General features: G+C 43.9%; 1 protein-coding gene across 1 annotated transcript; it reads right to left on the bottom strand.

The window, feature by feature from the left end:
- Positions 1 to 53,097: 53,097 nt before the first annotated feature.
- Positions 53,098 to 115,590, bottom strand: PDX1 (pancreatic and duodenal homeobox 1). The gene is made up of 2 exons (XM_073583143.1): positions 115,001 to 115,590; positions 53,098 to 54,916 (listed from the first exon to the last, which is right to left on the bottom strand). Exons 1-2 carry the CDS (start codon positions 115,530 to 115,532, stop codon positions 54,513 to 54,515), a joined length of 936 nt encoding a protein of 311 aa, XP_073439244.1. The 5' UTR covers positions 115,533 to 115,590; the 3' UTR covers positions 53,098 to 54,512.
- Positions 115,591 to 144,179: the final 28,589 nt, after the last annotated feature.

Below are 144,179 nucleotides of genomic sequence, written 5' to 3'. Positions count from 1 at the left end.
CTCCCCTTTTACTGTTGGTCTGCCTGCTCTGTGGTGACATATATCTCTCCTGCCCATCAGGCCCGGATTGGCAATATAACCAACCTGGCATTTTCCCGCTGGGCCGCTGTCACGTGGGCCGCGGGCGGCAGCGTCCGATCATCTGGCCGCTTGCCAGCTGCTGCGGCCACTGTTGCTCCTGCCGCTGGCCCTCTGTGGGCATGGCGGTGATAGTTTCAAGTTCCTCCCGCACTGCAGGGAGATAAGCCGCCACGCCCCCCATCCTAGCCTTAGCATGAGACCCCCCCGCAGCCACTCACAGCGTCGCACTCGCTTGCCTGCTCGCTCTGTTCACAGGACCTGTGATGAGGTCACAGGAGGGGAGGAGTCAGGGGGTCACATGATCAGGAGCCTTTGTCCAGACCCCCGATCATGTCACCCCCTGACTCCGCCCCTCCTGTGACCTCATCACAGGTCCTGTGCGCTCAGCCTTGCCTCTGCCGTCTGCAAGACTCTGCTTTGCTGTTGTCATGGTGCTGGTTGAGGTAAGTATGTGTGGGGTCAGGATTTACAGTGTGGATGTAGCAGAGCTGTGTGTGTACGAGGTGTACGGAGCGGAGCCGTGTGTGTACGAGGTGTACGGAGCGGAGCCGTGTGTACGAGGTGTACGGAGCGGAGCCGTGGGTGTACGAGGTGTACGGAGCGGAGCCGTGTGTACGAGGTGTACGGAGCGGAGCCGTGGGTGTACGAGGTGTACGGAGTGGAGGAGTGTGTACGAGGTGTACGGAGCGGAGCCGAGCCATGTGTGTGTACGAGGTGGAGCCGCGCGTGTACGAGGTGTACGGAGAGGAGCCGAGCCGTGTGTGTGTACGAGGTGGAGCCGCGCGTGTACGAGGTGTACGGAGAGGAGCCGTGTGTGTATGAGGTGTACGGAGAGGAGCCGTGTGTGTATGAGGTGTACGGAGAGGAGTCGTGTGTGTATGAGGTGTACGGAGAGGAGCTGCACGTGTACGAGGTGTACGGAGAGGAGCCACGCGTGTACGAGGTGTATGGAGCGGAGCCGTGTGTGTATGGAGCGGAGCCATATGTGTACGGGATGTACGGAGCGGAGCCAAGTGTGTACAAAGTATACAAAGCGGGCTTTTCCCACGGACACAGGAGTACATGGCGGAGCCCCGAGGAGCATTTTAAAACACACACATGACGTTCCACCTGAAGTGATGTGCTGGAAGCTGACCGGAAATGAAATAATTTCTTGAGGAGATTGTGACGGAACCAGGAATGCCTCAGATCCATCACCGTGTCCTCCTCCGACAGCGCAGACAGCAGGATCGCCTTGGAATCGGGGATGCCGGCCATGTGAGCGGATCATGATAGGTCCTGCACCGGGAGGCTCAGGTGGGCACTACAATGGGAGCCGGGCTGCTATAGTATCTTTGTAGAATCTTTCTTTATTTTTTTCTCTCTTTTTCTTTCTTTCTCTGTTCTTTCATTCTCTGTTCTGTCTTTCCCTCATTTTCTTTCTCTCTCTGTTCTTTCTTTCTCTCTCTGTTCTTTCTTTCTCTCTCTAATCTTTCTTTTTTCTCTCTCTGTTCTTTCTTCCCCTCTTTCTTTCTTTCTCTTTCCTCTCTTTCTCTCTGTTCTTTTTTTCTTTTCTTTACTTCTTTCTTTCTCTCTCTGTTCTTTCTCTGTCTCTCTCTGTTCTTTCTTTCCCCTCTTTCTTTCTCTCTCTGTTCTTTCTCTGTCTCTCACTGTTCTTTCTTTGTCTCTCACTGTTCTTTCTTTCTTTCCCCTTTCTTTCTCGCTCTCTCTGTTTTCTTTTTTCTCTCTCTCTCTGTTTTCTCTCTTCCTTAGTGCCAGTCAGTGTGATCAGCAGTGCTAAATGGGTGCGATTAGGTGTGGACATGGGTGTGACTAGATGTGAAATGGGTGTGGCTGGGCGTGGCCAAAATTTGCAGCGGCGCGCTGCGCGCGCCACAGTCTTTGTCCATCTTTCCCTTCTTCAAAAGTTGGGAGGTATGATAGGGGCAGCTATGACCAGGGGGTCTGGTTGCCCAATAGAGAGCAGTTCTGCCAGGAATTCTGTAATCATGCATACAAAAGGGGACAGAGATTTGGGAGGAGTACTGTACATAAAAGCAATAAATAGGACTGAGCTGAAATACTGGGCACAGCTGTGACTACATGTTATATAGTCGTGTTAATCTCCTCTCACTTCTTGTAAACTACAAGTGTACAAATATATTATATAGTCACCATGTGACTAGTGGGCCTGTGTAACTTCAAATGCCAGGGCTGAATTTTAGTCCCAGTCCGGCCCTGCTGCACGTTATTACAATAGCTTCCTTCTGTAAAAGTTCCTCATATTCACTAGATTTAGTTCTAACTCTTCACTTCTGAGATCAACAGTCCTCTCAGATAAGCTTTAGACACTTCCCATATTATTTCCCTGGGGGCTGTACCCTCATTAATAGCAAAAAATTCTTTTAGCAAGTCAGGGATCCTAGCATCAGCTTGAAAAATAGGTAACCAGAATGCATTAAACGACCATGGTGCCCATTCCCCTCTCCTGCCATTTTCCCAATTAAATGTCGCCATAACAGGGGAGTGATCTGACAAGGCCCTAGGTTGATACTTGTTAGCATCATTTTTACTTGGCAAGTTGTATTTGAGAGGATTCTTTTTTTTATTGAACAACAACTATGTTCTCAATCAACCGAAAAGACTCATAAATATCAAAGCTTAATATTTTTGGAAGTTGGAGTGGGGTTTTTATAGATTTGGCTATCTTAGGAGGATATCTGTTTGTACAGGTAACTATTACTGTGCAGAATTATTAGGCGACTTAATAAAAACCAAATATATACCCATCTCACTTGTTTATTTTCACCAGGTAAACCAATATAACAACACAAAATGTAGAAATAAACATTTCTGACATTCAAAACAAAAAAAAAGGGACCAACATAGCCACCTTTCTTTACGATGACACTCAAAAGCCTTCCATCCATTCATTCTGTCAGTTGCTTGATCTGTTTACGATCAACATTGCATGCAGCAGCCACCACAGCCTCCCTGACACTGTTCCCAGAGGTGTAATGTTTTGACTCCCTGTAGATCTCACATTTTATGAGGGACCACAGGTTCTCTATGGGGTTCAGATCAGGTGAACAAGGGTGCTATGTCATTATTTTTTCTTCTTTTAGACCTTTACTGGGCAGCCACGCTGTGGAGTATTTGGATGCATGTGATGGAGCATTGGCCTGCATGAAAATCATGTTTTTCTTGAACGATACCGACTTCCTCCTGTACCACTGGTTGAAGAAGGTGTCTTCCAGAAACTGGCAGTAGGTCTGGGAGTTGAGCTTCACTCCATCCTCAACCCGAAAAGGTCCCAAAAGTTAACCTTTGATGATACCAGCCCATACCAGTACCCCACCTCCACCTTGCTGGCGTCTGAGTCAGAGTGGAGCTCTCTGGCCTTTACTGATCCAGCCTTGGGCCCATCAAGAGTCACTCTCATTTCATTAGTCTATAAAACCTTACAAAAAACTGTCTTAACATATTTCTTGGCTCAGTCTTGACGTTTTATCCTATGTTTCTTGTTCAAAGGTGGTAGTTTTCCAGCCTTCCTTACCTTGGCCATGTCCCTGAGTATGGCACACCTTGTGCTTTTTGATACTCCAGTAAAGTTGCAGCTCTGAAATATGGCAAAACTGGTGGCAAATGGCATCTTGGCAGCTTCACGCTTGATTTTCCTCCATTCGTGGACAGTTATTTTGAGCCTTTTTTTTATCAACATGCTTCTTGCTACCCTGTTGGCTATTTGCCATGAAACGCTTGATTGTTCAGTGATTACGCTTCAAAAGTTTGGCAATTTCAAGGCTGCTGCATCCCTCTGCAAGACATCTCACAATTTTTGACTTTGAGGAGTCCGTCAAATCTCTCTTCTGTCCCATTTTGCCAAAGGAAAGGAAGTTGCCTAATAATTAAGCACACCTTATATAGGGTGTTGATGTCATTAGACCACACCCCTCCTCATTACAGAGATGTAAATCACCTGATTTACATAATTGGCAGTTGGCTTTCAAGCCTATACAGCTTGGAGTAGGACAACATGTATAAAAAGGATGATGTGATCAAAATACTCATTTGCCTTATAACTCTGCATACAGTGTATAGGCCCATCAAACACTGAAGCATCATTCATGGGGCCCATCATATACTGGAGCATCATATGGGGCCCATCATATACTAGAGCATCATATGGGGCCCATTATATATGGAGCATAATATAGGCCCATCATACAATGGAGCATCATCCATGGGGCCCATCATATACTGGAGCATCATATGGGGTTCATTATCTATGGGGCATCATATAGGGTATGGAGCATTATATGGAGCACATATGGGGCCTATTCTGTATGGAGCATTATATGGAGCCCATTCTGTATGGAGCAATATATGGGGCCCATCTTATACTGTATGGAGCTTTATATGCGACTCATTATACTGTATTGAGCAATATGTGGGGCTCATTCTACTCTATGGGGACCGTCCTATACTGTATGGCACATTATATAGGGACCATCATATACTGTAGCATTATGTGGAGCTCATAATATACAGTATGGAGCATTATATGGGACCAATTATTCTGTATGGAGCAATATATGGAGCTCATTATTCTGTATGGCTCACTATGTGGTGGCCATAATACTGTATGGAGTAATATACTGTCCTTTTTTTGAGCTATTGTACAATTTAAAATAGATCAGTCATGTCATGTAAGCAGTGAAGTATTTGTCATTGTACTATACCTATATTTCTGTGCCGTATCGGAGCATCATGAATTGTGGTATGTTTTAAAGGGGTCCACTGACACTCTTTCGCCCGGGGCACACGAAAACCTTGAGCCAGCCCTACCCCCCCCCACACCTTTAGTCAAATAACCCCCAGTTTTCAATGCATAACTACTAACTGTTATTATAAAGTAAATTAAGGTTGACAAGCTTGTTATAAGAATTGATGTCGTTGGCATTGAAATGGGCACTGTAGGTGTGTTTACTGTCCTCCACTTCCTGACGACTTTGCTTCCCCATTGACTTGCATTGGGTTTCGTGTTTCAGTCGGACCTCCGACTTTTCCCGATAGTCGGCCGATTTCGTTCGACTCAACTTTTCAATAAGTCAGGTTTCATGAAACCTGACTTGACCCTAAAAAAGGCAAAGTCGCTCATCTCGTGTGGTGAGCACTTTGAACCCCCAAGTGCTTCACAGAAGTTTATAACGCCTGGGCGTGAAAATAAAAAAATCATATTTTTTCCACAAACATGATCTTTTAGTCCCCAATTTTTTAATTTTCCCAAGGGTAACAGGAGAATTTGGACCCCAAAAGATGTTGTGCAATTTGTCCTGAGTACGCTGATACCCCCATATGTGGGAGAAAACTACTGTATGGGCACATGTGCTCAGAAGGGAATTAGTGATGTTTTGGAATGCAGACTTTAATGGAATGGCCTGCGGGTGTCATGTCGCGTTTGGAGAGCCCCTGAGGTGCCTAAACTGTGGAATCCCCCACAAGTTACCCCATTTTGGAAACTAGACCCCCCAAGGAACTTATCTAGATGTGTGATGAGCACTTAGAACCACCAAGTGCTTCACAGAAGTTTATAACATAGAGCCATAAAAATAAAAAAATCATATTTTTTTCCACAAAAATGATATTTTTGCCCCCAATTTTTTATTTTCCAAAGGGTAACCGTCTGACTTTTTCAACGCAGAATTGGCTGGAATTGAGATCAGAAGCCATGTTGCATTTGGAGAGCCCCTGATGTGCCTAAACAGTGGAAACCCCCAATTCTAACTCCAGCCCTAACCCCAACACACCCCTCACTCTAATCTCAACCCTAACCCTAGCCCTAATCCTAGCCCTAACCCTAACCCTAACCCTAACTATAACCCTAATGGGAAAATGGAAATAAATACTTTTTTTTAAATTTTATTATTTTTCCCTAACTAAGGGGGTGATAAAGGGGTGTTTGATTACTATTTATGGCGGGTTTTTAAGTTTGGCAGCTGTCACACGCTAAGGCCTCTTTCACACATCAGGTTTTCGCCGTCAGGCGCGATCCGGCGCTTTTGACAGAAACCGGATCCGGCGAAATGCAATGCCGGATCCGGTTTCCCCCCCATTGACTTGCATTTGCGCCGGATCGCGCCGGATGGCCATGCGTTTCATCCGGTTTTCGCCGGATCCGGCAATGTGTCGCGATCCGGCTTCTGGAAAAAACGGCTACTGTAACGTTTTTTGTCTCCGGCGAAAAAGCCGGACACGCCGGATCCGGCGCGTCCGGCTTTTTCACACAATGAAAGCCTATGAGCGCCGCAATGCGCCGGATCCGGTTTTTTGGTCTGAGCATGCTCAGTAGCTCTGCCCACAGGAGATATATAAAAGCAAGACAATGGGACCCTCAGCCACACCCAACATGCCACCCAAGCCAAGAACCAGGAGCAGGAGAAGGCAGCAGACATCTGCAGCAGCAGCACCATCAGCACCACCCCAAATGGAGCAGCAAATGGAACATGCTGAGGAGGGGAGTCCAGCAGCAGATGAGAGACGGTAATTATCAAATCCCACATTCCTCCAAACTAGGGCCATGGAATATCAAGATATTCATTGGCCCTTTGTTTCTCTTTATTCAACAGCCGCCAAAGAGATGCAGCAGCAGCAGCAAAAATGGCATCACTGGCAGCAGCAACAGCAGCAGCAATACCCACAGCCATGGAGTCTGGCCATCAACAGGACAGCACATCTTCTTCTGGGAGCCCTCCCTCGGATCGTCAGCGTTTGACGGTAAGTTTTTATTTCCAAAATCCATCATCTCTGTAATATATGTCTATTCATTGCCTTTTATTTCAAAACAGGAATCACAAGATGAAGAGGAGCTCCCAGAAGAAGAAGGAAGGGGTGGACAGACACCTGGAGTGGGCTCACAATTGGTAAGTTTTTTGCATCAAACGCAGAAACACAACATCACACTACACACAACACATAGAAAACAATGTTCTGCAGACCACACACAGCAAACAAATGCCTACATCCAAAGACATAACATTTTTTGTTTTCTTCTCTAGTCTTCCCAATCTGGTGCTCGGCCAAGAGGTCCTCGCAGTGCCTCCCAGCGTCGTCGGCGACAGCAACGCGGCGGTCACCAGCGTGTAAGTATAAATATTTTTGCTTTGTTTTTTTGCACTTTTTATTTCATTTCTTTTGTGGAGGCTAATTATGTTATTTTTGTCTTTTTCTTTAACAGCCTTCACAGCGTGCTCCCGACTCTGACGGTGAGGATGGAGGGATTGATGTGGACTGCCTCATCGATCTCGTCAGAGAAAGGGAGCCGCTCTGGAATATGGCTGACCGCCGCCACGCTGACCTTATCGTTACCCGACGACTCTGGGAGGAAATCTGTTCGCTCCTTGTGGGCCGCTGGGAGGACCTCGATGTTCGGGCCCAGATTAAAGAGCGTAAGTATATACAGTACCGGTTGCTTGATGTAAACCAGTGTTTCCCGAACTCCAGTCCTCGTGGTCCCCACGGATCATGTGTTCAGGATTTCTATTTACTATGGAAATCCTGAAAACATGACCCCTGGGGACCATGAGGACTGGAGTTTGTGAAACACTGATGTTGTATACTAACCACTCCTTTCTCGTTTCAGGGAACAGAATTGTGAATCGGTGGCGGTCTGTGAGGGATCGTTTCAAGAAGGAGTTCAATAAAGAGATGCGGGCCCCGAGTGGATCTGGAGGACGCAGGAGCAAGTACAAGTACGCACAAGCCCTGTCGTTCCTCCGGGAAACAATGCTCACCAGAAGGTAAATATTACACACCACATGTGAAAAAAATGTTAGCTGTAACTTTTTTTTTTCAGCCAGGGCCATACCATGTCAGTATTTTAATTGTTTTTTTTTCTCTTTATTCCACAGCATGGTGGGCAGCACTCGGGAGCCTGCACGATTGGACCCTTCTGAGGCGATCCCTGAGGAAACTGGCACCGAGGGACACTTCGACCGCCCCGGTACATCTGCACCTTCCCAGCCTTCCCACACATTCGACCCATCTGTCCCATCCACCAGCACAGGAGCATCGTGGCCGCCTACATTACATGAAGCTGCTGGTGAGGAGATCGCTTTCCCTTTACCCCACCCTTCTGCCCCTGCCACCTCTAGTACACCTGCGGGTACTGGGCGGCAGCGGCAGAGGGGTCAGGAAAAGAGTTATGCGCAAGAGTTCTTGCATCTGAATGCATCTTTCCAGAACTGTCTAAAAGTCTTGTCAGAGCAAATCTCCGCAGGCTTTCAGCAGATCAACTCCAGCATTCTGGAGGTGAAGACACTTCTGCAAACCATGCATTCAGAAGCAAGATCTTCGCCAAACCACACCTTTTTCAGGTCTGTTGTGGAGCGCATGGCAACACTATCTCCTACCCAGCAGATGCATGTAATGCATTCGTGCCACGGTGCTCTACAGCAGGTTACCTCCCAACCTCCACCTCCCACCACTGTAGTTCCTCCACCTGCACCCCCTCCAGCCACTTTCCATCCTCCCCCTCCTATTACATCTGCACCCCCTCCAGCCACTTTCCATCCTCCCCCTCCTATTACATCTGCACCCCCTCCAGCCACTTTCCATCCTCCCCCTCCTATTACATACCAGCAACCTCACCAGTACCAGCAACCTCCCCAGTACCAGACATCTCCCCACTTCCAGCAACCTGCCCCGTACCAAACTCCTTCCCCGTACCAAACTCCTTCCCCGTACCAAACTCCTTCCCCATACAACTTTCCATCAACATCATCTGCTCCTACAGTCCCTGCCCAACCCTCCACTCCACTGCCCACCACCTCTTCTGCCTCCCACATGTCCACCCATTCTGTAGCTTTTTCCACACCTTCACCTCTAACTGTTCCTTCCCCACCACGATCCCAGTCCTCTCTCCACACACCCAGTGTCGAAGTGTCCCGCAGCCCCTCCAGCAGTATTTCCACCCCACAGTACACAGATTTGTAATGTGTGTTTTTTGTAATAAAAATGCCCATTGGGTTTAAAACCTTTATTAAAAAAGTTTTTTGCACTTTAAAAACATTTTACAAAAAAAAAAAAAATTTCAAATAAAAGTTAAATTATCGTTTCACAATGGTTGTCTGTCATTTCTTTCTGCGGCGAACTATGTTTAAAAAAAAGGTTAAATACAGGGTATTTCAAAGGTAAAAAGGTATTCAAAACCAGGTATATAACTGTGGGTAAATTTTAGCTTTTTGCCACAGTTGTGTTCCTGGTTGTGTTTGAAGCAAAGTATTTCACCTAAAAAGTTGTGTTTATTGTTGGTGATTTCCTACCAATGTACACAACTTTTGTTAAAAGGTGAAATACTTTGCATAAAACACAACCAGGTACACACCTGTGGCCTAAAGGTAAAAATAGTAAGACCATGACAAGATAGCCAACTTTGGTTGGCAAAGGTATATACTGTTGGTCCAGAAGGTACACAAGTTTGGTTAGGGCACAAATCTTTCACACTCTGTCATCCCAGTGTACTCTGCCTTGAGGTGACATAAAGTATAGTGGAAAATTGTCCCTGAAACCGTCACAGAACTTCTAGTGGTAATATTTCCAATGACAACATCCATCTTCGCCAGTAACTTGCTCTTCTCTCCAACCTGCACTTTCTTCTCTACAACCTGTCAAAGAAGGGCTGTAGGAACATGCTATATATAGTTTTCCAGTAGCCAATCCCGTTCGGAAGGCCACAAGGGTCAATTTTAAAAACCGGATCCGGCGTAATCCGTCGAAAAACGGATAGAAAAACGGATGAACCGGATGAGACGGATCCGGTTTTGTCTGTCAAGAACAAGACGGATCCGGCAGAAAACCGGATCCGGCACATCAGGTTTTACAAAACATTTGCCGGATCCGGCATTCCGGCACGACGCCGGATCGCGCCTGACGCCGAAAACCTGATATGTGAAAGTAGCCTAAAAGACTCTTTTTATTGTAAAAATAGTTTTTGCATCACCACATTTTTAGAGCTATAATTTTTCCATATTTTGACCCACAGAATCATGTGAGGTCTTATTTTTTGCGGGACGAGTTGACATTTTTATTGGTACCATTTTCGGTTACATTACATTTTTTGATCGCTTTTTATTCCGATTTTTAGGAAGCAGAATGAACAAAAACAAGCATTTCATGAATTTCTTTTTGGGGCGCATTTACACCGTTTCGCGTGTGGTAAAATTGATAAAGCTGTTTTATTCTTCGGGTGAGTTCATTTACAGCGATACCTCATTACTATTTTTTTTATGTTTTAGCGCTTTTATACAATAAAATCAATTTCTGCGGGCTATAACTTTTTTTATTTTTTCGCTGATGATGCTGTATGGTGGCTCATTTTTTGCATAGACGAGGGTTCTTCACGGTAAGAGCAGTGAGGCTCTGGAATTCTCTTCCTGAGGAAGTGGTGATGGCCAACTCACTGAATGAATTTAAGAAAGGAATGGATGGCTTTTCTTGTGAGTAACAGTATAGAAGGTTACGAATATCATAATATTATAGGTAGATGATTGACCCAGCTTAGGGGAAGGAATTTTTTTCCCTATAGAGAAAATTGGCTTCTACTCTGTGGGATTTTTGCCTTCCCCAGGATCAACAATGCAGAACAGCTGCACTAAAAATGGGCTGAACTAGATGGACACAAAGTCTTCCTTCAGCCCTCAAAACTATGTTACTGTGTTACTATGAGACAAGATGACGTTTTCAGCGGTACCATGGTTATTTATATCCGTCTTTTTGATCGTGTGTTATTGCACTTTTTGTTCGGCTGTATGATGATAAAGCATTGCTTTTTGCCTTGCTTTTTTTTTAAGGGGTTCACTAAAGGAGTCAACTAGTGGGTCAGTTTTGTAGGGCGGGTTGTTACGGAAGCGGCGATACTAAATATGTATCCTTTTTTTATTTACAAAAAATAATTTATTATTTTTACATCTGTATTTTTTACTTTATTATATTGTCCTGGGGGGGCATTACTGCATAGTGTCAGATCGCTGATCTGACACTTTGCAGTGCACTGTGTCAAATCAGCGATCTGACAGGCACTGCAGGAGGCTTTCTCAGCGCCTCCCTGCAGGACCCTGAAGGCCCCTGCGGCCATATTGGATCCAGGGACCTGCATGGAGGAGGCCCTCGGAGCAACGTGAACACATCGCGTTGCTCCGAGGGTCTCAGGGAAGCACGCAAGGAGACCTGTCAGAAAGCGGTTAAAAGAAAAAAAAAACAGTGTCTGCAAATTGAGATTTTTTTTAACTTTTATCCTAAGTAATGTGACATGGCTCATTAGAAAGTTGGTACTGATTTTTAGGAATGGTACTTCCTATAGGTGGCACTGAAGTTCTAGTCCTTTTCCTCTCTCTCTTAAGAGACAGTTTGCATTTTTCCCAGAGGAGCATTTTGGCTTAAAAGTCTCCTCACCACAGCATGTCAGGCTTGACATGTCGCTTTCCGCAAGGAGAAACTTTACTGCTTGGAGCTTATTGTGTGGACATGTCTATTGCCATGCCATACACGTGAATCACCAGGTGGCGCCACAATAATAAATGCTGTAACTATTCACCAAATTGTTTCTTTAACAATATGTACATGTGTCGGGGTAGCTATTTAGGTAGGGCTAAATTAACCCTTCACGGTTGAGCCAGTGATTTCCAAATTAATCCACAGAGTGTTGCTAGCAACTCAAATGACCACACGGAGACGGGGGTCTCTGTACAGGAGGATCGAGACAGATCACTAAGCCCCTTTATTTTAGTCACTTCTTTTATAACATTTTGCTTAATTATGCAAAGTTCTCAACTATCAATAACATCATTTCACTTTATAAGCCAAAAATATTGCAAGAAAACCGGAAACTACATATATGTCCGTATCCAAATAGAAAGTAGTATAATGGCATATTCTTCAGAATTTTACACCACTGCCTCCTTTATCTTGCACCTGATGGGAACAGTCTGGTTTCATGACAGTTTGAACTTTTACCTAATTACAAAATTTATCTTACAGCAACAAAAATGGAGAAACGAAACCTTCAGGAAAAATGGAGAAAACGAAACTTCAGCTTTGATTTTAGTTTTAACCCTTCACATTCCCCCCTAGATAAATTTTGTTAACACATATGCAGCATCAGAGGTGCTATCCCAAGCTAACAGCTTGAGGGGTACTGGTCTTCTCATGACTGATGCCATGTTACCAGTCATGGCTGTCACGGTGCACTCGTCCCCCCTGTATACTGCAGTTCATGAATAACAATTTTTGATGACGGTGGTGGAGATCTTTTGTAGGTAGCCATGTGCTTGGCTTCAACATCTTCATCAAGTAGCCTTTTGAGATCGGTGCAGAGAAGAGCAGGGGCAACGACGCCTTTGGTATCATCATTAGCTGGCTTAGTGTAGAATTTCCTAATACAGTTGTGGCCAAAAGTATTGACACCCCTGCAATTCTGTCAGATAATACTCAGTTTCTTCCTGAAAATGATTGCAAACACAAATTCTTTGGTATTATTATCTTCATTTAATTTGTCTTAAATGAAAAAACACAAAAAGAATTGTCCTAAAGCCAAATTGGATATAATTCCACACCAAACATAAAAAAGAGGGTGGACAAAAGTATTGGCACTGTTCGAAAAATCATGTGATGCTTCTCTAATTTGTGTAATTAACAGCACCTGTAACTTACCTGTGGAAACTAACAGGTGTTGGCAATAACTAAATCACACTTGCAGCCAGTTGACATGGATTAAAGTTGACTCAACCTCTGTCCTGCGTCCTTGCATGTACCACATTGAGCATGGAGAAATGAAAGAATACCAAAGAACTGTCTGAGGACTTGAGAAACCAAATTGTGAGGAAGAATGAGCAATCTCAAGGCTACAAATCCATCTCCAAAGACCTGAATGTTCCAGTGTCTACCGTGCGCAGTGTCATCAAGAAGTTTAAAGCCCATGGTACTGTGGCTAACCTCCCTAGATGTGGACGGAAAATAAAAATTGACAAGAGATTTCAACGCAATATTGTGCGGATGTTGGATGAAGAACCTCGACTAACATCCAAATAAGTTCAAGCTGCCCTGCAGTCCGAGGGTACAACAGTGTCAACCCGTACTATCCGTCGGCGTCTGAATGAAAAGGGACTGTATGGTAGGAGACCCAGGAAGACCCCACTTCTTACCCCGAGACATAAAAAAGCCTGGCTGGAGTTTGCCAAAACTTACCTGAAAAAGCCTAAAACGTTTTGGAACAATGTTCTCTGGTCAGATGAGACAAAAGTAGAGCTTTTTGGGCAAAGGGATCAACATAGAGTTTACAGGAGAAAAATAGAGGCATTAAAAGAAAAGAACACGATCCCTACAGTCAAACATGGCGGAGGTTCCCTGATGTTTTGGGGTTGCTTTGCTGCCTCTGGCACTGGACTGCTTGACCGTGTGCATGGCATTATGAAGTCTGAAGACTACAAACAAATTTTGCAGCATAATGTAGGGCCCAGTGTTGTGAGTTCATTTTTCCCTTCACCAGTGAGGTCTGATGAACTCCCTCTTCTGGCAAAGGAAGGTAGGGAGGCTGATTACCAAACAGCTGAGCAGGTAGATGATGACTGGGTCACAGGAACTGATGACTGCATATAAGGCAGCCGACACCCTGCTGCCTTGCTGGTGATTTTCCTGCTGGATACTTGGAGACCAGTCTGATTTCTGCTTCTCAAAGCTAAGTTTTGTACACTTCAGTTCTGGTTTTGTTTGCCTTGTTTTTTTGGAGTTCAGCCATCCCCGGCCGGGGGTGAGCTGAATTCCATTTTTGTCTCTGATCTGTTGATCTCTGGCTCTGTCTTCAGAATATACCTGAGTGCTGATATAGTCTTTTGAAGCCTAGCGACTTCAGGGCCTGTTTCTCCTATCAGTCTGTTGGTTCATTTTTGGATAGGGTTTTTGCGGATTGCAGACAGCAGCTTTTCTATCCTGTCCTATTTAGTTAGCTTGGGCCCCATCATTTGCTCAACCTATCTTTCTATCTGTGTTAGTGTTTTTCTTCTTGCTTCACAGTCATTATATGTTGGGGGCTGCCTATTGCTTTGGGGTCTGCTCTGGGGCAGTTTAGATTTTCCCTTTCTGTCTTTAGGCTAATTTAGTTCTCCGGCTGTGATCGAGGGGTCTAGGGCACCATAGGAACCCCCCACGGCTACTGCTAGTTGTTATGGATAGGTTCAGGGGTCTGCAATCCGATAGCTGCCAACTTCTCTGGTTTTCTGGACTTAGCTATTATTTTTGTTTTTTCCTCCTTCGGTGACTCATCCATAACAGAATCACCGGCCATACTGTAGATCCTAGTGTAATCAATAGCAAGAAAGAATTGTAGAAAAAAAAAAAGTGTCAGAATTTCTTTGTGTATATTTTTTCCTCTATATCTCTGAGGCCGTTGGGGGCATTTTTTTTTCTCTCAATGGAGATGAAGCAATTGTCTGATCGTGTGGAGCAGCTCGCTGCGGAATTGATGGGAATTTCCACCTATCTTACTCATTCACACGCTGCTGAACCAAAAATCCCCACTCCTGATGTGTTTTTTGGGGATCGGTCTAAATTTTTGAATTTCAAGAATAAGTGTAAATTATTTTTTGCCTTGAAGCCTAACTCGTCGGGTTAAAATTGTCATCTCTTTGCTGCGCTGCGATCCCCAGGATTGGGCGTTTTCTTTGAAACCTGATGATCCTATTCTAAATAATGTGGATGCATTTTTTCAAGCCTTGGAGTTGTTGTATGATGAACCTAATGCTATTGATCAGGCTGAAAAGGCCCTGTTGGCATTGAGCCAAGGTCGGGATTCTGCAGAGTTGTACTGTCAAAAATTCCGAAAGTGGGCGGTCCTTACTACCTGGAATGATGATGCCTTGGCAGCTCTCTTTCGGAAAGGTTTGTCACAAACCGTAAAAGACACTATGGTGGGATTTCCTGTTCCCTCTGGTCTTGACGATTCTATGTCATTAGTCATTCAGGTTCATCGGCGTTTGCGTGAACGCAAGACCGCACAAGAGGTGTTGCCACCTGTTGAACAAATGTCTGAACCTATTCAATGTGATAGAGTTTTGTCCAGGGCGCAATGTCAGGAGTTCAGAAGGCATAATAAGCTATTTTTTTTTGTGGAGATGCCTCGCATATTATTTCTGTCTGCCCTAAACGAGAGAAACGTTGTGCTCACATGTTTTCTGTGGGTGGTGTTCAACCTAAGTTTCTTCTGGCAATTACTCTGATCTGCTCCCTGTCCACATTTTCCACCAAGGCTTTTGTGGATTCGGGAGCAGCTCTGAACCTGATGGACTTGGATTTTGCTAAACGTTGTGGATTTCCTATGACGCCTTTGTGGACGCCTATCCCTTTGAGGGGTATTGATGCGACTCCTTTGGCGAAAAATAAATCTCAGTTTTGGACCCAGGTGGTAATGCGGGTCGCCCCAGACCATCAAGAAAATTGCAGATTTTTGGTGTTGCATAATTTGCATGATACCATTGTTCTGGGGTTTCCCTGGTTGCAAATCCATAATCCAGTTTTGGATTGGAAATCTGTGTCTGTGGTGAGTTGGGGTTGTCGGTGTGCCCTTAGTGATGCTCCTGTTTTTTCCACCTCTCCCCAGTCGCATGATGTTCCTGACTATTTGGCTGACTTTTATGATGTATTTAGTGAGAATGAGTCTGCGTCTTTGCCTCCTCATAGGAGTTATGACTGTGCAATTGAGCTGAGCCCGGGGTGTAAATTTCCCAAAGGTCGGCTTTTCAATTTATCTGTACCCGAGCACGAGGCTATGCGATCCTGTATTAAGGAGTCGCTGGAGAAGGGTCATATTAGACCATCCTCTTCACCCTTAGGTGCTGGGTTTTTTTTTGTGGCTAAAAAAGATGGTTCATTAAGGCCTTGTATTGACTATCGTGCCCTCAACAATATTACTGTTAAATATCAGTATCCTTTACCCCTGATTTCTGATCTATTCTCCAGAGTTAAAGGTGCTTGCTGGTTTACCAAGCTTGACCTCAGGGGGGGCGTATAATCTTATTCGCATTAAGCATGGGGATGAATGGAAGACGGCGTTTAATACTCCGGAGGGACATTTTGAGTACCTGGTGATGCCTTTTGGGCTCACTAATGCCCCTTCTGACTTCCAATCCTTCATGTACGATATTTTCCGAGACTTTGTGGATAAATTTTTGATTATCTATTTGGATGATATTTTGATCTTTTCCAAGGATTGGGACTCCCATGTGGAACTTGTTCGGACTGTGTTCCGGATTTTGAGGGAGAATTCCCTGTATGTCAAGGGATCAAAATGCCTTTTTGGGGTACAGAGGATTTCATTTTTGGGATTCATTTTGTCTCCGTCAACTATTGAAATGGACCCGGCCAAGGTACAGGCCATTTATGATTGGGTTCAGCCCACTTCTTTGAAGGCCCTCCAGAAGTTTTTGGGTTTTGCTAATTTTTATCAGAAATTTATAGCTAATTTTTCTAGTATTGCCATGCCATTGACTGATTTGACTAAGAAGGGTGCTGATGTGCTGAATTGGTCTCCGGAGGCTGTTTCTTCCTTTCAGGAGCTGAAGCAAAGATTCACTTCTGCTCCGGTTCTGCGGCAACCTGATGTCTCACTCCCGTTTCAGGTAGAGGTGGACGCCTCTGAGATTGGTGCAGGAGCTGTTTTGTCCCAAAAAGATCCTCTGACATCTAAAATGAATCCCTGTGCTTTCTTTTCCCGAAAGTTCTCCCCATCCGAACGTAACTATGATGTGGGGAATCGGGAACTGTTGGCCATGAAATGGGCATTTGAGGAGTGGAGACATTGGTTGGAGGGAGCTAAACACCAGGTCGTGGTCCTTACTGACCACAAGAATTTGATTCACCTGGAGTCGGCCAAACGTTTGAATCCTAGACAGGCTAGGTGGGCCTTGTTTTTCACACGTTTTGATTTTGTGGTCTCTTTTCTTCCTGACACTAAGAATGTCAAGGCAGACGCCCTCTCTAGGAGTTTCTTTGCTGATTCTCCTGTTGTGACCAAGTCTGCTACCATCTTAGGCGAGGGGGTAGTTCTTTCTGCCATCTCGCCCGATTTGAGACGTGCTCTGGAAGAGTTTCAGGAGGACAAACCTGAGCGTTGTCCCAGTGGAAAGTTGTATGTTCCTGACCAGTGGAGGAAGAGAGTGATGTCTGAAGTTCATTGCTCTGCATTGGCTGGTCATCCAGGTATTTTTGGTACTAGAGATCTGGTGAGTCAGTCTTTTTGGTGGCCCGCCTTGTCTCGTGATGTCAGGAATTTTGTGCAGTCCTGTGGGACTTGCTCCCGGTCTAAACCTTGTTCTCGCTCGAGTGGGTTGTTGATGCCTTTGCCGGTGCCCAAGAGGCCATGGACCCATATTTCAATGGATTTTATCTCTGATATGCCTGTCTCTCAGAAAATGACCATTATTTGGGTGATTTGTGATAGATTCTCTAAGATGGTCCATCTTGTACCACTCCCTAAGTTGCCATCTTCCTCTGAGTTGGTGCCCTTGTTTTTGCAACAGGTAGTTCACTTGCACGGGATTCCTGAGAACATTGTGTCTGACAGAGGAGTTCAGTTTGTGTCTAGATTTTGGAGGACTTTCTGTTCCAAGCTGGGAATTCAGTTGTCCTTCTCCTCTGCGTTTCACCCTCAGACCAACGGGCAGACGGAGAGAACAAATCAGTCTTTGGAGTCGTATTTGAGATGTTTTATTTCGGCTGATCAGGATGATTGGGTTTCATTTTTGCCCTTGGCCAAATTTGCTTTAAATAATAGAGCTAGTTCTGCAACTTTGATGTCATCTTTTTTTTGTAACTTTGGGTTTCATCCTCGATTTTCTTCAGGGCAGGTGGAGCCTTCTGCCTGCCCAGGTGTTGACACTGTGGTGGAGAGAATGCACCAGATCTGGGACCAAGTGGTGGATAAGTTGTCTCTCTCCCAGGAAAAGGCCCAGCGGTTTTCCAACCGGCATAAGACCATTGGTCCCCAGTTTAAGGTGGGTGATATGGTTTGGTTGTCATCAAAAAATATCGCTATGAAGGTGGCTTCTCCTAAGTTTAAGCCTAGATTTATTGGACCTTACAAGATTTTGGAGATTATTAATCCGGTCTCTTTTCGGTTGGCTCTTCCTGTCACGTTTAAGATTCATAATGTGTTCCATAAGTCCTTGTTGAAGAGGTTTGTTGAACCAGTAGTTCCTGGGGTGGCACCTCCTGACCCTGTATTGGTTGAAGGTAACATGGAGTATGAGGTAGAGAAGATACTGGATTCCCGTCTGGCTAGACGGAGACTCCAGTATTTGGTTAAGTGGAAGGGTTATGGTCAGGAGGATAATTCCTGGGTCTCTGTCTCTGATATTCATGCCGAAAGATTGGTGCGTGCCTTTCATCGGGCTCACCCTGATCGCCCTGGTGGCATGGATGAGGGTTCGGTGACCCCTCCTCAAGGGGGAGGTACTGTTGTGAGTTCATTTTTCCCTTCACCAGTGAGGTCTGATGAACTCCCTCTTCTGGCGAAGGAAGGTAGGGAGGCTGATTACCAAACAGCTGAGCAGGTAGATGATGACTGGGTCACAGGAACTGATGACTGGATATAAGGCAGCCGACGCCCTGCTGCCTTGCCAGTGATTTTCCTGCTGGATACCTGGAGACCAGTCTGATTTCTGCTTCTCAAAGCTAAGTTTTGCTCTGCCTTTTGTACACTTCAGTTCTGGTTTTGTTTGCCTTGTTTTTTTGGAGTTCAGCCATCCCCGGCCGGGGGTGAACTGAATTCCATTTTTGTCTCTGATCTGTTGATCTCTAGCTCTGTCTTCAGAATATACCTGAGTGCTGATATAGTCTTTTGAAGTCTAGCGACTTCAGGGCCTGTTTCTCCTATCAGTCTGTTGGTTCATTTTTGGATAGGGTTTTTGCGGATTGCAGACAGCAGCTTTTCTATCCTGTCCTATTTAGTTAGCTTAGGCCCCATCATTTGCTCAACCTATCTTTCTATCTGTGTTAGTGTTTTTCTTCTTGCTTCACAGTCATTATATGTTGGGGGCTGCCTATTGCTTTGGGGTCTGCTCTGGGGCAGTTTAGATTTTCCCTTTCTGTCTTTAGGCTAATTTAGTTCTCCAGCTGTGATCGAGGGGTCTAGGGCACCGTAGGAACCCCACACGGCTACTGCTAGTTGTTGTGGATAGGTTCAGGGGTCTGCAATCCGATAGCTGCCAACTTCTCTGGTTTTCTGGACTTAGCTATTATTTTTGTTTTTTCCTCCTTCAGTGACTCATCCATAACAGCCCAGTGTGAAAAAGCTGGGTCTCCTTCAGAGATCATGGGTCTTCCAGCAGGACAATGACCCAAAACACACTTCAAAAAGCACTAGAAAATGGTTTGAGAGAAAGCACTGGAGACTTCTAAGGTGGCCAGCAATGAGTCCAGACCTGAATCCCATAGAACAGCTGTGGAGAGATCTAAAAATGGCAGTTTGGAGAAGGCACCCTTCAAATATCAGGGACCTGGAGCAGTTTGCTGTCACGCGGGGCTTAGGTCAACTAAGGCAGAAATACCCGGGGCCCCTGTGATGTCCCTTTAACTAGGGGAAACCCTGTCTGACCCTCAACCCAGGGTTTTTGCTGATGGTGCAAATGCCTGAGCCTCCACCCTTTCCTTATCTCCTGCTCAGCCCTAAGCTTAACCCTCCACCCTCCACCCAGTGAGGAGACAAACCACCAAAGCCCCAAACAATAAAGACAGACAGGGAGAACTTAAACTGCACCGCGCCGCATACACACAGGACTATACAGTAATGTGAACAGGGCACAACAAAACACAAATATGGGAAGGCGAGAAGGTAACAATGGATCATACGACACCAGATATGAATCTCTCTCTCTCTCCAACACCTCCACTCCAGACCGGAACCACTTGGTATGACACACAAGCTATAATCGGCGACGCCCATAGGCCAGCACGACTATTTAAAGACCGTGGGCATGACCAAACATCCAACCTGATCTTCAGCTAGATTAACCCCCGATAGCCTGAGAAACTCAAGCCGGCGCCACTGAGGCTATAGTGGACGGAGGTGGAACTACCTCTGCCTGCCGGACGCTGTGGTGTGAATAGCGTCCGACATGACAGTACCCCGTCTTCTACGAGGGACCCCAGGGCCCTCAAGACTCATAGGACCCGGCTTGTCCGGATGACGACGGTGAAAAGAACTGACCAGCCGATCTGTATGTATGTCCGAGGCTGGTACTCAAGACCTCTCCTCCGGACCATACCCCCGCCAGTGTACCAAATACTGAAGAGTACGGCGCACTACTCGAGAGTCCACTACCTTGGAGACCTCAAACTCTAAATCGCCATCCACCATGACTGGAGGTGGCATCGGCGTCGTGTCCACAGAGCCTACCACCTTTTTCAATAAAGCCCTGTGAAACACGTTGTGTATCTTGTATACTGCAGGGAATTCCAACCGATAAGCAACTGGGTTAATGATGGAAGCAATCTTAAAAGGCCCAATAAACCTTGGACCCAATTTTAAAGATGGAATTTTGAGTTTTATATTTTTAGTCGCTAACCACACCCATTCACCCACACACAGGTCCGGACCTGGCACGCGTCTACTATCAGCCACCCGTTTGTACCTCGCACTCATGCTCAACAATCGCTGTCTCACCCTCCTCCAGACCGATGATAATTGAGCTCCTAGCTGGTCCTCCTCCGGGACGCCCCCCGAGTCACCCTGACGTAAGGTACAAAATTGAGGATGTTGACCGTAAACACAAAAGAACGGAGACTCTCCCGATGACTCTTGACGGTGATTATTTAACGCGAACTTGGCCAGAGGAAGGAAAGTAGACCACTCCTCTTGGTTGTCGGACACAAAGCATCGTAAATACTGCTCCAGAATTTGGTTCATGCGCTCAGTTTGACCATTTGACTGTGGATGAAACGCCGATGAATGTGACAACTTGATCCCCAAACGTGAGCAAAAAGCTTTCCAAAACCTCGCAACAAATTGAGTTCCCCTATCAGATACTATGTCCGACGGAACTCCGTGGAGTCTGACCACCTCCTGCACAAACACCTGAGCCAACGTCTTCGCATTGGGCAAGGAGGGCAATGAGACAAAATGCGCCATCTTTGAAAATCGGTCAACCACCACCAGGATGACCGTGTTCCCCGCCGAGACTGGCAAGTCAGTGATAAAATCCATGGACATTTCTGTCCATGGCCTATTAGGTACCCCCAGAGGCTGTAGCGTGCCAGCAGGACGGGCTCGGGGCGACTTGGCCCTGGCGCACGTGATGCAAGCTGCTACGTACGAGACCACGTCCTGCCGGATTTTGGGCCACCAGAAACGACGCGATACCAGCTCCAAGGTGCCCTTAACCCCTGGATGACCAGCCAGTACTGAGTCGTGATGTTCCCTCAACACCTTAAGACGAAGATGAAGGGGTACAAATGATTTGCTGGCGGGAGGTCCTGGCGGTACCTCCTCTTGGGCCTCGGCAATCTCCGCCTCTACCTCAGTCGTGAGAGCCGAAACCACTACACCTTCCTGGAGGATGGGTACCGGCTCTTCCCGAGGTTCTCCCCCCGGAAAACACCTGGACAAGGCATCCGCCTTGGTGTTTTTAGCCCCGGGACGGTAAGTCACCAGAAAATTGAAACATGTAAAAAACAATGCCCAGCGAGCCTGCCTAGGAGACAGACGCTTGGCCGACTCCAGATAGAGCAGGTTCTTATGGTCGGTGATAACTGTGACCTGGTGAGCCGCCCCCTCCAAGAAGTGTCGCCATTCCTCAAAAGCCAATTTGATGGCCAACAACTCCCTGTTGCCGATATCATAATTCCATTCGGCCGGCGACAGCTTCTTGGAGAAGTAGACGCATGGATGCATATCGCTCAAAGATGAGCCCTGTGACAGTACTGCCCCCACTCCCACCTCAGACGCATCAACCCCACCACAAAAGGTTTAGACACGTCCGGTTGCACCAGAATGGGGGCTGAAGCAAAACTGTTCTTCAGACGCTCAAATGCACGTATCGCCACCTCAGACCAGCTAGTTAGATCTGTACCTTTTTTTGTCATGTCCGTGAGCGGTTTGGCTATAGTAGAAAAGTGTTTTATAAATCTCCTATAATAATTAGCAAACCCAAGGAACCGCTGGAGCGCTTTCAGATTATCAGGCCTTTCCCATTGTAGCACCGCTTGCACCTTAGCGGTGTCCATTTTAAACCCTGCGGCGGACATAATATATCCCAAAAAAGGCAACTCCTGAACAAAAAATAAGCATTTTTCCAGCTTAGCATAGAGCTTATTCTCACGGAGCAACTGTAACACCTGCCTGACATGCTCTAAATGAATGTCCCGGTCGCTCGAATAAATGAGGATATCATCCAGGTATACAATCACAAATTTCCCCAGGACATGAGCAAACACGTCATTAATAAAATGTTGGAAAACAGCAGGCGCGGTTGTCAACCCAAATGGCATAACCAGGCTCTCAAAATGACCCTCAGGAGTGTTAAAGGCCGTCTTCCACTCATCCCCCTGACGGACCTTTATGAGGTTATACGCCCCCCTGAGGTCAAGCTTGGAAAACCACTTTGCCCCCGCCACCTGGTTGAACAAATCAGGGATCAAAGGCATCGGGTATGGATCACGGATCGTAATCTGGTTTAACTCCCGGAAATCCAGACACGGCCGTAACCCCCCATCTTTCTTCTTAATGAAGAAAAACCCCGCTGCTACAGGCGAGGACGAAGGCCGGATGTGTCCTTTGCTCAGACTCTCCGCGATGTAGTCTTTCAGAGCTTGTCTCTCTGGACCAGAAATGTTAAACATCCTGGCCTTAGGTAATTTGGCCCCGGGTTTTAACCTAATCGCACAGTCATAGGCTCTATGTGGAGGCAGTTCTGAGCAACCCTTCTCAGAGAAAACATCCGCGAAATCCTGCAAAGCCTCCGGAAGGCTGGGCGTCACGGCGGACACACATGTGGCCAAGCAATTGTCCTGGCAAAAACCACTCCATTGGACTATGTCCTGAGTTTTCCAATCAATCACCGGGTTGTGCCTGGACAACCATGGAAAACCCAAGACCATTTGTGCTGGGAGATTACGGAGGATCCTACATGTAACCCACTCCGAATGTAGGACCCCAATGTGGAGTTTCACCTCAGCCACAAACTCCGTAATCTCCCCCTGAGGGAGGGGAGCGGCATTAATGGTAACCACCTGAATAGGATGAGGGAGTTTTTCGATCTTAAACCCGGCAGTGCGTGCAAACTCCTCATCTATGAGATTGGTGGCGGAACCGCTATCCACAAACACTGATATTGGTAGCTCTCTGCCCGCGATAATAACCTTGGCAGGGAGCATACATTGAGATACCATCATGGAGGATATGCATACGCTCAGTTGGGTCTCCTCCATACCCACTGAGCTTAGTAGTTTTCCGCCGGTGTGACCTTCTTCGGTAGCACAGGACAAGCGTTAACATAATGATTTCTTTTTACCACTGTAAAAACATGCTCCGGGCTTTGTGAACCCAGGGACGCGACGCTTAACCTGTGACACCCCCGCAATTTGCATAGGCTCAGTGGGCTCACCTGCAACAACCACACTTGCACCCCTGCTTTCCCCCAGGGGTAGCATCTCCTGTGCCCCCTGATGCAAACGGCGATCAATGCGTATAACCAAACTCATGGCAGACTCCAACGATGCAGGAGTCTCATACATCAGGAGGGCCTGTTTAACTCTTCCTGAAACCCCCTGAATAAACTGACTCCGCAGCGCTGGGTCGTTCCACTGTGTGTCTACTGCCCAACGGCGAAATTCGGAGCAATAGTCTTCCGCCATACGTTCCCCCTGACGGAGGGCGCGGATTTTAGATTCTGCTAGAGCTGATCTGTCGGGATCATCATAAATGAGCCCGAGTGCAGAAAAAACATTATCGACAGAATGAAATGTAGCAGAGTCAGCTGGTAAGGAAAATGCCCATGCTTGGGGGTCCCCACTCAGTAATGATAACACCAGGCCCACCCGCTGAGCCTCATTACCTGAGGAGACCGGGCGCATGCGGAAGTATAACTTGCAGGCCTCCCGAAATATGACAAATTTGCTGCGTTCCCCTGAGAATCGTTCTGGCAGCGGGATCTTCGGCTCTGCACCGACACCTGCAGATGCCGTTTGCACCTTCGCTACTACCAGGCCCTGCTGCTGAACTGCCCCTTTCAACTCGGAGACCTGTAAGGACAGCGCCGCCAACTGGCGGGTTATGGAATCCATGGGATCCATGGACTCCTGAAAAATGTGGGCCGATTATAATGTCACGCGGGGCTTAGGTCAACTAAGGCAGAAATACCCGGGGCCCCTGTGATATCCCTTTAACTAGGGGAAACCCTGTCTGACCCTCAACCCAGGGTTTTTGCTGATGGTGCAAATGCCTGAGCCTCCACCCTTTCCTTATCTCCTGCTCAGCCCTAAGCTTAACCCTCCACCCTCCACCCAGTGAGGAGACAAACCACCAAAGCCCCAAACAATAAAGACAGACAGGGAGAACTTAAACTGCACCGCGCCGCATACACACAGGACTATACAGTAATGTGAACAGGGCACAACAAAACACAAATATGGGAAGGCGAGAAGGTAACAATGGATCATACGACACCAGATATGAATCTCTCTCTCTCCAACACCTCCACTCCAGACCGGAACCACTTGGTATGACACACAAGCTATAATCGGCGACGCCCATAGGCCAGCACGACTATTTAAAGACCGTGGGCGTGACCAAACATCCAACCTGATCTTCAGCTAGATTAACCCCCGATAGCCTGAGAAACTCAAGCCGGCGCCACTGAGGCTATAGTGGACGGAGGTGGAACTACCTCTGCCTGCCGGACGCTGTGGTGTGAATAGCGTCCGACATGACATTTGCCAAAGAAGAATGGTCTAAAATTCCAGCAGAGCATTGTAAGAATCTCATTGATGGTTACCGGAAGCGGTTGTCGCAGTTATTTTGGCTAAAGGTTATGCAACCAAGTTATAGGCTGAGGGTGCCAATACTTTTGTCTGGCCCATTTTTGGAGTTTTGTGTGAAATGATCAATGTTTTGCTTTTTGCTTCATTCTCTTTTGTGTTTTTTCATTTAAGACAAATTAAATGAAGATAATAATACCAAAGAATTTGTGCTTGCAATCATTTTCAGGAAGAAACTGAGTATTATCTGACAGAATTGCAGGGGTGTCAATACTTTTGGCCACAACTGTACATACAGAAATATACCAAAGAACAAGTTTTAGTGTCACATATACAACAAGGATACAGGCAGCAATGTGTAACAAGCTTTGCAAGATCCCAGCTACCCAGCCCCCAATTCCCTTAAACCAATTGGCTGGATTGAGAAAGGAGAAGGTGTCTGACCACCAACTGTCCTTATTACGATCATTATCTTTATCGTATTGATCTCTGAGTCTTTGAATATTTTCTAACTTTAACTTCTACCAATAATAATATGGAAAATGCGGAAAACCAAAACATTATGCCCCTTTATTTGATATTGGCTTGTTGGGTGATGAGAACTTGATAGGGACCGTCATACAAGGGTTCTAGTCCGTGCTTTCTGACATGCCTCTTCACGACTACCAAATCACCAGGCTTCAGGTTATGACAGGTGTTGGTTTCTGCTGATTCTGGAAAAGAAAAGGAAACTAGAGCATGGGTGTTAGTAAAAATCTTGCTAAGCTGAATAACACATTGAACAGCACGGTCAGTTTCTTCTGATGACTGCTGAGGCTGGAAATTTGCAACTGGGGGCCTAGCACCAAACTATATCTCATATGGGGACAGGCCATGCTTTGCAATAGGGGTAGTACGAATATGGTATAGTACAATGGGTAGGAGCTCTGGCCATGGAGCCGTAGTCTCCTGCATAATTTTGGTCAATTGTCCCCTCAGTGTGCCGTTCAACCTCTCAACTTTCCCACTGGATTGTGGGTGGTACGGAGTATGGAGGGATACAGTGGATCCAAGCATTGTTAGAACTTCTTGGTACACATGAGAAGAAAAGGCCAGATCTTGATCACTTTCAACAACTTCTGGAACCCCATATCTGCATATGAATTCCATCACCAGTTTCTTCGCTGTGGTCTTTGCAGTCATGTTGGTAACAGGGAATGCTTCCGGCAAACTGGAGTACCGGGGCCCAGTAGAATTTTTGCACCAGTGCAAGTGCCTGATTCTTTCCTTGATATACACTCACTGGCCACTTTATTAGGTACACCATGCTAGTAAGGGGTTGGACCCCCTTTTGCCTTCAGAACTGCCTCAATTCTTCGTGGCAGAGATTCAACAAGGTGCTGGAAGCATTCCTCAGAGATTTTGGACCATATTGACATGATGGCATCACACAGTTGGCGCAGATTTGTCGGCTGCACATCCCTGATGCGAATCTCCCGTTCCACCACATCCCAAAGATGCTCTATTGGATTGAGATCTGGTGACTGAGGAGGCCATTTGAGTACAGTAAACTCATTGTCATGTTCAAGAAACCAATCTGAGATGATTCGAGCTTTATGACATGGCGCATTATCCTGCTGAAAGTAGCCATCAGATGTTGGGTACATTGTGGTCATAAAGGGATGGACATGGTCAGCAACAATACTCAGGTAGGCTGTGGCGTTGCAACGATGCTCAATTGGTACCAAGGGGCCCAAAGAGTGCCCAGAAAAAATTCCCCACACCATGACACCACCACCACCACCCTGAACCGTTGATACAAGGCAGGATGGATCCATGCTTTCATGTTGTTTACGCCAAATTCTGACCCTACCATCCGAATGTCGCAGCAGAAATCGAGACTCATCAGACCAGGCAACGTTTTTCCAATCTTCTACTGTCCAATTTCGATGAGCTTGTGCAAATTGTAGCCTCAGTTTCCTGTTCTTAGCTGAGAGGAGTGGTACCCAGTGTGGTCTTCTGCTGCTGTAGCCCATCTGCCTCAAAGTTCGACGCACTGTGCGTTCAGAGATGCTCTTCTGCCTACCTTGGTTGTAACGGGTGGCAATTTGAGTCACTGTTGCCTTTCTATCAGCTCGAACCAGTCTGCCCATTCTCCTCTGACCTCTGGCATCAACATGGCATTTCCGGCCACAGAACTGCCGCTCACTGGATTTTTTTTCTTTTTCGGACCATTCTCTGTAAACCCTAGAGATGGTTGTGCGTGAAAATCCCAGTAGATCAGCAGTTTCTGAAATTCTCAGACCAGCCCTTCTGGCACCAACAATCATGCCACGTTCAAAGGCACTCAAATCACCTTTCTTCCCCATACTGATGCTCGGTTTGAACTGCAGGAGATTGTCTTGACCATGTCTACATGCCTAAATGCACTGAGTTGCCGCCATGTGATTGGCTGATTAGAAATTAAGTCTTAACACACAGTTGGACAGGTGTACCTAATAAAGTGGCCAGTGAGTGTATATGTCCATGTGCCCATGTGGCAATAGCAGGGTACATCCGCTTAGGGAGACACACGAGTTGGTCCTTTTTCCAGAGACCATTATCCATTCGTGCCCCGTCAGTCTTCCATTGCTTCACCTCCTCCTTTGGAGACATTCTCTGCATTGTCATTAAGCGGTCTCGCGGGGTCCGACAGAAAACTTCAGTCTGTTGTAGATCATCAGGTTCTCATAGGGTCAATGCTTCTTGTAACTGTTTACGCTGAGCGCGTGTGGTCACCATAGTTGGTATGGTTGGTTCAACAGGTAAGAGAGCGGCGGCTTTTGCTTGCATATCCGCAAATGTGTTGCCAACAGTCTATGGACTTGTCCTAGGACCGTGCGCCTTAACTTTGATAATGGCCACCTGAGTAAGTAATTTGATCGAGTCCATGAGGGTTTTAACAGCTTCAGCATTTTTCACTGGGGTTCCAGCAGTAGTAGTAAACCCTCGATTGGCCCATAGAGCCCCAAAATCGTGAGCAATACCAAATGCATACCGTGAGTCCATGTATATATTATCCCTTCTGTTCTTGGCCAAAGTACATGCAGTAGACAGAGCCTGGAGTTCTGCTTCTTGTGCTGACTGTGAGGGCGGGCATGCAGCTGCGTGCACTACAGTGTCCTCTGTGGTAACAGCATATCCCGTGTGGAATCTACCAAACTCGTCAGCATATCTTGAACCATCCGTGTATAACACCAGATCAGGATTTGGGAGTGGATTCTCACTGACATTTGGTGGAGTAGCTGTTTCTTCAGTCAGAAGTTGGGAACAATCATGTTGGAGATAATCCTCATCACTGCCATCTTTCCATATAGTTCATTATACCGTCTTTCAAGGCATTGTAAAGGGGTTGCATTATGCAGGATGCATCCAGTATCCACTGACAAAAATATGTGCATAGTCCAAGAAAACGCTGGAGTTCAGTTTCATCTTTTGGGAAAGGAAGGGAGCTGACAGCTATTTTTCTTTCTTCTGCAAGGTGTCTGGCACCCTGAAGGAGACAGTGACCCAAGAATATCACTTGACCAAGGCAGAACTGAAATCTCGAGGCCGAAATCCGACAGTTCAATGCTGCCAGATACTTAAGGAGGCTAACAATGGCAAAAGACACTCGCTCATTTTTTTTTTTTTTTTTGCAAACTGGTTGGGACTGTTTTGGGCCCCTTGTGGCATCTGTGGGAAAGGCATGCAAAATACAGATTTCTTCACTGTCTTCATCTACATAGGGATTATACACTCACTGGCCACTTTATTAGGTACACCATGCTAGTAACGGGTTGGACCCCCTTTTGCCTTCAGAACTGCCTCAATTCTTCGTGGCAGAGATTCAACAAGGTGCTGGAAGCATTCCTCAGAGATTTTGGACCATATTGACATGATGGCATCACACAGTTGGCGCAGATTTGTCGGCTGCACATCCCTGATGCGAATCTCCCGTTCCACCACATCCCAAAGATGCTCTATTGGATTGAGATCTGGTGACTGAGGAGGCCATTTGAGTACAGTAAACTCATTGTCATGTTCAAGAAACCAATCTGAGATGATTCGAGCTTTATGACATGGCGCATTATCCTGCTGAAAGTAGCCATCAGATGTTGGGTACATTGTGGTCATAAAGGGATGGACATGGTCAGCAACAATACTCAGGTAGGCTGTGGTGTTGCAACGATGCTCAATTGGTACCAAGGGGCCCAAAGAGTGCCCAGAAAAAATTCCCCACACCATGACACCACCACCACCAGCCTGAACCGTTGATACAAGGCAGGATGGATCCATGCTTTCATGTTGTTTACGCCAAATTCTGACCCTACCATCCGAATGTCGCAACAGAAATCGAGACTCATCAGACCAGGCAACGTTTTTCCAATCTTCTACTGTCCAATTTCGATGAGCTTGTGCAAATTGTAGCCTCAGTTTCCTGTTCTTAGCTGAGAGGAGTGGTACCCAGTGTGGTCTTCTGCTGCTGTAGCCCATCTGCCTCAAAGTTCGACGCACTGTGCGTTCAGAGATGCTCTTCTGCCTACCTTGGTTGTAACGGGTGGCAATTTGAGTCACTGTTGCCTTTCTATCAGCTCGAACCAGTCTGCCCATTCTCCTCTGACCTCTGGCATCAACATGGCATTTCCGGCCACAGAACTGCCGCTCACTGGATTTTTTTTCTTTTTCGGACCATTCTCTGTAAACCCTAGAGATGGTTGTGCGTGAAAATCCCAGTAGATCAGCAGTTTCTGAAATTCTCAGACCAGCCCTTCTGGCACCAACAATCATGCCACGTTCAAAGGCACTCAAATCACCTTTCTTCCCCATACTGATGCTCGGTTTGAACTGCAGGAGATTGTCTTGACCATGTCTACATGCCTAAATGCACTGAGTTGCCGCCATGTGATTGGCTGATTAGAAATTAAGTCTTAACACACAGTTGGACAGGTGTACCTAATAAAGTGGCCAGTGAGTGTATAACGTAAGAACCATCTGACCATCATCTTGGAATTGTATTCTGGAGCGGAACTGTGATAATAAATCTCTCCCTAGTAAATTTACAGGACATATGGGAGAGATTACAAACTGAATAGTAACCTCGGGGAAGGGTTTTATGGGGTTTATAAAAGTATATTAATTGGGTCTGCCATCTACTCCGATTAAAATAGCAGGGGAATGAAAATCTCTATAAAAGTGTCCGAATCGGGCACAGCGCCAGAATTGCTGACGAGAATTAGCAGGGTTCCCAGTCATAGGATTAGGAGCTGAAGTCTGATGGGGGGCCAGAGTCTGCTGTGTGCTCGCAGCCGCGCTGGGCGCGATGGTGGGGGCTGCTCTTAGAGCAGGGGCTGTCACAGCTGCCACTGTTGATTTATTTTTCTGTTTCCTTGCTGCTGCAGAACGGGTTAAATCCTTCTGAAAACTTTTTTTTATCACTTTCAATGCATTGTCCGGAGTGGAATTCTCAACGTCAGGTCTAACTGAAATTATTGCCTCTTGCAATTCGGGTCTGAGGCCGGGCATCAAAGCTGCCACAAAAAGATGTGTATGGGCTTCATTATACAGTGAGAATCCCAGATCTCTAAATACTACCATAAGACGCCCAGAGAACTTCTCGGCAGTCTCCCCTTTGGCCTGTGTGATATCTGTGAGAGAGATAGCTTGGTCCGCTAATCTATCTTGTGCCCAAACCTTTAAAGCATTGCAGAAATCAACACCACTCTCATAGGTTTCCCCATCCAGATTCACATCATACATTATGCCACCCTCAATAATTGGAAAATACCCCTCCCCAACTTTTACTCGAAGTATGTGTAATAGATCTCTTCAGGGAGTGGAATAAATCTCTCGATTTGCTGCCATTTGTCTGTAGAAAGTCATGGGGGAAGTCTCTGGATTGGGTAATTGATTGCAAAGGGTGTCTATTTGGGATGGGGTGAAGGGAGTATACTCATAACCACTAGCAATATTAGACATAACAGGGACTGAGGCTAGCGGCAGATGATAATAGGTACCGTCAGCGTCTCCCGGTCTCCTTGCACAATTATCATCTAGCAGGGAGACCTCTTCTTTCAAATCATCACTTTTAACTATTTGTCTGCCTGACACATTAGTCTTGATATCAGTATCTTCTTTAATCACATTCTCAATTCTTTCCTGTACCACAACACTTCCAGTCTTTTTCTCAGTGGTAGACAATTTTCCCTTTTCCACATAGCAATAAAAACAATCAGAATTCACTTGCTGTTCAATTTCCACATAACCTTCATTATGCAATTCATGTGCCAAGCCATGGAATTCCTCAGCACCTTTAAGTAATCCATCATCAGTCAACCTCCCTTTATTCTTTTTAACTCCTTCGTCCCATAGCGTAGGCTGTAGCCTCCTGCCCTTAGGAAATCCCAGAATCGAAAATATTTTTCCTGCATTCCTGACAGATTTCTTTCCTCATCTTTGAATCATAAGACTAACAGTATCTGATCCTTCACACAATTCCAAACTTTTCTTTTTCTTTCACATAAACATAATTCTCTCCTTTAGATCTAAATATCCTTACTTCAGTTGTGCACAGTACTGGTGGCTGTATCAGTCTGTTCCACAGGGTCAATAATCCCCCTCTGGGATTGCCCAAAATTCGCGGTACTCAGTGAAAGGAGGAGGGCGTCTCAGACTATCCCTCCAGACACCTCTGGTTATATATATATATATATATATCTATATATACCTGAGTTACGTATCCTACCCCGTCTTCGATCACATCACCACGCCTGATTACTAACAATGATCAGGACTTCAGGATATTTTGACTATAAAGAGAGTCACAATCACTGGTCAATCCGGGGTGTCCGTCCCTTATGAGGTACGGTTCGAGCACTGGACCCCCAATGGGACTGCACCTCTATATGATTCCACCCATGAATCACCCCACCATGGGGACAAACCTCAGATCCTCTTTGCAGCAACAAGCACAGGAAAACCACACCAACGGAAAGTCTCAACAGTATAACTGTCAACTTACCGTGGTTGTCGTGGGGGATGATCAGTCCCAATTTTCCAGCACCTGCGTCCGCTCCGAGGGTCCTTTCTTCGGGGGCCCCACGTTGGGCGGCCAGCTGTCGGGGTAGTTATTTAGGGAGGACTAAATTAACCCTTCACGGTTGAGCCAGTGATTTCCAAATTAATCCACAGAGTGTTGCTAGCAACTCAAATGACCACACGGAGATGGGGGTCTCTGTACGGGAGGATCGAGACAGATCACTAAGCCCCTTTATTTTAGTCACTTCTTTTATAACATTTTGTTTAATTATGCAAAGTTCTCAACTACCAATAACATCATTTCACTTTATAAGCCAATAATATTGCAAGAAAACCGGAAACTACATATATGTCCGTATCCAAATAGAAAGTAGTATAATGGCATATTCTTCAGAGTTTTACACCACCGCTTCCCTTATCTTGCACCTGATGGGAACAGTCTGGTTTCATGACAGTTTGAACTTTTACCTAATTACAAAATTTATCTTACAGCAACAAAAATGGAGAAACGAAACCTTCAGGAAAAATGGAGAAAACGAAACTTCAGCTTTGATTTTAGTTTTAACCCTTCACACATGGAAAACTATTATTTGTTCCAATTTATACTATAAATATGATGTGTAATTGCGGGACAGACTAATTGAGGCCACTGATCCTTTATGAAAAATCATTGCTCGTAATTTTTCATTAAAAAAGAGAGAATTAGTGCTGATAAAATTCCATAAATTTCCAAAATTTAAAACATGAATTCATGCAAGTGAAAGGCAATGTGTTTAGAATGCTTGCTCGCAAGCGCTCTTTGTCTTAGCTACATGAAAGTGTATACCAGAGGACCTATATTCAAAGAAAGGGTCATCCATAAGGATCACATACTTAAAATATACAAATTGGCTGAAGGAACCCAATAGCAGCATAAATATATGTAAACAGGAAAAGCATGAAAAAGGGAAAAGGAACACAAGAAAAAACATGCAATATATTTTAACAAAAACTGGAATTGCAAAAGAAATAGAGGTTGTCATGATCCAAGGTGGATCTGACAGTTTAAATGCACAAAGTGAACTTTTTTCCTTTGGCTAGGTGCCAAAGTGATGTGATTGCCCCCAGTGGCCATTAGAATTGTTACACGTGGTGTCGTTCATTTTAAGTTGCCCCGGTGGTGGTGAGTGGTAGTGCACTTTAGTTTCTTTGGTTTAGTGCACGTAATTATAAATCAGGTGTGAGGCTCTATAAAAGAGTTCAGGTGGGTTTGATGATGGTTGGTGATATTGTGTGTTAGTCATTCACAAGGAAGCCTGGGTGAAAGAAGGAGCTGAACATGAGTCCTGCGCAGCCCAGCTAGAGGGGACGAGTGGCAGCGATGTGATCTGCAGGAATGGCTGGCATGTAGTGTTGAGCATTCCGATACCGCAAGTATCGGGTATCGGCCGATACTTGCTCTATCGGAATTCTGATACCGACTTCCGATATTTTTTCAATATCGGAATTCGGCATCGGAATCGGAAGTTCAAAGTTGATTGACAGACTGACGTCATCATGATGCGCGGTGTGTGCGCATCATGATGCGCCGTCATTTCGGGCCTTCCGGGGGTCTCTGCCGGCCTGCCGGGGGGCTGTGCCGGCCTGCCGGGGGGCTGTGTGGACTGCCCGGGGTCTGTACCGGCCTGCCGGGGGGCTGTGCCGGCCTGCCGGTGGTCTGTGCACCCTGTGGGGGTCTGTACCGGCCTGCCGGGGGGCTGTGCCGGCCTGCCGGGGGGCTGTGTGGACTGCCCGGGGTCTGTACCGGCCTGCCGGGGGGCTGTGCCGGCCTGCCGGTGGTCTGTGCACCCTGTGGGGGTCTGTACCGGCCTGCCGGGGGGCTGTGCCGGCCTGCCGGTGGTCTGTGCACCCTGTGGGGGTCTGTACCGGCCTGCCGGGGGGCTGTGCCGGCCTGCCGGGGGGCTGTGCCGATGTCCGGGGGTCTGTGCAAGCATCGTCCGATGGGACTACAAGTCCCATCGGGCGATGCCTGCTACCATGACAGTGATTGACACATTAGCCAATGATGGGACAGTAGTAGTCCCATCATCCGGCTAATGTGTTAAATGTTAAAAAAAAAAAAAAAAAAAAAAATACTACATACATACTACATGCATGCTACATACATACTACATGCTACATACATACTACATATATACTACATACATACTACATACATGCTACATACATACTACATGCATGCTACATACATACTACATGCTACATACATACTACATATATACTACATACATACTACATATATACTACATACATACTACATACATGCTACATACATACTGCATGCTACATACATGCTACATACATACTACATACATACTACATGCATGCTACATACATACTACATGCATGCTACATACATACTACTTGCATGCTACATGCATGCTACATACATACTACATGCTACATACATACCACATACATACTACATACATACTACATATATACTACATGCATGCTACATACATACTACATGCTACATACATACCACATACATACTACATACATGCTACATGCTACATACATACTACATACATGCTACATACATACTACATGCATGCTACATACATACTACATGCCACATACATACCACATACATACCACATACATACTACATACATACTACATGCTACATACATACTACATATATACTACATGCTACATACATACCACATACATACTACATACATGCTACATACATACTACATATATACTACATGCATGCTACATACATACTACATGCTACATACATACCACATACATACTACATACATGCTACATACATACTACATATACTACATGCATGCTACATACATACTACATATATACTACATGCATGCTACATACATACTACATGCTACATGCATGCTACATACATACTACATATATACTACATATATACTACATGCATGCTACATACATACTACATGCTACATGCATGCTACATACATACTACATACATACTACATGCTACATACATACCACATATATACTACATACATACAATACATTCATACAATACATACATAGACATACAGTACATATAACATAGAGTAACATACTTACCAATACTTGTCACATTGTTCCCCGAAGCCATTGTCTTTTCCGGAATAAATATTAACATAACAAACCACAAAAATACTCACCCACGATCCGAAGCAGTCCACGAGTGTGTCCCACGACGATCTTGGGTAGAGAACGGCAGCATCAGATGATGCTGCCGTTCTCTACGGGCTGCAGGAATCCAATGACGGAAGGTAGGTATCCTTCCGCACTGTATTCCTCCGCCACTTAAAAAAAAAAAAGTCCCTAGTCTCACTTTATGCCATTGCTGCGTGGGAAATTCCCACACAGCAATGGCATAAAGTGAGACTAGGGACTTTTTTTTTTTTTTAAGTGGCGGAGGAATACAGTGCGGAAGGATACCTACCTTCCGTCATTGGATTCCTGCAGCCCGTAGAGAATGGCAGCAACAGCTGATGCTGCAGTTCTCTACCCAAGATCGTCGTGGGACACACTCGTGGACTGCTTCGGATCGTGGGTGAGTATTTTTGTGGTTTGTTATGTTAATATTTATTCCGGAAAAGACAATGGCTTCGGGGAACAATGTGACAAGTATTGGTAAGTATGTTACTCTATGTTATATGTACTGTATGTCTATGTATGTATTGTATGAATGTATTGTATGTATGTAGTATATATGTGGTATGTATGTAGCATGTAGTATGTATGTAGTATGTATGTAGCATGCATGTAGCATGCAGTATGTATGTAGTATGTATGTGGTATGTATGTAGCATGTAGTATGTATGTAGTATGTATGTAGCATGCATCTAGCATGTAGTATATATGTAGTATGTATGTGGTATGTATGTAGCATGTAGTATGTACGTAGCATGCATGTAGTATGTATGTAGCATGCATGTAGTATATATGTAGTATGTATGTAGCATGTAGTATGTAGCATGCATGTAGTATATATGTAGTATGTATGTAGCATGTAGTATGTATGTAGCATGCATGTAGTATATATGTGTTATGTATGTGGTATGTATGTAGCATGCATGTAGCATGCATGTAGTATGTATGTAGTATGTATGTAGTATATATGTAGTATGTATGTAGCATGTAGTATGTATGTAGCATGCATGTAGTATATATGTAGTATGTATGTAGCATGTAGTATGTATGTAGCATGCATGTAGTATATATGTAGTATGTAGCATGTAGTATGTATGTAGCATGCATGTAGTATATATGTAGTATGTAGCATGTAGTATGTATGTAGCATGCATGTAGTATATATGTGTTATGTATGTAGCATGTAGCATGCATGTAGCATGCATGTAGTATGTATGTAGTATATATGTGGTATGTATGTAGCATGTAGTATTTATGTAGTATGAATGTAGCATGTATGTAGTATGCATGTTGTATGTATGTAGCATGTAATTTTTTTTTTTTTTTTTTTACATTTAACACATTAGCCGGATGATGGGACTACTACTGTCCCATCATTGGCTAATGTGTCAATCACTGTCATGGTAGCAGGCATCGCCCGATGGGACTTGTAGTCCCATCGGACGATGCCTGCACAGACCCCCGGAGCCTGCACAGACCACCGGCAGGCCGGCACAGACCACCGGCAGGCCGGCACAGCCCCCCGGCAGGCCGGCACAGCCCCCCGGAGCCTGCACAGCCCCCCGGAGCCTGCACAGCCCCCCGGCAGGCTGGCACAGCCCCCTGGAGCCTGCACAGACCACCGGCAGGCCGGCACAGACCACCGGAGCCTGCACAGACCCCCTGGCAGGCCGGCACAGCCCCCCGAAAGACCCGTACAGACCCCAGAGAGGCTGTACAAGGGCAGGAAAGGGTTTTTTTTATTCCGATACCGGAAGTCCCATAGACTTGAATGGGACTTCCGGTATCGGAATCGGCGATACCGATACTTTTTTTAAAGATCGGCCGATACCATCCGATACGATACTTTGAAGTATCGGACGGTATCGCTCAACTCTACTGGCATGGCGTGGTGGAGTCGCAGTTTATGGTGTCAGCAGGAGGTGCTTGCATGGCTTAGTGGAGTGGCGACGATGGTGAGAGTTGCACTCAGCATGCTGGATTTGGTTGCTGAAAACTGGACTCAAGCATGCTGGACTTTTTGGCAGAAGCTGGACTCATCTTTGGGACTCTGTTAACTGGGCAGCTGCAACTGGTGGTGGACTCTGCTCCAAGGCTGCACTATGGTGAAGGATCCAGTTATGGTGATGGATCCGGGTGGAAGAGAAGATGCACACAGGTGGTGGGCTCTGTTGCTAGGAGCGTACGCAACAGATCAAAGCTAAGTGGTGTTTCCCCTGTATTGTCATTTTCCCTCATGTGTGTTTAGTGCAGTGGTGGGATTAGTTTCCGTAATGACCAATTCCCTAGTGAGGGTTTAGGGTCAGGGCGAGCTAGGGTTTTTAGGTTCCTGCGCGTCGCCCGATGCGGAACCGGCATAGGGAACGTTAGGAGAGCAGGGACACTGGCTCAGGGGGAGTACAGGAGGTCTCCACTTCCCTATTCCCTTTCGCAGGGCCCACCATTGTTAATGTTACCCAGGTTCCCCCTTATTATTTAAATTCGCCTTACTGGAGGTGGGGGTTTCCAGACTACTGTATATAAATACGTGTAATACCTAAATTCGCCAGTTGGAGGCGGTGTATCCAGCTGCACGTCTTATTATTTAAATTCGCCCAACTGGAGGCGGTGTATCCAGGGTCACGCGTGTCATGGGTTCGCCTTGCGGTAGTCGCTGCGTCCAGACACACGTGTGACCATGACATAGGTTATATTGAGTATTGGAACTCGATTTCATTAAATGTATTTTAGTCCTTCAGATTACAGGTGCCAAGGTTTTAGATCCAAAACACCTCTCTTGTCAAGAGACATCGCCTGATGTCTCCTCCCCTTGTTGAATTGGTTACCATTTCAGTGACATATACTCTGAAGAAATCTGTGCAGCGCTCATGGTAAATAATGAAATGCTTAGGCCTGCTTCACACATCAGTTATTTGACGTCAGTCAAAATCCGCCGTTTTGCAAAAAAAAACGGATCCGCCATTTTTTTTGTCGGATCTGTTTTTTCTCCAATTAACTTGCATTAGCGGCGATTCCGCCGTCATATGATTGCATTGAAGCGCTCACTTTACGCATGTGGCGATGCCCACCATGCGTGAAGTGAGCACTTCATGTGCGGATGGTATCCAGGGTCTGGAGCAGAGAAGACTCTCCTCAATGCCCTGGGTACCATATCCCTGTAAAAAATAGAAATAAAATAAAAAATAGGGATATACTTACCTTTTGACGGCCCCCGGAGCCTTCCCGCCTCTCAGCCACGCTGCAAGCATCTTCTGTTCCCAGAATTGCATTGCGCGAATGACCTCTGATGACGTAGCGGTCTCGCGTGATGCTACGTCATCAGAGGTCATTGTCGCAAGGAACGGAAGTTGCCGCCAGTGCCAATGACGAGCGGGAGGGCTCCAGGGGCCGACGGACGGTGAGTATATCCCTATTTTTTTTTTACTATTTTTAAGATTCTATCTTTTACTAATGATGCTGCATAGGCAGCATCAATAGTAAAAAGTTGGTCACGCACTATGCTTGACAAGTGTGACCAACCTGACAATCACTTTTCCAAGCGATGCTTCAAATCGCTTGGAAAAATGCAAGCATTCTGCAAGCTAAAAATGCTTGCAAAATGCTTGTGTTTTGTGGGAAAATGCATGCGAATTCCGCATGTGTTTTAACCGCTGCAGGGAGTTGCGGAAATGCTGGGGACATTTCCGCAGCATTTCTGCAACATGGGCACTTAGCCTGAGGGTCAAAATGAGAAAACAAATCCAGAAAATCACCTTGTCTGATTTGGCAAGATTTATTTTGCAAAGTATGGTGGAAAATAAATATTTGGTCATTAACAAAAGTTCATCTCAGCATTTTGTTACAGAGGTCAAACGTTTTATGTAAGTCTTCACAAGGTTGGCACACACTGTTGGTGGTAGGTTGGCCCATTCATCCATGCAGATCTCCTCTAGAGCAGAGATGTTTTGGGCCTGTCGCTAAGCAACATGGATTTTCAAATCCCTCCTAAGGTTTTCTATGGGGTTGAGATCTGGAGACTGGCTATGCCACTCCAGGACCTTCATATGCTTCTTACGAAGCCACTCCTTTGCTCTTGTGGTGTGTTGAGGATCATTAATATTCTGAAAGACCCATCCACGTTTCATCTACAATGCCCTTGCTGATGGGAGAAGGTTTGCACTCAAAATCTCACAATTTAGAGTTGAGCGACTTTGGTCGGATCGGGTTTCGTGAAACCCGAATGAAACAAAATTTGTTTCAGACGAAACTGGTCCGACTAGGGCAAAAAAAGTCGGAGTTTCGTCCGAAACCCGACCCCAATGCAAGTCAATGGGAAATAAAAGTCGGCATTGAGTGGATGAAATTCATCCACTCAATGTCGACTTTTATTTCCCATTGACTTGCATTGGGGTCGGGTTTCGGACGAAACTCCGACTTTTTTTGCCCTAGTCGGACCAGTTTCGTCTGAAACAAATTTTGTTTCATTCGGGTTTCACGAAACCCAATCTGACCAAAGTCGCTCAACTCTTCACGATACATGGCCCCTGTTATAACTTTATATACTCTGTGTAATGGAGGTCAGTGACGTGGATCAGAAAAGAGGCCTGAACTCATAGGTTTTCAGTTCTGTAGTATTTATCAGAATCAAGCAGGTTTACAGATAAGACACAGCAGGGTAAAAGCAGATGAAGATAACGTAGTGAGCAAACGTACAGACCGTGGAGACGTATGAAGTCCAAGTTGCCAGATCCGGAGACCTGGAGAGCAGGCCAGGCCTGCTAGCAGGAAACAGTCCTTGAAGTGGAGGTGGGTGCAGAGCTGATCCGAAGAAACAAGTCTTTACAATGAGACCAAGATTCACAGGCAGGCAGGGTATCCCAAGGTAACGAAGAGACGAGCTAGGTAGCAGTCCTTCCAGCTTGATAACAATTCCAAGAACAAGTATACTCAAGCAATGAGTAATCATACAGAGCATCCTTATATACAGAGCAGACAGGAACAAGAGAGATCAACACAGGAAATAAGATGGCCCCCGTTGAGGCTCGTGACTCCATCTTGGATGAGGGCAAAAATTAACTAAACTAAGGGCAAAGCAGAAACTGAGCGACAGACATAAGGCAAGGATTTCAGAGAAACGGATATGCAGGCCAAGTCCTTACATTACTCTCCCCTTAAAAGAAGTCCTCTGGACGATCTTAAGTCCGGCTTATTGGGATATCTGCTGTGGAACAGTCTGATTAAGTGAGGAGCATGGACGTTCTCCACTGGTTCCCAGGAATTCTCTTCAGCCGAATATCCTTGCCATTTTACCAAGTATTGGAGACGTCTCCTATGAACCCGTGAATCCAAGATCCTTTCCACGATGAATTCCTCTTGCCCGTCAACGAGAACTGGGTCAGGAGGAGCAGAGGTGCGTCCGGGAAAAGGGTTAGGCACTGCCGGCTTTAACAAAGACATGAAAGACAGGATGAATTTTCAATGAGTTAGGCAACTTGAGTCGACAGGCTACAGAATTCACTATACTGCTGATCTTATATGGGCCGACATATTTTTGCCCCAGTTTAGACGTTGGGATCCTGAGCTTCAAGTTCTTAGTTGAGAGCCAAACCATGTCTCCTACCTTGTACATTGGAGCTGGCTTACGGAATTTGTCTGCTGCCTTCTTGTATCTTTCCTGTGCTGAACCTAAAGTGTCTTTAAGAACATCCAAATTGCGTTGCAAGGATGAAATGCGGTCAGCTACCGCAGGCACAGACATGTCTATTGGAAGTCGAGGAAGAATACTGGGGTGGTATCCCTTGTTGGCAAAGAACGGAGACAATTTGGTGGAAGCATTCTGAGAATTATTATATGTGAATTCAGCCAACGGAAGCAAACTCACCCAATCGTCCTGTAGGTGGCACACATAGCAACGCAGATATTGTTCCAAGGTCTGATTGGTCCGTTCAGTTTGGCCGTTAGACTGTGGATGAAAAGCAGATGACAATTTTACTTTGATGTCCAGAGCAGCACAGAAGCTTTGCCAAAACCGTGAGGTAAATTGTACCCCACGATCCGATATTACTTCATCCGGAGCTCCGTGCAAACGAAAAACATTTTGTACAACAAGATCTGCTGTTTGTTTAGCCGTTGGTACACCAGCACAAGGAATGAAATGAGCAGCTTTAGTCAGCCGGTCAACTACTACTAGAATTGTGTTTTTCCCTGTGACAGAGGCAACGCAACAATAAAGTCCATTGAAATAGACCCCCAAGGACGAGATGGAACAGGTAGAGGTTGCAAGAGTCCTGTCGGTGAGGAGCGAGGAACTTTTGACCTGGCACATACCTCACATGACGACACATACTGAAGCACATCTTTCCGAAAGGTTGGCCACCAAAAAAAATGAGACAGAAATTTCTGAGTCTTCTGAACTCCCCTATGGCCAGCAAACTTTGAGTCATGCATTAGTTTTAATACACTCAGTTTTACTGTTTCTGGAACATCCAAACGCTGTCCTTGAAACCAAAGTCCATTCTTGAAAGTTAGATTTACCTGGGTGGGGGTAGCCCCAAAAGCGAATCTGCAGCATAAGCCTCCTTAATCTCCGTTAAAAGATCTTGATTATGTAGGACACTTACAAAGTTCTTCTCAGATAGAATGTTCCTTGGAGGCGAAGCCGGAGTTGCTTCATCTGAATGAATCCTGGACAGTACATCAGCCTTTCCATTGCGAGAGCTCGGCCTATAGGAGATGACAAAATCAAACTGGTTAAGGAAAAGATTCCACCGAGCCTGTCTGGGTTTTAGACATCTTGCCGACTACATAAATTCGAGATTCCGGTGATCCGTGAGTATAACAATCTGTTGGGATGCTCCTTGTAACAGATGTCTCCATTCTTTAAATGCGGTTATAATGGCTAACAGTTCTTTGTTGCCAACATCGTAATTCCTTTCGGCAGATGATAACTTTTGAGAGAGAAAGGCACACGGATGCAAGAGATCTTTCTCACCTGTCCTTTGCGAGAGTATGGCCCCTACCGCACAGTCCGAGGCGTCCACTTCCAGTATGAAGGCCTTGTCTGGGTCAGGATGTACGAGAATGGGAGCGGTCGTAAATTTAGACTTTAATGTGGAAAATGCTGTTTGAGCTTGAGGTGACCAGACAAATGGTGTCTTCTTCTGGGTTAAATGAGTGATGGGTGCAATGATTGCTGAAAAATTTTTAATGAATCTTCTCTAGAAATTAGCAAATCCGATGAATCGCTGTACCTCCTTCACTGATTTGGGAGTTGGCCACTCCTGAATGGCTTGCGTCTTGCTTACATCCATGCTGAGACCCTGGGGAGAAATAACATATCCCAAAAATTGAATTTCTGTTTTGTGAAACTCACATTTCTCCAGTTTAATATATAAATGATTTTGCCTTAGACGATCCAAAACCATTTTCACGTGTCGCTGATGATCCTCGATATTGCTGGAAAAAATTAAAATGTCATCCAAGTAAATCACAACAAAAATATCAAGTATGTCTCTGAAAACATCATTTGCCAAGTGCTGGAACGTAGCTGGTGCATTACGGAGGCCAAAAGACATAACTAGGTACTCAAAATGTCCATAACGTGATCGAAATGCCGTTTTCCACTCTTCGCCAGGACGAATCCGTACTAAATTGTATGCTCCACGAAGATCTAATTTAGTGAAGATTTTGGTGTGTCGAACTCTCTCAAGTAACTCGGGAATTAGTGGAAGTGGGTAAGAGTTCCTGATTGTGATTTTGTTGAGCTCCCGGTAGTCAATGCATGGACGAAGTGAACCATTTTTCTTTTTGACAAAGAAGATTGGGGCACCCGCTGGGGAGGAAGATGGTCGTATAAACTCTTTAGCTAAATTTTCGTCAATATACTCTTTAAGAGCTTTTAATTCCGGACCAGACAGTGGATAAATACTCCCGAATGGAATTGCGGCACCAGGCAATAATTCCACGGGGCAATCATATGGCCGATGTGGCGGTAATTTATCCGCATTTTTCTTGTCACACACATCACTAAAATCCCGATACTCTACCGGTAGTGTCGAGTCGACCGCGACTGCTGTTTTCACTGGAGACAGCTCTCTGGATGCTGCTGATTCATTTGGAAATTTTAACTCCTTTGTTGTCCAATTGATCGTAGGATTACGCAGCCGTAACCAAGGCAGACCTAAAATAATAGGAAAATTAGGAGAGGAAATCAGTAAAAAATAATTTTTTTCTGAATGATCTGCCCCCATATGGATCTTTAGTGGGACTGTTTCGAGTTTCACGGGCCCAGATATCAATGGAGACCCGTCCACGATCTCCATAAACACCGGAGAGTCCCTCTTTCGTGAAAGAATGCCATGTTTCTCAGCAAAGGAAGTGTCCATGAGATTGCTGCAAGCTCCAGAGTCTATCATGGCGGAGCACGTGATCCAGCGGGAATGTACCCAGATCTTGATAGAAATGCAGCAGAGCGAATCTCTCCTGGCTGTGGTAGAACTCGCAGAAAGTAAGGCGATATCCACAGGTGATGAGGCCTCCGATGAATCATCAGGGAAATCAAAATTTGCAGCCGTTATTTCCTGACTGTGTGAATGAGAACCTACCGAAGAAATATCTGAAAACTCAAGTTCGGTCACTGCAGCTGCGGACTTGCGATTTTTCCCAGGGCACTCCGATATATAATGACCCGACTTTCCGCAATAGAAACACAAGTTCTCCTTGAAACGATGTTCCTTACGTGTATCAATGACTTTTCTCCGTACTGCGTCGACCTGCATAGGTTCAGACTCTGTCTGGGATAAGGTCTTGCTCGACGCCTCCTGGTGGAGGAAGGGAAAGACATGAGGTTATTACGATTAGCCTCAGCCCATTTTTCCTGTCGACGTTCAGTGAGACGAATGTCAATCCGAATACAATGATGTATAAAGTCAGCTAGATTAGTAGGTGATTCTCCTTGAGACAGTTCGTCCTTAATTGAAGCAGACAAACCTCTCCTGAACACTGCATACTTTGAAGAATCGCACCATGTAGTATCCAGCACCCACCTCCGGAACTCCATTGCATATTCCACCACCCGACGCTTCCCTTGACGAAGTGTCAGTAATGCGGTTTCTGCTGTTAAACTTCGGTTGGGGTCATCAAACATTTGAGACATTGCGGCAGTAAAGTAATTCAAAGAATTCAGGCATACATCATTAGTCTCAATTAATGGATTAGCCCAGGCTAACACTTTGTTTGTTAGCAACATAATCATAGTCAATACTTTATCTAGATTCGTTAAAAACTGGGCAGCACATGCAGAGAAATACAGCTGACATTGATTCAAAAATCCCCGAAATTTCTCTCTTTCACCACCGAACCTGAATGGTGGGAGTTTAGGAAAACCCGGACCCGGAGCTGGAATTGGAGCCGGGGCAGCAACCACAGCTGCAGTCTCTACATTTGAAAGTCAAGACGATAAAGCCTGAATAGACGTAACGGCCACATTCGCGTTATGATTGGTTTGTGATTCTAAGGTCCCCAGCTTTGATTTAATAGCCTGCAGATCCTCATGAAGTCCAGAAACAAATGAGCAAAGTTTCTTCATTCGTACCTCCATAGAATCTGACCCAGAGATCTCCATATTTGATGGCTTGAGTATTCTGTTATAACTTTATATACTCTGTGTAATGGAGGTCAGTGACGTGGATCAGAAAAGAGGCCTGAACTCATAGGTTTTCAGTTCTGTAGTATTTATCAGAATCAAGCAGGTTTACAGATAAGACACAGCAGGGTAAAAGCAGATGAAGATAACGTAGTGAGCAAACGTACAGACCGTGGAGACGTATGAAGTCCAAGTTGCCAGATCCGAAGACCTGGAGAGCAGGCCAGGCCTGCTAGCAGGAAACAGTCCTTGAAGTGGAGGTGGGTGCAGAGCTGATCCGAAGAAACAAGTCTTTACAATGAGACCAAGATTCACAGGCAGGCGGGGTATCCCAAGGTAACGAAGAGACGAGCTAGGTAGCAGTCCTTCCAGCTTGATAACAATTCCAAGAACAAGTATACTCAAGCAATGAGTAATCATACAGTGCATCCTTATATACAGAGCAGACAGGAACAAGAGAGATCAACACAGGAAATAAGATGGCCCCCGTTGAGGCTCGTGACTCCATCTTGGATGAGGGCAAAAATGAACTAAACTAAGGGCAAAGCAGAAACTGAGCGACAGACATAAGCCAAGGATTTCAAAGAAATGGATATGCAGGCCAAGTCCTTACAGCCCCATTCATTCTTTCATGCACGTGGATCAGGTGTCCTGGTCCCTTTGCAGAGAAACAGCACCAAAGCATGATGTTGCCACCCCCATGCTTCACAATAGGTATGGTGTTCTTTGGATGCAACTCAGCATTCTGTCTCCTCCAACCACGGTGAGTTTTGTTTCTACCAAGCAGTTCTACTTTGGTTTCATCAGACCATATGACATTCTCCCAATACTCTTCTTGATAATCCAAATGCTCTCTAGCGAACTTCAGAAGGGCCTGGACATGTACTGGCTTAAGCAGGGGGCACGTCTGGCACTGCAGGATCTGAGTCCCTGGTGGTGTAGTGTGTTACTGATGGTAGCCTTTGTTACAGTGGTCCCAGCTCTATGCAGGTCATTCACTAGGCCCCCCGTGTGGTTCTGGGATTTTTGCTCACTGTTCTTGTGATCATTTTGACCCCACGGGGTGAGATCTTGCGTGGAGCCTCAGAATGAGGGAGATTATCAGTGGTCTTGTATGTCTTCCATTTTCTTATTATTGCTCACACAGTTTATTTCATCATATCAAGCTGCTTGCCTATTGCAGATTCAGTCTTCCCAGCCTGGTGCAGAGCTACAATTTTATTTCTGATGTCCTTTGACAGCTCTTTGGTCTTCACCATATTGGAGTTTGGAGTGTGACTGTTTGAGGTTGGGGACAGGTGTCTTTTATACTGATAACAAGTTCAAACAGATGCCATTACTACAGGTAATGAGTGGAAGACAGAGGAGCCTCTTAAAGAAGAAGTTACAGGTCTGTGAGAGCCAGAAATCTTGCCTGTTTTAAGGTGACCAAATACTTATTTTCCACCATAATTTGCAAAATGTCTTGCCAAATCAGACAAGGTGACTTTCTGGATTTGTTTTCTCATTTTGACTCTCATAGTTGTGGTCTACCTATCATATGAATTACAGGCCTCTCTCATCTTTTTAGGTGGGAGAACTTGCACAATTGGTGGCTGACTAAATATTTTTTTCCCCACTGTATTTCATATTGACATGCTTTAGCACTGCAAAGTGGTGATTTTTTTTGCTCAACTATTTTAGAAGCTCTGTTAATTATCCACCAAGGATAACACCTATTTCTTAGTTTAGTTTGTGAATTATCAAACTTCTGGCTAATTTACTATTGTTACTATAATTTCTCTTAAGCCCTTTACCCCCGAGGGTGGTTTGCATGTTAATTACAGGGTCAATTTTTACAATTCTGACCACTGTCACTTTATGAGGTAATAACTTTTGAACGCTTCCATGGATCCCAGTGATTCTGACATTGTTTTCTCGTGACGCATTGTACTTCATGTTAGTGGTAAAATTTATTTGATATGACTTGCGTTTATTTGTGAAAAAATGGAAATTTGGCAAAAATTTCGCAATTTTCCATCTTTGAATTTTCATGCCCTTAAATCGCAGAGATATGTCACACAAAATACTTATTAAGTAACATTACCTACATGTCTACTTTACATCAGCACAATTTTGGAATCAACTTTTTTTTGTTAGGGAGTTAAGGGTTAAAAGTTAAACAGGGATTTATCATTTTTACAACACCATTTTTTTTTGGGGACCACATCACATTTGAAGTCACTTTGAGGGGTCTATATGATAGAAAATACCCAAAAGTGACACCATTCTAAAAACTGCACCCCTCAAGGTGCTATAAATCTCTACATCCCATTCAAGATGTTTATTAACCCTTCAGGTGCTTCACAGGAATTTTTTGGAATGTTTAAAAAAATGAACATTTAACTTTTTTCACAAAAAATTATCCAGATCCAATTTTTTTATTTTACCAAGGGTAACAGGAGAAATTGGACCCCAAAAGTTGTTTTGCAATTTTTCTTGAGTACGCTGATACCCCATATGTGGGGGCAAACTATTGTTTTGGCGCATGGAAGAGCTTGGAAGGGAAGGAGCGCTGTTTTACTTTTTCAAAGCAAAATTGGCTGGTATTAAGATCAGACACCATGTTGCGTTGGGAGAGCCCTTGATGTACCTAAACAGTGGAAACCCCCCACAAGTGACACCATTTTGGAAACTAGACCACTCAAGGGACTTATCTAGATGTGGGGTGAGTACTTTGGACCCCCAAGTGCTTCACAGAAGTTTATAATGTAGAGCCGTGAAAATAAAAAAAATCGTATTTTTTCCACAAAAATGACCTTTTTGCCCCTAATTTTTTATTTTACCAAGGGTAACAGGAGAAATTGGACCCCAAAAGTTGTTGCACAATTTTTCTTGAGTACGCTGATATCCCATATGTAGGGGAATACTACATTTGAGGCACAGTGCAAAGCTCAGAAGGTAAGAGGCGCCATATTGGAGTTCAGATTTTGCTGGAATGGCTTGAGGGTGCCATGTCACACACACACCTGAGCTGCCAGAACAGCAGAAACCACCTATATGTGAACTCATTTTACAAACTACACTCCCCAATGAATTCATCTAGGGGTACAGTGATCATATTGACTCCACATGTGCCTCACAGAATTTTATGCCACTCAAAGGTGAAGAAAGAATAAATTACGTTTCTACCACTAAAATGCTGTTTTAGCCCCAAGTTTTTAGTTTTTCTAAGAGCTAATAGGAAATTTCTTTACAACAAACTGCGGTCCATTTTTTCCTGAGTGTGCCAATACCCTACCTGTAATCGAAAAATATTTTTCAGGCACATGCAAAGCTCAGAAGGCAAGGAGCTCCAAATTTTACTGTTATGGTTTGCAGGTACCATAACCCATTGGGAGAGCCCATGAGGTGCCAGAAAAGCAGAACCCCCCCATAAATGACCCCATTTTATGAATTACACCTCTCAATGAATTCATCTAGGGGTGCAGTGATCATATTGACACTGTGTGTGCCACACAATTTTATACCATTGGGAAGTGAAGACAAAATAACTACATTTTTACCACCAGAATGTTTTTTTAGCCAAAGCTTTTACATTTTCACACAAAAAGTGGGTAAAAAGGGCACCAAAATTTGTCCCACAGTTTCTACTGAACGTGGCAATACCCCACATGTGGCTGTACAGTGCTACTTAGCCATAAGGAGGGACTCAGGAATGGAGCGCTATTAGCCTATTCAAGTGAGTGGGTCTGTGCACGTCAGTGTGTTTCCACGACAGTGTGTCCATGGGCAAAACATGCTGACATGTCCATTTTTAATGTCAGCACGGGCCACAAAACATCCCGCACACGTGCATACGCATAACACACATGGATGTCATCTATGTGACATGCATCGACCCCACGGAAGAAGCGTTACAGTAAGTACTGTTCCCCATCGCTGGGTGCTGAACATGGCTCTCATCATTCTCCCCTGCTCTGCCGGTGATCGGCGCGAGTTGGGGAGAATGATGAGAGTTGCATTTAAGTGATAAAAGAGACAGCAGGCAGCGGCTGATGGGATTATTCATCAGCTGCCACCTGCGCTATGAATAAATAAATGAAAAAAACGGTGTGGGTTCCCCTGTATTTTCTATAACCAGCCAGGCAAAACTCACAGCTGGGGGCTGCAACCCTCAGCTGTCAGCTTCAGCAAGGCTGATCAAGAATAAAGGGGTCCCCACGCTGTTTTTTCTAAAAATTATTTAAGTAAATAATTTAAAAAACAGGGTGGGGTTCCCCCCGTTTTTGACAATCTGCCTTAATAAAGCTCACAGTTAGGGGCTGGTATTCGCAGGCCGGTAAGGGGCCATGGATGTTGACCCCACAGCCTAAAAATAGCAGCCCGCAGCTGCCCAGAAAAGGCACATCTATTAAATGCACCAATTCTGGTTCTTTGCCTGGCTCTTCCCACTTTCCCTTTAGCGTTGGCAAGTGGGATTCATATTTGTGGGTTGGTGTTACCTTTGATGGTGACATCAAGCCCACGGCTTAGTAATGGAGAGGCCTCAATAAGACACCTATCCAACACTAACCCCATAGTCACAATGCATAAAAACATTGTATAAAACACACACACACCAAGAATAAAGTCCTTTAATTGAAAAAATGACACAGACTCCTTTAATAATCTTAATTAAACCATACTTACAATCTCGCCTAATTCCACCGAAGCTCTCGTTCTCCTGTAATAAAAGTAAAATTGAAAAACATATACCATACCTGTGTCGTTCTGTCCTACGTTGTAATCCACGTCTGGGGGATAATTAGTTTTCAACCTGGACGGTGCCAAGATGCGACCGCCCAGGCAGAGAACCACTGGTGAATGAACTTCTGGGAATACAGCGTCAGTGACCGGGGGTGACGTCATAGAGGATACCTCCGGTCACTGGGCTCCGTTCCCAGCTGGGCTGAGCTGCGGTGAGATCCCCGCTAGCATCGTGAGCGCTCAGTGACCAGAGGTAGCGTCGTAGAGGTTGCCTCCGGTCACTGGGCTCTGTTCGCTGCCGGGCTGAGATGGGAACGGAGCCCCCATGTGCGCAGCCGATTGTGATGACGTAATATTCCATCCATGTTCAAATAGGCCCAGGTCACATGGACGTAATGTTACATCTGATGTCAGAAATGGATTAATACGTGTAAATTCTTCCACCGGAATAGATTTATCTGTGTGTTTAAGATGATTACTGTGGGCATGAGGGAAGGGTTTAGAAAACGTAGAAGTATGAATGGCATCACCCTGAACACCCTTTAATTGTAAATCCAGAAAAGAAATATCAGAAGGTTGTGCAGAATGAGTGAATGAAAGATTGCAATGGTTATTGTTGAGATACTGGATGAATTGTGGAATGGCAGATACATTCCACCTCCATATGAAGAGGATTGATGACCCTAATGGTTACTTCTTTGTATATAGGTCCTCTGGTATCCACTTTCATGTAGCTCAGAGCGCCTGCGAGCGTTTGAAATGTGCTGCTTCTCTCTTATGTGGATTCAGATTTTACATTTTTGAAATACATATTTTGAATTTTAGGAGCTGGAATTCTCTTTTTTTTTTCTTGCAGGTACACGTGTGGTCACAGTTTCCTTGCTCCTGCACGCCTAGGACCGATAAGGTGAGCTGGTTTCAAAAACCTCTTTTTTTTATTTTTCATAAGGCTGTAATCCTATGATATGTCATGTGCCAGTTTTTGGTTTTCTTTACATGGTCTTCATTTTTATCAAATTATTAGCATTGTTTATTTTTGATGTTGGCAGGAAGGAGCTTGTGAGCTGCAATTAGTGAATGAGATCCCTCGTTTATAAAGTTATTGGTTTCAATCGAATAGGTCCTCCTAACGTATCATTCTATACTTTACAAAACTTTTCATTGCATAACACAGAAGTTTCTAATTGCAGTGTTTGGATTCATAATTAGCATTTTAATTATGAAAACCAAGTTACAAATATTGTGCCACAAAGAAACACACTAATCCTAGTCATACAATACAGCTGTACAACAGAGAGGGGAAATACTCTTACAATTCATTCATGGAAAATCTCTGCAAACCATGAGAAGGAAACAGTCTGTTTGTCATTATATGCCATGTTGTCTTATTTAATCACAGAGTAAACGCGATCTCTGGATATCAGAGATATTCCAACATCCCTGCTGGTATTGAGCAATCTGAGTCAGTCATAGGCATTAGTGATCAGGACTTGGTGACTTAAAGGGAATCTGTTAGTAGGATCAATCCTCCTAAAACATCTATATGGGCACACATGTCATAGGAAGCTTAATAAAGTGATACCTTGATACATACAGTACGATCTGATATCTTATTCCAGAGAAATCCACATTTTTCTTAATGTGTAAATGACTCAATGAGCTGTTAAGCTCTATAGGCCAGACATAGATCTCCATGAGAATCTGCCTCCAGAGATTATTTTAAGTGAAAGAGATAGTTACCAATGGTAAAACACTAGTAATGCACCCTTTTATTTAAAATAATCTATGGAGGCATAAGGTACTGTCACACCTAGCGATGCACCAGCGATCCCGACCAGCGATATGACGCGGTCAGGATCGCTGGTGCATCACTAAGTGGTCGCTAGTGAGCTGCCACACAGGCAGATCTCACCAGCGACATTGCGGGGGTCGCTACTTACCTGTCACACTAGGCGATCCTGACGTCCTCCCGCCCGCGTCCACGCTCGTTGCTCGTCTCTCCACAGGAAGCCCCAGCAGGAAGCTGACAACGAGAAACAGTCCTGGACGTTCTCGCGCGATCAGCGATAACCAGCGGGGGAGCGGGTCGGAGGTAAATATCACACACAGAGATATCGCTAGCAATATCGCTATAACGTCTCAAAACCAGTGACGTTATAGCGATAGTGCTAGCGATATCGCTTAGTGTGACAGGTTCTATAGTCGCAGGGAGATCTATGTCCGGTCCATAGATCTTAACAGCTTAATTACATATTAATAAAAAACATACCAACGTCTGTTGGAGTCTCCAGACAGGCTCAGTTTGGAAAACAATGGTTTTTTTTAGGTAAGTGGCATAACGTATGTCATGCAGATACTTACACATTGTGCTATGAAAATATGTGCATTAGCTGGAGACGAATATTTAATGTTTTAAAGGGAATCTGTCACCCCTTTTTTGAGATATCATATAATGATATCATTCAATTGTGTGTCACATAAGGATTCTCTTAGTACTTTTGCTTCCCCCTGACCCCGCACCTTTCATGCATAAATACCTTTTTTATATCGGTTCAGATGTATGTAAACTGCCATGGTCCGGTCCGCTGGGCGGGGCTTATTCACCTGCTCCCCCCCTCCCTGTCTTGCTCCATGCATTTCTTCTTGTGTAGAGCAAGACAGGGAGGGGGGAGCAGGTGAATAAGCCCCGCCCAGCGGACCGGACCGTGGCAGTTTACATACATCTGAACCGATATAAAAAAGGTATTTATGCATGAAAGGTGCGGGGTCAGGGGGAAGCAAAAGTACTAAGAGAATCCTTATGTGACACACAATTGAATGATATCATTATATGATGATATCTCAAAAAAGGGGTGACAGATTCCCTTTAATAGTGAAATCAGGGTCATGGTTCTGTTATTTTTATTAGGTAAAATTGGAATCGTGTTCTGCTCAGAAAAAGGCAAGATAATGGGATCGAATGGGATCCATTATGCCTCCATTCTGTTACTTAAAAACAGATCTGTCACGCATCCATGAGATACCAAAGCCATGATGCATAATACAGAGCTTGACTCTTACATGTCCATGTGTCAGAAAGTTTATCAGAGGAGATCGGTATTTAAATAATTCCTATCATTTTTAAAAAAAAGTAAATTTTGACATGTCAGACGTCTTGATCAGTGAGTGTCTGGGTGCTTGGTTTTCTGAGGAAGGCCTAGTAGAGGAGGTTGGAAGCATGGACTCACAATGCTCCGCTGAGCACTTCTGCCCCTCAATTTCAGCTAACCGTGTGGGGGTCTCAGCACATGAATCCCCACCAATTAATACTCTTGACATATCACCATATTTTTTAGATAATTAAAAATGTACCTATTACACCAGCCTTGAAATATATAAGTATAAGTCTGTATAGGACAAGTGTGATGTAATGAAATATGTATCCGGAATCCATCTCTACTAATAAAACACACACATTTACACAAACCCTACAGTCTTTATAAATATGGTTCATGATGACATTTAGACACCATATCTATTAATTAATCCTTGGGAAAAGTCTCTACGCATTTCGTCGCCCTCAAAAGCCAAAGCATGAGGAGACTATCGTAAATCAAATGTACTTGATTATTAGAATTTGATTTACGATGGTGTCCTGATGATGTTTGTGATGATGCTAACCAGGAATTGTAATACCTTAGTGCACTTTATATAGTAGTGTTTTACGTGTGTATGGTGATTTTTATTCATCATCAAGGGTGATTTTAAGTGATATCCTTTTTCAGTGAGATAATTATTGGGGGATTATATTTTGGCATTTTTCAGTGATAAATCCAACTAGGTAAAACAAGTTAGCACTCTAATGTGGTTTATGGTTGTTATATTTGGGGCATTCATTAGTACAGGGTGTGTGCACGATAATATCCAATCATTTATGGGCATCTGCTGATGTAACGTCATAAAAGCACTGGAAAACACCTTTAAAATAACAAAATAAAATGAGGTTTCCTCTTGATTCTGGTATAGAACACCTCCTGTATACCTTCCTGATACATGGTTGAGGGATAGTATGACCTTGACCCACTAGCAGGACACAGACAGAAGCGGCCTCTGTGCAAAAATAATATATGGGCCCTTTGTAGTCCAAGAAGGTCATCATAATGCACAAGCTGACCTGCTTTGGAGGTGGAAATGGACCCCACATTGCACCAATGATATGTCTGCCCCTGCCAGGGGCTTCTTCCTCTCAATGTTTGTCAAGTGTAGACAGGTAGAGAACCTGCATGCGGGAAATGAATGGGCCTGTTTGAGCCCGCAGCCTCCTTGGGACACCCCCTAAGTGCTGCTTCTATGGTACACAAGTAACCACTCATTAATGGGTACTGTAACGAAAACTAATATAGAAATCATAGGGTGGGGCATAGATGGACATACCATTGGTGCAACTGTACAGGGGCCCAATAGGTTAGGGAGCCCACTGTCATCTTAAGTAGTTTCGTACCATCAATTAGATTGTAAGGACTAGAGCTAATAATTATCATAGCTCATAAAAATAATTAGTTGCATTATGATGAGCTATGGGATACGGGGGGCTTATATACAGTTCTTTTCTAGTGTCTGTGTCCACGTCTGGTTTGAGTCTTGATAAGAGTCCAGCTGAAGGATAATAATAAAAGATGATCTTCATATTTCTGCCGTCCATTGTGCATTGTACAGAGGAATACTTTCAATAACGAGATACATGGTCAATAACTACGACAAAGCATAGGTCACATTTACATGGATAGCCAGGCCTAGACCGTCCATCCCATAGCCTGATCTATGTTATTTATGCAAGTCTACGGAGTTCAATATATTGTAATACTTTAAAGTCTCCAGTGACGCTATAGCTCTATCGCTTATCAGCTTGTCTGGAGGATGGCACAGAGCTGGTTTGTGAGGATGATGAGGTTGGCAAAGGAGGTGACAGCACCAAGTCTCTGGAGGGTGGTGTGTTTCCCATACATTGAGACTCATCCTTTATAATATCCGCTGAGGACACCACAGAGTCTTGTTCTGGGTCACTTCCTCGGCCTCTCTTCTTGTCCTCCTCCTTCTTCCACTTCATCCTACGGTTCTGAAACCAGATCTTTATGTGTCTTTCCGTCAGGTTCAGCATGACGGCCAGCTCCACTCTCCTAGGCCTAGAGATGTATTTGTTGAAGAGGAATTCTTTCTCCAGCTCTAGAAGCTGAGCTCTGGTGTAAGCCGTCCTTGTCCTCTTATTTTCTTCTTGTTCCATCATATATGAGCCACCTACAATGAAAATGGCAAAATGTTAGACATAGTTTTGGATGTATATACAAATGACATATATTGAATGTCTGAGAGGTTTTGAGACTTTACCTACCTATCTAAGGATTTTTGCACACAGATTTGGCTAAATCCACAAATCAAATGACCTGCGTTTTGCCTGCGGTTTGCCCCTGCAGTTTGACACCTGTAATGGAGCAGGTGTCAAACCGCTGCGGATTCCGCACAAAGAAGTGACATGCTGCGGATTTAAAACCGCGGAAAAATCAGCAGCATGTGCACAGCGCTTTTCATTTTCCATAGACTTAAATGGTACTGTACAACGCAGCAGAATCCGCAACGTGTGCACACACCCTTAAGCGTCGGTGATTAGAAGATGTTGCAAGGACCGGACAAGTGAGGGTGAGGAATGGAGGGGCCAGAGAAGTGAGCGCTGAGTTCCGCATAAGATTTTTTTTCTACATCTTATTTTTATTGTGTTTGTAGAGAACTCAGATCATAATAAGCGACATTAAGTTCAATAATTTTTCTGCAAATTGAAAATCGCACAAATAGCTGAATTTGATGCTACATCCAGAAGTTGATATAATGAGAGTGACTTGCCCAAACATCCTGTGGGAGATAGTGGAAAGCAACTGCAATGCTTAAAACAGTACTTGATGACACGCCGACAACTGAGGAAGCCAGTTAGGTGAAACGGCGCTGTCGGGGTATAGCTGAGATGTGCCTGTGGCCAGGAAAGACATTAATGTAAGTAACTCACTTACCTATGTGGCAGGTTTTTGCTAGAATGCACTTATGCACCTTATGATCTTATTCAGCCACTTACACTGTGCTAGGATTATAGTTATATTGCCGTAGACAACAGCGTTCTGCAACATATTGGCACTATGCACTTTATTCATTTATGTAAACGCTGCTTAATGCGGTTTATAACTTTATAATATTTCATTAGGAAACAGTGTCAGTGATTTATCTTCTGCCCTTAGTTATTATCCCTGGTCCCTGTTCACACCCAGCTAATTTTTGAGAATGTCCCCTTATTTTACATTTTAATGATTTCTGAATAAAATATATAATTTTAATACTTTTTTTTTGCCTGTGCATCTTTATCGCTGTTATATGCATATGGGATTTTGTTTATTATAGTACTTGATGACAGTAGCAACCTGTAACAGCCTTGGCAAGGCGTGGAGGAAGAGGTTAGAATGCATTTGGGAAGAGGTGGGGTTGACAGTCCAAGAGCGCTTTAAAAATACTTTGGATAATATGGATTGGCTGCAAAAGTTGCATATGGAAGAGGGCCACAGCAGTTAGAAAACACTTGGAAGGAATAGCATTATGTTGCAAAATCGGGTTTTCAAGATCTAGCAGAGGAATTTACAGTCAAGTTGATTGAGGTTGAAAAAAAAAAAAAAAAGATATCAAGGTGGATAAGAGCACACATCTTTTCTTTGTTTTCTGGCATATTATTTCAGCATTGGATCAAAGTTTCTTCATCAGGTTATAAAAAAATTACTGTTCAAAGGGGAGTTAGTTTCTGCATCCCATAAGCTGTCACCTTATTTAGCAGCAGGTAGAGATTCTACATGGTTCGTTGATACTTTGGATATGAAAAATCAAAACCAGACATTTACAGCATCTTTTACTCAGGTAGAGCTGTAAAAAGATTTTTGACCTTTAGTTTTCATCTCAATCAGATGGCTCCCCAACCATTCAATGCAATATTTAAACATTGCCCTTTAATTTGGCAAGCATCCATTTCTCATACATGCCACAATGGTAGCTGATACAGCTGGTAAGCCAGCAGAGGGCGGTAAAAGCATAGGCAGATTGAGGTGAGACTGTTACAGGGCTTTTTTTTTTAAAGATATCTGTCTCAATTTGTGCATTCATTGGGCCTGAATCATCAAAGCTTTTTCAGTTCTATCATAAAAAGCTTTGAAAAAAAACAAAAAACACAATTTTTGCGCAACATGAGGTTGTACAAAACTTTAGCGATTGTTGGCATTTTCACCCTAGTTTCAGACAGCTCCGGCAAAAGATGAGGGTGTGACAAGTCATGGCAACCCCTGCTCCTCAAATCTCAATGAAATTGGAATTGACATCTTCCTTTCAGGTCTGTAGGACACAACGAAAGAGCCGTTTTCATACTACATAGGTGCTCAGTAGAGGAATATATGTCTTAAACCTACGGTGCTTAGCGGGTCATGGCGGCTGAAGTTGTATAATCAAAACAGCAACAAGTCATACCAACAAAGACGTGGTCACCACAGAAGTTTCAGTATGTGAAACCGGCCACATCATGGAATAGTGACTAAATACCTGAATAAGACTTGTTTTTTAATTTATCATCTCTGTTGTGGAGATATTAGCTTGTAAAGTATATATTCTAAATTACTACATGTCCAAGTGGGCATTACCAGAGATTAATCTCTGAGGGAGTACTTTTTTCCTAGCATGACGTTGACCAATCATAAATAGGAGGCATCACACAGGGGTAAAAAGTCAGAAGAACATGTTGTTTTCTCCTGTGAGACATGTAATGATATATATCCCTGATCTCTGTATACAGCAGCAGGGGTGAGTGGGGATACCAACACATCCAGCTTTAATATCATAGCAGTCAGTGTGTGTTTGAGGTGAGGGTGTTTTGGGGGAAGCAAAGCTCAGTGTGATTACAAACACCTCCAGCTGAAATCTCAAAACACTCAGTGAGGGGGAGTAGAGCCGAGCTTCATTACAAACACCTCTGCAGCTCTCCTCTCACAGGCTTGTCAGCTCTGCCCCTCCTCCCACACTGACTGCTGTGAGATAAAAGCTGAAGCTGGTTGCAATACTCAGCTCTGCTGTAGATATCAAGGCTGTTTGTCATTAGATGTAAAACTAGAGAATTAATATTTTTCTACTCTTCTGGACTGTTTTTTTCCCAGTACACATTCCCAGGGACAAATTTCTGGTAGCGCCCAGTTGGGCTTATGATAAATTGGAATCAAAACTTTACAAGCTAATATCTCCACCACTAAGACTACAAAATATAAAAATAATAAATACTTTTCATTCAGCTTTGCAGCCACTATACCATGAGGTGTCCAATTCAATATACTCAAACTAGTGAAAGGTCAACTTTAATGGAGAAGTCATGGGAATAGGACAGTTCTGAGTCTCATGGGTCAGTCTGACCTTGGGGTCTGATTTTATCAAATCATCCAACATAGATCTCTATATTTATTAGAACCTGATTTGATCTAAGTGATTGAATTTGAAGTCTTGATTGGGGTTTTTCACCAATGCCCCCATTCTGCAATTCCCGGTTATTTGGATGGTTATTTGTGGTACCATTGTTCAAGCATGTTCTGCGAATTTCTTGACTTACTCTTTGGGTTTTATATTCACAGAAGTTGTGTGTTTTTTTTTTTTTTAAAACGTCACAGTCTGAATGTATATCCGAACTTCCACATAACTATGGTAAATGCTCAAGGGGACATTCAAAAGTTTTCAATTGATCAAAGCTCTTTCTAGCTCCACCCCTGGTCATTTCTCGCAAATTGAGCCACATTTTTTATCAATGATCAGTGCTCCCATCAGGCACATTTACCTCACCCCACAGTCAATAAATCTTCTAGACCCTTGGACTTTTCTGCTTAGTTCCTTTTTGATGTCCAGTTGAACCTGTATAATCCAGTTTCTCATGTTCAGCAATTAAACTTTAGAATTTATTGATTCATTAGGAATAAAACCCCGCGCTGAAGTAATAATCATTTGTCAGGTGTGACTTTTGTATGATTAGATCTTGGAAAACCCAGTGACACTAAACATGAAAGTTTAAGCAGTATCTGGAATACTATGAAATGTGTATCAACTGTCTTCAATTACTATTCTGACATCATTTATAGTTAATGGTGGATTAATTACTTATTTTCACTGTCTTGTGTTTCAAGCATAAAATAACAGTACAAAGCTATCAAATCATTATATAGGTATTTCAGTGATAGATATATAACCCATACACTAGATAGGTTCTGCTAGTGGGGCTCCCATCACTGCCACCCCACTGATTGACAGAACATGGAACCCCTGTCTTTCCTACCTACACTTGCATGCGACCATAGTGAGTTTACATGGCAGTTGAGCACAAGCTACAACTGGACATAGCCAAGTGAGAACATTTCACAAACTAGAGGACAAATATTTGCAAAATTACTTTTTTGGAGTCAATTTACAACTTACATTCTTTTTTAATCACAATTATATCAACCACAGCCTCTAAATGGTCAGACTCATGAGTGCCCCCTCTGTTAATAAACCCCTAAATGATGCAAACACTGAGTGTGGAAAAAAAATTAAATTACTGAAGGCCTTTTATTTGTTTTATTACATTACAACCTGTGTTTAAATATTGTTGTAATACGATTTGTGTGTGATGCATCAGCACTAAATAGTCTAAGTTGAATGAAGTGAAGTGAGAAAAATATAGGCATAAATTAAATTTATTGGATCAAATAACTAAAAATTGGCATGTGCATATGTAGGTATGCGTGAAACCCCTAAAAATTTCTGGTGCAAGCAATTACTTTCATAAGTCACATGCTTAATGAAAGGAAGTCCCCCTGTGTGTATTCTAAGTGTCATATTTTGGTGAGTATATATATATATATATATATATATATATATATATATATATATATATATATATATGCGCTTTACCTTTTCTGAAAAGTCACAGAGGCTACAACACCATTAAGCAAGAGGCATCACTAACCAAACACCAGGAAGACCAGGGAGATCTCCAAACAAGTCAGGGACAAAGTTATTGATAAGTAAAAGTCAGGGTTGGGTTACATAAAAATAACAAAAACTAGCTTGGCCCGTGTGAAATTTTCGCACATTGGTCGTCGGGGGCGCAGGCAATTTCAGAAAAAGCAAGCTGGTCAAATGTAAATGTATTTCATGAGATGATGAACACAGACAGGTATTTATATATGTAGCTTGATAATACAATAAATGGGTTTGATAAGTAGAGGACAAAAAATGTCTTCCAGATGAGGTGCCATCTGTAGGTCATTGTGTCTTTCTGTAGGTTTATGAAAATGAATGTTTAAATTGTATTTAGTGATAAAATCGTGAATGTGTGGTTTGTTTGGCTCTTTTCTTGCTGTAGGGAGCAAGTTTACCTTTCAAATGGTGTACCATTTGTGTGTGGGGGGCGAAGTAATCACCGAAAAAGCAGTGCATGTATACAAATGTGTTTGCATATGTGACTCACATGCAGTGAAGTGTGCAATCCTCCAATGTGCCTGAAATAGGCTGGGCAAGCACTTGAGCAAGCTGGAGAGACTCCAAGGCAAATGTTTGGATTTGTTTGTGATGTCTGTAAGCAGCTTTGTGGTAGTGGGCTTTGGGGTACTGTGCTGCCACCTGCAAGTCATTTGACCTTTCAAATGGTGTATCATTTGTTTGTGTGGGTGGAGTATGAATGGAGCAAGTGTGCAATTCAATAGGCAGTGCATGTTTATAAGTGTGTTTGCATATGTGCCTCACCTGCAGTGAAGTGTGCAATTCTCCAATTTGGCTAAATTAGGCTGGGCAAGCAGTTCCGTAAGCTGGAAAGTCCCCAAGACAAATGTTTTGATTTGTTTGTGATGTCTGTAAGCAGGTTTGTGATAGTGTGCTTTGGGGTACTGTGGTGCCACCTGCAGGTCAATTTTCCTTACTGCAGGTTTATGAAAATTAGTATTTCAACTGTATTTTGTGATCAAATCGTGGATGTGTGGTTTCTTTGGCCATTTTCTTGCTGAAGGGGGCAAGTTTACCTTTCAAATGGTGTATCATTTGTGTGTGTGTGGGTGCAGCATGAACAGAGATACAAAGTGATCACCAAAAAATAGTGTTTAAAAATAATGGAATAGATAACCCAATCTCTGATGATCCCCAGAGCACCATCAAATCCATTATCATCAAATGTAAAAAACATGGTACCACAAACAAACTTGCTGTAAGAATTCTGGACTTTCCTTTGTGCCCATTTGCCCTGACCCAAGATGGAGTCTCGTATCTCGCCCTGTCATGGAACTTCCTGTCTGTCCTGATTATTTAAGTCCAGGGCATGTGCTCCTCTGTGCCTGAGTATTTTGTTGCTGTTGGCTCCAGAGCTACTGCCTGTCTTCTGGTGGACTCCCTGCTGCTGCTAATTACTTGGTGCTCTGCCTCTCCACGTTGGACATCTACGTTTAAGTGCCGTGTGCATATCCACCCTTATGATTGCTCGACTTCTACACTTTATTGCTATGTGCGTGCTTATTCATAACCTTACAGGACTGCCTCATTAGATGCGGTGTGCTTACTTTCATACTTAGTGCTGGACTCCTATGTTTAGTGCCTTGTGCACACCTGCGTCATATACTGTTGTACTGGTTCATATTAGCGGTCGCGTCCCGCTCTTTAGTTATTCTGCATCATTCTATATTGTAATGTGTTATCGTTACCATTGCAGGAAGAACTCTGTTTAGTTGTGTTACCCTTGTTAAATATACTTATTTGCATCAACTCTGGTCTCAGTCTCATATTATCCCACGCAATTAGATTCCATAGTACCCTTATAGTTGTTACAGGATACTCAGGCCATAAAGGAATCTGCTGGGATAATGTCGACGGAGACAAAGTTGGATCAGTTGTTCTCTATGATCCACTCGTTACAGGGGGATTGTTGCGAGTTCATTTTCTGGTCCAGTTGTGAGTTCTCCTTCCAGGCTCCCTCTGGTGGTAACAGGAGGTAGTGAGGCTGATTTAATCAGTAGAGATCTGCCACCTGATAATGAGGATGACGATTGGACCTCAGGAATCTCAGATTGGATTTAAGACAGCCGACGCCCTACTCTGGTGCTGGCGATTCCTTCTGCTTGTCAGGTCTTGGTTCTCCACTCTGTTCCAGTCAGCTCAAGCCAAGTTTCTCTGCTAATGTTCACACTTGATTTTGTTATTCTATTCAGTTTTTTGTGTGGTCAGCCAGCCCCGACTGGGGCTGTGCTGAATTTCCACTCTTATTTATCTGTATTTGCCAATTTACTTTTTGTCCCTTATTAGATTGGCCTCTTTTTGCTCTGTCTCAGAATATTTCAGAGTGCTGATATAGTGGGAGAAGTCTAGTGACTTCAGGGTTAATTTTGTTATCAGAAGTGTTGGACATTATTTTGTAGGGTTTTGGGCAGATTGCAGACAGTGTCTTTCCTTTCCTCTCCTTTCAAGTTAGTTTGGGCCCTATCGTTTGCTCAGCCTATTTTCCTGCCTGTGTTTGTGTTTTCATCTTGTTTCACCGTCAATACATGTGTGGGGGCTGTCTATTCCTTTGGGGTCTGCTCTGGGGCAGTTAGTTTTCCCCTTTTCTTGCTTTAGGCTTATTTAGTCCTCCGCCCGTGACGAGGCGTCTACGTTCATCGTAGGTACGCTCCACGGCTGCTGCTAGTTGTGTGGTTAGGATCAGGGATCTGCAATCTGCATAGTTACCAACCTCTCTGGTTTTTCTGGGCTTAGCATGTTTAGGTTTTTTTCCTCCTCGGTGACCCATTCATAACAGGGGATATAGAGGCTCTGCAAGACAAGGTTGCTAACTGGGAGGCCCATTTTGGGCAGGCACTTCAGGATTTAAGTAAACAGGTGGCTAATCTGATGGCTGCACAGGCGCCTCCACTCCCCGGTACAGCCAAATAGCCCTCCCAAGTTAGGTTTAGTGGAGACTGCTACAATTTTCCTGGGTTTGTGAATCAATGCCTTTTGTATTTTGATGTGCATGCCGCCCACTTCCTTACTGATCAATCTAAGGCTTTATGTATAATAATGTTACTTACTTCCAGAGCTCTCGCGTGGGCAAATCCGCTTATGGAGACTCATGACCCTCGTTTGAATAACCTTGACGATTTTCTTGCTGCTATGTCTATGATGTTTGATGATCCTAATCGACGCACTACAGCTGAAACTGCCTTGTTATCATTACGTCAGGGTAAGCGTTCTGTAATCGAATATGCTACTGAGTTTAAACGGCTGGCAGTGGATACGATTTGGGACAGTTATGCCCAATTACCCATTTTTAACCCCTTTCTGACATATGACGTACTATCCTGTCTAGGTGACCCGGGTCCATATGACCGTGGATGGGATAGTACATCACACCGATCAGCCGCACTCACAGCAGACACCCGGCAGTGTGTTGGTCAGGGACCGCTCCTGGCACTTTTACCCTCAGCACACTGCGATCAAACATGATCGCAGCGCTCCGGTGGCATAGGGAAGCATTGCGCAGGGAGGGGGCTCCCTGCATGCTTCCCTGAGACCCTCAGAACAACGCGATGTGATTGCGCTGTTCCGACGGCCTCCTCCCTGCAGGCCCCTGGATCCAATATGGCTGTGGGGGCCTTCCGGGTCCTGCAGGGAGGTGGCTTGCCAGTGCCTGCTGAGAGCAGGCACTGGCAAGCCTCCTGCACTGCCTGTCAGATCGCTGATCTGACACAGTGCTCTGCAAAGTGACAGATCAGCGATCTGACACTATATAGTGATGTGCCACCCTGGGACAAAAGTAAAAAGTAAAAAAAAGAAAAAAAAATTTAAACATGTGTAAAAGTATTTAAAAATTCCTAAGAAAAAAAATAATTATTGTTCCAAAAAAATACATTTCTTTATGTAAATAATAAAAAAAAAATACACATTTAGTATCGCAACGTCCGTAACGACCCGCCCTATAAAACTGTTCCACTAGTTAACCCCTTTAGTAAACCCCTTTAAAAAACAAGACAAAAAAACAATGCTTTATCATACCGCCAAACAAAAAGTGCTATAACATGCGATCAAAAAGATGAATATAAATAAACATGGTACCGGTGAAAACGTCATCTTGTCCCGCAAAATACGAGCCGCAGTTATAGCTCGCAGAATAAAGCAATGCAAAAATAATTATTTTTATATAAAATTGTTTTTATTGTATAAAAGCGCCAAAACATAAAAAAGTGATATAAATGAGGTATTGCTGTAATCCTACTGACCCAAAGAAATAAACCGCTTTATCAATTTTACCACATGCGGAACGGTATAAACGCCCCCCCCCAAAAGAAATTCATGAATTGCTGGTTTTTGTTCATTTTGCCTCCCAAACATCGTAATAAAAAGCGATCAAAAAACTGTCATGTGCCCAAAAATGGTACCAATAAAAACGTCAACTTTTCCCGCAAAAAATAAGACCTCGCATGACTTTGTGCGCCAAAATATGGAAAAATTATAGCTCTCAAAATGTGGTGGTGCAGAAACTATTTTTTGCAATGAAAAGCGTCTTAGTATATGACAGCTGCCAAACATAAAAACCCGCCATAAATAGTAAATCAGACCCCCCTTTATCACCCCCTAAAGTTAGGGAAAAATAATAAAATAAATGTATTTATTTCCATTTTCCCATTAGGGTTAGTTTTGAGGCTATAGTTAGGGTTAGGGCTAGGGGTGTGTTGATTAGGGTTGGAGTTAGAATTGGGGGGTTTCCACTGTTTAGGCACATCAGGTGCTCTCCAAATGCGACATGGCATCATAATCTCAATTCCAGCCAATTCTGCTTTGAAAAAGTCAAACGGTGCTCCTTCCCTTCCGAGCTCTGCCATGTGCCAAAACAGTGGTTTACCCCCACATATGGGGTATAAGCATGCTCAGGACAAATTGAAAATTTACTCTTGGAGTCCAATTTCTTCTGTTACCCTTGGGAAAATAAAAAATTTGGGGTGAAAATATTTTTTGGAAAAAAATATTTTTTATTTTTATGGCTCTACGTTATAAGCTTCTGTGAAGCACATGGGGGTTCAAAGTTCTCACCACACATCTAGATAAGTTCCTTGGGGGGGGTCTAGTTTCCAAAATGGGGTCACTTGTGGGGGTTTCCACTGTTTAGGCACATCAGTGGCTCTCCAAACGCGACATGATGCCCGCAGACCGTTCCACCAAAGTCTGCAATCCAAAACATCACTACTTCCCTTCCAAGCCCCGATGTGTGCCCATACAGTAGTTTTCTCCCACATATAGGGTATCAGCGTACTGAGGACAAATTTCCCAACAACTTTTGTGGTCCAATTTCTCCTGTTACCCTTGGAAAAATAAAAAATTGGGGACTAAAAGATCACATTTGTGGAAAAAATATCATGATTTTTTAATTTTCATGCTCTGGCGTTATTAACTTTAGTGAAACACCTGGGGTTCAAAGTTCTCACCACACATCTAGATAAGTTCCTTGTGGGGGTCTAGTTTCCAAAATGGGGTCACTTGTGGGGGGGGTTTCCACTGTTCAGGCACATCAGGGGCTCTCCAAATCTGACATGGCGTCCAATCTCAATTCCAGCCAATTTTTTGTTGAAAAAGTCAAACTGTGCTCCTTCCCTTCCGAGCTCTGCCATGCGCCCAAACAGTGGTTTACCCCCACATATGGGGTATCTGCGTACTAGGGACAAATTGCACAATAGCTTTTGAGGTCCAATTTCTCCTGTTACCCTTGGGAAAATAAAAACAAATGGACCTGAAGTAATTTTTTTGTGAAAAAAGTTAAAAATGTTCATTTTGTTAAACATTCAAAAAATTCATGTGAAGCACCTGAAGAGTTAATAAACTTCTTGAATGTGGTTTTGAGCCCCTTTAGGCTGTGTGCACACGATGCAGAATTACTGCAGATCAGCAGCGGATTTTACCGCGCAGAAACGCTGCGGATCCGCAGTGTGATTTACAGTAGCATGTAAATCAATGGAAAAAAACCCGCTGTGCAGACGCTGCAGATTTTTCCACGCGGTTTTCCTGCAGTACAAAATCCGCAGCATGTCACTTTTGTGCGGTTTTCCACCTCCCCAGTCTCCACATCCACAGGGGGAAAACCGCAGTGGAAAACCACAAGAAAACCGCATTAAAACTGGAGGAAAAATGCAGGTCATTTGACCTGCGGATTTCTTCAATTCTGCGCAGAAAAATCTGCAGTGCAAAGAAGTACATGTGCACTCAGCCTTAGGGGTGCAGTTTTTACAATGGTGTCACTTTTGGGTATTTTTTTATCATATTGACCCCTCAAAGTGACTTCAAATGTGATGTGGTCCCTAAAAGAAAAAAAATGATGTTGTAAAAATGAGAAAAATTGCTGGTCAAATTTTAACCCTTATAACTTCCTAATAAAAAAAAGGGCATGAAAATTCAAAATTGGAAAATTGCAACATTTTCAAAATTTTCACAAAATTTCTATTTTTTTCACAAATAAACGCAAGTCATATCAAAGAAATGTTACCACTATCATGAAGTGCAATATGTCACGAGAAAACAATGTCAGAATCACCGGCATCCATGGAAGCGTTTCAGAGTCATTACCCCATAAAGGGACAGTGGTCAGAATTGTAAAAATTGGCCTGGTCATTAACATGCAAACCACCCTTGGGGGTAAACGGGTTAAGAGGGGATTGTCTAGTGTGTTGAAAGAGGAGTTAGCTCATGCAGATGCTCCAGAAGAGTTAGGGTCCCGTCACATTTAGCGATGCACCAGCGATCCCGACCACGATACGACCCGGTCAGGATCGCTGGTGCATCGCTAAATGGTCGCTAGTGAGCTGCCAAACAGACAGATCTCACCAGCGACGTAGCAGCGGTCGGCAGTCGTTACTTACCTGTCAGACGCGGCGATGAAGATGTCCTCCCGCCCGCGTCCACACGTCGCTCGTCGGCACCAGCAGGAAGCAGCCGACGAGAAACGGCCCAGGAAGTTCTCGCGCGATCAGCGATAGCCAGCGGGGGAGCCGGTCGGAGGTAAATATCACACATACTGTAGCTATATCGCTAGCAATATCGCTGCTGTGTCACAAAATTGGTGGCGCTTTAGCGATATTGCTAGCGATATCGCTATGTGTGAAGCCCCCTTTTGACGCTTTTATACAGCATTGTGTACTCATTGACATACGAATTTCTGAGCGTAGACAGGAGAGATTTGCAGCCTCTAATCATGTCACTAACACTTCCCTTCCTTCTAAAGAACCTACAGGCAAGTCCACTTGGGAGGCTGAGCCAGTTCCCATGCAGGTGGATCCTCTACAACGGCGTGAGAGTAACGAGCGCAGGGAGCATCGTTTCCTGGAATGAGTGCTTTTACTGCGGTCAGTCAGATCACTTCCTTATCAACTGTTCCAAGTGGCCTCACAAGGTACTAGCCACGGTAGGCGAATTTGAGAATCAGGATGCTGAATCCGTTACGTCTGAGTCTAGTTTTTCGGTGAATGCCATCTTTCACTCTCCATCTATGACTGCCTCTTATATGACACAGAAGGATAAAGACACATTGCTCCCTTCACATTTAGACCTGGTCATTGGGACAATGGATTCCCTGTGCAGCTATGGTGGATTCAATGGCAGGAGGAAATTTTATGGACTTAACCATTGCCAGGGAACATGGTATACAGACCAAGGAGAGAGGCGCCCTGGTAACTATGGAAACGGTGGAGCCCAAACATCAGGAAATGCTGTCATTTATGTTGATCTCCTCACCACATTTCCCTTTAATTTTAGGAATTCCATGTCTGCAGTCGCAAAATCCTATTATCAACTGGGAAACTAAGGAGATCACTTTCCCATCAAAGGAGACGCCAGTAACAAGCCGGACAAATCCTCAGGATACGGAATGTACCACTGTGGTATCTTTATTACCATCTATTTATAATGAATTTTTGGATATTTGTGAGAAGAAAATGCAGACCTCCTCACAGACCGTATTATTGTCCCAGTTAACTGCTCCCGGGGCAGCTATTCCATTCAAGAATGTCTACCCACTAGCAGCTCCAGAGCTGCAGGCTTTGAAGGAATACATTGATGAGAATTTGGCTAAGGGTATCATTCTCCCCTCCTTATCACCAGTGGAAGCACCCATCTTTTTCATTAAAAAGAAGGATGGAACACTTAGACCTTGTATTGACTATCGGGAGCTCAATAAAGTAATCATCTGGAATCGCTACCCGTTACCGTTGATTCCTGAACTGCTGGAGAGAATACGACAGGCTAAAATCTTCAAGTTGGATCTTCGAGGAGCGTATAATTGAATTCAGATCCGCTCTGGAGATGAATGGAAGATGGCATTTAGATGTTGGTATGGGCACTTCGAATATCTGGTGATGCCTTTCGGTCTCTGCAATGCTCCGGCAACCTTCCAACATCTGGCAAATGATATTTACAGAGATCTATTAGACTATTTTGTTGTGATCCATCTGGACGATATTTTGATTTTTTTCTGATTTTTTGCAGGAACATCAGGAGCATTCTGAGGTGTCTGAAAGAGAATCACCTCTACATTAAGCTTGAAAAATGTGAGTTCCATCGCACTGAGAATCAATTTCTGTGCTATGTCATCTCGCCACAGGGGCTTAACATGGAGGCAAGTAAGATCCAGGCTATTCTTGAATGGCCCGCACCTAAAAATGTCAAGGAGGTACAGCGTTTCATTGGATTCGCAAACTTTTATAGACTATTTATTCGTAATTTCTCTGAAATTGTTCGACCCATTACACAGCTAACTAAGATAGGCTCAGGAAGCCTTTGATTGTCTTAAGTCCCGGTTTACTTGCTTCGGACTGTGCTCTGGGGGCCATCCTCTCACAGAGAATGGGATACAAGAGTGTTACATCCATGAGCTTTTTTTTGCTCGCAGAATCTCCGCTGCAGAGAAGAACTATGATGTGGGAGATAAAAAACTTCTAGTCATTATCGCTACATTTAAGGAATGGAGGCACCATCTGCAGGGGGCAGCACAACAAGTTATTGTGCTCACGGATCATCGCAACCTGGAATTCTTTAGATCTGCTAGATGTCTTTCTCCATGGCAGGCTTGATGGAGTCTATTTTTGAACCAATTTAATTTTGTAATTTCATATCGCCCAGGTTCACGTAATGGGAAAGCGGATGCTTAGTCCCGAATCCACCCAACAGATCCTGTACCTGGGACCCCGTTTAAGACAGTCTTGTCTGATGCCAACTTTGTCAGAGTCATTCAGAATAAGGACTTATGGAAGACCATTAAGGTGGCCTATGACGCAGACCCATTTCTCACCAACCTGACTGCTGATGTGAACTTAATTCTCAAGTACAGTATGTGGGTCCTGGATCATCTTTTATACGTTCCAGACATCGCAAAGCTGCAGGTCCTCAAGTTTGTCCATGACTCCAAGTTGGCTGGTTATCGGGGGGGGGGGGGGGGGGGGTACAGAAGACACAGGAGTTCCTAAGCTGTTTCTTTTGGTGGCCTACCTGTCTGAAAGACGTGAAGAGCTGCGTTCTCTGTTGCGAGGTATGTGCACGCTTTAAGACTCCTCGTGTATCACCTACTGGATTGCTTCAACCACTACCCGTTCCCTCTCACCCTTGGGGGTCTATTTCGATGGACTTTATAGTAGAATTGCCCACCTCTGGGGGAAAGAATTCTATTCTGGTGGTTATAGATCGCCTTACTAAAGCTGCCCACTTCATCCCTTGTACTGATCTTTCTTGAGCCAAGGAGACGGTAGATCTGGTCATCCAGAATGTGTTTCGGCTGCATGGAGGTCCGGATGAAATTATCTCTGATCAGGGAGTGCAGTTTACGTCCAGGTTCTGGAAGGGATTCTGTTCTGCGCTTGGTGCTAGTATTTGTCTGTCTTTTGCGTATCATCCTCAGACTAATGGGCAGACGGAGTGGACTAATCAGACTCTGGAGCAGTATATTCGATGCTTTATCATCCATTTGCTGGATGACTGGTTGGAGTTGCTTCCGCTAGCAGAATTTTGTAACAACTCTCAGAGTTCATCTACTAAGGAAACACCCTTTTATGTCCAACCTGGGTTATCATCACGGCATTCTTCCCAGATCCCCTTTCGATGCACCAGTGCCTGCAGTTCATGAGAGGTTGGCGGCAATGAAACAGAATCTGGTAACCCTCAAGGAATAGCTATCTACTGCACAGGAGAGATATAAACCATCTGCCAATAGGTTTTGGAGGCCTGCATCTATGTTCAAGTTAGGGGACTGTGTGGTCATCCACTTGAGATTGAACATTCCATCACAGAAACTGGTACAAAAATTAATCGGACCGTTCAAGATCTCTGGGATCGTGAGTTCCGTTGCCTATCATCTGAAGTTACCAAGGACCTTAAAAAGGTAACACCCTGTGTTTCACGTCTTCCTATTAAAACCAGTGTCTCCAAATACTTTTCAGGGTTGTATTACGCCTCCTCTTCAGCCTGTGTTGGTGGACGGACGAGAACAGTTTGTTGTGGAGAAGATTCTGGACTCCAGGATCCGCAGGAATCAACTGCAGTTGCTCATCAAGTGACAAGGATATCCATCTGGGGAGAACTCTTGGGAGCCGGTGAGCAATATCTGTGCTCCTCAAAAGATTACACTATTCCATCAGAAATATCCTGAAAAGCCTGGTTCTGGATCGTTCTGAGGCCGCTTCTGAGGTGGGAGTAATGTAAGGATTCTGGACTTTCCTTTGTGCCCATTTGCCCTGATCCAAGATGGAGTCTCGCATCTTGCCCTGTCATGGAACTTCCTGTTTGTCCTGATTATTTAAGTCCAGGTCATGTGCTCCTCAGTATTTTGTTGCTGTTGGCTCCAGAACTCCTGCCTGTCTGCTGGTGGACTCCCTGCTGCTGCTTGTTACCCGGTGCTCTGCCTCACCACGTTCTGCCGCCTATAGTCCTCTGTGCATGTCCCTGATGCTGTCTGTGCTTAACTACTGTCTGGACTTCTAGTGTGGAGCTATTCATCCCTGGAACTGCTGTGGCTAGTAAGGAATCCTGACAGCTCCATTTCCTATTGGCCTGTTTGTTTGGGCTGAGTTGCTGGACTTGTGCGGGATTTTCAGCCCTAAAGGTTCCTATAGTGACCTTCTCCTGTTTATGTGTGGTGCCCCTGAGGGTTCAGTCGCCACAGAGGTACTGCACCTCCTCCTGAGGTGTGGTGCCCCACCATTCAGGTAAGGTGGAGACTCCTGACCACACAACATAGTAGTGTAGCAAAGCACCCTTTGGTGGCTCCCTGCTTGGAACACGAAGCGTGCTGGGAGGTGGGTGGAGTTAGTTGGCACTAAAAGAGCAGGAAGAGTGAAGATCCACTGAGTGGGATGGATGAAGGAAGTGCTGCAGCTGACCTCAGTGACCTCGGTCCGCTGGCACAGGAAAGAGACATTGATGGAAAGCCTGACTCTCTCCATAAGAAGGAAGGATTAGTACGGAATGTGAGGAGAGGAGGACTAAGGATCAGGGTTAGAGCAGAACCCTTCCCAAGTTCACAGCGCAAGGCCGGGGTCCGATCCCCGAGGTTGTATGGATACTAATGGTCAGCAGCACACACCGGAGGAATAGAAGTTGTCACCACTTTATTCCCACACAAGACTTGGGGGCACAACAGCAATGATAGTGAGCCGGGACTTAGGAGCAAGGAGTCCCCGAAGCAGGCTACAGCTGTCTGCCGTACAAGTAGAGTTCATAGGAACATCTGACAGGAGGAACTCCAGTGTAACTCAGTACTGTGAGTACTTCACTATAGGCGCAAAAGGGAGACGTTCAGAAAAGGCACATATGTTGGCGGAGTGTTGGAAGGGAGTGCTTCATCTTGCCTGGAAGTTGACTGAGCCCCTGACCTGGAGGACACGGTACCGAGGTGGGTACCTGTATGCTCAACAGACTGAGTAAAGCTTTAGAACTACATGCCCTGGTGTCCTCCGCTTATTACTGCGCCAACCCATTCAGCACTGCTACATCTTAGTGCCGGACACTACACTCTCTCCCTTAACACCTATCTTCTTCATCTACTCTGCCCTGGGACTACAGCCCTACCTGTGGAGGGCTACACCATCATTGCTGCACCACACCATCTGTCCCAGAGGATCTGTCTGCAGCGTCGGCTTAACATCTTCATTGCCGAACACCACAGGTTGCGTCACAAATCATTCACTTATAAACTTTAAAACATCATCATCCACCCTATTCCCCTTTTACAATGGACGCCCAGGGCCACGGACCGGGTCAAAGCTACCGTGACATCTCCCACTGAAATAAACGGGCCTGGCTCCGAGTACCTCGCTGCCCTGGGTGAGGGCGATCCTTATGCCGCTCCTGTATCACGCTAGACTTCTACATTTAAGTGCCGTGTGCATTTCCACCCTTATGATTGCTGGACTTCTACACTTTAGTGTTGTGTGCGTGCTCATTCATAACATCACAGGACTGCCTCATTAGATGCGGTGTGCTTACTTTCATACTTACTGCTGGACTCTCTACGTTTAGTGTCTTGTGCACACCTGCGTCATATACTGTTGGACTGGTTCATATTAGTGGTCGAGCCCCGCTCTTCAGCTATTCTGCATCATTCAGTATTGTGCTGTGTTTTCGTTACTATTGCAGGAAGTGCTCTGCTAGTTTTACTTTACTTGCTTCACTCTATATTGTGCTGTTTTCATTACCACTGCAGGAAGAACTCTGTTAGTTGTGTTACCCTTGTTAAATATACTAATTTGCCTCAACTTTGGTCTCAGTCTCGTATTATCCCACACAATTAGATTCCGTAGTACCCTTATAGTTGTTACACCTGTCAAGAGAGGGACACCCACCAAAACTCTCAGCTTGTGGAATGAAGGCATTAATCAGAGAGGCAATACAGAGACCAAAGGTAACCCTGAAGGACCTACAAGTTCCAAGCAGACACTGGAGTATCTGTCCATACGACCACAATAAGCAGTATAGTCCATAGAGGTGGCCTTTATTGAAGAGTGGGCAGAAAAAAGCCTTTACTTACACACTAAAATTGTAAGGCTCATTTTGTGTTTGCCAAAAAAATGTGGGAGACTCCCCAGATGTATGGAAGATGGTGCTGTGGACAGATGAAACCAAAATTCAGTTTTTTGGCCACCAAAGTAAACGTTATGTCTGGCGCCAAACTAACACAGCTAATAACCCCAAAACACCATCCTCACAGTGAAACATTGTGGTGGCAGCATCATGCTGTGAGGATGTTTTTCAGAAAATGTCCAAGCTGAGGACAAGATGGATGGTATGAAATACAAGGGTATTCTTGAGAAAGACCTGTTTCAGTCTGTCAGTGATTTGAGACTGTAATGGAGGTTCACCTTCCAACAAGACAATGCATCAAAGCATACTGCTAAAGCAACATTTGAGTGATTTAACAGGAAACATGTAAATGTTTTGGAGTGACCTAGTCAAAGCCCAGATCTTAATCCAATTGAGGATCTGGGGTCAGACTTGAAGATTGCTGTTCACCAGAGGAAACCATCTAACTTGAAGAAGCTGGAGCAGTTTTGCCTTGAGGAATGGGCAAAAATCCCAGTGACAAGATGTGGAAATCTCAGAGACTTATCCAAAATCACTTGCAGCTGTAATCGCAAAAGGAGGCTCTAAAAAGTACTGACTTCAGAGCGTGTGAATAGTTATGCACACTTAGGATAAAATATTTGTCAACCTATTTTATGTTTGTGCACAATAAAAAGAAAACCAAATGTTCACAGTTGTAGGCATATTCTTTACAGGAACTGATGCAACCCTTCAAAAAAAAATCCAGTGAAATTTCAGGTTATGAGGTAGCAAAACACGAAAAATGCCAAGGGGGGGGGGTGAAATTCATAAGCTACTGTAAGGCTATGTGCACACGTTGCGGAATTGCCGTGGAAATTTCCGCAGGAATTCTGCAACTCCCTGCCGCAGGAAATACGTTAGAATTCCGCATGTGTAATTCCCCCGTATTTCCCATGTTTTAACTAGCATTTTGCAAGCGTAATTAGCTTGCAGAATACTAGCGTTTTCCAAGCGATCTGTAGCATGACAGGTTGGTCACACTCGTCAAACATAGGGTTTGACGAGTGTGACCAACTTTTTACTATTGAGGCTGCCTATGCGGCATCATTAGTAAAAAGATATAAAGTTAAAAATAAAAAAAAAAATGGTGTTTTTCTCACCCCCGCAGCATCCCCAATCCTCGTGATGCTCCCGGCAAGTCCCGTTCCCAGTGATGCCTTGCGACAATGACCTTTGATGATGCAGCAGTCTCGCGAGACCGCTATGGTTTCGCGAGACTGTGACTTCATCAAAGGTCATTGTCGCAAGGCATCACTGGGAAGGGAGTTGGCAGGAGCATCGCTGAGGTCTGGGAACGCTGTGGGGGGGCGCCGGAAGGTGAGAATATCACCATTTTTTTATTTTAATTCTTTTTTTTACAGGGATATGGTTCCCAGAGCCTGGAGGACAGTCTCCTCTCCTCCAGACCCTGGGTACTATCTGCAAATTTCCCGCTTACTTTGCGCATGGAGGCCATAGCCACATGTGGAAAGTAAGCGGAACAATGCATTCCAATGTGTGCGGAATCCCCGCGATTCCGCACAAAGAATGAGCCTGCTGCGTATTTTGCCGCTGAAAAATACGCAGCATTAGCACAGCATGTGCACACTGCTTTTGAATACAATGGCTTGCTTATTTTATGCGTTTTTGCAGCGTTTTCGCGGCAAAAAAATGTGGCAAAAATGCATAAAATCCGCGGGAATTCCGGATGTTTGCACACAGAATAATTAACAAAACCTGAAAAATATACAAATTCAAATAATACCCTGTTCCCATTCCATAAATATTACAATATTAATAATAAACTTTAACATCATAAATGTTAATATTGCACTGTAACTCACAAGGTAAAAGCTGTAAAAATAAATAAAAGTGAGAGAAGTTTTTTTTTTATAAAACTTTGCCACCCCAAAAATGGAATTAAAGTAAACAAAAATGTTGCGTATAAACTTAAAAAGCGCTAATACAAAACCAATTACCAATACAGACTACAGCTCAGCCAGCAAAAATAAAAAGAGCCCTTACACAGCTCAACCAACCGAAAAATAAAAAAGTTATGGTCTTAGAATATAACAACTTTTCTTTTTTTTAATCAGTGACATATTACTACATACAAATAACAGTATATGTATTATGGGTACATACAGTACAGACCAAAAGTTTGGACACACCTTCTCATTCAAAGAGTTTTCTTTATTTTCATGACTATGAAAATAGTAGATTCACTCTGAAGTCATCAAAACTATGAATTAACACATGTGGAATTATATAATTAACAAAAAAGTGTGAAACAACTGAAAATATGTCTTATATTCTAGGTTCTTCAAAGTAGCCACCTTTTGCTTTGATTACTGCTTTGCACACTCTTGGCATTCTCTTGATGAGCTTCAAGAGGTAGTCACTGGAAATGGTCTTTCAGCAGTCTTGATGGAGTTCCCAGAGATGCTTAGCACTTGTTGGCCCTTTTGCCTTCACTCTGCTGTCCAGCTTACCCCAAACCATCTCGATTGGGTTCAGGTCTGGTGACTGGAGGCCAGGTCATCTGGCGTAGCACCCCATCACTCTCCTTATTGGTCAAATAGCCCTTACACAGCCTGGAGGTGTGTTTGGGATCATTGTCCTGTCGAAAAATAAATGATGGTCCAACTAAACGCAAACTGGATGGAATAGCATGCCGCTGCAAGATGCTGTGGTTGCCATGCTGGTTCAGTATGCCTTCAATTTTGAATAAATCCCCAACAGTGTCACCAGCAAAGCAAAGGAACCAGGCATGTAGACTCCATCCGTTCACCTTTTCTGAGTTGCACAAAGACACGGTGGTTGGAACCAAAGATCTCAAATTTGGACTCATCAGACCAAAGCACAGATTTCCACTAGTCTAATGTCCATTCCTTGTGTTCTTTAGCACAAACAAGTCTCTTCTGCTTGTTGCCTGTCCTTAGCAGTGGCTTCTTAGCAGCTATTTTATCATGAAGGTTTGCTGCACAAAGTCTCCTCTTAACAGTTGTTGTAGAGATGTGTCTGCTGCTAGAACTCTGTGTGGCATTGACCTGGTCTCTAATCTGAGCTGCTGTTAACCGGCGATTTCTGCGGCTGGTGACTCAGATGAACTTATCCTCCGCAGCAAAGGTGACTCTTGGTCTTCCTTTCCTGGGGCGGTCCTCATGTGAGCCAGTTTCTTTATAGCGCTTGATGGTTTTTGCCACTGCACTTGGGGACACTTTCAAAGTTTTCCCAATTTTTCGGAGTGACTGACCTTCTTTTCTTAAAGCAATGAGGGCCACTCGTTTTTCTTTACTAAGGCTGGTTTCACATTTGCGTTTTTTAGCGCTGGAAAAAAACGCATATGTGCGCATGCGTTTTTTCCCCTATATTTAACATGGGTGCGCATACCTGCGCGCTTGTAAGCGCATGTATGCGATTTTCATGCGCTGCTTTTTTTGGGGTGTGCGTTTGTATTTTCCAGACGCAGCATGTTGCATTTTTTGGCCCTGCAAAAAAGCGCATGCGCACATATGCGCATGTTTTGCGCTAAAAATGGCCATTATAGCCTATGGATGCGCATATGTGCGCACTGGCATGCTCATGTATGCGTTTTTTTGCATATGCGTTTTTTTTTTTTAACCATGGAATTTAGGGGTTTGGGTTAGAGTTAGGGTTAGTTAAGGGGGTTTAGGGTTAGGGTCAGGGTTAGGGTTGGGGTTTGGGTCAGGGTTAAGTATGGTTTGGTTAAGGGTTAGGGTCAGGATTAGGGTTAAGTATGGTTTGGTTAAGGGTTAGGGTCAGGGTTAGGGTCAGGGTCAGGGTCAGGGTTAGGGTCAGGGTTAGGGTCAGGGTCAAGTATGGTTTTGTTAAGGGTTAGGGTCAGGGTTAGGGTCAGGATTAGGGTTAAGTATGGTTTGGTTAAGGGTTAGGGTCAGGGTTAGGGTTAGGGTTAGGGTCAGGGTTAGGGTTAAGTATGGTTTTGTTAAGGGTTAGGGTCAGGGTTAGGGTCAGGATTAGGGTTAAGTATGGTTTGGTTAAGGGTTAGGGTCAGGGTTAGGGTTAGGGTCAGGGTTAGGGTTAGGGTCAGGGTTAGGGTTAGGGTTAGGGTTAGGGTTAAGTATGGTTTTGTTAAGGGTTAGGGTCAGGGTTAGGGTCAGGGTTAGGGTTAGTTAGGGTTTAGTATGATTTGGTTAAGGGTTAGGGTCAGGGTTAGGGTTAGGGTCAGGGTTAGGGTTAGTAAAGTCATGGTTTGGGTTAGTGTGAGGGGCCACCTAATGTTGGAAAAAAACGCAAACGCGGTAAAAACGCACTAAAAACGCATACAAACGCATAAAAACGCTGCGTTTTTTTCATGCATGCTCATAAAAATGCTTGAAAAAAACGCAGCAGTTGTATGCTTTTGTATGCGTTTTTTCAATGCGTTTTTTTGCGGGAAAAACGCGCTGCAAAAAAAAGCAAGTGTGAAACTAGCCTTAGCTGCTTTTTTCTTGCCATAATACAAATTCTGACAGTCTATTCAGTAGGACTATCAGCTGTGTATCCACCAGACTTCTGCACAACACAACTGATTTATAAGGTAAGAAATCCCACTTATTAAACCTGACAGGGCACACCTGTGAAGTGAAAACCATTTCCAGTGACTACCTCTTGAAGTTTATCAAGAGAATGCCAAGAGTGTGCAAAGCAGAAATCAAAGCAAAAGGTGGCTACTTTGAAGAACCTAGAATATAAGACATATTTTCAGTTGTTTCACACTTTTTGTTAATTATATAATTCCACATGTGTTAATTCATAGTTTTGATGACTTCAGAGTGAATCTACTATTTTCATAGTCATGAAAATAAAGAAAACTCTTTGAATGAGAAGGTGTGTCCAAACTTTTGGTCTGCACTGTATGTGATTAGATCTCTAGGTAACGAGGCCGAAGAATAGGTCAGGACCTGGGAAATTATAAATTAAGCAAATGAGAGTTCTTTTAGCATTATACGTTTGTAATATCCACACGTTATGAAGAATTCAAGGTATTAACCTCTTCCCGACCGCCCACAGTAGATAAACGTTGGCGCTTGCTGGGCTTTGTGCAGCGCCGACGTTTATCTACTGTCGGCGGTTTTGTGCCCCCCGGGACCCCCTCATACCTTATAACGCGGGGATCCCGGTTCACAATGCATGCTGGGACCCCCGACGTCATCGAGACCTGATTGGTTCAGGTCCTGATGACGTCGCGTCACAGCAGCCAATGAGAGAGCTCGCTGGGAAAGCTGCTTGTTTCCCGGCAATCTCCCTCATTATAACGCGACTTCTCCTCTGAGCTCATGCTGACAGATGAGCAGAGGTGAAGCAGCGTTACAGTGTGACTAGATCGCTGCCTGGCACAGCTGATGGCTGCCTGGCACAGCTGTGTCAGGCAGCGATCTTGTCACACAGTAACGCTGCTTCTCCTCTGATCATCTGCCAGTGTGAGATCAGAGGAGAAGTGGCGTTACTATGTGCCGGGCAGCGATCTTGTCACATAGTAACGCTGCTTCTCCTCTGATCATCTGCCAGTGTGAGATCAGAGGAGAAGTGGCGTTACTATGAGTCAAAAATACAAAAAATAAAAAACACAAAAATAAAAAAAAAAGTAAAGAAAAAAAAAGCAGGTAGCCCCACCGTGTGCCCAAACAGTGGTCCCCCCCCCACATGTGGGTTACCAGCGTACTCAGGACAAATTGGACAACAACTCTTAGGGTCCAATTTCTCCTGTTACCCTTGTGAAAATAAAAATTGGGAGCTAAAAGATCATTTTTGTGGAAAAAAAATGATTTTTTTATTTTCACGGCTCTACATTATAAACTTTAGTGAAACACTTGGGGGTTCAAAGTGCTCACCACACATCTAGATAAGTTCCTTGGGGGGTCTAGTTTCCAAAAAGGGGTCACTTGTGGAGGATTTCCACTGTTTAGGCACATCAGGGGCTCTGCAAACGCGACATGACACCCGCAGACCATTCCATCAAAGTCTGCATTCCAAAACGTCACTACTTCCCTTCAGATCCCCACCATGTGCCCAAACAGTAGTTTTCTTCCACATATGGGGTACCAGTGTACTCAGGACAAATTGGACAACAACTTTTGGGGTCCAATTTCTCCTGTTACCCTTGTGAAAATAAAAAATTGGGGGCTAAAAGATCATGTTTGTGGAACAAAAATGATTTTTTATTTTCATGGCTCTACGTTATAAACTTCTGTGAAGCACTTGGGGGTTCAAAGTGCTCACGACACATCTAGATAAGTTCTTTAAGGGGTCTAGTTTCCAAAGTGGGGTCACTTGTGGGGGTTTCCACTGTTTAGGCACATTAGGGGCTCTCCAAATGCGACATGGCGTCCTATCTCAATTCCAGCCAATTCTGCATTGAAAAAGTCAAACGGCACTCCTTCCTTTCTGAGCTCTGCCGTGTGCTCAAACAGTGGTTTAGCCCCACATACGGGGTATCGGCGTATTTGGGAGAAATTGCACAAAAAATTTTGTGGTTCATTTTCTGTTTTTACACTTGTGAAAATAAAAAAAAATGGTTCTGAAGTAAAATGTTTGTGAAAAAAAGTTAAATGTTTATTTTTTCCTTCCACATTCCATTCATTCATGTGAAGCACCTGAAGGGTTAATAAACTTCTTGAATGTGGTTTTGAGTACATTGAGAGGTACAGTTTTTAGAATGGTGTCACTTTTGGGTATTTTCTGTCATATTGACCCCCCAAACTCACTTCAAATGTGAGGTGGTCCCTAAAAAAAATGGTGTTGTAAAAATGAGAAATCGCTGGTCAACTTTTAACCCTTATAACTTCCAAAAAAAAAAAAAATTATGTTTCCAAAATTGTGCAGATGTAAAGTAGACATGTGGGAAATGTTATTTATTAACTATTTTGTGCAATATCACTCTCTGATTTAAGGGCATAAAAATTAAAAGTTTGAAAATTGCAAAATTTTCAAAATTTTTGCCAAATTTCGATTTTTTTAACATATAAGCCCAGTTCATATCTAAGAAATTTTACCACTATCCTGAAGTACAATATGTCATGAGAAAACAATGTCAGAATCAGCAGGATCCGTTGAAGCGTTCTAGAGTTATGGCCTCATAAAGTGACACTGGTCAGAATTGAAAAAATTGGCCTGGTCACGAAGGCAAAAACAGGCTCAGGCGCGAAAGGGTTAAACTTTAGATATGTTTTATTCTTCATCCTCCAGCACACAGCATAACAGTTACATTCCCATGCTACCAGAAGTGAAACTGAAACTTCCCTTCTCATCCCTCTTGTCTCCACCCCAAGTCCCATAAGTCTGGCTTGCTTAAAGAGACAGATCTAATTATTATACATTATATCATCCCCCTTTTTTTTTTCTATAAATAACCCATATTACTGATAAATGCAACAACATGAAAACGTCCAAAGAAATCATATGTCCGTTTTGTCTTATTTGTTCAATTCCAAAACCAGAGAAAAACAAAAAAACAAAAACAAAACTGTAATTACACTTCTTCAATAAGCCTCGATGGAGCTCTTCTCTCTCGTGTAGGATAACGTCTGGGCTCATTGAGAGGGTTCATTATTGATGGACCAGCTACCTCTTGTTTGTCCTCTCCACCATCGGATACCAAATCTTCCACCAAAGAGAGTTCATTGTCATCATTCTGCGGTATGACTTTATAATATGAAGAATTTCGCGTTATGGAGTGTCCATCTCGTTCAGCTGTGATCATGCTGCCTTTCCTTTTAGTAACATAATATTTTGCAGGACCATATACAGGTGAGGTCTTGTTGGTTGGTCTTTGACGTACCACCACGACATCCCCTCTTTCGATGGCACTTGACTGTGTCCTTCGCCTTCTGTCTGCATAACGTTTCATGGCTTGTTTGTTGGAGAAATCTGTGGATCTCACTGAGTCACTCGGTCGGGGATGGCTGGTCACATCAGGGAGACGTATACGCAGGGTTCTGCTGAACATTAAATGAGCTGGAGCAGCATTAGTAGTGGAGTGTGGCGTATTGCGGTAATTACACATGAATCATGAATTTGTATAATGACTGTTTCAGTGGGATGTGCTCCAGACTCGCTGCCTTGATACGTTTCCCCAGAGTGCGCATAAAACGTTCCACAATTCCATTGGCTTGCGGCCAGCAAGGTGTGATTTTCCTGTGATTGAATCCCAAGTATTCAGAAAATTGTGTAAACACATGTCCATTGAATGGAGGTCCATTGTCTGTTTTGACCACTCTTGGAATACCATATGCCGAGAAAATGTCATCCAGCTCTGGTATAACATTATTAGCAGATGTTGAAGAGATAAATGAAATGACAGGGTATCGAGAATATTCATCAATTGTTACGAGAATGTATTGGCCATTTGGCAATGGTCCATATATATCGACTGCCACTTCCTCCCAGACAGCAGTGGGTAACGGAGACATTTGTAATGGCTCTAAGGTTGATGATGGAGTGATTAATTGACAAGTAGAACAGCGTCTAATCTTTTCTTCCACCAAGTGATCCATATTTGGGAACCACACTTTTTCTCTGAGTAACTTCTTTGTGCCAACAATTCCTAAATGACCTTCATGTGCTATCTGTATGACTAAGTTACGCAAAGTCTTAGGTACAACTAGTTTGGTACCTTGAAGAATGAGGTGTTCTTCAGTGACTGATAATTCCTCGCGTACGTTTGAGAATAGTTTTAACTCTTTCAGATCAATCTCGGAATCAGGAAATTTTTCCTTTTGAATTTCATGCCACCTTCGATTTTGGATGATTTGTATTAGGGCACAGAGTGTCTTGTCTTTTGTTGTTTCATTTATAAATTGATCAAGAGAAAGTGCTTTTGGCACGGCATGATCTGTAACAAAACGTAGGTATTCTTCAATGGAGGAATGCACAGGTATATCATCATTAGTAGGATGTCTTGAAAGATAATCAGCCAGATTGCTGTATTTTCCAGGTTTGTGAACAATGTTATAGTTGTAGTCCTGTAGACGTAGGCCCCATCGTTCAATTCGTGCAGGCATTTTAGCTCTGGGATTTCCAAAAATTGTAAGAAGTGCTTGATGATCTGTGACAATGGTGAAGGGAGCTCCATAGAGAAATAAGTGAAAGTGTACACATCCCCAGACAACTGCCAAGCTTTCTTTTTCAGGTTGAGAATATTTTCTTTCAGTGTTTGTTAAACTCTTACTTGCATAAGAAATGATGTGAGGATTTTGATTGTTATCCTTGTACTGCGCTAGAATAGCACCCAGTCCCACGGGACTGGCGTCCACAATCAGTTCAGTTCGAAGAGCTGGATCAAAATAAGCCATAGTAGTTGTCGAGCAGAGTTCATTTTTAATTGTTTCAAAAGAGGTCTGACAGTCTTGGGACCATTGAAAAATACAACTTTGTTTTGTAAGTTCCCGTAGTGGATTGCTGATTGTTGAAAAATTCGGAATATATCTAGCACAGTAACTTGCCATTCCAAGGAAAGAACGCACTTCACTGGCATCCTGTGGAATTGAGGCTGTTCTGATAGCTTCCACTTTCTTGGGGTCTGGTTGTACTCCTTTTGCCGAGAAGATGTGACCATAGAATTCTAATGAACCCTTGTCAAACTCGCACTTCTCTTTGTTTAAAGTGAGTCCAGCAGAAAGCAGACATTCGAAGATAGCATATAGAGCACGATTATGCTCAGCTTGAGTTTTACCAAAAACCAATAGGTCATCACTGTAATTAAAGGCATTTGGGATGTGTTGAATGACACTCCTTAATGCATCCTGAAAAATTTCTGCTGCTGAGCAGACTCCAAAAGTCAATCTTTTGTATCTTCTGAGGCCCACATGAGTGGAAAATGTGTTCAAGTATCGGGACTCTGGACTCAGTTCTAATTGATGATATCCCTTATTGAGGTCGAGCTTTGAGAAGACGGTGGCTCCATTTAATAAATGAATGATGTCATCAATCGTAGGTGAGATATGTCTTCCCTCTGGATAGCGGTGTTGGGCAGGCGCATGTCAACACACAGTCTCACTTGATCAGGAGTCTTTGGTTTTGGAACTACCACAAGTGGAGAGACCCACGGAGTGGGACCAGTAACAGGTTCAATAACGTCCTCATCCATGAGCAATTGGAGTTCCTTTTCTACCTTCTGTCTCAGGTGAAATGGAATACGCCTGTGAGGCTGGGCTACTGGACGAACATTGTCATCCACATGAAGGTGTACTTGAGAGTCCTTTAGTTTTCCCAAACCACTAAATAGGGAGGGAAAGCTGTTCACCATAGTTTGTACATCCATATCCGCAGGGTCAGTTATGGTATGAATAATCTGGATGAGCCCTAGCTCCAAGGCAGTGTGATAGCTGAGAAGACAGCCTCCCGATCCTTGTAATGTGTGGAAAGTGGTTTTCTGCCTGGTTTCTTTATATCTAATTTCAGCATCAAATTGTCCCATTATAGCTAGAGGTGTTTTAGATCCATAAGGAAAGATTTTAGTCTGCACTTGTTGTAAGACTGGCTTTGTTTTCAATTGTTCATATGTAGTGCCATCTATGATATCCACTGAAGCTCCTGTATCTATTGTAAAGGTAATGTCAGTGTTGCAGATTGAGAGTGTAACACAGGGAGACTGTACTGAACCAGTGACAGAGGTAGTGAACACATAGTTCTCAGTCGCAGACATTTCTTCTGTGTCCTGATTTATCACTTTTACATCTGCAGATTTTGTCATAGGCAGCGGAGGCTTGTAGTGCGCTGATTTGCAAACAGCTGCAAAATGATTCCCTTTTCCACATTTACTGCAGGTTTGTCCCATAGCTGGACATTTGTTCTGGTGGTGAGGGAAATCCTGTCCACATCTATAACATTTCTTCTGTTTCTGGGCTTGTTTGTCTGGTAAATATTTCTGTTTGAGATTATGCACATGTAATTTATCCCCATTCTCCATTACAGTAGCCTGATGATCTGCTATTTCTATAGCACGGGCCATTTTGAGCAAATCATGTAGAGAGATATCCTGCTGCAGAGCCTTATGCCTTAGGTTATTAGACGAGCAGGTGACAATTATTTGAGTTAGGATTTCATCATCTACATCTGTAAAGGCACATCCATGTGCTAACTCTTTCAGTCGTGTGACATAAGTGTCTATGGACTCTTCTGGAAGCTGCTTGGCAATCCTGAATTTATATCTTTCATATCTGATGTTCTGTTTGGGGTTGAAGTAGCCAGTGAGAGCTTTAGTGCAGTTGCTGTATGTGTCTGTTTCTGCTGCAGGTAACGTACTGTATAGGTCATAGACTCCTGTGCCTGCACAGTGCAGGAGCAAAGCTCTCTTTCTTTTCTCCTCCTTTATGTCCATGGCTTCTAGGAAATTCTCAAATCTGTTTAGCCATTTTCTCCAGTTATGGGAGAGATTAATGACATCAGTCATATCAAATTGTGGGAATGTGTGCAAGTAGTCAGCCATGATAGAGTCTCTCAGTGGTGCTGGCGTGTGAAGCGGTAAAATATATTCTGTACTCACAGCAGTAGGTGATTATATCCCATCCTCGTCGCCAGTTGTAATATCCACACGTTATGAAGAATTCAAGGTATTAAACTTTAGATATGTTTTATTCTTCGTCCTCCAGCACACAGCATAACAGTTACATTCCCATGCTACCAGAAGTGAAACTGAAACTTCCCTTCTCATCCCTCTTGTCTCCACCCCCCAAGTCCCATAAGTCTGGCTTGCTTAAAGAGACAGATCTAATTATTATACATTACAACGTTCAAGTGAAAAAAAAGTATCAGTACACTAATGGCCACTTTACTGCCCAGAAAGGGTGACATATATATTGTGCCCATATAATGAGACCATAGTTCAGTGTCTGTTGACTAGCAGAAAAACTCACGTTGAACACAGTGCATATTATAAAACGCAGTATAATAGAAACAGAGGTTACCCATAGTGTCTGCCCTGCCTGGACTGCGTCCACATTCCCCAATGCGCGTTTCGCGTCAATGTCACTTCCTTAGGGGGCGTGGCTTGTGTGTGCAGATGTCCAATATAAGAAGTCTAAGATATGGGAAGAAACAGACTGGAAATGATAGAGAGCTGAACATCCTGAAAGACCATGTCGTTACTGCGATAAAGCGTCTATCAAACCATATCACTATCAAACCCATCATAGACTGCATCAGCAATAGCAATATGGAAGAGAAGAAAATCCACATGGTCACCTGGAACACATGCTACATGTTTACGGATCTTCCGGCCCAAAAACTCAACTTTACCTGTCAGAAGTGCAAACTAGTTGACCTCATAGAGGAAAAGGTGCAGGGACTGGAAGAAAGAATAGCAACATTGAAGGTAATTAAAGAACATGAGGACTTCTTGAATGAAGCAGAAGCAACCATTTAGGATAAGGAAAGTGAGAAAAGCTTCAGAGCGCATACAGAGGCTGAAAAGTGGAGCCATGTGACGAAAAGAAGCAAACGGATCAAGTGGTCATCACCACCCACACAGCTTAGTAACCAATATGAAGCCCTCATGCTGGAGAACGAAAATGGCACAGCTCAGGATGATACCGTATCTACAAGAGAAGACACACTATCAACAAAAGAAGTTACTGTGTCAACAAAGGCGGAAACAAATGACACTCAAAAACACTCACGAGCAACAAGCAGTGCGTCCGGAAAGAAAAGAAGAGTGGTAGTTATGGGCGACTCACTACTAAGAGGCACGGAGGCAACTATCTGCAGGCCGGACATAACTGCACGAGAAGTATGCTGCCTCCCAGGAGCAAAAATCAAGGATGTGGCAAACAGGATACCAACTATCTTCAAATCCAAGGACGACTACCCTTTCCTACTGATACATGTAGGCACAAACGACACGGCAAGAAATGACCTACCAACTATCTACGAAGACTTTGAAATTCTGGGGAAGAAAATAAAGGAACGGAACGTACAGGTTGCTTTCTCATCAATCCTCCCAGTCGATGGTCATGGCATCAGAAGATGGAATAGGATACTAGAGGTGAACAGCTGGCTACAACGGTGGTGCAGGCAGCAAGGATTTGGATTCTTGGACCATGGCATGAATTGCCTCTACAATGGACTTCTCGCAAGAGATGGGATACACCTCACAAAACCTGGGAAACACACATTCGCCAGAAGACTTGCCACACTCATCAGGAGGGCTTTAAACTAGAAGAAGAGGGGATGGGAGGAAAAACAGCAGAAAAGAACATGCAGCAGAAGGACAAACTAATCAAGGATACTAGATGTGGTACAGAGGACCCAAGACAGGGTACTCAGAAGGAAGTTATGAAAAAGGAAGCAAAACTTATTTCCTGCATGCTGACCAACGCAAGGAGCCTGACCAATAAGATTGAAGATCTGGAGTTGGTAATGTATGAGGAAAAATACGACATAGTAGGAATAACTGAGACATGGTTAGACGACAGCTATGACTGGGCGGCTAACTTGCAAGGATATGATTTTTTTAGGAGGGATCGTAAAAAAAGTAAAGGGGGTGGAGTCTGTCTATATATAAAGTCCACTTTAAAGTCCACACTAAGAGAAGATATACAAGAGGGAAATGAAGAGGTGGAGTCTCTATGGGTGGAGATACAAGGAGGGAAAAGTAATAAAATCCTCATAGGGGTTTGTTATAAGCCACCAAATATAACAGAAACCACTGAAAATGTATTATTGAAACAAATAGACAAAGCAGCAAATCACAATGAGGTGATTATTATGGGGGACTTCAACTACCCCGACAGACTGGGAAACTGAAACCTGCGTATCTCAGAAAGGAAACCAATTTCTGTCAGTGACCAAGGATAATTATCTGTCACAACTTTTGCAGGGCCCAACTAGAGGGACAGCCCTTCTGGGCTTAATTTTAACCCCTTAATGTCCAATGACGGACACAGTCCGTCATCAGACATTTCCCCTGCTTTGATGAGGGCTCCGGCGCTGAGCCCGCATCAAAGCTAGGACATGTCAGCTGTTATGAACAGCTGACATGTGCCCGCAATAGGCGCGAGCGGAATCGCCGTCCGCCCGCGCCTATTAACTAGTTAAATGCCGCTGTCAAAGCTGACAGTGGGCATTTAAATAGCATTTCCGGCCACCGGGCCGGAAATGACGTCATCGCCGACCCAGTCACGTGATCGGGGGTCGGCGTCATGTTGCCTGGACAACCAGAGGTCTCTATGAGACCTCTATGGTTGTTCCAGGCATATGGCTTTCAGCGCCACCCGGTGGTCGGCACTGAAAGCACAGCAGTAAATCTGCTACATATGGGCAGATTGTTGGGCAGGTCGAGTCGATCGGGTTGCGCAAGCTTCTAGCCTCCTATGGAGGCTATTGAAGCATGCCAAAAGTAAAAAAAAAAAAAAAAAAAAAAAAAAAAAAATGTTTAAAAATAAAAAAAATTAAAAAAAATTTAAGTTCAAATCACCCCCCTTTCGCCCCAATCAAAATAAAACAGTAAAAAAAAAATCCCACATACACATATTAGGTATCGCCGCGTTCAGAATCGCCCGATCAATAAAAAAAAAAAAAGCATTAACCCGATCGCTAAACGGCGTAGCAAGAAAAAAATTCAAACCGCCAGAATTACGTTTTTTTGGTCACCAAGACATTGCATTAAAATGCAATAACGGGCGATCAAAAGAACGTATCTGCACAAAAGTGGTATCATTAAAAACGTCAGTCCGGCACAGAAAAAATAAGCCCTCACCCGACCCCAGATCATGAAAAATGGAGACGCTACGGGTCTCGGAAAATTGCGCTTTTTTTTTTTTTTAGCAAACTTTGGAATTTTTTTTCACCACTTAGATAAAAGAGGACATAGACATGTTTGGTGTCTATGAACTCATAATGACCTGGAGAATCATAATGGCAGGTCAGATTTAGCATCTAGTGAACCTAACAAAAAAGCCAAGCAAAAAACAAGTGTGGGATTGCACTTTTTTTTGGAATTTCACCGCACTTAGAATTTTTTTCCCCGTTTACGAGGACACGATATGGTAAAACCAATGATGTCATTTAAAAGTACAACTCGTCCCGCAAAAAATAAGCCCTCACATGGCCATATAAATGGAAAAATAAAACAAGATATGGCTCTGGAAAGGGGAGGTAAAAATGAAAATGTAAAACCAAAAATACCCCTGGTCGTTAAGGGGTTTTAAGCAACAGGCCAGATAGAATAACAGAAGTATGAGTCAATGGGCACCTAGGAAACAGTGACCACAATATAATACAATTCCACTTGTCCTTCAGTAAGGTGCCCTGGAAGGGGGTTACGAAAACGCTGAATTTCAGGAAAGCAAAGTTGATCAGCTTAGAGAGGACCTTCGCTGAATTGATTGGGACAATGTCCTCAAAAATAGGAGCACAGAAAATAAATGGGAAATATTTAAATCAGTTTTACACACCCACTGCGAGCGTGCCATACCGTACAGAAATAAAAGGGCTAGGAACAGGAGAACACCAATGTGGCTAAATAAGGATGTTAAAAGGGCAATAAAGAACAAGAACAAGGCATTTAAGAAGCTAAAATAAGAAGGCAATGAAGAAGCATTAAAAAGTTAGAGAAAAAATAAAATGTGTAAAAAAACAAATACATTTAGCAAAAGTGGAAACTGAGAGACTCATTGCTAAGGAAAGTAAAACAAACCACAAACTATTCTTTAATTATATAAACAGTAAAATGATTAAAATTGATGGTGTCGGCCCTTTAAAGAACAAGGAGGGTGAAATCAGAGAGCGAAGCGGGAAAAGCAAATGTTTTAAATACTTTTTTCTCAACAGTGTTCACACAGGAAAAGGATTTGCCAGGGGAAATGCAGAGTGATAATGTAAACTCCCCATTAAGTATTATCTGCCTAAGGCTGGTTTCACATTTGCGTTTTTTTTTCGCGGTAATTTAGCGCTAAATAGCGCATGCGTTTTTTTTCCTATACTTTGCATGGGATGCGCTTATGTGTGCATACACATGCGTTTGTACGCGTTTTACCGCGCATGCGTTTTTTTGCGGTATGCGCTCGGGCACACAAAATGCAACCTGTTGCATTTTTTGTGCGTCCGACTTGCCTCAAAAAAACGCATGCGCGCGCAATGCATTTTTTTACAGCAAGACACCCAATATAAGTCTATGGGTGCGCATATGTGCGCATTGGCATGCTTATGTATGCGTTTTTTTGCACATGCGCTTTTTTTTGTTAACCATGGAATTTAGGGGTTTGGGTTAGAGTTAGGGTTAGTTAAGGGGGTTTAGGGTTAGGGTCAGGGTTAGTTAGGGTTTAGGTTAGGGTTAAGTATGGTTTGGTTAAGGGTTAGGGTCAGGGTTAGGGTTAGGGTCAGGGTTAGTAAAGTCATGGTTTGGGTTAGTGTGAGGGGCCACCTAATGTTGGAAAAAAACGCGCTGCAAAAAAAAGCAAGTGTGAAACTAGCCTAACCCAGGAAGAAGTGCAGAACCGCCTTAGTAATATTAAAATTGACAAATCACTAGGCCCTGATGGCATTCACCCTCGGGTATTAAGGGAGTTAAGTAATGTGATAGACACGCCTCTATTCCTCATATTTAAAGACTCTATAGAAACAGGGTCTGTTCCTTTTGATTGGCGGCAAGCAAATGTGGAAACAATATTCAAAAAGGGGTGTAAAAGGGAGCCTGGAAACTATAGGCCAGTAAGCTTAATATCTGTTGTGGGTAAAATTTTTTAAGGGTTTCTAAGGGATAACATTATGGAATATCTCAATGTTAATAAATGTTTAACTCCATATCAACATGGATTTTTGAAGGATCGCTCCTGTCAAACTAACCTGACCAGCTTCTATGAGGATGTAAGCTCTCAAATGGACCAAGGAGAATCATTGGATGTCATTTATCTCGACTTCTCTAAAGCATTTGACACTGTCCCAAATAAAAGATTGGTAAGTAAGATGAGAAAGCTTGGGCTAGGGGAAAATGTGTGTAGATGGGTAGGTAGCTGGCTTAGTGATAGAAAACAAAGAGTGGTTATTAATTTTGCATACTCAGATTGGGCCAGGGTTACTAGTGGGGTACCACAGGGTTCTGTATTGGGCCCCCTACAATTTAATATATTTATTAATGATCTAGTGGATGGCTTACACAGTAAAATATCAGTATTTGCAGATGATACAAAACTATGTAAGGTAGTTAACACAAAGGAGGACAGTTTGCAAAAACAGACAGATTTAAGTAAATTGGAGAATTGGGCTGAAAAATGGCAAATGAGGTTTAACACAGATAAGTGTAAGGTTATGCACATGGGAAGGAGAAACAGATGCTATAATTACTTACTAAATGGGAAACTGCTGGGGAAATCAGACATGGAAAAAGACTTAGGCATCTTAGTCAATAAGAAGCTAAATTGGAGTGCCCAGTGTCAGGCAGCTGCCACCAAAGCAAATAGGGTCATGGGATGCATTAGAAGAGGTCTGGGAACACGAGATGAAAACATAATTCTCCCTCTGTACAAATCACTCGTCAGACCACACTTGGAGTATTGTGTGCAATTTTGGACACCGGTGCTCAAGAAAGACATTACTGAACTTGAAAGGGTTCAAAGGCGGGCTACTAAAATGATAAATGGAGTTGGTTCACTACAATACCCAGAAAGGTTATCAAAATTAGGTCTATTTACTCTAGAAAAGAGAAGACTTAGGGGAGACCTAATATATATGTACAAGTATATCAGATGGCAATACAGAGATCTCTCCAATGAACTGTTTGTACCAAGGACTGTGACAAGAACAAGGGGGCATTCATTCTCTTCGTTTGGAGGAAAGACATTTCTGCACCAGCATAGAAGAGGGTTCTTCATGGTAAAAGCAGTGAGGCTCTGGAATTCTCTTCCTGAGGAAGTGGTGATGGCCAACTCACTGAATGAATTTAAGAAAGGAATGGATGCTTTTCTTGTGAGTAACAGTATAGAAGGTTACGAAGAACAGAATATTATAGGTAGATGATTGACCCAGCTTAGTGGAAGGAATTTTTTTCCCCCATGGAGAAGATTGGCTTCTACTCTGTGGGTTTTTTGCCTTGCCCAGGATCAACAATGCAGCACTAAAAATAGGCTGAACAAGATGGACATAAGGTCTTCCTTCAGCCTTCAAAACTATGTTACTATGTGCTTGGATGTGACAATATTTCAATAGAGCTAATAAAGTCTGTGTCAGATATGTACAACTGGTAAATGGTCCAAGGACTGGACGAGATCCATGTTTATTCCTATTCTGAAGAAGGAAGATGCTGAAGTGGAAATTATCAAACTATTGCTCTTATAACTCATGCCAGCAAAAGAACACTCAAGATCCTACAAAGACGGTTATAGTCTTACTTTGACAAAGAGCTGCCAGAGGAACAAGCATGATACAGAAAAGGCAGCAGAACTAGAGATGTGATAGTTAACATTAGATGGATAATGGAAAAGGCCAAAGAAAACAACAAGATCTATTTTTATTTGACTACAGCAAAGCCTTTGACCGTGTTGATCACCAGAAACTTTGGACTACCATGAAGGATATGGGTGTGCCAAGCCATCGGATCAGCCTCATTAGGAACCTTTACATTGACCAAGAAGCAACAGTACAAATGGAACACAGAGACAATGCATGGTTTAAAGTAGAGCGTGGTGTCAGACTGGGCTGCATCCTGTCACCATTTCTGTTCACTTTAAATTCAAAAGCTATTTTCAGGAAGGCTGGACTTCCCGAAAAAAGCCGGATTACTTACCGGTAATGCTCTTTTAATGAGTCCACGACAGCACCCACTTGGGGAGAGGGATCCGCCCATAGGAACAGGAAACCTACAGAGATAAAAGAGGGCAGTCCACTTCTCCCCCTCAGTTGGATTTCAGAGTACCCGGAGGACCGCCAATTATTAGGCCATTATATTATCAAATATTCTAAATTTATTAACTTTACAACTAAGAAGGTGTATATACATTATGTTAACTTCTAGGGAGGGTTAGTGAACGGGTGCTGTCGTGGACTCATTAAAAGAGCATTACCGGTAAGTAATCCGGCTTTTTACTCTTCGCCACGACAGCACCCACTTGGAGAGACTTTCAGAGACCTTCACCTGGGAGGGACCACCGTGCCGAGGACCGCTTTACCAAAGGCTAGGTCGGATGAGCATGATAAATCAAGTCTATAGTGGTTATAAAAGGTAGAGGGCGTAGACCAAGTTGCAGCCTTACATATAGACTCGATTGCGACGTCTCCCCTTTCTGCCCAAGAGGAAGCCATAGATCTGGCGGAATGTGCTTTGATACCCTCCGGAGGATTCTCATTGCTCTCTGAGTATGCCAGCCTAATCGCGTCTCTGATCCACCTCTTGTGACTTCACATCCCTTCTTTTGGCCCTGAAAGGAAACAAATAGAGCCCTACTCTTCCTCCAGCTGCTAGACCTCTCAATGTATTGTAATACTGCTCTTCTAACGTCTAGTGTATGGAATCTTTCTTCCTCTGGAGTAGAAGGGTTACTAAAGAATGAAGGGAGATGGATTTCTTGTAACCTATGAAATTTCCCTGCTACTTTTGGCAAGTATGAGGGATCTGGTTTTAGTATTAGCTGATCCTGGAATGTCACTAGAAAAGGGGGTTCTATTGAAAGTGCTTGTATGTCGCTAACTCTTTTGGCTGAGGTTAGTGCAACTAGCAGTGCTGTTTTGAAGGATAGGTGTTTAAGGGATATTGAATCTAAAGGTTCAAAGGGCGGACGTGTTAAGGCCTCCAGAACCAGGTTCAGATCCCAAGGAGGAACTCTAGGTATGTGTACTGGCTCGCTCCGCTCACAGGCCGAGATGAATCTGCTTATCCATTTATTGCCTGCCACATTATAGCTATAGAGGGCGCCTAGAGCTGACACCTGGACTTTTAGTGTGTTGACAGCTAGCCCTAATTCCTTTCCTTTCTGTAGGAATTCTAGGATCGCCGTAATCGGGATTTCTCCAGACTCAGGGCCTGTGTGGGACTCTAGGAATTTTCTCCATACTCTGGTGTAAATTCTTGTCGTTGTTATTTTCCGACTTTGTAGGAGTGTATGGACTAGTCCCTCCGAGAATCCTCTTGATCTCAACATTTCCCTTTCAAGTTCCAGGCCGTCAATTGGAGACTGTCCACTTGAGGATGGAAGAAAGGCCCCTGTGAGAGAAGCCTGGGGGTTGAGGGAAGCACCCACGGGTCTGTCACTGACATCGCTTGTAGGCATGAAAACCATGGCCTCCTGGGCCAGAATGGTGCTATTAGGATTATCCGTGCTTCTTCTGCTCTGATTTTCCTGATCACCTGCGGTAGTAGTATGATTGGTGGGAACGCATATGCCAGTTTGAATTGCCACGGGGCCTGGAGGGCATCCAGAATTTCCGGACTGTCTGACATATTTAGAGAGGCGAACCTTCGCACTTGCCTGTTCTTTTTGGTGGCGAAGAGATCTATTTGGGGAAGACCCCAAAGTGACACGATGTGTGTGAATATTTCCCGGTTTAGACACCACTCCCCTTGCCGCAGTGTATGGCGGCTTAGGAAATCTGCCTCTACATTGTCTCTTCCCCTTATGTGGAGGGCTGAGAGAGACAACAAATGTTCTTCTGCTAGGGATAAAATTCTTCTTGCGGAAGACATTAAGGTGACCGATCGAGTTCCGCCTTGTCTGTTCAGATATGCGACTACGGTGGTGTTGTCCGAAAGGATTCTCACGTCCTCCCCTTGTAACTGTGGAAGAAAGTGAAATAATGCATGATAAACTGCCTTTAGTTCTTTTAAATTTGACGAATCCTTATCTTCGCCTATATCCCATAGGCCTTGGGCAAAATTATGTGTGGGGTAGCACACGCTGTGGGGCTAGCGTCCGTGATAATTATACGGGAGGGTGTTATAACCCAAGGTACTCCCGCCGTTAGGTTATCGTCCTTTAGTCACCACGCAAGGGAGGTTAGGACCTCCTGGGACAATGTGATTTTCTTTGTCAGATTCCCTCGATCACGGGACTCCTCTAAAAGAATTTGGTATTGTAGCGTCCTCGTGTGGAACTGGGCCCACTGAACTGCCGGGATGCAGGCAGTAAGGGATCCCAGGAGGGACATTGCTTCCCTTAAAGATATGTGTGGCCGACGTATCGCCCTCCTAACCTTTTTAATTGCTGAAATTTTTACCTGCGACAACAGACACCTTTGGCTTATGGAGTCTAGCCCGAGGCCCAGGAAGGACTGAACAGACTGCGGCTCGATTCTGGACTTTTTGAAGTTCATTATCCACCCTAGGGCCTGTAAGGACAAGACTGTATCAGCAACTCGATCGCTACATTGTCGGATTGAATTTCCCACTATCAGAAAATCATCCAGATAGGGTACTATTAGTGTGTCCTTCTGGCGTAAAAAAGCCATCACTTCCAGCATCACCTTTGTAAATACTCGTGGTGCGATGGAAATGCCGAATGGCATGGCCGTGAACTGGAGATGCTGTATCTTGCCATCGAGGAGGACCGCCACTCTGAGGTATTTCTGATATCTGGAATGGATGGGAATATGATAATAAGCATCCTTCAGATCCAAGCCTGCCATCATACAATTGGGGATCTTATGGATTCCATCTTAAATTTATGATTTATTATGAATGAATTTAATTTTTTCAAGTTGATTATTGTCCGGAATGATCCGTCTGGTTTGGATATCAGAAAGAGAGGGGAGTAAAATCCTCTCCCTTCTTGCCCCTTAGGCACATGGACCAAAACTCTTTTGTCCAGTAAATTCCAAATCTCAGCTTCCAGGGCCTGCTGTTGGATTGGTGAGCTGAAGGATGTTATGATCAAAGAATTATGGGGTACATGATGGAATCTTATTTTTAACCCGTCTTTGATAATGCCTAGGACCCAAGGGCTAGCTGTAATTTTCTCCCATTGTCAGAAAAATTTTTTTAGCCTCCCTCCTACTGGAGGGACTGGCTCCTCAGTTCCTGTCCCTGCGGAAGGAAGATCCCCTAAACATGGCACCTTTGCCTTTTCCTTCCTTTGTGGCCCAGCGGTTTTGATTTTCTGCTGGTCTTCCCCGGCCAAAGGGTCTGCTCCTAAACGCCCTCCTATAAAATGGGAGAGGAGGGTTAGGGAATCCTTTTTTCCTTTCTTTTGCCTTCTTAAGGATTTCATCTAAGGCTCTTCCAAATAAGAACTCACCCTCGCAAGGAATGGTACACAGCTTTGCTTTGGACTGGGTGTCACCTCTCCAGCTTTTAAGCCACAGGCTACGCCTGGCGTTATTAGCCAACCCCGCTGTTCTGGCTGCCATACGTAAGGAATCAGCCGAAGCATCCGCTATATATGCTGCTGCGCCACGGATTAGTGGTATGGCGGCTCGCAGTTTGTCTCTGGAGATCTTCTGGTCTATTTGCTGGTCTAGTTGATCAATCCAGACCAGCATAGAACGAGCTGTGCAAGTACTAGCTATTGCCGGTTTAAATGTGCCGGTAGCTGCTTCCCATGCCCTCTTCAAAGAGGCGTCAGCTTTGCGGTCAAGTGGGTCTTTTAAAATGCCCGTGTCCTCCACTGGTAAGATCGTTTGCTTTGAGGCGGAGGCCACTGCCGCATCTACCTTCGGGACCTTACCCCATGTCGACAACTCTTCGTCGTCAAAGGGGTACCTTCTTTTTGAGGTTGAGGGAAGAAACCCTCTCTGGTCCTATCTCTCCCATTCTTTCTTAACCAGCGCTTTTATTGCTGGAATAAATGGAAAAACTCTCCTCTTTTTGTCTGTCAGACCTGCAAACATGATTTCTTGAGTCGTTTGCGGCTCCTTTGTGTCTGTGCATCCCATTGTATTCCTCACAGATTTAACTAGATTATCCATATGATCTAAAGGAAAACAGCAATGGCCCTCCATATCTGAGGAGGATGCTGATGTGGATGCGTTGGAACTATCTGAGACTACTTCGCCTTCATCGGTTTCTACAACCGCTGGTTTGGTAGTTTCGATATTAGAGGGCCTGTTCTGGTTTAGGGCCTGTAGTTCTTCCCTAATTATGGCCCTTATATCTACGGCTGATGTTGATGCCTGTTTTGCCGTTTCATTAATGCATCTTTTACACAGCCTTTTTGTGTAAGAGTCCGGTAGCGGACGTGCACACAGGGCACACTTTATTTTTTGATTTTTCCTTCCTCTTAGTCTGAGATATGATGCCAGAGGGGAGAGAAGTAGAGAGAGAGATAGAGAGAGAGAGAGAGAGAGAGAGAGAGAGAGAGAGAGAGAGAGAGAGAGAGAGAGAGAGAGAGAGAGAGAGAGATTTTAACAGCTTGATAGGCAGAGCGTCATCCACTCACCCAGTGAAGCTGTAGGTACCAGCTCAGGAGGCTGAGAAGGAGGCTTGTTGGCGTGGCTTCTGTGGCTGCGGTCCGAGGAACCCCGTCTTGCGTGGTCCTTGGCTGCTGCTGCATCGCTTGCCTGGGGATGCGTGTCCTTCCTTGGTGAAGACATGATTGCACGCCAAATTCCTGCGCCCCATGCCTTTTGTAAGCTCCTTCATACCTGGTACCTCCCCCTCCAGGTGCGCCTATTTGCGGCTATTAGCAAGCGCTTCAGCGCTGATTCCAGCTGCCCGTGCTCTGCAGGCGTTCATTTTTTTTTTTTTTTCCTGGAGGGGGCGGGGAGCGCCTCTTACTCTGTGGTGCCGCCCAGCTGCGCGTGCGCTGTGAGCCGAGGAACCTCCGGTAACCCGGAAGTTCCTCCTTACCACTTCCTGCTGCTGAATGTGCGTCCTCCTAGACACTGAAGCCCCATAGGAACGCCGGAGGTTGCCGTTTCTCTCCGGTTCCTGCGCCCCCACATGGACCGGAATGGATTCCCCGCCGGTGTCATGTTCTACGCAGAGGAACTCCCGGTCGACGCCACCCGGTACCGGCGTTTCTGCATCTCCGTTCCTGCTAGCCGAGGAGGGAGCCAGATTCCAGCACTCCTCCGTCGCTGCTTCTGAAGCCGGAACCCCTGCCGTTCTCGCAGATACTGCACAGGCGGTTCCTTGGCCCAGGTAAGTCTGTAGCGTATCCTGCGGTTCCGTTTAGGAACAGGAAACCAACTGAGGGGGAGAGGTGGACCACCCTCTTATCTCTGTAGGTTTCCTGTTCCTATGGGCGGATCCCTCTCTCCAAGTGGGTGCTGTCGTGGCGAAGAGTAAAAGAAGGAATTAAAATTGCTGGAAAAATAAACAATCTTAAATGTGCGGGCAATACAATATTGATAGCAACAAGCATAGATGGAATGAAGGACTTCTTACAGTGTGAAGATGGAGAGCTTGAATATGGGACTGTTACTCAACACAAAGATATTGACTACTTCCAGGTACGACCAAACTCAATTGAAATAGACGTTGATGAACCAGAAGTCGTAAAGGACTTCAACCTACTTGGATAGATGATTACTCAAGATACAGTACAGCAACGACACCGGAGGTCAATAGGAAAATATGAGTAGCTCTGGGCAAATCAATAGTGAAATAGCTGGACAAGGTCTTCAAATTGAAGAAAATTTCACTGGCGATAAAGACAAGACTAGTACATAGGTTAGTTTCTTTATTTGGGTAACATAAGGAAACGAAACCTGGATGATAAAGAAACAAGACAGAAGATGAATCAAAGCCTTCCTGGTGCTGAAGAAGGATGTTATCAATATCATGGATGGCAAGAACAAATCAATCAATTTTGTAAGAAATCAAGCCAGACATGTCACTAGAAGAAAGGATCCCCAAGGTACAGTTTGGCTACTTTGGACACATGATATGAAGAGAGCAATCACTGGAGAAGGACATCATGGTCAGAAGAATAGATGGATCAAGAAGAGGAAGACCAGCAACCTGATGACTTGAAACTATCAAGATAACAGCGGAGAGAACCCAGGTAGGCCTAACTAGGCTTGCACAATATCGATCTTCCCATCAATCATACATCAATCAAGTTGCCATGGCTCAAAATAGAGACGAAGAGTTAAAAAAAAATATTTTTGATGAACTGAAATTGTAGGAGAGGTAGGCTCCTTCACTATAGTGCCAAGTAAAGTGAAGAGATGAAATATATAAGGAACATTCAATTCATATCGAATAGCTAACATGAGTATCGGATTTCCTGCATAAATTTGAACAATCTGCTGAACTCGAGACTCAATTATAACTAATGAAGTGACATTGATCCACTGACAATTAATTAGCACTATGTGCACAGCGTGGGTGTTCCTCGGCAGCACAGGTACACTTATCTCATTGGTATGTTCTGAAGAGCCAATTATGACACACGCCCTCTATAAAGTGTAAGTAAAAGGACGTACTAGTGTGCCATTCTTAATGGCTAGTGGCTAGTGAAGAGCGAGTATACTGGTTGTTTGGGTTTTCCTGAGCATGCTCAGGTGTCCTCAGAGTATTTTGGCATGCTCGGAGATTTAGTTTGTGTCGAAGTAGCTGCATGATTTGCGGCTGCTAAACAGCCTGAATACATGTGCGGATTGCCTGCTTGTTAGGGAATTCCCACATGTATTCAGGCTGTCTAGCAGCCAGAAATCATGCAGCTGCGTCGACAAAAACTAAATCTCCGTGCATGCCAAAATACTCGGAGGACACCAGAGCATGCTCGGGAAAACCCGAGCAACAAGTATACTCGCTCATCATTAATAGTGGCCCTAAAATACATTCTTCATATATCAATCAACATGCTTTATATATTAACCATCTGCAGTTACAGCCAAGTATACGTTTGTAGTACTTACCTGATACCTTTTTACATGATCCTCAAGCTTTATGTCCTCTAATGAGCACCCCTTAGTTTTGGGACAGAAACATGCCATATCAGGACAATGATTATTTTAATAGGGACATTTGAATAAATAAAGTCCCAGATTCAGGAGAACCATTACAAGGAAGTGGCAACTGAGATCAGGTCAGTAAGGTATACTAGCCCCTATGAGGGCATATGAGGGACAGGAGGCAATCACTGGACTTTTTGACCTGTTGGATTAGAACACTTTGCTACCGTATATGGAAAGAAATGGTAAGACCTGTTTTTTATGGCTATAAAGTTGTGTTACATCTGATAGTGTACCTGCACAGCATTGTTTACCAGCGACCGAACGTGGTGACACTGTGATTTTGGTCCACTGACCAGATATTCTAATTGGTAGTACTGGTGCACATATTGGTTGACATATCCAAGTCAAATTACTGTCTATAGGCATATAGTGTTATGTTCCCAAAGCATTTTTGTGTTTACTAATGGTTCTCTGTATTTTACCATTATGTAAAAGTTGTGTTTTATGTCTAGCAATATTGAGTATAGTTTGAGTCTAGCAGGCTGATTATTTAATTAGGAGGTGATGCTAATTGTAACAATTTTTGAGGTCTACGGAGGCTCCAATCACAACGCCCAGGCTTGGACTGGCCCACAGGAGAATCCTCCGGTGGGCCACCACCCTCTTATATGAGTAGTTCTTGGCACAATACACTTGAATCACTATGTACTGATAAAGGCGGAATTTTATTTATGTAACAATCTACCCAGCTCATTGTTATATAAATTTATGATTGAGGATACTGTCTGTTAGCGTGGGTGGTCAGGAGCGGGAACTCCGAGAGTGGACCCTCTGGACCGTGGCACCGAGGGGCCCCGGGCGAGCTGCCAGGTGGAACCGACCCCTATACAGGGACCGTTAGGAGCAGGCCCAGGGGTTCGAGTACCACGGTAGCCGGTACCGAGAGGGGCGGCTCAGGATGGACCGGAGTAAGACTGAGACTGGAGTTGGACGGCAGGAGCACTGAAGACAGGACTGGAGTAGGACGGCAGGAACACAAGGCAGGGCTGGAGTAGGACGACAGGAACACAAGACAGGACTGGAGTAGGACGACAGGAACACTGAAGGCAGGAGTGGAGTAGGTCGGCAGGAACACAAGGCAGGACTGGAGTAGGTCGGCAGGAACACAAGGCAGGACTGGAGAAGGTCGGCAGGAACACAAGGCAGGACTGGAGAAGGTCGGCAGGAACACAAGGCAGGACTGGAGAAGGTCGGCAGGAACACAAGGCAGGACTGGAGAAGGTCGGCAGGAACACAAGGCAGGACTGGAGAAGGTCGGCAGGAACACAAGGCAGGACTGGAGAAGGTCGGCAGGAACACAAGGCAGGACTGGAGAAGGTCGGCAGGAACACAGGTAGCGGGACTGAGAAGCTGCTGTGAGGAGCAGCCGAGACAGGAACTGCAGCAGCAGTGTGTGCACGAAGGAGCGAGGCCAGAGTGTCAGGAAACACAACGATCAGGCGCCTCCCTCAGGGGGAAGCGGCCTGATATGGCCCCGTCTGGTCAGCCATTGGTCCACAGGTGCTTCCGGGTTAGGGCACAGCCGGAGCATAAGAAGCAGGAAGGAGGCGCGGCCGCGGCCTATGGCGCATGCGCATAGCATGCAGGGAAGGCATCGGTCGCGGACCTGTCTCAGGTGACCGCCGCGGCCGTCGGGTGGAGAGAGGCTGCGGCGTGGGAGCGGAGGGCGACTGCGGCATGGGAGCGGAGGTCGGGTGAGTATGGCGGAGCGGTGTAACACTGTCACATTTGCATGTAGCTGAAAAGTGGGGTCCTGGAGGTGGTGGCTGAATTATTGTTTTGTAAGGATCTGAGATGTGAATTCGGTCTCCTATTGGCCAGCTCCTAGTCATATGGTCAATAGGAGGAGCTGTTTTTCCAGGCAAGTCTAGAATGTTCTTTAGTCTGAGGAATGCCTTCAGGGAGAGCAGAACACACATGGAGGAGGTTTTTACCTCAAGATCTCCTGCAGGCGTAAAAGCCTGAGTTCCCTCTAACGTGTACAGACATACAGTGGGGCAAAAAAGTATTTAGTCAGTCAGCAATAGTGCAAGTTCCACCACTTAAAAAGATGAGAGGCGTCTGTAATTTACATCATAGGTAGACCTCAACTATGGGAGACAAACTGAGAAAAAAAAATCCAGAAAATCACATTGTCTGTTTTTTTTTCATTTTATTTGCATATTATGGTGGAAAATAAGTATTTGGTCAGAAACAAGCAATCAAGATTTCTGGCTCTCACAGACCTGTAACTTCTTCTTTAAGAGTCTCCTCTTTCCTCCACTCATTACCTGTAGTAATGGCACCTGTTTAAACTTGTTATCAGTATAAAAAGACACCTGTGCACACCCTCAAACAGTCTGACTCCAAACTCCACTATGGTGAAGACCAAAGAGCTGTCAAAGGACACCAGAAACAAAATTGTAGCCCTGCACCAGGCTGGGAAGACTGAATCTGCAATAGCCAACCAGCTTGGAGTGAAGAAATCAACTGTGGGAGCAATAATTAGAAAATGGAAGACATACAAGACCACTGATAATCTCCCTCGATCTGGTGCTCCACGCAAAATCCCACCCCGTGGGGTCAGAATGATCACAAGAACGGTGAGCAAAAATCCCAGAACCACGCGGGGGGACCTAGTGAATGAACTGCAGAGAGCTGGGACCAATGTAACAAGGCCTACCATAAGTAACACACTACGCCACCATGGACTCAGATCCTGCAGTGCCAGACGTGTCCCACTGCTTAAGCTTGTACATGTCTGGGCCCGTCTGAAGTTTGCTAGAGAGCATTTGGATGATCCAGAGGAGTTTTGGGAGAATGTCCTATGGTCTGATGAAACCAAACTGGAACTGTTTGGTAGAAACACAACTTGTCGTGTTTGGAGGAAAAAGAATACTGAGTTGCATCCATCAAACACCATACCTACTGTAAAGCATGGTGGTGGAAACATCATGCTTTGGGGCTGTTTCTCTGCAAAGGGGCCAGGACGACTGATCCGGGTACATGAAAGAATGAATGGGGCCATGTATCGTGAGATTTTGAGTGCAAACCTCCTTCCATCAGCAAGGGCATTGAATATGAAACGTGGCTGGGTCTTTCAACATGACAATGATCCAAAGCACACCGCCAGGGCAATGAAGGAGTGGCTTCGTAAGAAGTATTTCAAGGTCCTGGAGTGGCCTAGCCAGTCTCCAGATCTCAACCCTATAGAAAACCTTTGGAGGGAGTTGAAAGTCCGTGTTGCCAAGCGAAAAGCCAAAAACATCATTGCTCTAGAGGAGATCTGCATGGAGGAATGGGTCAACATACCAACAACAGTGTGTGGCAACCTTGTGAAGACTTACAGAAAACGTTTGACCTCTGTCATTGCCAACAAAGGATATATCACAAAGTATTGAGATGAAATTTTGTTTCTGACCAAATACTTATTTTCCACCATAATATGCAAATAAAATGAAAAAAAAAACAGACAATGTGATTTTCTGGATTTTTTTTTCTCAGTTTGTCTCCCATAGTTGAGATCTACCTATGATGTAAATTACAGACGTCTCTCATCTTTTTAAGTGGTGGAACTTGCACTATTGCTGACTGACTAAATACTTTTTTGCCCCACTGTATTTCTGACAGGATTCACCACAGTTTCTACATTCACCTATAAGTACTTGTGCACGTGCCATGACACACTGTGGAGATAACCCCAAGTACAGGTCTGTAACCTCTAATTGCTGCATCTACCTCTCTCTGTAAAATACCAAAAGACACTGTCCAGTGCTCTTAAAGCTCCAGACCCCAATCACAGCTCAGCATCTAAGCGTTAACTGTAATTGCCGTGGACTACCCATGAGAGACTGTTCCTTATTTGTTCCAAGTTATAATTCCAGTTCCGGCTGAAGTAAAAGCAACTGTTATCCCCGAGACCGATGTGTGTCATAATTCCTTCGGCTGCGGACACTGTGTGGGTGGATAGCAGGGAACGTTTGGCCTACTCATTACATTGGCACCCCAGTCCGACACTGCACCTCCCAGAAAAACTGTCCAACTTTTGGTGCAATGTAAAACATTTTCTTACATTACACACCTAAAGCTCTCTCCTGTGCCTTAGGGCAGTGCATCTCGAACTGTGAGCTGGAGGTGTGGATAGTTTCCTTGATGATATGATTTTCCTTTTTTACAGGCGTTCTACAAAAACTACTTCCTGTTCAGTGTCCTCAGCTTCCTTCCTGTGTGGTAAGATATCCATTTTACAGGTCTGACTTTGGAGGAGGTGGAGACTCACTTAGAGCACAACGCTGCCCATAGGAACTGTCCAACTCCCAACTTCTGGTGCAATGTAAGAAGTTTTCTTAAATTCAAATCTTATGCCTCTACTGTACTGAAATGTTTCCTGTATGTGAAGGCTCATAGGTGCACTGCATTACATTATTATAGTGTAAACCCAAGTGGCAAAACTTAGGATCTCAATTGATCAAGGCAGTCCACAACAGACTACTAGGCTCTAACCCAAGTTTTCCACTTTCCATAAGATCACATGATACTTGCTGGACCTCAGCTTTCCCACTATTTGGATTAAAGCTCCTACTGAAATAATGCAATCTATGGGAAAGTTTTGTTGCTGCTCAGTGACATATTCTCAGACTGCTGCTGATGCTAGGAGGGCTGTGTGGCAGCTCAGTAATAATCATGCTTTCTCAGACTGCTGCAGATGCTAGATTGCGGTTTAGTGATGATACTTTGAGACGACTGCCAATTCTGGGAAAGCTGGGTTACAGCTCAGTATTGATATGTTCTGAGACTGCTGCTGACAATCTGAAAGCTGAGCTACAGTTCAGTAATGATACTTTCTGAGACTACTGCAAATTCGGGTAACTCTAGTTTTTCAGCCCAGTGATGATACATACTGAAATTGATGTCAAAAATGAAAATGGTGCATAATGATGAATTCTGAGATTGCTGCTGATGCTACAAAATAGAGGTTGCCGTTCAGTAGTGATACTTTTTGGGACTGCTTCCAATGCTGGGATAGCTGTTGATAATAGGAAAGCTGGGATGCAGGTCAGTGATGATACATGAAACTACTGCGAAGGGCTCGTTCCCACTTCTGATTAAATCAGACGAATGGAATCAGATTAAAAAAAAAAAAAAAAAATCAGATTGCATTTGTACCAATTTAATCCTATACTTGTGTTCTCAAAGGCAATTTTTTTCCTGCTCCGATTGGATGAAAAAAAATTATGCCACATGCTGCGATTGCATGCCACATTTGGATTGCACACACCCATGCATCCATGAAACATCTCATTGCACTTGGATATCACCCGAGTGCAGTGCATTCCTGCAGACGCTGGCAACAGAGGAGATGGTCTCCTCCGCACTTGTGCTCGGATTCTCTGATGTTAGAGGATCGGAGCACAGAGCACTGACGCTTTGCTCCCGCTCGCAGCAGCACAGGAGCTGAGGGTCATTAGCATATTGCATCTGATGCTCTCACATAGGATGTGATTCGCTAGTTTGCCTCTGGCCTAATGCTGAGAAAGCTGGGCTGAAGCTCAGTGATGATACAAAATAGGACAGATTTAAACTTTTAGGCTGGGGGTCCCACTAGCGAATGACACTCGACTCTTGCTCTGCTGCGATAAAGTCCATTAATTGAAAGAATGAGAAAGACTCCTTTAATCAATCTTAATTAAACCATACTTACCGTATCGGACATTCCAGTGACGCTATTGTCCCCTGCAAGAGAATTAAAATAAATAACATTCCTCACCTGTCCGCTCAGAAGAGGATAATCCATTTGTCCCATGACAGGTCTAGCTCTGCTACATCTAGATGGCAGGCTGTATGTTTGCATGATGCAACTGTTCAGCCTGCCATCCAGCAGAGACAATGAGCAGCATCTGCTACTGCTGCCCAGTGTCTCAAGGTGAACTCCTATAACCTGTCTGACGTCACTGAGAGCATGAGAAAGTTCTCACACTTGCAATACCGTCAGAAAAGTCCTGGGAGTTTACAGCCAATGAACTCACTTCACCTAACTGATGCCAGTGCGAGCGTCTTGGGAAAATGGATTGCCCTCGCGCTGCCATCAGTTAGGTGAAGGGAGTTAATTGGCTGTAAACTCCCAGGACCTTTCTGACTGCACTGTGATTAGGAGAGCTTTGGTTATTAATTATGGGGCTGTGAGCTGAAATTAATAGCCTGGGAAGCTCCGTGGATATTACCCCTTTCCCAGGCTATAAACACCTGCCCCCAGCTGTCGGCTTTCCCTCTGCTGGTTAAGAAAAATACGTGGGAGCCCACGCATTGTTTTTCAGAAAAATAATTTAATTAAATACATGTACAGTAAGCAGCACACACACTGTACTAATTGTATATGTGACTGTATGTAATCCATCTATTCTATCGGCTCCTACTGTGATTTTACACTACAAAACTGCTGCGTTGCCTGCTTTTCTTCATATATATATATATATATATATATATATATATATATATATATATTATACACACACACACACGTCACTGACATCTATATACAGTATACATCTATTCTATGTGTATATATCTATTCTACCCTGTCAGGTCCTGCTGTGATATTACTGTTCGCGGCACATGAGTTGCTGGCTTTCCAAAGTACATTGATGTGTAAATATCGGACAGCACTTGCATTGTCCGAGTGCTGTGCGATCTTTTTCTTGCACTATTTGATTTTTATTGCCAAATGCGATTCGATTTTCAATTACAATCAAAGCATGCTGTAACTTTTTCCAGTCCAATCGTGTTCCGAGCCGGGAAAAATTAAAAAAAAAAAAAAATTATTGCAGATGAACACACAGTGATAGAAAAACATTGGTCCGAATGCAATCCGATTTTTATCATCGCAAGTGGGAGCGATCCCTTTCAAGTAAATTCTGCAGGTTGTCCGCCTGAAAAGTTCCAGAAAAGTGCCCCATAAAAGTAACACAATGTTCCATCTCATGTCACTTCTTTTAACCACTTCAGAGTTCGGAAAACCCTGAAGCAGTTAAAAGAAGAAACAGAAACATGTTCATTCTTAAAGCAACTTCCGCTGGGAAGCTGCTCTCTCCATATTATACAGTATAGAGTAAAGGGAATCTGTCACCTATCTTTTCGCATATAAGCTGCGGCCGCCGCCATCAGGGGCTTATCTACAGCACTCTGTAATACTGTAGATAAGCCCCCGATGTAACCTGATAGATGAGAAAAACGAGCTATATTATACTCAACGGGGGGGGGGGGGGCGCAGTCCGGTCCGGGTCTGATGGGTGTCGTGGTCTGGGTCCTCCCATCTTCTAGTGATGACGTCCTCTTCTTTGCTTCCCATTACGGCTCTGGTGCAGACAGAGTACTGCAGTGCGCAGGCGTCGGGAAAGGTCAGAGAGGTCCAGAGCCTGCGCACTGCAGGACTCTGCTCTGCCAGTGAGTATAATATAATTCGTTTTTCTTATCTGTCAGGTTACATCATACAGAATGCTATAGATAAGCCCGTGATGGCGGTGGCCGCAGCTTATATGTGAAAAAATAGGTGACAGATTCCCTTTAAAGACGCCATCTGAGTTTTTTTGAAGCAGCTTTCACTGGAAGGATTCAGCGGCTGTACCTGAATCTATATGACACCGTGTGCACATAAAGAAAAAAAATAAATGATAATATTAACACATGCACTATAATGTTAGACCAACTTGCTGTGCATGTGTTCAGCCTCCTCTAATTACTTTTATCTGCTTCAGGGGGCTTTGCATTACCACCATTTCATATATATAATTAAAAGAAACACAAACAACAACAAAGACAACACGTCAGGAAAAACTGCCTTTTTCATAAAGCTTGGAGACAGAAAACACAAGAAGCAAATAACCTCAACAGGATAGTATCAAAATATAATATTTTATTATTTCAATCATAAAAATATTTATATAAAGTGCAGTGTATGATAGATGGATGATAAAGCACTTGATATATAAATATATAGAACTTGAGATTGTGTGCATTGATGGCCTGGATATAATTCAGTGGTCTTGTACCCGGTCTATATATTTTTGATGCCTCAGATTTTTCTCATTGTTTGTGTCCTTCTATATACTTCTTTGTCCATATGGAATGTTTTATACTTTAATATATAAATATTTTTATGATTGAAATAAAATATTATATTTTGATACTATCCTGTTGAGGTTATTTGCTCCTTGTGTTTTCTATCTCCAATTGTTATATGGGAGTTTACCTTATTTATTAATCAGTATTCTGGTACTGGGATATTTTATTCAGTGTTTTTGGTATTTATCTTTTTCATAAAGCATCTTCTGCTGCAAAATCTACGCGGGTATGTGAGCGAATCGGCTAAATTACGCTAATGTCACTTGGATCAGATTCTGATCAGAGTTTGAGCTGAGAGTCATCTGAGAGTGATCAGATTCTCTTGCATGTGGCAATCGTATCACTGGTGTAGATGTGGTAGGGGGCTGGATTGGGGTGTGGTCCACTGCTTACCACGACTGGACGATGCAAAGACGAGACGGAGGCAGAATTCACTTGTAACAGATCCGGGTTTATTGGCCGTCCTCCTGACGACCCTAGCCATGCACCGCAGTTCCTTTACAGCTCTCAGTTTCCAGGCCCGGGTACCTTTCACCTTTCCTTTAGTCATGACGACGTCCCTCGCGGATCTTTTGCTGGGGCCCGAGGTCGTCGTCCAATCGGTACCCCTGGGGCCTAGTCTGTCCTGCGGTACGTCGTGTCAGGGCCACCCCCCTTACTGTCTTCTCCTGTCAGTCCCCTGGTCGAGCTCTTCACCGTTCTCCATCTTCTGTCCTGAGTCTTCCTCTGCTGAGCTCCTCCCGGGACTAACCTAACCTCTGGAACCCCAACCAGTCTTATTTATCCCCTCTCTCACTGGGAATTTCCCTCCTGGGTTCCTATCTCCCTGCCCCCCATGACTAAGCAGTTTCTATAGCTGTAAGATGATGCTAAGTCCTGAACTACACTCCCCCTGCCATCTTGTGGTCAAATTTCAGTACTGCACTCCCTTTTCTGTCTTTCCCTGCTGTTACCTGTCATTGCCAATCTCCATCTGTAGTGCACAAATCGTTCCCTCCTACTCCCATTCAAGTCTGTCCCTCAAGTCACATTCCCCACATAGAGATGAAAAAACTGAATTTCTCCATCTTTTCCATTGTCATAGTCAATAGATGTCAGACTGTACTTGGATGACATCCGAGTGCAGTCCAATGTTTCACACGCACCCATATACTTGCATGGGTACGCGTGATCTGAATTTAGGAATCACTTTAGGAGCATGCTGGGATTGTTTTCTCATGGCGAAATGATACAAGAAAAAACAAAAATTAACAGATCTGCACTGCCCCATAGTATAACATTATTCCAAGTGCTATCCAATAAAACATCGGATAGCACTCGACCGAATTCAGCCTGAAGGTCTAGTGATCTGGAGAGGATTTGGCCCTAAAGAGAAATTGTGGGAGTCCAAGAAGAGTATTGATGCCTCACTTCTTCTGCAGTGATTCCTTGCATGCTTGAAGATGAGAGGGGGTGGGGTACTGTAATGCTGGCATCACTGCGTGTATTTCCTCTTCTTCCTCCCTGCAGGGACATTGGCCTACTCACATCCCTGTCCACACTCCCTATCGTGGTTCCTCTGGGCCTGCGTATGGGTCGCCTGCCAGGGCAGTGGAGTACTCGGTACCGGGCCGGTATCTCAGAGGGAAGTGTCACAGTAGCGGTGACCCGGTCCGTGGCCCTGGGCGTCCATGTAAAAGAATAGTGTGGCTGATGATTAAAGTTTATGAGTGGATGATACATGACGCCATCTGCGGTGCTTGCCAATGAAGATGTTAAGCCAACGCTGCAAACAGATCCTCTGGGACAGATGGTGTGGCGCAGCAATGATGGTGTAGCCCTCCACAGGCAGGGCTGTAGTCCCAGGGCAGAGTAGATGAAGAGGGAAGGTGTTGAGGAAGAGGGTGTAGTGTCTGGCACAGAGATGTAGCAGTGCTGGAGAGTTTGCAGGAAGGAGGCAAAGACACAATTGGGTGCAGTTTCTTTTACCTTTACTTTGCTTGGTAAATGCAGTTCAGAATTCCAGATTACAGATGGAACAGAGGCTGGCCGGCCTGGAAGCAACTTAGGAATCTATCAGATGGGTTGTGATATGATCCTGATATATACAGTCTGATCCAGCATTGTCTGATAGTTTCCATTACAAGGGGAAACCATGATACCAGAGTGAACAGATCCTAAAGCTTCGTTCACATGTGCATAATGACGGCCTCCATTTCTCATGGAAATCTTGAAGCTGTGCTCTAGTCAAATCAAGTGTGAAACTAGCCCTAGTCATGCGGCATTTAACTTTGAAAAGCCGGCAGCCGGGGACTATGTGTCCTGAATGACTAGCCTGAGGTTGGTCCCTGGTGGCTTCTCCCCACCCTGCTCCCATAGACGGAGAGGTCTTTGTCTATACACACACGTATAAAGGACCCACCTCAGACTGATCTTCTGAGACGCAGAATTTATAACCGAATTTTCAAAGTCTACTTTTTCTGAGACGCCTGCAGACGAGCGGATGCAAAATCATCCAGAAACCTTTTCTAATTTATCAGATTTTATCCATGTGCCATTCGTGCCTCCATTTCTTACGTCCGTGTCTGATCTGTTTTCATAAGACATGTACGTGATCACATACAGTTTCCTAAGTTTATGACATAAATCTATCCGTAAAAAAATTGTTCATAAATATATGCATAACAAGGCAATATTGAACAATGTGTGAACACCGCCCAAGTCTTTTTTTAAGTATCTCTGAGCATTACTGCCTACACTCATATTTTCCACCTCTTAGGGTTCATGCACCTATGATACCTACTTATATATTTAGATTTAAAATATACAGAGAAAAGGAGGAAAACAGATATAAAGAATTCAATTAGCCAATAAAAGCTTCTGATTATACTTTTCTTCTGGACTACTTATTTCCCTTCTCCTGTTCTAAGGAAGGGAATACAAAAATAACGGCATCTCGGACTCATACATGATGGAAGCCAACAATGACCTGTGTTTTGTCCACTTTTTTTTTGGCAGAATCTGTGACAGAGGCTACGGCGCAGATGTGAACATATTCAGTGTGAACTTTTCACTATTATAAGAATTTAAAGTTACAGACTACACAAAAAGAAAGCCAATTTTTGTACTCGTCTCAATAATATGCAAAGATATAAAAAAAGAAATCTGTTTGTGTAATTTAGGGGTCAATCACACGATAGTAATAAAAAAAAAAAAAAAAAAAGATCCTATTCTCATCCAGAAGAGCGAGACGATTTTTTTCTTAGGCCGGGGTCACACATGCGAGAAACTCAGACGATTCTCACACGTCCGAGTTTCTCGCATGTGTGACCCTGGCCTTAGAGAAATCTCAGCATGCTGTAATTTTTTTCTCATGCAGAATACAGCTGAGAAATAAAAATCTGCACTGCCTCAATGAATAACATTGGTCCGAGCGCAATTCGTGAGCGAACCCTAAAAAAAAAAAAAAGTCCAATCATTGCAGCATGCATCGCCTGTCCAATTAGATTGCATATGTAGAGTGAAGAAATAATAGTAACAATAATAATAATAAAAAAAATGAAACGGCTATATTACAGATTTGTGTTGTACAGATCCATAACACAGCTCCCATTTACTACTAAAAGCGATTGTTTCTCCCTGTGCTTCATCAGATGAAGCATCAGAGGTGTTCTCTATAGCTTCCAGAGAAGGACACAACGCCATGGGATGGCACCATACGGTTGTAAGTTCTTCGCGTAGGACTTTGTTGCGTACAGGAGGCATTATAGGGTCTATAAAGTTAATGATGACCCAGGCCCAGTTTGTATCCGCTTAGTCCTGATTAGAATACCTCCCTGGTTTCATTGGCTAAAAGTGTATTTGTAACCAGGATTAAGTGGCTGAACACAATACAAAAATAGGCAATAAATAACATTATTCTTCTCTGTGCCGCCCCATTTTTGCTGCCTCCCTAGGCAATTGCCTAGGGAGGCAAACAGCTGAAATTCTCCATCTTCTCCATTGTGGGAGTCTGGGAAAATAGTAATGTAGTAGATATCATCCACATATTCAACTCAGGCATGCTACGATTTTTTCCTCAGACCGCCTCAGTCCGTAGAAAAAAAAAATTGACATGTGAACGGCCCCATAGAATAACATTGGTCGAGGTGCAATCTGATGTTTTGTCGGATCACACTTGGCCCAAAAACAGTTTTGTGCCCTGAAGACCATTCAGACAAAATGCTATTTTGCCATTTTTCTTGCTAAAGTCTCATATTGATAGCTAAGGGGGAATGCCAAAAATGTAAGCTGCTAATAAATTAAATTTTAATCATTTACTTCTTTTAGTAAAAATTATTTGATAATGTTTGGAAAACATAGGATCATTGTAAAAAAAAAAAAAAAAAAAAAAAAAAATTGCTTTGTAATGGGGTGTTCTCACAACGTTTAATCGTTAACAGATTATCAAATACCTGCAAGATTTACACGATAAATACAAATTCAATGAAAACTTAGCTGTTAAATTTTCCCGACAATTTAATAAATTTAAAATGCCATTATTATAGACATTTCTGCTAATATTTATTATTTTTAGCAGCCTAATTAGTTTTTAAATGCTAATTTTTTTTTTTTCCATTTTTAAATAAATATTTTTATGCCCAAAAAGACAACAATATTCTAAGGTATTAAAATGCTTTTGCTTTTTGGGGCATAAAAGTATTTCTATAGATTTTTTCTGGCTAACACGGCATCGGTACCACAATATAATAACTTTTTAGTTGTACATGATTATTATATTTTTTATAAGCAATGGTTTCCGGTTTAAGCATTTATACTAATTATTTCATGCATTCTTATGTATCATCATTTTGAGAAGTCAAATACTAACATGTTTTTTTTTTTCCGTTAAAATATTGAAATGAGATATTATTATATATGAAATTGGTTGATAAGTATGGACCAGAATAAAGAATCAAAGCGTTCCAGAATATTTTTGTTATTTTGATCTTACAATTATGCAATTTTAACATAATCAACCTGTCCAAAAGGACATTTTGCTTTCACAAAAAAAAAAAAAAAAAAAAAAAAAAAAAAAAAAAAAAAAAAAAAGGAAAGAGACAAGAGTTGAACAGTCACAGCCATTTCTACTGCATCTGCCCCATGGGACAAACAAATTTACTTTTAATATTTCTGATCAGACATTTGATATTTTAAAAATAAGAGTTCATTTTATTTTTCCCAAAATTAATTTTTTTCTCTCTCATTACATGATTCATCACACATACCCAAGAAGAAAAAAAAAGAACAGATATAAAAGGAAAGAAGAGCAGAGAATTAACATCGACAGTGACGTTCAGGTCTCCCGTTATATATCGAATGCAAGAATTTGCATTTTGTACATGTTCTATCATTTTATGTCTTACATGAGGATGAGGAAAGATTATCTGTGATTATATGCAATTCAGTTAAAATGTACTGAAATAATCATCTTTATTAGCAAAGTAGCGCAATGTACGGTACCGACACTGGATTTACTGAAACACTTAATATTATATATATATATTTATAGATTTTGTAAATGTGTTGACCGGTGTCTGCTACTAAACATTAATGAAAATTTAGCGGATGCCTTAAGATAGCCATACACTTAATGATGATAATAATATATGGTAGATAGATAGGTGTGTAATATATATATTTTTTATACACCTATATATCCATATTAGTATTATTATTAAGGGTATGGCTATCTTCAACAGATCTGTATATGCGTGGGTGTGCTTGTGTGTGTGTGTGTATATATATATATATATATATATATATCGCACACCTATAATATACGGTAATATATATATATATTTATTTATTAAGGCTATGGCTAACTTTAACACATCCGTATAATAAAATATAATATAGCTATAAATTATTATTATCATTGTTAAGTGTATGGCTATCTTAAGACATCCGTATACGCCTGTGCATTTATTGCATATATTGCAGCACTGCAACAGAAAAATCCTCACAACTAATCATCTCTCCAGTAACAGGTTTTCAGTCTACAGTAAATTATTTTCTTTTATTTGTGGAATTATAATGAATCCATGATACGTTAAGGAAAACCCCCCCCCCCCATCAAATCAATTAACACAAATTTCTATTTTGATCAAAGTAAGAGATAGAATTTCTAATAAATATTTCATAATGTGGGCAAAATGCTGAACTTGGTCCCAAAACACAAATGATTATATAGACTACATGCAAATAATACATGCAGTAAAAAGTAAAAACCCTCATCGTGCGAGTAGAAATGTCAAAAGTATGGTAATTTCTGAGGGGTCTAGAAATCACTGGGTTTTTTTAGAACATAATTATAAATGTGTATATATTGTAAATATACACTGTAAATGTCAAACCTGTACAACTGATATATATATATATATATATATAATTTATTTATTTTCCCAGGGTTATATATTATTTCATGTCATTCTCCGGATGTGCCTCCCATGTGTTCCTGCTGCTTCGCTCCATTATACAGGTCCCGCTATGTACCGGTGGGCCGCGCTCTGTAGTACATGGACGGGCACTGCGTTCTGTCGGGATAGTGGATGTGAGCTTGGGTCCCGGCTCCATAGCCCTGCAGTCTGGTGGGCTGTGCATACTGGATATTGAGGGTTGTAGGGCAGCGGATATAAGACATATCTGCCAGGAAAATTACTAGAATATACATTTTCAAAACTATATTTGAACAGTGTGATTAAAAAAATATTTGCCTTGCAGGCGTGACAAAAAGTGTATAATGGGACCTGCGATAACATTGTACGACGAGATAGAGCAATATGGAGAGAGTCTGCTCCAACAACTGTCAGTCACGCGGAGCGTTTCCTGAAGGTGCATGTACGGTGGGAACATGACTAATGAGGACGGTGTGGGATTGTGTACATAGCTATATGTGTCTACTGTGCGCATGTAGAAATATGTGGGAAAAAATGGACATGTGCGGAAACGTGTAGGCGTTTTGTATGTAGTCTGTGTATATCCGTAATATGTCCATGAGAATATGTACGATATATAGGCAATGAATAATCTATGGAATGTATACAGACATCTGTCTGTTGTGCTTGCTTATATTGTACACTCTACTATTTTATTTATTTTGCATTATCATATTCCGCAGAGCTCTACAGGCATTATCACTGTCCCCATTGGGGCTCACAATCTTGATTCATTGGAGTGTGGGAGGAAATTGGAAGACTCCGAGGAAACCCAGCAAACACGGGGAGAACATACAAACTCCTTGCAGATGTTGTCCTTGGTGGGATTCGAACCCAGGACTCCAGTGCGGCAAAACAACAGTGCTAACCACTGAGCCACCAGGCTGTATATATGTGTGTAGTTATGACTGTTGTGTATGCATCTATGTATATATATTGTATACTTCCATATACATGTAGTGTTGTGACTGCCTGTACACTTATATGTATATATTGTATATCACGTGTGTAAGGTAGTTCTGTATTTGGATGTATTGTAAAGTATATATGTAACTATGTCTTCCATTTCCTTATAGCTAGGTATGGTTTGTGTAGGTAAGTTTGTTCTATATTCTGATATGGACAATCTATATTGTATACTTTGTGTGTGTTATTTTAGGTTCTATGTGACTATATATCTAAATGTACGTACTATTTTCATATCAGAACTTTATTTTTTTTATATGTATGTGTGTATAGTTTGTATATCTTTATTAGACTTCTGTATGTATGTCTGTTTTGCATACTGATATCGTACATAAATGGACATATTGTGTGTGTGTGTATATATATATATATATATATATATAGTTAGTATTCTTATCCTCTATGTGACATACTGTATGAGATATATATATTATTGGCATACAGTATGAGTATGCTGTACACATAAGTTCAAGTCTAGTGTATATTATATGTATATACACACACATACATAATTTATAAAGTCATCCTCTTTCTGCATGTATTGTATATACATGCTGCATGATTGTACACAGGCAACGTCATGTACATTTTGGCGTACATTGTGTACTTCTGTACGGTGCTGCCGAGGTTTCCTCATTACAACGGGCACAGTTTCATCCGGTTGTGAAGATGCCATGTGTTCTGATGCATTAGTAGGCGCCACCATATTATTAATTAATGCACCATGATCCTTCATGTGGATCGTTCTACTCATTACCATATATATTGCTGGCAGATTGTAGGAATATTTGGACTTTTCGCAGTTTTAGCCATCCCTTGTCTGACAACTCTCCTATAACGCATGAGACCTCCTGACACTCACCTGTCCATTGTCCTTTCCAGCTGTGTGATTTGGTGGATTTCATCCATGGGAAAGGTAAAATGGTTCTGCTCCGTTCATCCAAGAGTCCCGGTTCGGAGTCCTCCGGATAAGGTATCGTTTGATGCTGGGGGTGAGGGATCCCAGGGTGATGGTGATGGTGAAGATGGGGCACACCAGGGTCTTCTGATATAGGCGGCACCTCGTATGGCGAGATATCTGGGGGACTTCCTGGATCCAGGCTTATCATTGAATTGGAGTAGGTGGAGGGTTGCTGTCTTCCCATATAGAGACATGCTGGGGGGCTTGGGCTGTAATCCTGACCTTGGCTCCTCTGAAATGCACAAGAGTCCTTGTAGATGTGGGCTGTGGAGTAGTACTGGTCATCCGCATTCATGGCTGTGAGTGTATCAGGAAAACATAAGGAGCTGGATAAGTCCTCCTCTGTGAAGTTTGCACTGCTAGCTGACAGGTAAGCTTCACCTGCAGGGAATGGCCTCAGTGCTACAGCCACATTGGCTGCTCCTTGGCTCATGTGATTTGGCAATGGGCATCAGATGGGAGTGTCCTCCATAAGATAAGTGCAGCTGTTTCCACTCTTTCTTAGTGACCATTTCCCTATATTTGTCCCTTACTTTATATGTCACAGAGGGGAGTCGTGTATTAGACCTGGACGCCATGCGCATTGGGTCACGTTGTGAATGTGAACTGATTATCGGGGCTGATTAGTGATTACTGGCAGCATCTTGAGAGAACCTGTGTTGTGCCGCAGTAGCTTCCTTCTGTACACCTGATCTGATAACCTATCAGCATATGGAGGGCTATCAGAGGAAAAGATAACACATGGGAGCTTTATTACCGGAACTTTTTTAATGGCGTCCTTCACTCCACAGATATAGATGTGCGATAGAGATGAGCGGATCGATCCTCGGAGGAACAAGATCAAGTCGAATTTCCTGAAATCCGCGATTTCACGCACATTCGAACAATCTGCGACAAGATTCGCGGTTCGCAATTAAAGAAAAAAAAAATGCTGCACACTCCGTGAGCGGGCCGATGGCGTCTGACGCGGCAGCACGCGCATCCCCATAATGCCCTGCGGCAATTCGATCACATGGTGTAGTACAGCCAATCTGGAGGGCTATCACAGGCAGTATAAAACATAGGGGCTGGCCAAAAAAAGCCATCTTATACCTGTACAGTACTGTGTAAGGATGGGAGCACTCAGAGCACACAGCATAGGGATAGAAAAAGGCCTAATATGATTGTGGTGTACTGCTTCAGTGCTGATGTGCCAGATTGAAAATGAGAGGGCTAGTGTCAGTCCGTGAGGAGAAAGCCAAGATTCAACGGATATACAGTGAAAATTAGTAGAAGCATATTTCCCAAATTTTGAAGAACAAAAAGTGACAAATCATGAGGCGTGTAGTGCGCCATGGCAAACTTTTACTACACCCCTAGCCACACCCCAAGCCACACTTAAAGCTACACCCATTTACTATTTCTTTCTTCCCTGGCAGGAGGCAGTGAGGGACATTTAGAAGACCCCCAAGACTGCAGGGTGCGGACCCAAATTTGGGATTGTCCACTCTATCCCGGACAGTTGGGACTAGAGATGAGCTGATCGATTCACGGGACTCTGGTCCATTGTCCAGGCTCGTGGCGGCTGGACAGGAGGGCGCCAATCTCTTACCTTCCAGTGTCCCCGGCGCAGTTTTTGATGTGCCATGACTTGTGCGATATCATCTGTGCGTCTTGCTCATCTCTACTTGATACCTGGGGATTATTTTTTTTCCCCTTTATTCACAGGCCGTGTTCACGTGTTACATAGTGTGTTTTCTGCAGGACCCGCGCCAAACTACACAATCTTCTCTTAGTATTGCATCTTTGTATTATCGTCTTTTCCTTCTTAGTTGTTGCTTTTTGGTGTTTTTATAGTACAGAAACCTTTGAATATGTACTTTAAAAAGTAAGTTTTTTACATATGGCTTTTTTAGGCTCCACATAGAAAGATCTATGAAAACTCCTGCCTTCAGTGCGTCTAAAGACGCTTTTGTGCTCTGTGGTTTTGGTGCGTTTTTTTTCTCCTTAACCTTATATGTGGAGCTTGAAAAAAATGCATTTTTAAGCGCAGAATCAAAGCTTTTATGTGCTATTAAAAAAAAGAGTTGTTAAAAATTCTGCTTCACATCTGCACCAAAAACATATCAAATATGGTGGGAAAAGCATAAAAAACGCAGCAAAAAACACAGTATCAAGTGGAGATTGCTATTATGTTGTGTGGTGAAAACACCCGCAGAAAAAATGCAGCAATCACGCTGTGAACGAACACAGCCTCAGGGTTTTTGCTGCAGATCCGCAACGGATTTGCCTCTGCGGATCTGCTGCCATTGTACAGTACAATGCAAATCTATGGGATTTCAAATCCGCAGTGCACATGCTGCAGATTTTTCCACGCGGATTTGCTGCGGTTTTAAATCCGCAACATGTCAATTCTTTCTGCGGATTCTGCAGCGGTTTGACACCTGTTCTATTGTCCAGGTGTCAAACTGCAGGGGAAAACCGCTGGCATATCCGCAGGTAAACCGCAGGTCACTTTACCAAATCCGCACGGAAAAATCCGCAGCTCAATCCGCACTGTTTGCACTCACCCTAAGGGTTACACTTTTATACAAAAAAAAAATCTGAGTTTAATAGAGAAAAAAAAATCATTTCACAATTTTTTTACGCCTTTTACCGATCACCATAAATAATTTGGTAGCTGTGTCGTGCGGGTTATTATGATGACACAGTGATTACATAGGCACCAAATATGTCTATTTGCTGATTTGTGATATTTATTATTTTTCATAAAAGCACATTAAAAATAACTATCAATTTTTTATAGGAAGAAAAGAAAACTTTTTTTTCCCCCTCTACAATACAGGTACATTGAAATACACTGCTATGTACAGATGTATCTCTACGCACCAGCATAACCTGTTGGTGGGTTTGGTGGATGCAGTTCCAAGTGTAGAAAATCCTCCAGTACTGTGTAGTTTTCTATGGCTTGAAGCTTTAGCTACTGCCTGCAATGGTGTAGCTTGTGAGTTTGATTCCCATGGAGAACAGATCAGATCACTAGAGCAGAAAATTACATTTTTGAAATTGTTTTTCATTATTTAGTAGTAGTTTTATGGGAACAGAAAACAATCTGATCGTTTCTTCACCTCTAGAATACAGGGACATATAAATATGCTGCTATACACAGTGTATCTCTATGCACCTGCATAATCCCAATGCGTAGATGAGTGAACATGCTTGAATAAGATAATCTCAGCATGCTTGTGTACTAACCGAGTGTCTTCGGCGCGCTCGAAAAATATGTTCAAGTCCCCGCAGCTGCATGTCTTGTGGCTGTTCGATAGCTGCAACAGATGCAAGGATTGCCTGCTCATCACTACAGTGTATGATAGTAAGAGCTCATGCAGATGGCTGTAGATTCTCTCTTCCGAGAGAATTGGGCCAAATACGAACATGAGACTCTGATCAGAGTGTCATCATAGTGTAATCTGATTCTGTGAGAAGATGGAGAAAAAAATTTCTCCAATTGTGTAAGTGTATGAAAAGTGCACTGCATTCAGATGTCATCCGAGTGCAGTCCAATGATTTACACGCACTCATTCACTTGCATGGCCAAGTACGATCAGAATAGTGAGCATGTTTTTCTGTCTGAGGAAAAATACAGACATGCATGGCCCAATAGAATAACATTAGTACGGTTGCGATCCAATGTTTTGTCGGATTTTGCACTCAGACTGATAATATGGATGTTTGCTTCCATCTCACAGGTGCTAACGTGTTTGTTATTAGACATAGTTCACTTCTACTATTAGTTACACGTCTCACGCTGGTAACTCCCCTATTATTAAAAATAATTTCTGGAGGCAGATTCTCGTGGAGACCTATGTCTGGCTCATAGATCTTACAGCTCATTTACATATAAGAAAAACTTGGATTTCTCTGAAATTGGATCGCAGATATCAAAGTATCATTTTATTAAACTTTCTATGACCTGAATGTCCATACAATGGCTTAGTGGGATTGATCCTACTGTCAGATTCCCTTGAAGCAAAAGTGTTCATCTACCAAAGTGTGCACATTTTTTAGAATTAATTTCTGAACCTTTTCATTGCTCTAATAGTCTAATATTAGATTCGTACATACACCACCTGAGTACAGCAGCCTGTTGTGCATGCTTGCCATTGAGACATGAGTATTACCAATATTTCCTGGTCCTATCTTATATGGTAAAGGCAATTGGACTTTTTTTTTTTAATTTATTTTATGTGTTTTTAAAGAGAAAAAAAATATAATTCTGATTCTTAAACAGAAGTGTTCACCGACTGAAGTGTGTACATGGTTTGAATTAATTTGTTGAGCCCTCTTCATTGCTTTAATTAGTCTAACATTACAAGTGTACGCCCGCCACCTGAGTAGTGGCCAGTTGAATGTGCTTGCTTGTGGCGAGTGTCATCTGATTTTGTAAAGGTTATTGGCCTTTATGGGTTTTTTTTTTAACTTTAACAACTAAAGAATTGAGCAATTTTTCATTTTTGCGCCTTCATTTTTCCCTTCCCTTCTTTCAAGAGTTGGAAATGTCTTATTTTCCCGCTGACCAAGCAATGTGAGTAGTGATGAGCGAGTATACTCGTTGGTCAGGTATCCCCTAGCATGCTCGGGTGTCCTCAGAGTATTTTGGCGTACTTGGAGAATTAATTTTCGTTGTCTCAGCTGCATGATTTGCGACTGCTGGACAGCTTTAATACATGTGTGGAATGCCTGTTTGTTAGGGAATCCGCACATGTATTCAGCCTGTCTAGGTCGCAAATCATGCAGCTGAGACGACGAAAACTAAATCTCCGAGCACGCCCAAATACTCGGAGGACACCCGAGCGTGCTCTGAAAAACCCGAGCAACGAGTATACTCACTCATCATTAAATGTGAGGGCTAGCTTTTTGAGGGACTAGTTATACTTTTTAATGACACCATCCATATAATCATATGGATTAATGGAAAATGGAAAAAAAAAAATCCAAGTGAAGTGAGATTGTTAAAAAAAAATGCCAATTCCACATTTGTGTTTAGAGATTTGTTTTCTCGGTATTCGTTCTGCATTAAAAATTACCTGGATGGAAATATGACTGCCCTGGTCATCATGATTAAGATGATACCAAGGAAATAGTACTCTCTTATGTCAAAGTTCATATTAAGGTACTGTCACACTTAGCGATGCACCAGCGATCCCCACCAGTGATATGACGCGGTCAGGATCGCTGGTACATCGCTAAGTGGTCGCTAGTGAGCTGCCACACAGGCAGATCTCACCAGCGACATCGCTGGGGACGGGGGTCGCTACTTACCTGTCACACCAGGCGATCCTGCGTCCTCCCACCCATGTCCAGCCTGTTCTCGCGTGATCAGGCTGTATATTTTTCATAGAGTGATAGGAGAAAGTGAAAAACTGATGAAATTCTGATGTAAATCTAATAAAAATCTGATCAAAATCACTGACGGAACACCGACCGATTTTCTTAAGAGAAAATTACGGACACGCAAACAAGGCCTTCTTCCTTCCAGTAGCAACTGTAGATTTTGCCCAAGCTAATGAATGTGCCCTGATTATTAAAGGGTATTTCTAACTAAGTCAACCCCTATTCAATGGCCCTATTAGTTCATGTACAAATCAAAGAGAAGGGTTCCTAGATCTTGAAGTCCAACTATGAGCTACAGAGAAGACTCATGAATGAGAAGCAGATCTTCCTCTAATAGACCAGGTCTATTCATGTGTCACATTTCAATGGCTGACGTGTAATGCTGCAAATCCCTTGCAGGGGTGCAATGTCTCTCAATTGATCCCCAGAGTTTACTAAAGCCAATCAGCTGATTACTCTGCAGGTTTTATTTAAGAATTAAAGGGTTATTCCCAACTGCATTGATGGGTATTATTGGGTAGTGCTTTTGTAACTTCCTATTGAAAGTCATCTCTTTTCCCTTGATATTATATTTTTTATTGTCTCCAGTTCATTCTCTAGACCAGTGTCCCCCAACTCCAGTCCTCAAGAGCCATCAACAGGTCATGTTTTCAGGATTTCTTTAGTATGGCCTAGGGGATGGAATGTGTATTGCTTGCAAAGGTACTGTAATTATCACCTAGGCACCATACTAAGGAAATCCTGAAAACATGACCTGCTGGTGCCTCTTGAGGACTGGATTTGGGGGACACTGGTCTAGAGATCTTTGAAAACTCTTTTCAATAGAGTTTTGAAGCGCTGATCTGAAGTTGACCTGGATCACTGCGCACTGCAAGAGCGCCTGATCCCGGACAACTTCAGCGTTACTGAGCTTCCAAAATTTGCCTGATCTGGCGGTAGAGTTCAGGCCAACGGCACAACAATGCCAACTGCCAATTACTCAGGAGTACCCGACCTCTTATCAGGCAGTTGGCTGGGGAGCGGCTCGCTCCTAATTGAGAATATGGGAGTAACTTGTTGTGGCTAATTTCATAATGCGTTTTTATCTTTTTTCTCACCAAACTAGCTTTAGAATTGTTTTGTCTTCTCCCGTTTAGGGAAAAATACCATCTGTGATCTGATTCCCTGACGAGCCCTGGTCGGGACGCAGTAGATTGACCTTCTGTGAGCTGTTTGCTAGAGAATTGGAACATTGTTAGATATTAGCTGGCAGGGATCACAATGCTATCAATGCAGGTATGATAGTAAGTCTATTGATTATTGAAGGGGTATTTTCAGGAGGTTCGGCTGAAATGTGTTGACCCTTACAGATAATCTGCTCTTGGTTGACTTGGTGACAAGGATATGAGGAGGCGGAGAGCTTCCAAACAGGACAAAGATCACTGCGGTGGCCGCTCCAGTCTGTCATTCTCACACTTATACACACACATGCACCATATTTACTCTGCACTTCTGGTCTAATTGCACATTTCTCTAAATCGGGATCCATTTTAATGCTTCATTTACCCCTATTTAGCACAACAAGTGCAGAGCTGGTATCTTGAAATTTCCTGAGGTAGAAAACACATCTAATGTGTTGTAGCAAAGGTAATATTTGTATTGCTAACAAATGTCACTTGAGAGGAACATATTGCTTTGAAAAAACAAGTATACTGATGGGCCATATCGGAGAGGAAAACTTGGTTCCAGACTTCGCAAATAAACATGCTGTGTAAGGGGTTTACTCATTGTATGGACTTAAATTCTAAAAATGGACTTGTCACTTCTTTTCACTTTTCGCAAAAATACTTGTATTCCCCATAGAATAACAATTCCGTAACATCTTTGCCGTTCCTCTGTTATTCCTTCTACAAATATATTCCATATATGTTCCTCTGTTACTCCTCCTACATTGACATCTGGTGGTTTAACCCTTTAATGACAGCCAATACGTCTTTTTACTGACCTGAGATGTAAGAGAATATCATCCCCATACAGGTGACAGTCCCACAGCTGTTGGCCATACACTATAGCTGACAACTTGCTGTATCTGCCACGGGCCGTGTTGGCACTGTCCAAATCTGTTTAACCCCTTAGATGCTTCTGTCAATAGTGACTACATCATACAAATGGTTAACAGAGTATGGGGGCTTCCTCTTTAACCCCATTGGCATCCTGAGATCATGATTGTGTGATCCTGATGTTTGCCATGCCAATTCACAGCCAAATAGAGGCTTTAGGCCGGGGTCACACTAGAGAGGAATACGGACGAGTGAGAGGCGTTAAAAGCACGCATTACACACGGAAAAATTATTCTCTATGGGGCAGCTCCCATCAGCCGTATATTTCTCATCTGTATTCTTCGGTCCATGCCAATCGCAGCATGCTGCGATTGTCAGCGTACTACGCCCGTAGTACGCCAATGCAAGTCTATGGGTGCGCTAAAAATACGCATTACACACGGACCACATGTGACTTGCGAGAAATACGCACCCAGTGTCCTTTAGAAAAGCCGGCAATTCAGTGCGCTATACAGTAAAATCACACTGACAGGTTTTATAACACAAGCGAAAGAATAGATATAGACACATAGAATACATATATATATATATATATATATACATGTCATTGAGACACATATATATATATATATATATACATATATATATTTCACAGAGTTCTTCTTAGTAGAATAGCCGCTAATTCAGTTGCCAGCTTTTGTCAAATCATTCCCCAACCCGACATGAAATTACACATGGTTTACATACAGTAAACCATTTCATTTCATAGTTTTTTTTGTATGTCTTTCATTAGTAATTAGATGAGGGTTGATGTGTAAAATTTGGGAGGTGTAGGTGTTAATTTAAGGGGTTAATTCGTTGTTAAAAAATGTGTGGGCTCCAGCGTTTTTTAACAACGAATTAACCCCTTAGATTAACACCTACACCTCCCAAATTTTACACATCAACCCTCATCTAATTACTAATGAAAGACATACAAATAAAAACATGAAATGAAATGGTTTACTGTATGTAACCATGTGTAATTTCATGTCGGGTTGGGGAATGATTTGACAAAAGGCGGCAACTGAATTAGCGGCTATTCTGCTGTGTAGAACTCTGTGAAATATATATATATATATGTGTCTCAATGACATGTGTGTGTATATATATATGTATTCTATGTGTCTATATCTATTCTTTCGTTTGTGTTATAAAACCTGTCATAGGGCTCTATTATATGTACATTTTGCAAGCCGGCGAGAAAATCTCAGCATACGGATTGCATACGGATGCTTACATGCGCAAAATACGCGACCACACCTTGCTTACGGATGACATACGGAGCACTATTTAGGGGTCATTCATCCGTATTACGCCTGTAAACTACGGACCGTATTTTGCATCGGTTAGTGTGACCCTGGCCTTAGAGTCGGCTGGCTATAGTGGCCTGTTCAGAAGTCAGCGACATTTAAATGGTAAATATAAATTTTTTTCATTCTTGTCATGCCACTTTGCACTCATTCCTTAACATCACCTGAAGGGTTAATAATCTATTTGACAGCAGTTTTCAATATGCTGAAGGGTACTGTTTTTAAAATGGTATCACTTTTGGAGGTTTTCCAATATCTAGGACCCCAAAAGTCACTTCAAACCTGAATAGGTCACTCAAAAAATAAGTTTTGTAAATTACCTTGAAAAAATGAAAAATTGCTGCTACATTTTTAAACCTCCTAAAATGCTAACAAAATAAAATAATATTTTACAAATGGTGCTGATGTTAAGCCGACATGTGGGAAATGTTATTTGTACATGTTTTTATGTAGTTTGACTACCTGGATTAAAGGGATTATCCTTCAAACTTTGAAAATTGCAATTTATTTTTTTTTACATTTTTGTCAAATTTCTGATAGTTTCTATAAATAAGCAAAACATATAGAAATAAAATTCACCATTAACAAAGTACAACATGTCATGAAAAAACACCATTAACAAAGTACAACATGTCGTGAAAAAACAATCTCAAAATCATTGGGATCTGTTGAAGCATTCCAGAGTTATTACCACATAAAGGGATACTGGTCAGATGTAAAAAATTTGGCCCCATCACTAAGGGGTTAAAGCTACCTGATCTGACATTATCCAATTGGAGCTAAGTGTGTCCATTGTGTAATGTCAAGTTGTCAGGTTACTCATACATTACCAGCAGGAATAAGGCTATGTGCACACGTAGCAGGAAATTTCTGCTTAAAACCGGACTCCCTTCCCAGAAACCGCGCGTTTTTTTCTGGGAAGGGAGTCCGGTTTTCCGCGAAGCGGTTTTTTCGCCGTAAAATAACTCAATATGCACAAAAATTGAAAAATGCATAGAAATGAATGGGAAGCTTATTTTTAGTGTTTTTATAGCGGATTTATTGGCAAATCCGCTAAAAAAAAAAAACCGCTGTGTGTGCACACAGCCTAACAAAGGAAAGGAACAGTGCAGGGTTCTCAGAAAAAAATATTTCCCAATGGTTATGTTATGGTGAATGCAAAGAATCACATGCTCCCCATGTGAATCTTCCAACATGGAATGGTGCTTTAAATGTAAGCCCCTGTCTGATACTCACCTGCCGCCGCCTTCATCTGTTTTCAATTGTCACTCCCATCGGTCTCCGGCATAGAGTGACCTGCCAGCGCGCTCCAGTGTTTCATGGAGCTGCACAGAGGTCACTTTTCAGTACGAGTATGGCCTCATTCTAGCCCTCATTCTAGCCCTTGTGATGTAGCTTCTGACTTTTGGCCACTCAGAATTTATGAGCACAAGATGGAGTGGGACTGGAGTGACGCCGAAAAATGGTGAAGAAAAAGGAGAGTGAGTGTATGACAGGGTTGAAAAAACAACAATTTTGGAGTAGTGCTTTAAGGGTAGGATTTGAGATTAACTTTTCACCTCCACTTGCATAAACTTGTTTATCATTTTTTTTTTAACATGTATGACCATTATGTTTTCAAGATAACCCACCAAGCCATGAGCAGTATAAATCAGATGCTAGAGGCATGATTGTAGCCAGGTGTATCACTCGCTGAAACAGTCCAGCATTTCAGAGAAAATATACTTTAAAGATCCAGCCAGGGAATATCCGTCCAGGTGGAGGTGAGACTAGTCTAAAGGCCCCGTCACACACAGCGATCTCACTAGCGAGATCGCTGATTTTCTGACACATCAGCGATCTCTCCAGCGAGATCGCTGTGTGTGATGGGAATCAGCGACCGGCCCCCCTGCCGGTTATCGCTGATCGTGCTCGATCAGCCTGGGCCGTTTTTCGATCGCTGGGCTCCCGCTGCCCAGCACGCATTGCTGCGTTTGGCAGTGAGAAACCAGCGATCAGAGACGCTGGACGCTGGTTTCTAATGTGAACATCGGGTATCTAAGAGCCTGTTTACCTTGGAAACCGGCATACACGCTGGTTTCCAAGGTAAACAGCGGGTATCCAGGAGTCGCACGGCTCTTAGATACCCGATGTTTACATTAGAAACCAGCGTCGCTGGTCCTGATCGCTGGAGGGGCTGTCTTGTGACAGCTCACCAGCGATCAGCCTAACGATGTCCCAGCGATCCCATCATGTCAGATCGTTGGTGGGATCGCTGGGACATCGTTATGTGTAATGGGGCCTTAACTCTACCCCCGTCTGACTACCCACAGGTGACTGACAGGTCTATCTGTGGGAGAGACCTTCAGTTACCATAGAATGGCCACTTACAGCTACTCTGTGGCTCAGCGGCTCTTGAGTACTAGTAAGGATACATTCACACAACCGTATTTTCAGGCCGAGTGCTGTCCTTAGAAAATACTGACAGTCACACAGATCAATGTTATTCAGTAAGGCTGTTTAAATGCAGCAATATAACTGTGACAAAAGCTGCATTTTCTCCAGAAGTGGAAGTTGTCCTCTTATGTCATGGACCCCTGTGTGGCTATTTACGTTGCTTCATTGATGTGTCCGCCCCTGATGGGGGTATAGAGAAGAAACATGATAGCGATATTGTAGTGTCTAGCTTCACTGTACAGCTTCTGCATTTTGCAGAAGTTCTCATAAATGACACTGATGTCAGAAAAGCTCTCTTGGTACCCAGAGATATGACTCTCTAGGTCATGTACACATGACATCTTTTTCAGCCATATTCTGCTCCGAAAACCACCTGAAAAAGCTTTAAAAAATATTCATAACAATGAACGTAAGCATTTTATGGAAAAACAATTTGCTCTGTGTATATTCGGTCTTTTAATCGTTTAAGGTTTCCAAGATGCCAAGCAGAAAAGAGAAGTGACCTCACTAGTGATGAGCGAGTGTGCTTGTTACTCAAGTTTTCCGAGCATGCTCGGGTGTCCTCCGGGTATCTTGGGTGTGCTCGTAAATTATGTCTGAGTCCCTGTAGCTGCATGATTTGCAGCTGCTAGACAGCCTGAATACATGTGGGGATTCCCTAACAAACAGACTGTTAGGGATGGCGGAACGCACTAAATGTAAAATAACGTAAAGTGCGTTCACCGCCCGGGGTCCACCGTTCAGAAGGTGTAAACACTGCTGCTAGATAATGGCGGACATACAATATGGCGGTATGATGCACGCGGATTGAACGTCACCCGGGTGCGCTGAGCGATCTCTGTTAATTCACAGAGATGCCTATGTGTTAAACACAAAAGCCTGAGCCTGTTAACGCCACAAGTCTCAGAGAAGTGCACGCACCGTATCTGGTCACAGGAGCTGAACCCTAGGCAAAGGGTCAGCGTCCGTCTAGACCTACTGTGCGTGCAGTATCGCTACCGCGGACGCCAAGGGGAGCTGCAGAATGCAGTGTGGCAACAGACACTGCCGCTAATCGACAATGCCCGGTAGCAGGTGCACTGTTGGACGCTAGCACTGTTGATGATGCTGCTGTGGCTTGTGGCTTGCCACTAGTTGGCGCTGACTCTAAGCCTAAGTCCCCGTACACACTCGTAATTTCAGAGGGAGGGAATCTTAATGAGTCATTCGCAGGTTCAGGCATCCATCATCATTCACACAGTAGGCAACTAGAGACTATACTAGCGCATGGCCAAGCAGCCATGCGAACCTTTTATAGCCGGGACCTTCCGGAAGCTTCCAGATCCCTGAGATGGACCGATCAGATCACGAGAAGGACCTGGGCATGTGACTCCCGATCTCCAATGGGATAGCCAAAAAGGATGGATCATTAAGACCTTGTATTGATTATCGTGCCCTCAACAAAATTACTGTTAAATATCAGTATCCGTTACCCCTGATTTCTGGTCTATTCTCCAGAGTTAAAGGTGCTTGCTGGTTTACCAAGCTTGACCACAGGGGGCGTATAATCTTATTCGCATTAAGCATGGGGATGAATGGAAGACGGCGTTTAATACTACGGAGGGACATTTTGAGTACCTGGTGATGCCTTTTGGGCTCACTAATGCCCCTTCTGTCTTTCAGTGCTTCATGAACGATATTTTCCGAGATTTTGTCGATAAATTTTTGATTATCTATCTGGATGATATTTTGATCTTCTCCAAGGATTAGGATTCTCATGTGGAACATATTTGGACTGTGTTCCAGATCTTGAGGGAGAATTCCCTGTATGTCAAAGGATCTAAATGCCTTTTTGGAGTACAGAGGATTTCTTTTTTGGGATTTATTTTGTCCCCGTCAACTATTGAAATGGACCCGGCCAAGGTACAGGCCATTTACGATTGGGTTCAGCCCACTTCTTTGAAGGCCCTCCAGAAGTTTTTGGGTTTTGCTAATTTTTATCGGAAATTTATAGCAAAATTTTCTAGTATTGCCAAGCCATTGACTGATTTGACTAAGAAGGGTGCTGATGTGTTAAATTTGGCTCCGGAGGCTGTTTCTTCCTTTCAGGAGCTGAAGCGAAGATTCACCTCCGCCCCGGTTTTGCGGCAACCTGATGTCTCACTTCCGTTCCAGGTAGAGGTGGATGCTTCTGAGATTGGTGCAGGAGCTGTTTTGTCCCAAAAGGATCCTGTAACATCTAAAATGAATCCCTGTGCTTTCTTTTCCCGAAAGTTCTCTCCATCTGAACGTAACTATGATGTGGGGAATCGGGAACTGTTGGCCATGAAATGGGCATTTGAGGAGTGGAGACATTAGTTGGAGGGAGCTAAGCATCAAGTCGTGGTCCTCACTGACCACAAGAATTTGATTTACCTAGAGTCGGCTAAGCACTTGAACCCTAGACAGGCTAGGTGGGCCTTGTTTTTTACATGTTTTGATTTTGTGGTTTCTTTTCTTCCTGGAACTAAGAATGTCAAGGCAGACGCCCTCTCTAGGAGCTTCCTTGCTGATTCTCCTGTGGTGACCAAGCCTGCTACCATCTTAGGCGAAGGGGTAGTTCTTTCTGCCATCTCGCCCGATTTGAGACGTGCTGTGGAAGAGTTCCAGGAGGACAAACCTGAGCGTTGTCCCAGTGGAAAGTTGTATGTTCCTGACCAGTGGAAGAAGAGAGTGATGTCTGAAGTTCATTCCTCTGCTTTGGCTGGTCATCCAGGTATTTTTGGTACTAGAGATCTGGTGAGTCGGTCTTTTTGGTGGCCCTCCTTGTCTCGTGATGTCAGGAATTTTGTGCAGTCCTGTGGGACGTGCTCCCGGTCTAAATCGTGTTCTCGCTCTAGTGGGTTGTTGATGCCTTTGCCTGTCCCCAAGAGGCCATGGACCCATATTTCAATGGATTTCATCTCTGATATGCCTGTCTCTCAAAGGATGACTGTTATTTGGGTGATTTGTGATAGGTTCTCTAAGATGGTTCATCTTGTACCACTCCCTAAGTTGCCGTCTTCCTCTGAGTTGGTGCCCCTGTTTTTACAACAGGTGGTTCGCTTGCACGGGATTCCTGAGAACATTGTATCTGACAGAGGAGTCCAGTTTGTGTCTAGATTTTGGAGAACTTTCTGTTCCAAGCTGCGAATTCAGGTGTCCTTCTCCTCTGCTTTTCACCCTCAGACCAATGGGCAGACAGAGAGAACAAACCAGACCTTGGAGTCATATTTGAGATGTTTTATTTCTGCTGATCAGGATGATTGGGTTTCATTTTTGCCCTTGGCCGAATTTGCTTTAAATAATAGAGCTAGTTCTGCCACTTTGATGTCACCTTTTTTTTGTAACTTTGGGTTTCATCCTCGATTTTCTTCAGGGCAGGTAGAGCCCTCTGCCTGCCCAGGTGTTGACACTGTGGTGGAGAGAATGCACCAGATCTGGGACCAAGTGGTGGATAAGTTATCTCTTTCCCAGGAAAAGGCCCAGCGGTTTTCCAACCGACATAGGACCATTGGTCCCCAGTTTAAGGTTGGTGATATGGTGTGGTTATCATCAAAAAATATTTCTATGAAGGTGGCTTCTCCTAAGTTTAAGCCTAGATTTATTGGACCTTACAAGATTTTGGAGATTATTAATCCGGTCTCTTTTCGTTTGGCTCTTCCTGTCACATTTAAAATCTATAATGTGTTCCATAAATCTTTGTTGAAGAGGTTTGTTGAACCTGTTGTTCCGGGGGTGGCACCTCCAGACCCTGTATTGGTTGAAGGTAACATGGAATATGAGGTAGAGAAAGTACTGGATTCCTGTCTGGCTAGACGGAGACTCCAGTATTTGGTTAAGTGGAAGGGTTATGGTCAGGAGGATAATTCCTGGGTCTCTGCCTCTGATATTCATGCCAAAAGATTGGTGCGTGCCTTTCATCGGGCTCACCCTGATCGCCCTGGTGGCGTGGTTGAGGGTTCGGTGCCCCCTCCTCAAGGGGGAGGTACTGTTGTGAGTTCATTTTCCCCTTCACTACTGAGGCCCGAGGAACTCCCTCTTCTGGTAAAGAAAGGTAGTGAGCCTGATTATCAAACACCTGAGTCTGATGATGATGACTGGCTGAGTGGAGTTACTGACTGGATATAAGGCTGCCGACGCCCTTCTGCCCTGCGGGTGACTTCTCTGTGGGATCCTTGGAGACCAGTCTGAATTCCTGCTCCTCTAAAGCTAAGTTTTCTGCTCGGCTTTTTGCATTTGTGCTTAGACTTTGTTTTGCTTTGTTTTTCTGGATTTCTGCCATTCCCTGCTGGGGTGTGCTGAATTCCTTTAGCTCTGTCTTCTGAAAATACCTGAGTGCTGATTTAGTTTTTGAAGCCTAGCTGCTTCAGGGTCTTTTTCATATCAGCTTGTTGGCTTATGTCTTTGATAGGGTTTTGGCAGATTGCAGACAGCAACCTTCCTTTCCTGTTCTGTTTAGCTAGATTGGGCCCCATCGTTTGCTCAGCCTATCTTTCTATCTGTGTGAGTGTTTTTTCATCTTGCTTCACCGTCATTATATGTTGGGGGCTGCCTTTTACTTTGGGGTCTGCTCTGGGGCAGTTTAGATTTCCTTTTCTGTCTTTAGGCTATTTAGCGCTCTGGCTATGATCGAGGGGTCTAGAGCATCGTAGGAACCCCCCACGGCTACTGCTAGTTGTGTTGATAGGTTCAGGGGTCTGCAATCTGATAGTTGCCAACTTCTCTGGTTTTCTGGACGTAGCTTCTATTTTTGTGTCTGCCTCCTACGGTGACTCAATCATAACAAAAGGCTGTCTTCCACTCGTCTCCTTAACGTATGCGTATCAGGTTGTACGCCCCCCCGTAGATCTAACTAAGTAAAGATCCGGGCCCCTCGCAACCTGTCAAACAACTCAGAGATCAAAGGAAGGGGGTATTTGTTTTTTACTGTAATGGCGTTAAGACCTTTGTAGTCAATGCAGGGGCACAACTCTCCACTCTTCTTCTGCACAAAGAAGAACCCTGCACCAGCCAGCGACACCAATTTTCTGATAAACCCTCTTGCCAGGTTCTCCCGGATATATTGTGACATAGCCTCCGTCTCCGGGAGAGAGAGAGGATACATGCGACCTCTAGGAGGTTCCGCGCCTGGCAATAGAAACATAGAATCATAGAATCGTAGAGTTGGAAGGGACCTCCTGGGCCATCTGGTCCAACCCCCTGCTCAAAGCAGGATTCGCTAAATCATAGGTCTATCGGACAATCGTAAGGACGGTGCGGTGGAAGCGTCTCCGCTGACTTCTTGGAGAAGATGTCCGCGTACTGCCGGTAGTGACTAGCGCGGAAAGATCCACGGGCACCTCCGTGGAGGCTACTTGCACACTGCCCCTCATGCACCTTCCCTCACAGTTCTTGCTCCAACCCAGTATATTCCCCGAAGACCAATCTATATGAGGGGAATGACAACGGAGCCACGGAACTCCAAGAAGCACCTGCTCGATGCCATCTGACAAAACGAACAGGGACAAAGTCTCGTGGTGAGATTGTGAGATTGAGTGCCCAAGAGGTGCTGTCTGGTGGGTAACCTGCTACGGTAAAGGTGCACCATTAATCACCCTGATGGTCAAGGGATGGGGCAGTAGCATCAGTGGAATAGCGTGCTTTTGGGCGAAGGACAAGGACATGAAATTTCCTTCTGCCCCGGAATCCACCGTGACCTCTACCTCCCAGATGGAAGTGCCGCTATCTAACGTCCCCCGAAATACTGGTTTGGGGGAAAAGGGTTTCATATCAGGTAGACCCCCACCTACTATCATGGTATGTGCTCGTTTTTTCGAGCGCTGCGGGCACCTGTTAGCTGGGTGACCAAACTGTCGACAGTGGTAACAGCATGTGAATCTTCGCGCCGGACTCGACTTGGAACCGGTGTGTGACACCTCCGTGGGTTCAAGAGGTACAGAGAAGGTGGGGGCCAACCTAACCTGTCTGTATTGAGCTCGCTCCAACCCGCGCTCAGTATAACGGAGATCAATGCGGGTAGAGATAGCAATCAGCTCTTCCAGAGTTACGGGAACCTCCCTGGTAGCTAAAGCATCTTTGACCTGCTCTGCCAAACCCCTCCAGAACACAGGGACGAGTGCCTTATCAGGCCACTCCAACTCGGAAGCCAGTGTCCAAAAACGGACTGCATAATGGCTGACCGAGCGGGATCCCTGTGTTAGCGCTAATAGCTGGAGTGAGGTGTCGTGAGTGACCTCTGGTCCCAAAAAGACCTGCTTTAGAGAGGTTGGAAACTGAGCAGTGCTCAGACCCACGGGGTCACCATGCTCCAACAGCGGCGTGGCCCATTCTAACACCCTGCCCGACAAGAGAGAGACGATAAACCCCCACCTTAGCCCGCTCTGTAGGGAATCGCGCGGCCAGTAACTCAAGCTGGATAGAGCACTGGCTCACGAAACCCCTGCAGGAGGCGCTGTCACCAGAAAATTTATCGGGCAACGGGAGGCGGGACAATGTCGACACAGGCGGGACAATGTCGGCACAGGCGTGACTGTGGGCACACGCGAGACAGCCTCTGCGACTGCCTGAGCAGCAGCCACTGTAGCATTCGCAGTTGAGGTGGAGCTCTCGATAGCCGCCAACCTACCCTCCAGCTGCTGAATGTACTGCCGTAGCTGCTGCAGGTCCGCCATTACTAGCCAGACCCTGGCGCTAGTATAATGTTAGGGACGGCGGATCGCACTAAATATAAAATAACGTAAAGTGCGTTCGCCGCCCGGGGTCCACCGTGCAGAAGGTGTAAACACTGCTGCTAGATAATGGCGGACATACAATATGGCGGTATGACGCACGCGGGTTGAACGTCTCTCGGTGCGCTGAGCGATCTCTGTTAATTCACAGAGACGCCTATGTGTTAAACACAAAAGGCTGAGCCTGTTAACGCTACAGGTCTCAGAGAAGTGCACGCATGGTATCTGGTCACAGGAGCTGAACCCTAGGCAGAGGGTCAGCGTCCGTCCAGACCTACCGTGCGTGCGGCGTCGCTACTGCAGACGCCAAGGGGACCTGCAGACTGCAGCGCGGCAACAGACACTGCCGCTATTCGACAATGCCCGGTAGCAGGTGCACTGTCGGACGCTAGCACTGTTGATGATGCTGCTGTGGCTTGCCACTGGCTGGCGCTGTCCCTGTACACACTCATAATATCAGAGGGAGGGAATCTTAATGAGTCATTCGCAGGTTCATGCATCCATCATCATTCACACAGTAGGCCATGCGAACCTTTTATAGCCGGGACCTTCCGGAAGCTTCCAGATCCCTGAGATGGACCAATCAGATCACGAGAAGGACCTGGGCATGTGACTCCCGATCTCCAATGGGAGATCGTCTCGCGAGCATGCCAAGTAGAGCAACTGGAGGACTTAGCCTCTGGAGTGGCTCGTTGCTGAGCAGCTTGCGCTGTCATTGCTGGCCTAGAGGTGGCAGCAACAGTGAGACCCACAGACCTGGTCTGAGCAGAGCGTCTGAAATGCTGGATTGCTGTGCAGGCTCCTGAGCGGTCGGTGGAGAATGCAAGGCTCTGGATTCACGCTGTGCAACTGCAGGAACCCGATGCCTAACACAGACAATCCCTGCATGTATTCAGGCTGTCTATTATGCAGGTGTGGAGACACAAACATTATCTACGAGTATGCCCAAGATACTCAAAGAGCACCTGAGCATGCTTGGAAAACTTGAGTAACAAGCACACTTGCTCATCACTAGACATGACCATTCTTCCGGTGTTTTCTGCTCTGTATCTTATAATGAAAATCAATGGAAAAGCTCAAAAGTTGTCTGGATCTTTCTGGTGTCTTTTTGAAAGTTTTACCAGTGTTTTTGCTTTTGCTCATTAAACCTGACAGTGGACAAATATGTCTTAAAAGCACTCTGGAAACTAAAACAAAAAAACGCTAAAAAGACACTTTAAGAACAAAAAACGCGGGAATTTCCTGAAGTGTATTCCTCTTGAAAAAATCTACAGGGTTGCCTAGCAGGTTAAGATGTCATTTGTACATATCACTATGATTAGAAGAAACCCAGCAGCTTCAACTACTGAAATTTAATATGAGGCTGGGTTCACTTGCTACACTTTTTTGCTGCATTCTCAGTAGATTAGCAAGGTTCTAGCAGCAGAAACATGCAAAACAGCCACAACGTAAGAACACAGTCCAATAGCGGAACAATCATTCCTTCAATTGTTCTCTTCCCCATCAATCCTTAATATCCTTGTGCTTTGTCTTGTACACAATGGTAGCTAGAAATTGCTCTGTGGGCAATTTTTCTAAATTCATTTTTCTATATACATGTTGCCTACAGTGAAACGTGGTGGTGGCACTGTCCTACCATATCTCCTTACACTAGGTAAACGGGCACTTTTCCAAAATCACAATGATCCAAAACACACATCTTTTTTCATAGATACATAGGTTGAAAAAAGACCTCAGTCCATCAAGTTCAACCTTTCTCCACCAATTGTACATTTTATCACTAAATTATAACCCACAATGCTATGTGTATTGAGGAAATCATCCAGCCCTTTTTTAAAACCAGTTACTGTATGTGCCATTACTACCTCTAGTGGTCGGTCATTCCACAGTCTGACGGCTCTAACTGTAAAGAATGTTTTCCTTTTTAGCTGCTCGAATCGCCTTTCTTCCACCCTAAATAAGTGCCTCCTGGTCCTTAGTATGGTCGTTGGAAGTGATAAGTCATATGCCAGTCCTTTATATTGACCATACCATTTCTGACGAAAAATGGGTGAAAGTGATGCAGTGGCCAAGTATCTCCTGATCTGAGCCTAATCGAACAACTATGGGGAAAAATGAAGAGACAAGTTGCCATCACTCTCCATCCAGAATCCAGGCTCTAACCGAGGTCGTTCTTGAAGAATGGAAAGAGATAGATACTGCAATGTGTCGCCAACTTGTCCATTCCATGCCTAGAAGACTTGGTGTTGTCCTTAAAAATCATGGAGGTCATACAAAATACTAGATGGAGTAGTCTTTGATGTAGGGTGTATTAATTTTTGCATCAACTAATTTAAGTAAAATAATTATGATGAAAGTTATATTATTAAAATTCAAACTATAAATTGTTTCTGTGTTCAGTGAGATTTTGATTAAAATCTTTCAAAGGGAGTGTACTCATTTATGCTGAGCACTGTATATATTTTTAGAAGCATGTGTGTGTTTGTATATATACATACATCTATGTTAGGAACGGCAGAACGCACTAAATAAATATAAATAATAAAGTGCGTTCGTCGCTCGGGGTCCACCGCACATTAGTTGTTACACCGCTGCTAGGTAATGACAGGGGAGCAATATGGCGGTACAATGTGCACGGGTTCAACCTCACCCGGAGTGCGCAGAGCGGGCTCTGTTCACACCCAGAGGTGCCGCAACAAAAACATACAAAATGCTGAACCTGTTAGTGACACAGGCCTCAGGTAAATGCACACACGGTATCTGGTCACAGGAGCAGGACCTAAGACAGAGGAGCTGCATTCCTCTAGACCTACCGTGTGTGCGGCGTCGCTTCTGCGAGCTCCAAGAAGGGCTGCAACTGCAGCGCGGCGTAGGACACTGCCGCTCGACGACAAAGCCAGAAAGCAAGCGCAATGTCGGACGCTAGCGTAGCGGTGCGGTGTGCACAGTGGCTTAAGGCTTGCCACTGACGGACGCTGACTGCTAAACTAATTCCCTATCCACATGCGTAATATCAGAGGGAAGAGGTTTTATAATGAGTCAGTCACCAGAAACATGCATCCGTCACCATTCACACATAGCAAGTATAGTCTATACTAGCGCATGGCCGAACGGTCATGCGCGCTTTTTATAGCCGTGCGGGACCTTCCAGATCTCCGAGATGGACCAATGAGATCTGGATCAGGACCTGGGCACATGACTCCCGATCTCCAATGGGAGGTCGTCTCGTGAGCATGCCCAGTAGGAGCACAGAGGAACTTAGTCTCTGGAGCAGTCTGCTGCAAAGTAATCTCTACAGTAGATAGACAGCAGGAGACCGCGGAATGTGAGGCTCTGGATTACTGCAGAGCAGACGCAGAAACCTGATGCCTAACATTACCCCCCCTCCTAGGGCCCCCTCCTCTCTGAGCCTTCCAATCCACCACCCTGTGCCCATCAGAGGCATAGGCCTCAGACTCATCCGGAGGCAAGTCTGATGTCCCGGTAGGTGACCCGGAAAACCGGGACACGTGGTAGGTATCAGAGGGGGCAAGATGGCCAGGTTTAAGAAGGGACACGTGGGAGACAACGGGCACGGCAAAACTGCCTGGAGCATAAGTTGAAATGGAACGCTGCGGTGTGTCAGCGGACGTCTCCACTCTCTGCTTAAGGAGGCTAACCCGAGAACATGAGGCGCATGCCTGAATATATTTTTTAATGTCCCGAGCCCTGTGCGGCCACCAATACGACCCCGCCAGGAGTTTTGTGGTCTGCATGTAGCCACAGTGACCACCCGCCCTGGACGCGTGTGCCCACGCGAGGACCTTCGGCCAAAGGTGGGGAGGGACAAAGGTCTTGCCCGGCGGCACAGAGTTTGTCCATTGCGGGACACTGCTGTCCTGAGAAACAGCGCGTTGACAATGGAAACCGCAAATGGAGTTTTGCGCCGGACGCGCCTCGAGAACGGCGCGAGACACCTCCGTGGGCTCTGGGAGTGGAGTCTCTGGCTCGGGTGGTTCCAGAGGCTCAAAAAAGTTGGGAGCCGAGGTAACCTTCCGTTTGGATTGAGCACGCTCCAGACCGCGCTCCAAAAAACGGAGATCAATGCGGGTGGAAATGGCAATCAGCTCTTCCAAACTTGCAGGAACCTCTCTGGTAGAGAGAGCATCCTTAACATGCTCCGCCAAACCTCTCCAAAACACAGGGATGAGGGCTTTATCAGACCACTCCAGCTCGGAGGCCAGTGTCCGAAAACGAACGGCATACTGACTAACCGAGAGGGATCCCTGAGTCAAAGCTGAAGAGAGTTGTCGTGCGTGACCCGTGGTCCCAGGAAGACCTGCTTAATAGCTGTTAGAAACTGAGCAGCGGTCCGAACCTCTGGGTCACCACGCTCCTATAGTGGCGTAGCCCACTCCAACGTCTTGCCCAACAAGGGAAACAATAAACCCCACCTTGGCCCATTCCGTAGGGAATCGTGCAGCCAGTAACTCCAGCTGGATAGAGCACTGGCTGATGAAACCCCTACAGGAGGCGCCATCGCCAGAAAATTTATCGGGCAACGGGAGGCTGGTAACTGTCGGTGCGTGGGAGGACGTGACATACGTGAAACCGCCTCTGCGATCGCCTGTACAGCGGCCTCTGAAGACTTCGCCGCTGCGATAACACTCTCAAGAGTAGCCAACCGGCCCTCTAGCTGGCGAATGCACTGAACGAGTTGCTGCTGATCTGCCATTACTAGCCAGACCCTGGCGCTAGTATAATGTTAGGAACGGCGGAACGCACTAAATAAAAATAAATAATAAAGTGCGTTCGCCGCTCGGGGTCCACCGTGCAGTAGGTGTTACACCGCTGCTAGGTAATGACAGGGGAGCAATATGGTGGTACGATGCGCACGGGTTCAACTTCATCCGGAGTGCGCAGAGCGGGCTCTGTTCACACACAGAGGTGCCGGAACAAAAACATACAAAATGCTGAACCTGTTAGTGACACAGGCCTCAGGTAAATGCACACACGGTATCTGGTCACAATAGCAGGACCCAAGACAGAGGAGCTGCGTCCCTCTAGACCTACCATGTGTGCGGCGTCGCTTCTGCGAGCTCCAAGAAGGGCTGCAACTGCAGCGCAGCGTAGGACACTGCCGCTCGACGACAAAGCTTGAAAGCAAGCGCAATGTCGGACGCTAGCATAGCGGTACGGTGTGCACAGTGGCTTAAGGCTTGCCACTGACTGGCGCTGACTGCTAAACTAATTCCCTATCTACATGCGTAATATCAGAGGGAAGGGGTTTTATAATGAGTCAGTCACCAGAAACATACATACGTCACCATTTACACATAGCAAGTATAGTCTACACTAGCACATGGCCGAACGGTCATGCGTGCTTTTTATAGCCGTGCGGGACCTTCCAGATCTCCGAGATGGAAAAATGAGATCTGGATCAGGACCTGGGCCCATGACTCCCGATCTTCAATGGGAGATCGTCTCGTGAGCATGCCCAGTAGGAGCACAGAGGAACTTAGTCTCTGGAGTGGTCTGCTGCAAAGTAATCTCTGCAGTAGATAGACAGCAGAAGACCGCGGAATGTGAGGCTCTGGATTCCTGCAGAGCCGACGCAGAAACCTGACGCCTAACACATCTACAGTATATACAGTATATGCATATATATATATGTTTGTCTGATTTTTCTCTTTATAGGTATATTTTTGAGTAAAATGTAAATTGCTCTTTTATTCTATAAACTACTGACAACATGGTCAAAATAACAAAAAAAAATGCAGTGCTTGCAGACCTCAAATAATTCTAAGAAAAGAAGTTCATAATCATTTAGAAACAACAATACTAATGTTTTAACTCAGGAAGAGTTCAGAAATCAATATTTTGTGGAATAAACATGATTTTTAATCACAGCTTTCATGCATCTTGGCATGCTTTCCACCAGTCTTTCACACTGCTTTTGGGTGACCTTATGCCACTCCTGGCACAAAAATGTAAGCAGTTCTTCATTGTTTGATGGCTTGTTACTATCCATCTTCCTCCTGATTACATTCCAGAGGTTTCCAATGGGGTTCAGGTCTGGAGATTGGGCTGGCCATGACAGGGATTTGATGTGGTGGTCCTTCATCCACACATTGACAGACCTAGCTGTGTTTCATGGCGCATTGTCCTGCTGGAAAAAACAGTCCTCAGAGTTTGGGAACATTGCCTGAGCAGAAGGAATCAACTGTTTTTCCAGGATAACCTTGTATGCGGCTTGATTCATACATCTTTCGCAAAGATTAACCTGCCCAATTCCAGCCTTGCTGAAGCATCCCCAGATCATCACTGACCCTCCACCAAATTTCACAGTGGGTGCAAAACACTGTGCCTTGTACGCCTCTCCAGGTCTCTGTCTAACCATAAGACAACCAGGTGTTGGGCAAGCTGAAAATTATACTCATCATAGAAGATTACCTTACTCCAGTCTTCTGTGGTCCAATCCTTATGGTCTTTGGCAAACTTCAGCCTGGCTCTCCTTTGCTTCTCAATGATGAAAGGCTTTTTTCTAACATTACATTACTGGAGCCCTGCCTCTAGGAGCCTGTTACGAACTGTTGTTGCTGGGCACTTCACCCCAGCTGCCATTTGCCATTCCTTTTGTAGGTCACTTGATGTCATCCTTCGGTTGCTGAGTGACATTCGAATAAGATGACAGTCATCCCCGTCAGTGGATAGTCGTTTCAACCCTCTGTCGGTCTGGAGCTTTGTTGTCCCCAGTGTTTGCTGCTTGACCTTGTTGTAATGGACTGCAGTATTAGATATATTAAGGATGGAGGCAACATGATGCTCACTGTATCCCCCTGCTAGTCATGCCAGAATTGAGCCCTTCTTTTCCTCACTCGAGACTTTTCTTTCAACTTCTTTGGCATGGATAAAAGTTATTTTTTTCATTCCTATTATTATTGGGATATTACTAGCACTTGTTTTGCCATCCAGCTTGTCCTATTGCAAGAGGATTATGAACACCACAGCAGGGTTTTTTATACTTACCTTCGATAAAAAGGTTTGGTTCAGGTGATCACCTAATCAGAAGCACATTATCATTAAGTAGAACAAGGTGTCCGATGGTTGGAATTCAACTGACACTGGAATGGAATGGCTGTCAGACATGTAGAGAAGCTGATTTTTATAAAACTGCAGTGGTCTCTTAATTTATGCAGAGCTGTATATATATATATATATATATATATATATATATATATATATATATGCACCTGTACCTTGGGGTCATAAAGTCTGCAACTCCATTAGCAGTACAATTTGTTTCCGCCAGAAACACTTTTCTCTCTTTTCCCGATCACACGCAGGTTGTGATTCAGAATGGTGCCATTAAGCAATTGCTCTCCCAAGCCATTTAACAGCAGCTCTTATGGATAAATAAACACGGAGGAGCCGTAAACTAATTACTCTATGGATATAGAAAGCCTATTTTATTAGTAGGAATTACAGCATGTGCGCACTGATCTGTCAGATATAAGCCCCTCTTTTAGCCTTTGCACACACACAGATCCTGGTAGCTAAGGCAATATACTATTTCAATGGAGAGAGAATCTCTTGTGTAATATTATTGTATTATGACCAGTTTTACTACTTGTTTGTGTTTAGTTTCTAGAATAGATTTACTCTCATTCAGTTTAAGAATTCCATATACATAATAGTAAAGTGTGCCGAAACCCCTGATTTCAGCAGGACCGGCCATCCCTCTAATGTGTATATGGACCTCTTGGCTCCAGAGAAGGATTGGGCATGATCACTGGTGCATTGCTAAATGGTCACTAGTGAGTTGCCAAACAGGCAGATCTCACCAGCAATGCAGCAGCGGTTGGCGGTCGTCACTTACCTGTCACACGCAGCGAGGGTGACGTCTTCCGCCCGCGTCCATGGAGTCGCTTGTTGGCGCCAGCAGGAAGCCAACTACGAGAAATGGACCATCCCGTTCTCGCACGATCAGCGATATCTAGCGGCGAGACGGGTCGGAGGTAAGTGTCACATATAGCGAGATCGCTACCAATATCGCTGTTGCATCACAAAATCGGTGACGCTTTAGCGATATCACTAGCAATATCGCTATGTGTGAAGGGGGCTTAAGTGTCTAATTCTTTTGATCTTCTGGAGACCACCTGCTGCCACAGGTTTTTTCGAGCGGATTTCTGTCCTTACCCCATGGAAAATGAATGAAGGTTCAGCTGAATAAATATGGGAGAATTGGAGGAGATAGTTATAGAGTGAATGAGCCGACACCTTAAGAATGTGAATAAAATTAGAAAAGATGACTACAGATGACAAAAATCAAAATTGGTCAACTGGTGTTGGTTGATGGCACTGTATCCTGAGAAAGGAGACTGATTATAGGTTACTATAGTCTGTGGCTAAGAAGAGAGCCACCATGAGTATGTTTCCCAAATCACGTCGTATGTTAGTGCATGCTTGGCTTTCTCTCTTCCTTCTACCCCATCTCCTTCGGCCTGAAGATAAGTAACAAATAAAGACATATGGAAAAAACTAACCCATGACTGCAGGATCAGACTACAGAATGCTTGTAGTCGATAATGGTATCCAAAAGAAAATCACTTTCCTATAAAGCATAGCACTTCAAAGGAGCATTAACCCCTTTACCCTAGAGGGTGGTTTGCATGTTAAAGACCGGCCCAATTTTTACAATTCTGGCCACTGTCCCTTTATGAGGTAATAACTCTGGAACGCTTCCATGGATCCCACTGATTCTGACAATGCTTTCTCATGACATATTGTACTTCATGATAGTGGTAACATTTCTTTGATATGACTTGCGTTTATTTGTGAAAAAGACAGAAATTTGGCCAAAATGTCACAATTTTCCAACTTTGAATTTTCATGCCCTTAACTCACAGAGATATGTCACATAAAATACTTAATAAGCAAAACCAAAGGAAAAAACAATGTGTGTATATACCCTAATGAAAATAAATAAGTAAAAAAGCAAGTGCATTAAATAACAAAGGGTACTTGGTAAACACTGTTTTGATCAAAAAAGTGCAATACTTAATAAGTAACATTTCCCACATGTTTACTTTACATCATCACAATTTTGGAACCCCAATTTTTTTTTTGTTGGGAAGTTATAAGGATTAAAAGTTAAACAGCGATTTCTCATTTTTATAACACCATTTTTTTTTAGGGACCACATCACATTTGAAGTCACTTTGAGGGGTCTATATAATAGAAAATACCCAAAAGTGACACCATTCTAAAAACTGCACCCCTGAAGGTGCTCAAAACCACATTCAGGGTGAGTGCACACAGTGCGGAATCATCTGCGGATTTTTCCACGCGGATTTGCAGGTAAAACCGCAGGTAAAGTGACCTGCGGTTTACCTGCGGATTTACCTGCGGTTTGACACCTGGACAATGGAACAGGTGTCAAACCTCTGCCGAATTCGTAGAAAGAATTGACATGCTGCGGATTTAAAACTGCAGCAAATCCGCGCGGAAAAATACACAGCATGTGCACTGCGGTTTTTAAATCCCATTGACTTGCATTGTACTGTACAATGCCTGTGGATCTGCTGCGGATCCGCAGGGCCAAATCCGGTGCGGATTCGCAGCAGAATCTGCAACGTGTGCACATGCCCTCAAGAAGCTTATTAACACTTCAGGTGCTTCACAGGAATTTTGGGAATGTTTAAAAAAATGAACATTTAACTTTTTTCACAAAAAATTTACTTCAGATCCAATTTTTTTTTATTTTCCCAAGGGTAACAGGAGAAATTAGACCCCAAAAGTTGTTGGCAATTTGTTCTGAGTTTATAATGTAGAGCCGTAAAAATAAAAAAATCATATTTTTTTCACAAAAGTAATCTTTCACACCCATTTTTTTATTTTCCCCAGGGTAACAGGAGAAACTAGACCCCAAACGTTGTTGTGCAATTTGTTCTGAGTATGCTGATACCCCATATGTGGGGGTAAACCACTGTTTGGGCGCATGGCAGAGCTTGGAAGGGAAGGAGCACAGTTTTACTTTTTCAACCCAAAATTGGCTGGAATTAAGATCGGACATCCTGTTACGTATGGAAAACACCTGATGGGCCTAAACAGTGGAAACTCCCCACAAGTGACCCCATTTTGGAAAGTAGACCCCCCAAGGAACTTATCTAGATGTGTGGTGAGCACTTTGAACTCCCAAGTGTTTCACTAAAATTTATAACTCCTAGCTGTGAAAATAAAAAATCATATTTTTTCCCACAAAAATGATCTTTTAGTCTCCAATTTTTAATTTTCCCAAGGGTAACAGTAGAAATTAGACCCCAAAAGTTATTGTCCAATTTGTCCTGAGTACACTGATATCCCATATGTGGGAGAAAACTACTGTTTCTAATAGATGCGCCTTTTCTGGGCAGCTGCAGGCTGCTATTTTTAGCCTGGGGCCTATATCAATGTCCCCTGAGAATAACAGCCCCCAGCTGTGAGCTTTAGCAAGGCTGGTTGTCAAAAATAGAGGGGACCCCCATGCCGCTTTTTAAAATTATTTATTTAAATCATTTAAAAAAACAGCGCGAGGACCCCTCTATTCCCGATATCCAACCTTGCTGAAGCTGACATCTGAGGATTGCAGCCTCCAGCTGTGAGTTTTGCCTGGCTGGTTATAGAAAATACAGGGGAACCCACGCCGTTTTTTCATTATTTATTTATAGCGCAGGCACTGCTGTTACTATTATTATTAGCAGCAGGGGTAGGCTGATGAGAGAAATAGTCCCATCAGCTGCCGCATGCTGTCTCTTTTATCACTTAAATATAACTCTCATCACTCTCCCCTGTTCAACACCTGGCGCCAGGGAACAGTGCTTACTGCAACGCTTCTTCCCTGGCACCCATCCATATTACACACACAGACACTGACCTATCCAGTACCGGAAATATCAGGACGTGTGAAAGAGGCATTATAGTGGGTTTTTATGTTTGCCAGCTGTCACATGCTAAGACTCTTTATTGAAAAAATAGTTTTTGCATCACCACATTTTGAGAGCTATAATTTTTCCATATTTTGGCCCACAGAGTCATATGAGGTCTTCTTTTTGTGGGACGAGTTAACGTTTTTATTGGTACCATTTTAGGGCACATGATATTTTTTGATCACTTTCTATTCTGATTTTTGGGA

Source organism: Dendrobates tinctorius, unplaced genomic scaffold (genome assembly GCF_039654945.1).
Source record: "Dendrobates tinctorius isolate UK_male_01 unplaced genomic scaffold, ASM3965494v1 ptg000075l, whole genome shotgun sequence".
In the NCBI taxonomy this organism is placed as follows: Eukaryota; Metazoa; Chordata; class Amphibia; order Anura; family Dendrobatidae; genus Dendrobates; species Dendrobates tinctorius.
Note: the sequence above shows the minus strand (reverse complement) of the source record. Positions and strands in the feature narration are given on the sequence as shown.

Coding starts and splice junctions, on each gene's coding strand:
- PDX1 (XM_073583143.1), bottom strand. CDS start 115,532: ATGAGCCAAGGAGCAGCCAATGTGGCTGTAGCACTGAGGCCATTCCCT. Junction 54,917..115,000: donor CTGGAAAGGACAATGGACAG/GTGAGTGTCAGG, acceptor TTTTCATTGTAG/GTGGCTCATATATGATGGAA.